This window comes from Oryza glaberrima, chromosome 1 (genome assembly GCF_000147395.1).
Source record: "Oryza glaberrima chromosome 1, OglaRS2, whole genome shotgun sequence".
In the NCBI taxonomy this organism is placed as follows: domain Eukaryota; kingdom Viridiplantae; phylum Streptophyta; class Magnoliopsida; order Poales; family Poaceae; genus Oryza; species Oryza glaberrima.
In genome coordinates, this window is record NC_068326.1 from 3186982 (window position 1) to 3315463 (window position 128482).

The 128482-nt window shown below is 42.9% G+C and overlaps 19 protein-coding genes, 1 non-coding gene and 3 pseudogenes across 30 annotated transcripts; 11 read left to right on the top strand and 12 right to left on the bottom strand.

The window, feature by feature from the left end:
* The first annotated feature begins 539 nt into the window (after positions 1-539).
* Positions 540-4275, top strand: LOC127758102 (uncharacterized). Of its 2 annotated transcripts, XM_052283738.1 has the most exons (8): positions 540-949; positions 1182-1265; positions 1616-1830; positions 2007-2054; positions 2996-3141; positions 3317-3364; positions 3735-4124; positions 4189-4275. In XM_052283738.1, exons 1-5 carry the CDS (start codon positions 619-621, stop codon positions 3134-3136), a joined length of 819 nt encoding a protein of 272 aa, XP_052139698.1. In that variant the 5' UTR covers positions 540-618; the 3' UTR covers positions 3137-3141; positions 3317-3364; positions 3735-4124; positions 4189-4275. The 2 variants fall into 2 exon arrangements, with proteins under 2 accessions (XP_052139698.1, XP_052139694.1); XM_052283734.1 differs by having other exon boundaries at positions 2996-4124.
* On the top strand, positions 4207-5625 carry LOC127758119 (universal stress protein PHOS32-like). The gene is made up of 4 exons (XM_052283748.1): positions 4207-4471; positions 4642-4751; positions 4867-4985; positions 5310-5625. The coding sequence occupies exons 1-4, from the start codon at positions 4297-4299 to the stop codon at positions 5386-5388; spliced, it is 483 nt and encodes a 160-aa protein (XP_052139708.1). The 5' UTR covers positions 4207-4296; the 3' UTR covers positions 5389-5625.
* A 934-nt stretch (positions 5626-6559) lies between these two features.
* Positions 6560-10534, top strand: LOC127758125 (uncharacterized; annotated as a pseudogene).
* A 7071-nt stretch (positions 10535-17605) lies between these two features.
* On the top strand, positions 17606-24168 carry LOC127760467 (pentatricopeptide repeat-containing protein At1g66345, mitochondrial). Of its 3 annotated transcripts, none has more exons than XM_052284731.1 (4): positions 17606-19647; positions 20174-20427; positions 20620-20757; positions 23630-24168. In XM_052284731.1, the coding sequence occupies exon 1, from the start codon at positions 17672-17674 to the stop codon at positions 19520-19522; it is 1851 nt and encodes a 616-aa protein (XP_052140691.1). In that variant the 5' UTR covers positions 17606-17671; the 3' UTR covers positions 19523-19647; positions 20174-20427; positions 20620-20757; positions 23630-24168. The 3 variants fall into 3 exon arrangements, with proteins under 3 accessions (XP_052140691.1, XP_052140692.1, XP_052140690.1); XM_052284732.1 differs by lacking the exon at positions 23630-24168 and adding an exon at positions 20883-21318; XM_052284730.1 differs by lacking the exon at positions 23630-24168 and having other exon boundaries at positions 20620-21318.
* Positions 21914-23605, bottom strand: LOC127760469 (uncharacterized). Its single transcript, XM_052284736.1, has one exon. The coding sequence runs from the start codon at positions 22347-22349 to the stop codon at positions 21999-22001; it is 351 nt and encodes a 116-aa protein (XP_052140696.1). The 5' UTR covers positions 22350-23605; the 3' UTR covers positions 21914-21998.
* Positions 24169-24178: 10 nt separating the features above from the next.
* On the bottom strand, positions 24179-29676 carry LOC127760466 (protein NSP-INTERACTING KINASE 3). Its single transcript, XM_052284728.1, has 11 exons — positions 29317-29676; positions 28832-28964; positions 28681-28752; positions 28447-28590; positions 28286-28357; positions 28113-28172; positions 27894-27991; positions 27665-27814; positions 26254-26595; positions 25358-25749; positions 24179-24736 (listed from the first exon to the last, which is right to left on the bottom strand). Exons 1-11 carry the CDS (start codon positions 29417-29419, stop codon positions 24416-24418), a joined length of 1887 nt encoding a protein of 628 aa, XP_052140688.1. The 5' UTR covers positions 29420-29676; the 3' UTR covers positions 24179-24415.
* A 382-nt stretch (positions 29677-30058) lies between these two features.
* LOC127760468 (uncharacterized) lies at positions 30059-37771 on the bottom strand. 3 transcript variants are annotated; one of them, XM_052284734.1, is made up of 14 exons: positions 37606-37771; positions 37385-37507; positions 37133-37306; positions 36890-37024; positions 36641-36780; positions 36356-36442; positions 36046-36177; positions 35746-35898; positions 35490-35591; positions 35077-35247; positions 34845-34924; positions 34500-34636; positions 30381-30485; positions 30059-30241 (listed from the first exon to the last, which is right to left on the bottom strand). In XM_052284734.1, the coding sequence occupies exons 1-12, from the start codon at positions 37673-37675 to the stop codon at positions 34510-34512; spliced, it is 1494 nt and encodes a 497-aa protein (XP_052140694.1). In that variant the 5' UTR covers positions 37676-37771; the 3' UTR covers positions 30059-30241; positions 30381-30485; positions 34500-34509. The 3 variants fall into 3 exon arrangements, with proteins under 3 accessions (XP_052140694.1, XP_052140693.1, XP_052140695.1); XM_052284733.1 differs by having other exon boundaries at positions 35490-35603; XM_052284735.1 differs by having other exon boundaries at positions 35490-35603; positions 37385-37714.
* Positions 37772-38440: 669 nt separating this feature from the next.
* On the bottom strand, positions 38441-44112 carry LOC127760225 (uncharacterized; annotated as a pseudogene).
* An 8869-nt stretch (positions 44113-52981) lies between these two features.
* LOC127761256 (uncharacterized) lies at positions 52982-56671 on the bottom strand. Of its 2 annotated transcripts, XM_052285525.1 has the most exons (10): positions 56366-56669; positions 56135-56271; positions 55391-55773; positions 55196-55229; positions 54759-54968; positions 54483-54572; positions 54076-54141; positions 53891-53982; positions 53753-53800; positions 52982-53328 (listed from the first exon to the last, which is right to left on the bottom strand). In XM_052285525.1, the coding sequence occupies exons 3-10, from the start codon at positions 55750-55752 to the stop codon at positions 53214-53216; spliced, it is 1017 nt and encodes a 338-aa protein (XP_052141485.1). In that variant the 5' UTR covers positions 55753-55773; positions 56135-56271; positions 56366-56669; the 3' UTR covers positions 52982-53213. The 2 variants fall into 2 exon arrangements, with proteins under 2 accessions (XP_052141485.1, XP_052141493.1); XM_052285533.1 differs by lacking the exon at positions 56135-56271 and having other exon boundaries at positions 56366-56671.
* Positions 56672-61177: 4506 nt separating this feature from the next.
* Positions 61178-61866, top strand: LOC127760817 (uncharacterized). The gene has a single exon (XM_052285113.1). The coding sequence runs from the start codon at positions 61178-61180 to the stop codon at positions 61577-61579; it is 402 nt and encodes a 133-aa protein (XP_052141073.1). The 3' UTR covers positions 61580-61866.
* A 599-nt stretch (positions 61867-62465) lies between these two features.
* LOC127760816 (dol-P-Man:Man(5)GlcNAc(2)-PP-Dol alpha-1,3-mannosyltransferase) lies at positions 62466-65850 on the bottom strand. The gene is made up of 13 exons (XM_052285112.1): positions 65687-65850; positions 65564-65598; positions 65339-65476; positions 65176-65244; positions 64831-64988; positions 64660-64726; positions 64529-64582; positions 63938-64026; positions 63694-63810; positions 63241-63347; positions 63080-63158; positions 62899-62955; positions 62466-62787 (listed from the first exon to the last, which is right to left on the bottom strand). The coding sequence occupies exons 1-13, from the start codon at positions 65808-65810 to the stop codon at positions 62637-62639; spliced, it is 1245 nt and encodes a 414-aa protein (XP_052141072.1). The 5' UTR covers positions 65811-65850; the 3' UTR covers positions 62466-62636.
* Positions 65851-68515: 2665 nt separating this feature from the next.
* On the top strand, positions 68516-70984 carry LOC127772064 (phosphoenolpyruvate/phosphate translocator 3, chloroplastic). 2 transcript variants are annotated; one of them, XM_052298049.1, is made up of 10 exons: positions 68516-68623; positions 68727-69123; positions 69202-69324; positions 69430-69582; positions 69666-69751; positions 69875-69959; positions 70047-70166; positions 70248-70316; positions 70430-70559; positions 70678-70984. In XM_052298049.1, exons 2-10 carry the CDS (start codon positions 68779-68781, stop codon positions 70746-70748), a joined length of 1182 nt encoding a protein of 393 aa, XP_052154009.1. In that variant the 5' UTR covers positions 68516-68623; positions 68727-68778; the 3' UTR covers positions 70749-70984. The 2 variants fall into 2 exon arrangements, with proteins under 2 accessions (XP_052154009.1, XP_052154017.1); XM_052298057.1 differs by lacking the exon at positions 68516-68623 and having other exon boundaries at positions 68720-69123.
* Positions 70985-71116: 132 nt separating this feature from the next.
* On the bottom strand, positions 71117-75928 carry LOC127772038 (DEAD-box ATP-dependent RNA helicase 14). Of its 4 annotated transcripts, none has more exons than XM_052298021.1 (14): positions 75767-75928; positions 75381-75610; positions 75171-75260; positions 74849-74929; positions 74540-74650; positions 74228-74449; positions 73724-73993; positions 73285-73635; positions 72931-73208; positions 72434-72784; positions 72305-72361; positions 72175-72231; positions 72035-72076; positions 71117-71589 (listed from the first exon to the last, which is right to left on the bottom strand). In XM_052298021.1, the coding sequence occupies exons 2-14, from the start codon at positions 75594-75596 to the stop codon at positions 71454-71456; spliced, it is 2262 nt and encodes a 753-aa protein (XP_052153981.1). In that variant the 5' UTR covers positions 75597-75610; positions 75767-75928; the 3' UTR covers positions 71117-71453. The 4 variants fall into 4 exon arrangements, with proteins under 4 accessions (XP_052153981.1, XP_052153972.1, XP_052153998.1 ...); XM_052298012.1 differs by having other exon boundaries at positions 72035-72079; XM_052298038.1 differs by having other exon boundaries at positions 74381-74449; positions 75767-75925.
* Positions 75929-77422: 1494 nt separating this feature from the next.
* Positions 77423-80490, bottom strand: LOC127772079 (uncharacterized). Its single transcript, XM_052298067.1, has 5 exons — positions 80083-80490; positions 79456-79649; positions 78521-78611; positions 77823-77889; positions 77423-77754 (listed from the first exon to the last, which is right to left on the bottom strand). Exons 1-5 carry the CDS (start codon positions 80241-80243, stop codon positions 77701-77703), a joined length of 567 nt encoding a protein of 188 aa, XP_052154027.1. The 5' UTR covers positions 80244-80490; the 3' UTR covers positions 77423-77700.
* A 1417-nt stretch (positions 80491-81907) lies between these two features.
* LOC127760162 (phospholipase D alpha 1) lies at positions 81908-86170 on the bottom strand. Its single transcript, XM_052284381.1, has 4 exons — positions 85930-86170; positions 85612-85756; positions 83175-85071; positions 81908-82696 (listed from the first exon to the last, which is right to left on the bottom strand). Exons 2-4 carry the CDS (start codon positions 85717-85719, stop codon positions 82263-82265), a joined length of 2439 nt encoding a protein of 812 aa, XP_052140341.1. The 5' UTR covers positions 85720-85756; positions 85930-86170; the 3' UTR covers positions 81908-82262.
* A 3179-nt stretch (positions 86171-89349) lies between these two features.
* LOC127760163 (peroxidase 25) lies at positions 89350-91460 on the top strand. The gene is made up of 4 exons (XM_052284383.1): positions 89350-89643; positions 89723-89902; positions 90009-90171; positions 90789-91460. Exons 1-4 carry the CDS (start codon positions 89365-89367, stop codon positions 91208-91210), a joined length of 1044 nt encoding a protein of 347 aa, XP_052140343.1. The 5' UTR covers positions 89350-89364; the 3' UTR covers positions 91211-91460.
* Positions 91253-97045, bottom strand: LOC127760166 (uncharacterized; annotated as a pseudogene).
* TRNAP-AGG (transfer RNA proline (anticodon AGG)) lies at positions 92328-92399 on the top strand. Its single transcript has one exon. It is a non-coding gene; the product is annotated as a tRNA-Pro (tRNA).
* LOC127760164 (embryo-specific protein ATS3A-like) lies at positions 93660-94582 on the top strand. The gene has a single exon (XM_052284384.1). The coding sequence runs from the start codon at positions 93737-93739 to the stop codon at positions 94319-94321; it is 585 nt and encodes a 194-aa protein (XP_052140344.1). The 5' UTR covers positions 93660-93736; the 3' UTR covers positions 94322-94582.
* Positions 97046-97228: 183 nt separating the features above from the next.
* On the top strand, positions 97229-97654 carry LOC127760167 (exopolygalacturonase-like). The gene is made up of 2 exons (XM_052284386.1): positions 97229-97364; positions 97485-97654. The coding sequence occupies exons 1-2, from the start codon at positions 97229-97231 to the stop codon at positions 97652-97654; spliced, it is 306 nt and encodes a 101-aa protein (XP_052140346.1).
* Positions 97655-98473: 819 nt separating this feature from the next.
* On the bottom strand, positions 98474-99843 carry LOC127760165 (DCC family protein At1g52590, chloroplastic). The gene is made up of 5 exons (XM_052284385.1): positions 99551-99843; positions 99327-99384; positions 99115-99222; positions 98809-98901; positions 98474-98622 (listed from the first exon to the last, which is right to left on the bottom strand). Exons 1-5 carry the CDS (start codon positions 99777-99779, stop codon positions 98532-98534), a joined length of 579 nt encoding a protein of 192 aa, XP_052140345.1. The 5' UTR covers positions 99780-99843; the 3' UTR covers positions 98474-98531.
* A 676-nt stretch (positions 99844-100519) lies between these two features.
* LOC127765053 (uncharacterized protein At2g34160-like) lies at positions 100520-102296 on the bottom strand. Its single transcript, XM_052289855.1, has 5 exons — positions 101932-102296; positions 101791-101839; positions 101118-101180; positions 100911-100975; positions 100520-100788 (listed from the first exon to the last, which is right to left on the bottom strand). The coding sequence occupies exons 1-5, from the start codon at positions 102115-102117 to the stop codon at positions 100693-100695; spliced, it is 459 nt and encodes a 152-aa protein (XP_052145815.1). The 5' UTR covers positions 102118-102296; the 3' UTR covers positions 100520-100692.
* Positions 102297-111537: 9241 nt separating this feature from the next.
* Positions 111538-113950, top strand: LOC127760400 (glyoxylase I 4-like). Its single transcript, XM_052284654.1, has 3 exons — positions 111538-111940; positions 112134-112242; positions 113409-113950. Exons 1-3 carry the CDS (start codon positions 111762-111764, stop codon positions 113763-113765), a joined length of 645 nt encoding a protein of 214 aa, XP_052140614.1. The 5' UTR covers positions 111538-111761; the 3' UTR covers positions 113766-113950.
* Positions 113951-128482: the final 14532 nt, after the last annotated feature.

Genomic DNA, 128482 nt, shown 5'->3' on the forward strand with positions numbered 1-128482 from the left:
AACAAAGAAGAGGGAGGATGAAACTGACATGTGGGGTCTCATGTCTAGGGGTCTGACAGAAAACGCGTCGGAGTGGCACGGTTTCAACTTCCCCAAATTCCAGTGACATATATCCAATATCATGAATAGTAGTGACGGAAAAGTTGAAAGTTTGTGTGTAGGAAAGTTTTGATGTGATAGAAAAGTTGGAAGTTTGAAGAAAAAGTTTGGAACTAAACTCGGCCTAAAATGATACTCCCTCCGTTTCGCAAAATAAGACTCATTGCCCACATTCATATATATGTTAATGAATTTAGACATAATATATATCTAGATTCATTAGCATCTATGTGAATATGAGCAATGCTAGAAAATCTTGCATTATGAAACGGAGAAAGTACATATTTGTAGTGTTATGGTTCCAGTTAACCCTAAATTTAATGGGCCAACCGGGGCCCAAATCTTGAGGAAAACGGAACGGAGTCGGCAGCGAGGAGCAGCAAGCAAACCAACGGCACTCCTAAAGGCGAGAGCTCTTCTCCGTTTCCTCCGTTTTCTCCGTTCGTCTTCCTCCGCTTCCGAAGAGACAAGGTGAGAGAGGAGGGTTTAAGCCGAGAGAGAGAGGACGCGAAGGCGACGATGGCGTGGAGGGGGCTAGCGAGGGATGCGGCGGCGGCGTATCTCCGGCGGGGCGGCGCTCCCGCGCGCGTCTTCTCCGCGGCCTCCCGCGCTCCGGGCCCCGTTGTCGCCAACCCTGGCGGTGAGCTCCGCGCGTTCGGGTTGTTCCGGTCGCCGATGGCCAGGCGCGCCGATGCCTTCGAGGTCCCTTCGGCTGCTGGGAGGCACGGGGCGCAGGGCGTGTGGTCGCGCAGCTCGGTTCCGGCGTTGGTTCGGGCTGGTGCCCCCAACTCCAGAGCTCTCCCTTTCCTCGTGGGGAGAGTGGTTCGTGGATTCTATCCGCAGCTGTCAGGTATATAGTATTAGGGTTGTGCGCTGTGTTTATCATCGTAGAGGAGAGCAATTTGATTCTGATTCAATCCTAATTTTGTTGAGTATAATTTATTGCACTAGTTTAGTGATGATTTTACTCACTTTGTGGCAAATACTATGTCCGGTGCAGAAATTATGTCAGGTAGCGATGTTTTATCCTACAATGCAAATTATATAGCTCAATTTTACTGATGTTTAAGTATCTTGTTTAGGTCACAAGCTGGTAAAGGGACTTGGGATGGGCTCCACCCTTGCTGCGACATTTTGTTCACAGAAGGTTGCATATGCTGAAGAAGGTAATTTTCTGCCTCCAAACACAAGAGACATAAAAAAGTTTATGGTTTCGCCCTAGTGTCCCCCAGGAAGAACCAGAGAAAACATTGAAAAGTATGACAATAGTCTGTACATGTTAATGAAACTGGGCAATAGCATTTCTTTTTACCGAGAAGATCGGAATTGGGCATCTATTGGGGAGTGGGACTGGATTTTTTGTTCTTAATGTTTAGTGGACATGGGGTCCTATAATCCTATTTCACTATGTTGTGATGGACTTACTCCTAGCCACTGATGGCTGTTTTCCTTTTCTTCTTGGTGTAACATCAAGCAAAATTCAAGTGGTAATGTTATTTCTTTCTTTCTTTTTCAGTTGCTGAACAGCCATCAGAAGGCCTCATCGGCCCCTCAACAAAACATCAGATTAGCAAATTATGGACTATAATCAGGAAATATCAGCTGCCTGTTGGTTTGATTGCTTTGATCGCACTTGGTTGGCAGAATCCATTGGGTCTTTTCATCAACGTTTTGCTTATTCTCTACAGTTCAAGGCCTAGCCCATATTCAATATACTTGTTTCTTCAGGAGGTTAGTCAAATGATTATGTTATTTCACACGGAAACACATTCATAATTATGAATTTATGGTGCCACCATTTAAATATTGTAGCACCTTGTCAGATTTAGTTATGCTGCTCAACATATTAACTCCCAATGGGGTATTGTATTTTCCTGGTGAACTAATATAGCTTTAAAATGTTTCAGGTTCGTCATGGAGAGATGCATCAAAATCGTGCATTTTGGAAGGAGGAGGTGAAGTTTATGCTTGTCTTTTATGCATATTATTGTTAATTTGTATCTCACTCGCATTACCTTTTTGCCCTGTTTACATAGTCATGATTCGTGAAGTCCCATATGAGCTTTAAAGCGATAGTGAGATGACAAAATTTAGATACATTCTTTCCCAGCCATATACTCTTTATATATGGAATACACAAAAATAGAAATCCCATCAATGATATTTCTACCTTAGATAAAGGTAGTTTGGGTTTTCATGCTTATAAGGTTTAGGTTTCACCGTTTGAGCCCCACCTCTGTAAGAATGTCTTTGAGGTGGTTTGCAAAGCCTCATCAACCTTCCTCTACACATGATGGAGAATCGCATTGCTCTTTTTTTCTGGCATTTGTTTTCTTCTATCCTGTGTAGTTTGAATTTCACTTCTCTTGTACCATTTGCTTCTGGAAAAGATGGTTTTGGGGTTTCCCTTTGAATGTTTTCTTCTCTCCTACTGAGATAGCTTTCCTGTATATTTGGAGTAATGATCTGCAAAAGTTTCCACGTGCTGTTGTGTTGACTTTGCACCAATTTAAACAGTTTTAATAACAAATGTGAACCCAAACTGACTGAAATAACAGAATATAAATGTCATATTCTTCTTGCCTTGGTTTACCTTGAGCATTCTTGCAGCTTGCTTTCATGGTAGAGCAATATGCCTATACTTTATTTAAGTATAAAGGTGCAATTTAAGTCATTACTGAATCCTAGGTAGAATTTCAATATCTTAGATATTAACTCTTTTGTGTATTTGAATTTGAATTTGGATTTACTTATTTGAAAATAGTGGTGATGCTTTACATGATCTGACATATTCACAATGAATCAGCGATTTTCATTTGCCTTTGTTTATTCATGAAGTGCACTCGTTATGTGCTTATTAATTACTGGCTTTTTAACCTTGTGCATTTTTATGCAGGCTGTGCTTACAAGGAAAGTTGATACTAAAGATTACAAGCTCTTTTCCATTGGAACAGTTGAATCAGCAGACAGAGAAGTACTGCACGTCATTGGGATTCTGGGCAACTGGTGGATCTATCGTGCATCGTATGGGAAGTGAGAGGGGTTGGTATAGCATCTCATATTCTGAGGAGCGTTTAACCAACTAGTGTGCAAACATCAGAATGTTGACAGTAGATAACTAGAATATAGGCAGTTTCATTAGGCAACTATGGCACTAGATATTTTAAAAGTGATGGTGTTCAATGTAATTCTAAAATACCATCAGTGTTGAAAACAGGTCATTCTCAAGGGGCTTGTACTGGAAGGAGTTTCCACATCTGACTTTGTAAGTTCATTTGAAATATCTTATTCTCTTGGTCCAAGAAGACTGTTTCTTGGATGCATGAGTTAAGCTGAGAGTGAAGAACCGTAGGTCGTTGCTCTTGAAAAAATGAATTAAGCTGAGAATGCTGCAGTTAATTGCCGATGGTGAACTGAAACTACAATCATGTTGCATTTCAGTTCTCTGCAGTTGCTTCTCTAATTTCACTGGCTCTTCTATATCATGTTGTTATGATGGACAGGGTGTGCTTCCATCACCCAGCTTATTTTGTTTGTCCTGTTTGTGCATAATTCTAACATGCTGCCAATTTATGCCAAGAATATTAGAGTAACCAAATAATGAATTCATTCTATTTCTCTTTTCATATGTACAGGAAGCATTTCATTCTGTCTTGTCTCTGGTTACATGGCTTTTGAGATGCTCCTCCTTTTGGTCAAAATCAGTATCCATCACGAATGTTCTCTTGCCCATTAACTATGGGCTGTGGCATGCAGAAGATGGTTCTTTTTCTTCAGTATCCTGAGGGACTAGAATCTGCGACTACAGTGTCAGTGGATGAAAGAATGGAATAAATTTCTTTTTTACTCTTCACACCTTTTGCTTGGCATCATGATCTTGATCTCGTGTGTGCTTTGGTACTCATCAGCTTCATGGCAGCTTCAGGTTTCCTGGGAGATAAAGTGATGCTACGGAATCAGGTGAAGCAACAGGGAAGGATGGTCATTGGTTCAACCGTGGGAATGGAATTTTAGAAAAAAATAAGGTAAGAGTAAGTAAGACAAGTTCAATCTTGTCTCCTCATTTCCTTTAGTTTTTTTAATTTTCAGGTCCAAGGTATTTCGGTATCTATTTAAGGACCTGACCAATAGCTCCATACCATAGCTGAAACTTCATTGCTCTTCCTAATACTGGTTAGGGAACAGAACCTGTTTGTGATGGGTGGGAGGAAGATTGGAGTTGCTGTGGACTTCTCGTCATGCAGCAAAGCAGCTCTGCGATGGGCATCAACCAATCTTACCAGGAGCGGTGATCAGCTCGTACTTATCCATGTCAATAGTTCCTATCATAATGAGCAAGGTGCAGTTCAACTGTGGGAACAGAGTGGTTCACGTAAGTCTCTGTTTCGTCTTGAAATCTATAAAAGCATTGAGTTGTGTTATGCGCATGTTTCATAGTTATAACACTAGTCTTGGTTGGTTTGGAATCGATGCAACTATGAAGGATCATCTTTCCAACCAGTTTAACTTGCTTCTGAAATTGTTCTTCCGTCTGTATTTCAGCGCTCATCCCTCTGGCAGAGTTCTCAGATCCCCACGTCGCCAAGACATATGCTGTGTCACCCGACAAGGAAACACTAGAAATCCTGAATCAAATGTCGAATCAGAGAGGGGTACGGGTTATCCTTCTTTTGTTTTTACACCAACTTCCTATTACCCTTGAAAGCCAGGAAATAGTAGTTGTATTGAGATTGCTCACTGTGCCCTTGATACTAATTGGCTGCACAGGTTGAAGTCCTTGCAAAGATACTCTACGGTGACCCTGCAAAGAAGCTGTATGAAGCAGTTGACCTGGTTCCCCTCAACTGCTTGGTGGTTGGAAACAGAGGGCTAAGCACACTCAAGAGGTATTTAAACACCTCTTTGTTTTATCTGATCACAAAACACAAAACCTTCATACGCTTGAGAATCGTGGGACGGTGCATGATACCAAGTCAACTTAGCCGTGGTACCTTCCTGATTTGAGCGTTGAATGGTGTATGTTGCCTCTGTTCCTTGATTAGATCATTCTGCCCTTGCATCTGAGGTTGTTCAAGGTTGCTCCTGAAATTAAACCGCGTATCTAGACCTCTTTCTTTCGCCGAAGAGAAGCGCATGATGTTGGCATGTTGGTAAAAAATCAAGTTGATCCTTTTACATGACCGTTAATTGTTTTTTTTTTCTTGATGCAGGGCTCTGATGGGAAGCGTCAGCTCCTACATCGTGAATAACGCGACCTGCCCAGTTACGGTCGTCAAGGAGAACATATAGCTCCTCAGTAGTTAACTGCTCTGATAGGAAGCAGTAAACTGCAAGAACAGACAGCATCAGTATCTAAGTATCTAACATATACAACAGTATAGCAGATTGAATAAATTGTGCTTGACATGCACTGGCAATTCATTCTGCCCTTGCCTCTTTACCTGGAAAGATCTTTCTTGATGTAAACCGTTCAGTATTTATTATGCATGTAATAATATAAGCGGGAACCATACGTGTGTTTCAGTATATCGTATTCTTGTTGTCAAGGGCTGTATCCTGTATGCTATCCGTTCTCTTTTTAGTTAATGAAATGCTCCACGAAATTCACACTACCATCTGGGCAGTTCACTGTTGGTTAGCACGTCAATATTCTTTTTTGTTGTAAACCTATTTTTTGGTGGAACAAATGCTTCCAAAATTGTTCTTAGATCAATCGCTTTGAACATTTGCACCAGAGAAGTAGAATTGCCATGGGTGTAGAAATTCCACCATTTTCAAAATGCAAACCTAGCCGATTGGTTTTCTACACTAGCGTTCATTTACATTTTACAGTAAATTTTACTTTGGGTCATCTTTTGTTACCAAAATATCGGTAATATATTTTCATTCGATAATAAAAGGTGATATTTTACTTTACTAAACTAATTTGTCAAATATATTTTCATTTAATCGAGTACTCTATCCGTCCCATAATAAGTTTATTTTTAGCGTATCCCTTTTATCCCAAAATAAATTTATTTATGAGTAATCATTGTATTGTAGTTTATAAAAGTATGGAATAGATAAATTGAGATTAGATAAACATACGAATAATTGTATTGAGATTTGATATAGTGAGGGTATTGTAACCTTTTAAGTTTTTTTTTATGTGTGAAAAGTGTGAAAAACAAACTTATTTTTGGACAGGATAGAGTAGAAGACACAACCAGAGTAAACTTTTGTTTTTTTAAAAAAAAAATTAGAACAGAGTAAGCTGCCCAATACTTCCTCCGTCAAAAAAAAAAAATCTAATAGTGATGTATCAGTATATTGGTTTTTTATGAGAATTGGTTTTTTATGGGACGGAGATAGTATTTTACAAGTGCGGCCGACTGACCGTGTCCTGCGATAAAAAGAAAAGGAAAATAAGTGTTGCCCGTGTTCTCAGCTTCCTCCACTAGTCTACCGCCGCTGCCTCCTCCTCGTCTCCTCTCCTCTCACCATCTCACCATCTCACTACCCACACTGTTCCATGGGGGCCTCAAATTGGAGGCGGCGCCGGCGGCGAGGAAGGTATCGAAGTCGAAGCCACCGTCGTCGACAGCCATGTCTAGCGGGCACCACATGCTGTGGCCGGCTCGCCGCCCACCGCCGCCGCCGCCACCGCCATTATCGCCGGCATCAAGGGAGGCGAACCCTTGTTCTGGTGGGCCGGCCCACCAAGCCAGCCCATCAGCGGAGGCAACTGGTGGGCCAGCCTGACATCCTGGGCCCACCGTTCATGTGTCCCGCCTTGTCAGTGACAGCCTCCCCCCCTACTCTTCAAATTCTCCTGGGCTTCGCGCTCTCGGTCTCGGGTGGTAACGACCATAACCAACTCACCCGCTCTCGCAGAGTTGTTTCTTCTCCTCGCTCGAGGCTGCAAGAAAATCAAGAACCCGATCGCCACGTCGAGATCAACCTCTCTCCAGGCCGGCAATGGACGGGCGCGCCGGTTGCTGCGTCCGCTTCATCGGCTGCTGCCTCGCCGCCGACGGTGACGCCGCCCTGAGCCAGAGCGCGGCCGCGCTGCACAGGATGGCGTCGGCGTTCTTGGACGCTCACGGCGAGCCCTTGGTACTCCTCGACCACCGGGTGCTCTGCTCCCATGGCGTCGTCACCGTGGGGCACAGCCAGGCCTTCGCCGCGGCGATGAGGCAGCGCAGAGAGGAGATTCCCCCTGCCCCATTCAGGATTCTGCTGCAGGAAGAATATGTCGGGGTAATCCTTGAAATTTCGTGTTTCTTTACTTAGCACGCGTTCTTGAAATTTACGTGATTCTTGATCTTTATGCACGGATCCCTTTGATTTCTCTGTGATCCTTCGCAGCTCAGCATCGAAACATTCTTTGTTTGCTTGTGCGCTCCCCGTTGATGATTATGGATTAATCTCAGGAATAATTTAGCATGCTATCTGTTCATAATGGTCATCATGTATATATGCGTGGTGATTGATCATAACTTCGTAACCAATTCATTGCATGCTTGCTAGTTGCTACTCTACTCATAAGTCGTTTCTGCAATCTGTAAATGTGCAAGCAACATTCGGCAGTTGACTCCAAGTGTTCGCACTCACCAGCTAAGATTCTTGAATCTTTCTGCACTGGTCCGTTCAAAATTGTGCACAATCCTTTGCAGCACAGCTAATTCGAAACGATTTTGCTTGCATGCTCTTGATTGATGATTAAATCACATGAATAATGTAGCATGCTAATCTGTTTGAAGTAACCATTTTTGCATGGCATCTGATCAAAATTAAATCATTGCGTGCTTGTTACTAATAAGTCGTCTCTGCAAATGTGTTAATGCGTAAGAACAGTGGGCTGAAGTGGCGGCATGCGCCAATGGGAACAAGATTGTGGACAAGAAGTCCTGGAGAGCTTCGGTCAGGAACATGCTCGATGCTGTGTACAGGATGATATGTCAGGTCCTTGCCTCTGCTGTGAGATCTGTTTGGGCTATTGGCACCTATGTAAGTCCACCTCGATCTCTTCTCCTCTGCTGCTTGCATTCTGCTTAGCTGCTGCAAAACACACAGGTGTTGCTTATTACAACCTCTTCAGTGTTCCTACTACAACTTCTGATTTAATTATGACAGATCTAAAAGTTGAGTCACCATGCTTTTTCTGATGGAGAGGAACAAAGTTAATGCATACCTCATGTATATTTTGCACGTTCTCAGTCTGTGGGGTTGGGGGGTAGCTGTTCATGACGTAAAAATACATCAAGTTTCTGTCTAGATGTTAATGCCAATGTTCATTTGCTTGTACCATTATACTGTTGTTAAGGAAATAAGAGTGCAATTTGATCATTACATTACTTTCCCGATAATGTAGAAGTTTTTCTTCTTTTTTTTGGCACTGTGTAAGCAAGCATTGTACCAAGGTGTTCTCTTTATTCTATATATGCATTCATCAGTATATATGTAACCTGCTGTATCCAAATTTGAGTTATTGAATTATAAAATTTTTCATGCTCAACACCACAGTAGCATTAGACTTGGAAAATAATTTAAGGCTGGACTTTTTAACATGTTCATCATCACAGATTCACTGGTCCTCAGTCACTGGCATGGATGTGAACTCCTAAATTTTGCAAATTGAGTCTATATCTCCCCTCTGGCCCTCGTCATAGTTGCACCATTATGAACTAATATTAATAATAGGAAAATGCTCATTAATTTTTACTTTGCTTTTCTGAGCATTTACTTTTCTCAGTCAGCTGGTGGTCTTCTAAATAACTTTTGCTTTGTTTGGTTCTGAAATTATGTAAGTACCAGTGAGCTGAAATTGAGAGTGATTTACACGGAAAAAGAGCTACACACTGACATGTACTGTAGTGTACCTAGCATGCACTTCAGTAGCTAGTATGTAATGTACCAGTTGATCCATCTTAACATTTCCTTGGGTTAATATAACATGTGTACATATGCAGATGCTTCCTCTATCAGCTGCAGAGTTTTTCAGAAGGAGACTACCCGCATCAGCTGTGCCAGAAAAATTTAGCTGGCGGGGTGTCATTAGCACTTTCAGATTTCAAATCTTCCCTGGTATGTTACTTACTTATTGTCGACTCCCATGAAATGAATGAATATAGTCAATACATATTCTGTGTTTGGCTGTTGACACACATGATGATGCATATACATGCAGATACCTGCGCCATAGTAGCATGCTCAGTCTGTATCGAGGCACAACACAGGCTCGAGTTTGAGCGCCTACACGGGCAAGGCACATTCATCCTCGAATTGCCTGATTCCACCAGGAAGCTGAGAAGATTCTGCCTGGAGAGAAAAGCTTGGTTTAAGGGTAAAGGGGCTCATATCGATAGCCTCCTGTCTCTGATCCAGGAGACTGGTGGAGTGCCCGCAATAAGTACAACGAACACAAGAAGCAGCCTCCTTCTGCCCCTTCACAGCTATGACTACTTCAGCCTCCGGGGGTGCTGGACAAACCTGACACCCCAGCAGGCTGCACAGCTGATCTTCACCGGTGGTCCCTGCATTGGCAGTCTCTGGGTTGATGGATCCTACACCAGCAAGCACCACTACAGCGATGACAACGATGACGATGAGGAGGACATGCTAGTGTACCGTGGCTGGTGATCCCAAGAAGAAGATACACCGGGATAAGGAGACAGGCTTACATGCCGTCGTGTGTTACGCGTACCGCTTCATTGGGAAGGAGCTGCACATCCGTGTCCAGGACAATATGCCTATCTGCAGTCCCCACAACTGGATCCTTTTCCAGGCGTTTGACATGTTTTACACCCTACGAGTCATGCCCTTAGATGCTTCAAGACTGTATGATCCCTTGGTATGACACTTACAGAGTAACTGACGATTGGTTTAGCCTATATATGTATAGTGTGGGTTCAAGAATCATCTAATTTGCCATCTAGTTCAACTGCCTTACAAGGTTTTGTCGTTTTTGCAACAGTGGAAGATGACAGTGCCGCCGAAGATTTCACAGAAGATAGGCAAAGACCGAGCATGGCTCCATGCCAACCTTCGTCGGCTACATGAAGCGATGATGATCCAGAAAGGGAAAGAGAAGGTCTGCTGAAGTTAGGAGCTTGCTGGTGAGCCGGTTTTATCTCTCTTGAAGGCTGTGTTCGTTCATTCTGCGCCGCTGCTCTCTTCGTCAGTATTAGCTGACTGATTGATTAGTTGTAATGCTGAATGGCGAGATGGTGTCCCCAGCATTTTGTAGAAAGACCTGATCCATCCTGTTTACGCCTTCAAGTAAACCTGGACGCTAAGCCTTTTGTCCAGAATGCATGACTGTGTGCAGACACACAATGGATCGATTTTCTCCTTTTTGTGTGTGTGTGTCGTTTCAGTCAAATTTTGGGCGTCAGGGCTGTTTGAGATTTGTTATGTGGTTTTGAGGCTTGCCTGTTTTGATTGCTACTTTGAGTTCCACGAAGTGATGAAGTAGTACATATTTATTTTATTGTGTTCTTTTTTTGCCTCTTCTGTCATTTCAACTTTATCTATGGTGATCATCTGACCAAGTACTTCTCTAGTTGTCTGGTCAGTTAATTTTTTTATTCCTGAAATGTGCTTACTTAAGATTTATGATGTTTTGTGAATTGTGATGGGGTAGTGCCTATTTCTATGTCATTTTTGGGCATGTCTCGAAGAGATTTCTGTGCAATTGTACTGTACTGTGACTGTAAGTTTGAGCTTTCTTTGTGGAGAGCACAAAGCTTTTGTTAACCATGATTCAAAGTTTTTGTTTAGATGTCTGCAGTTCGAAGAGATCTGGTAAAGGATCCCATTGAATTTGAGTAGCTACTGATCAAATATTGCAAACATAGGAAGGATAACTCTAACAAGTTCTGAAATTTCATTCCCTGCCAACTTCAATCATTTTCCTCCATTGTGTTTAGTTCACAGCTTCTAAATGAGTTGAAAATAGGAGTACCTGCCATGCAACACTCCGAAATGAGTGGGCACTTGGTTCAAATTAAACTTGATGTTTTTTTCCTGAACTTACATGAAAGCTCGCCCTGTGTAATGCATATTCAGGTGGGCACTTCAAACCCCAGTGACTCAAAACAATATGTTGGCTTTTATATTCTGTGGTATAGTTTAGTATTCCCTCCGTCCCAAAATATAACAACTTTTGTCCCTCAGGTTTTGTCCCAAAATATAACAACTTTTCCACCAGCATTCTCTTTCCAACTCTAAAACTCCTTATATTCTGGGACGGTGGGAGTACTATTTTTTACATAGCCAGTAGCCACCACTATCTAATTGATATTTATGTACAGTAATAATAATTTCTTAGTAGCCCTTGTCTGGTGCTGCACAAAGTTCTCATAAAAGTATAGTAGATCTCCATTATAACAAAAAAAAAAATTGAGGGAATTCTATCATGATAAAAGACGATTGGTGTGCATTCCTGGGAGAAAAACAGGTAGAAGAAGCGAGTTGTTTCTTCAAGATTCGTGCTCGCGACGACATGTCTTCATCATGTTCGTAGACGGATGGACACACTAGTGGTATATATTTTCAGATCAGATCAAATTTGTTTCCTTTTCCGATTCTGTTATGCCAAGCGCAACGCAATCCCCCCATAAACCCCACGCCCGATCCACGGGTTCTCGTCGATCACCAAGAATTTGAATCTCCGGTAGCGATCGATCGACCATTGATGGGATCTGCACTCTCCTCCGCCGCCGCCGCGTTGGACTCGGCCATCACCGCCGCCGCCGCGGTGCCTGGGGAGACGGTCTTCCGCCGTCGCCTCTCGCGCACGGAATCCGACGCCTGCTTACAAGAGTATTCTTTCCGTTTTATATTATATGTCATTTGACCTTTTTTTTAAGTTAACTTCTTTAAATTTAATCAAGTCTATAGAAAAATATAATAATATTAAAAAAAACATATTATTAAAATATATTCAATAATAAATACAATAAAACTGATTTGATGCTCTAGAAGTTGTTAAATTTTCTCTATAAACTCAGAAGTTTAACTTGAAAAAAAAATCAAACGACTTATAATATGAAACGCCCTATGCTAATTAACCGTTAAATTATATTTTATGAAACTCTATAATCATAAGTGTTAGTACGTGTCAAAATAGACTTGATTTGTTTTTTTTTACAAATAATACCATAATATATGAGATACCAGACAATATTCCTCATAAGTAAGGTTACCAGATTGGTGCTTCGACGTCATTATGACATTGGAACGGTGTACCGTTTTCTGTTAGGTAGTGTTTGGTTGCAAGGATGAGATGGGATGGCATGAGATGAATTCACTTTTAGGGGTGTTTGGTTGAAAGGTGAGTGGGATGGGATGGCCCCTAGAGAGGAATATTCCTCTCTAAAAGTTCAAGTGCCATTGATTTGGTTTTGATGATTAATAACAAATCCAATTATGTGAGACTAATGTTTTTATAAGCATTTCTTTGCCTAGTCTTATGTGGATATGAAAGTGGAGTGTTGGTGGACCTAAATCACAAGGATGAAATACATGGAGATCAAGCTATATGTATCACTCTTTCTCTTCATGTACATATTGATATGTTCGTATATAATATTTCCACGTGATTGATATATGCATGTGAGACTAATGTTTTGTTTGAGTATTATCTCTTATTTAGTCTATTTACATTGAGAACGTGGAGATGATGAAGGTATGTTTTTATTTTATTGTCTATATTTGATAAATGCCTTCTATTCTTATATAGGATAAGCTCTCAATGTTTAAATATCTTGTTATGCATACTCTTGCTTCACACAAATATTTTGTATGCATACATTTAGGGGGAGCAAATCCTATACTTTAGTTATGCATGTAATCGATCCAAATTATTCACCTTCATTTAATTGGGATCTTTACACTTGAACATATATTTGAGTATATGACACTTGTGGTGTTGATTAACACTCATCATTTATTCAAATCCTTTTATACATGCGATCGGTTGGTCAACATGTGTAGGTTGACAACCGGATCATTGGGACTAATAATTTTATTGAGTTGAATGAAAGAAATAGGTCCCAAGGATTACAAAGGTGTTGATGCTCAACTGATATCATTACATCTAACAATACCAAGAATGACAAAGTGAAGATATTGAAGATGTGTGATACGAAGTGGCTATTATGGCGAGACGGTGAAGGGCAAGCGATGCTCGGTTGTGATGGACCATGCGGCGGTGAAGAGCAAGCAAGGGGCTTGGCACCGAAGAACCAAATCCGGTGGTGAAGGGCGAGTGACGGCTTTGTCATGATGAACCGTTCGAGACCATTTAAAGCTACAAGTAATCGCATCAATCATTTGAAGAATATATGGTGAAACGGTATCGGCATTAGCGTCCCTCAAGACAATGAAAGAAAGATAAAAAAAAAGGGCATTCCTAATGGTGTAGTTCTCTTCTTATTTACATTTGAGTTTAGGAATGCCGTACTATTAAGAGGGATGCAACGTCGAGGTGTTTGTGTATGTCTCGGTGCTCAAAGTGACCTATCATAGTGCTACCTTGAGAGAAACCCAAGCTTTAACCTATCCTTTGAGTGTTTTTAGACCTTGTTTTTGGTTGAGTTGGGTAGTCCTCTGAGTGAGCTTTCCATAGAGTCCAAGTTCATCAAAAACGGACTCCCGAGCGAAAAGTTATAGTCGTTTTACTCTGTGCTTTTCGGAAAGTCCGAAAAATTATCGGAAACTCCGAAAATTTTTCGGATAACTCCGAAAATTTTCGGACATTCCGAGAATGGCTGCGAATCTGAGATTTGCTTCTGTAAGTTTTCGGACTTGTCCGAAAATGCTTTTCGGAAACTCCGAAAATTACAGTCTTGGCCTCCAACGGCTAGTTTTTGAGGGGCTCGGGTATATAAACTCCTCCACCCCTCCTTTGAGTGGCTGCTGCTCTTGGGGAGTATTAGACACATCCAAAGCCAAATAGCCATCCCCATTTCCCTACCTTTGTGGTGCCTCTTTGTGAGGGGGATTTGAGAAGGGGAGAGAGTTGGATTGAGAGAGTGAGGAGTTGAGAGCTAGTGAGCTTCACTCCATCCTTTGTGGTGCCTCTTTGTGAGAGGGATTTGAGAAGGGAAAAGAGTTGGATTGAGTGATTGAGAAGTTGAGAGCTAGTGAGCTTCACTCCATACTTTGAGCACTCGAGTTCATAGCAAGCAAATCTTCGATTGTGTTTGTTACTCTTGGGGACTAAGGTCTCCTAGACGGCTAGGCGTTGCCGGTGAGCACCCAAGGTTGTGGTGTGCCACGGAAAGTTTGTGAAGACTTCGATTTCGCCTCCGCAAGGGAAGAAATCAAGAGTGAAACCGAGGAGTGCATTTGTGCAACCTCGTGAGGAAAGGGTTGAAATAGGCCCGGCCCTTGTGGCTCCTCAACGGAGACGTAGGATCCGTGGATCCGAACTTCGGGAAACAAATCGCGCGTCTCCCCTCTTGGTTTGCCCGTTCTTGCATTCTCTGATATTGTGCTTGAGCTTATTTTTACCCGATCTACTTGCATGCTTATTTGATTTAGTTGGTGACCTTATATCTTGCTTAGATACCTTATTTGTCACCTTTTGATTCATATATATTTTGTTTGTTTGAGCTACAAGTTCATAGCTAGTGTTTATTCCGTTATCCGCCGAACTTTTCGATTGAGACCGGAACTTCCAATCCCATATTGGAAGTTTCGATTTGAATCAAAAGTTATCATCACTCTAATATGCTATGAAGTTGTGATAATTTTTAGGAACGCCTATTCACCCCCCCTCTAGGCGACATCAAGGTCCTTTCACTCTCAGATCCGGGACGAAACGGTCCGCCAAAATCGGCTGGACCAATCCATCCCACTTCGATGGAGAGAACGGTGTCAGCTCTCGCAGCCTCCCGCTCGGCTCCGTTGTGGTGCCGCCACGGCCGCCCATCCCTCCTCCGCCTGCTCCCTCCCCCGGTGCCACTCCGTCCTCCTCCGCCTGCTTCCTCCACATCCGCGATCGCCGCCGCCACATCCGCGACCGCTGCCTCCTCGTCCGCGTCCAACCTCTGCCTCCGCGACCGGCCTCGTCCGCGATCGCCTTCGCGACCGATCGCCGCCGCTCGTCCGTGCCTCGCCTCGCCTCCGCGACCCGCCTCCACCTCTCCTCCGCTCGCGCTGATGAGTTCCTCCGTCCCCATTCTCACCACTCGCTGCAAGCTAACCGCTAGGAACAGACGGTAGTAACGGTCCGTGAAAAACAGTCAATCCCATCTCACCTCAATTCCTTCTACCAAACAAAAAAACTATAACCATTCTATATCACAAACCAAACACACAACTAAAACCATCCCATCCAAAAAAAACTGGTTGGTCCCCAAACCAAACACAATCTTAGAGTGTATTTAGTTCCAAGCCAAAATTAGAAGTTTGACTAAAATTGAAAGTTTGAAAAAAAAGTTTGGAAGTTTATGTGTGTAAAAAAGTTTTGATGTGATGGAAAAGTTGAAAGTTTGAAGAAAAAGTTGGAAACTAATTAATGGATCAATCAATCGACATTGTAGGATGAGGCGAAGAGACGCGAGGGGAAGAGTACCCATCGCCGCCGTGAAGGGCCTCGTCGGCGCCGCCCTCCGCCACTACAACGCCAACAACAAGGCCGGCGCCGGCTTCATCCCGCTCGAGCCTTCCATGGCCGCGTGCAGGGCCTGCTGCTGCGGCCCCAAGGGGTTCACGCGCCTCGTCGGCTTCTGGGCTCGCCGCCGGAGGAGCGGCACGCCGCCGCCGGGGACCTCCTCCTCGGCGGCCGGTCGCTGCCGCCGGAGGAGGAACACTGCGCCGCCGCCGGGGGCGACGCCCGATTGCTGCTGCTTCTACACCGAGCTGCACTTCGACCGTCTCGGCAGCCTAGTCGTTGATACTTGCATCATCGTCGGTATAAAACTACACCCATCCATCTCATGACCTAATTAATTGTTTTGATTTTTCTTAAGTCCAACTCTGATCAAATTTATTGAAAAATATAGCTACATTTATAATAATAAGTTAATTTCATTATTATAACATTAAATAAATTTTGATAGTATTTTTCTTTGAAAATATATAATCTATAAACTTAGTTAAATATAAAGAATTTTTAAAAAATAAAAACGACTTATAATATGAAACGGATGTATTAATTTATAGTGTATTAACTCACAAGGAAAATTCTTATTTAACGCACTTGACTATATATACTAATTAATTGTTCTTTGTTTGTCATGTTAAATTAGGATCATACTACCCCGCTGTTTCAAATTAATTGTCCTTCTAGTTTTGTCATAAGTCAGCAGGTCGTATCTTGGACCATTAATCTCTAAAAGTTTGTATAGTATAAAATCATCTGATTTACCTGTGTTGTGTTTTGGGTTTGGTTTCCAAACTGGGTAATGAAAAATTTACTTGTTGTAAAGAAAATCATTAGATTTATTAGCTCTACCCCTTCTCACTGTTAAGAGTTTGTGTTTAGCTGCCGTAGTACGGCTTTCTTTTTCTCCCTTCACTTGGCATAAACCGGTCTGGCTGATTACTTGTGTAACAAATTTTTTTTTAATATATTGACGTGCAATTTTTTTACACATTCGTGAAAAAATATTTTAGATTCACCGTAAGAAATATTTTCATAATATATTAAAAAGTTTGATTAAGGGTAAAGCTAGAATGCCCAGTAATTTTAGAGTAATTAAAGTTGTATGGTCAGACTTAAATTGGAACTCCATCTTATTACATAATCGATCATGGTTAATTAACTTAAATGTTTTTTTTTCTGGCATTGTTATCAACAGGAAAGCCACCTTCTCGGCAGGAACAATTGACAGACAAGCAACCACGCCCCAACAAGAGTGAGTAAAAGTTTTCATACAAATTAAGCACACCTCATGAAAGAATTAATTCAAAATTATAACCTGCTGATTAATTTATCCATTTTAATCTTCCCTCTTCGTGATAAAAAAAATTGACAGAGAAGAAGCAATGGCGTGAAATGGAGGAGATTCGTGAGTTTTGCCCCAGCTACGAAGAGGCTTTACAGTTAAACCCCACTGATGAAGCTGTATCTGAAGAAGAGTTACGCCACTCACACTGTTGCTAGTCGACTGACCGACAGAAGCAAATTTCACATTTACATTTGCTCGCTATCTAGTATCTAACCGTATTCTCTTCTGTTGCTATGTAAGTACATAACATGTGTATAGGAAATCCTCATTTATGATTGTATGCAATTTGAGATTTCTTGTTCTGAATCTGGCCCCCGTCGTAGTTCTCTTCGATTCCTATGAAAATTGTATTTTTATGTGAAATTTCTCTGAATTGTGTTCTTAACATGGACTCGATATGTAGGTGATATTCTGTAATTATCTGGTTATGATGAACACTGCATTTTGTGTTGATTATTTGTGCACAATGAACATAATATGGAGAGGAGTTTTTGGAAATATGAGGCCTTGTTCAGTGGATTGTATAGGCCTCGGCCCAAAATATCGGACGGGCCGGGATTTCGGCCTATCCAAACTAGCCGGAAGGGTCAGCATACCGTCTCATCCTGGCCGTCCATTTACCTGATCGGATGGTGGGCACGGATCTCCAAAGCCCAGCTAGATCTCACCACCAATGGCGCTTCCGTTCTGAGTCACTGACGAGGTGGGCCCTTAGGTGGCGCTTCTTCTCCATGGCCCTGATCGCCGCCAAGTCCGGCGGCGGCGTGCTCGCGCAGCGCGGCGGCGGCGGCGGCAACCTCTTCGGCCTCGCCGCGGCCTCCGCCTTGTCCGCGTCCACGTCCACGGCCGCCGCCACGACGCCTCAGCGCATCTCCCACTACCTCGCGCACCATCCGAGAGCGACATGGGAGGCGCTCTCCGCCGCCTTCCCCGCCGCCGACCACGTCGACGCCGTCCTCCTCTCCCTCGCCAAGCACCTCCACTCCTCCTCCTCGTCCTCCTCCCCAGAGCTCGTCGCCAGGAACGCGCTCACCTTCTTCTACTGGGCCGCCTCCTCGTCGTCGTCGTCGACCCCCCACACCCTCCGCGCCTACTGCCTCCTCGTCCACCTCCTCTCCCGCGCCGCCCTCATCCGCGACGCGTCCGTGCTCCTCGAATCGGCCATAGCCAAGCACTCCTCCTCGTCGCCCGCTTCTGCCTTCTTGGACGCCTTCTTCGCGGCCTACGAGGACAGCGGCACGGCCGCGACGACCCGTGGACTCCACCTCCTGGTGCACGCCTACGCGCGCGCGCGCCTCCCGGAGGAGGCGCTCGAGGCCTGCCGCTACCTGGCGCAGCGCGGGGTGGTCCCCTCCCTGCCCGCCTTCAACGCCGTGCTGCACGCGGCCCAGCGCACCGGGCGGTTCGGGGTCGCCTGGGAGGTGTTCGAGCTTATGACGCTGAAGCGGGTGTACGCCAACCAGAGCACCGTTGAGCTTGTCATCGGCGTCCTCAGCCGGGAGGGTGCGCTTGCCAGGATGGCTGCACTCGTAGAGAGGATTCACGGTAAGAAGTGTGCACCAGGCGTGGTGGCACACGTCGCGCTCACGCTGAAAATCTTCGAGGAAGGGAGGACTGAGCAGGGGATCTTGCTGCTCAGGAGGATGCTGCAGAGGAACATGGTGTTTGACAACATTGCCTACTCGCTGATAGTGCATGCCCATTGCCAGGCTGGTGATCTGAAGTCCACATGCGAGCAACGGGATGACATGGTTCGCCATGGCTGTCGCCTGAATTCGTTCGTGTATACTTGCCTTATCAGAGTACATTGCCGTGCAGGCGATGTTGATGAAGCCATGCAATTGTTTGAAGAAATGATCTCTATTGGGTTGAAGCCGTATGATGCTACATACAGCCATCTCACTGCTGGGTGTTTCAGACAAGGGAGGATGAAGGAGGGCTCGGAGTACATGGACAAGATGCTCCATCAAGGTTCTGTGCCGGATATTGGCACTTGCAATGATATGCTAGAGGCGCTTTGCGATTCAGGACATGTCAGCAAGGCAAACGAGCTGCTAACGGCACTGATGGACAAGGGGTTTGTTCCCGATCAAAACACATACTTGAGGATGACCAATGGATATGGCAAGGTTGGTGATGCTCAAGGTATTATCAAGATTTATCATGAGATGGAGCACAGGGGGCTTAATATCGGTGTTGATGTTTTTAGCTCCCTCATTAGGGCCCTTTGCAAGTGTGGATATCTCAAGGAAGCTGAGAAATTCTTGGCTATTCTGGAAAGAAAGCTGTTGGCACCAACTAGTGAAATATATGATCTTTTGATCAGCGGTAACTGTGAGAAGGGTAACACTAAGAAGGCACTTTGGTTTTATGACAGGATGATGATAGGGAACGACAAGCTAGTCCCCTCTGCTGATACTTTTATGATGTTAGTGAGAAGAGTTATCAAACCAAAGTCTACCTGTTCCCCTAATTGCTGATCTCCCAAATAAGATCTAATTGCATGGGGAATTGATGGGAGAAAACACAGGAAATGCTATTATTACCCAACATGATTTGTCTTCCCATCTCTTCTACTCTATGAGAATGCTGTGCTGCAGCTGAGGTAATAAATACCTTTTTTTAGTACTCTTTTGATAGTTAAATTAAAACTTATTCTGCCAAACCTAAAATCTTTAGGCAGCAAACGTTTTGAAGGAAAAATTGCATGGTTCTATGGGTTCTGAACTCTGAAGCATGGACATTTCATAGTGCTTTACCTTGTGCCATGTATAGAAAAAGTATAGATGAATAAGTTTTTAGTCCCCCATAAAATTGGCATGTTTGGAGTATTAGAGACATCAGTTTTTTTTTCGAGGAGACATACTTCAAAGTATAGTAGAAAACCATGCACCTCTTCATAAGTTCATATTGCCGAAGTGAGACATTCCATTCATAAGATTGCAGTGGATTATCTCCACAGAAAAGTACAGTTATTTACGCATTAAATAAAAATACTATCTGTATCCTGTACCTTCATCTAAATTCTAGTAGGACAATGCTTTAGCATGTCTGTATAGCATTTGGAATTTTGGATTAATCATCTCCTAAGATCATTTCTTCGGCTTGAAACATTGTTACATCTGTTACAGTGCTCATGCCGCCTGGTTCTCCAAGCAAGAGGGCCAAGGAGGGGACGCCGATGTTGGAGCGTTGCCTCCCACATTTCGCCGTTGCTATTGGCAGCGTCAGCTCAGATGTGGTGCAGGCAGCTAGTACTTACTGCTGCACGGTTGAGTCCCCGTCACACAAAGTTTGGCACCATGTCTCTCTTTTAGCACAGTGCTACCAGCCAGCTCCGAGGTAGCAACAGCAACAGCATTTGCAGTGCCAGATTGATGTGCAGGTACCCACTCTTCCACTTTCCCTGCTCCTTAACTGGTGAAGATGTTTCATTAATTCATTAGCACTAAGCTTGTCTAATCCACGATACATGTCTAACACCATATTCTTCCTCCATAGTGCTAGCTTGCATTTCTACATGTCACTTTTGACTGTAAGCATGGCGAGAAACTAAATTGTGTTTTTGTCTGCTCAGCTTTGCTCACGCAGGAGCAAGCAACCAAGAACGGGAGTACCGGAGCATGTGAGCTATGTCGTCGTCGACAGCGGCAGCGTGGCGCCGGGCAAGATCGCCGGCGCCGCCGTCGCCAGCCGGAGCCGATAAATAACACAAGTACGCAGTACTACTACCTCACTAATTTTGCTTCTAGCACGTCGTTTGCTCATTCCATTTCACGGCTGTTACATACGCTTAAAAACTGATCTGCATGCAAATTTACATCTCGTAATCCCTGTCAGGGTTTAGTATGGTTAAGTGTCACTGTTGAAGGTTACTTGTGTGATGCGACTACTCAAGTGATCTGTCTTTGATCATGTCCCGGAAGAAAACGAGACCGATTTTGACCAGAAACCCATTAAAAGGCTTGCTGAAATTATTTCTCGTTGGCGCTTTCTTGCCGTGTAATTAGTGCCGTGCTGCGGTTTTTGTCCGTAGTTGTAGCAGCGATTGGGGTGGCTCCCCTTGACGCTCTCACAGTTGCTTTCGGCATGCCGAGATGGCTCGTTCGACGACAATATGATTGCATCAGAGGCTGGGGCTTGAGAATCGCTGTGATGCCCTCTTATTTTATCTTTTGTTTATTCTTTTTTCTCTCAGTTTTTTCTCTATAATTCGAGAGCGGAAAAAACCCCCCGAAAAATAGTTTTTTGCAGTTCATGTCTACCTGCGAAATTCCCCTGGTCGTCACTGTACTGTGGAGTATGTAGTTAAACTGAAAAAGGAAGCAAATTTATTGTTAACAGTTTGCACTATTTGGCTATGCAGTAAAAGGTTGGTCACTCTTCTGTCATAACAAATGAGCAAATCTTTTTTTTTAGGAAAGAGATTAGTGTACGTTACCGCATTATTTGTTGAAACCTCAGGGAAGCATTGTCGAAGATGATAAGAGAAGGTATAGCTATGTTAAGATTGAATCAACTCAATTGACAGATGTACTAGCAGAAGAAGTCCATAAAGATTTGACGAACTAATCTGAGCGTCTCAAGGTCAGGAGAATCGACAACTGGAGAACACGCACAAACCTGATCTTACACGAGCAAGTTCTTTTTTATGGGTTATATACATATGGAACAAACAATTGAACACGGCTACAAGTATATGGAAAATGTAGAATACGTATGTATACGAGTATATTGCTAGCCACACACCGCCATACTTATCAAGAACACACCCAGTAAGAAGAATCAAGTCTTGAGACTTCGAGAGCAGAGAATGAGACATGTTAACACACACACACACACACACAAGAAGAAGAGCCAAAATCTGATCATACATACAGTCGCCACCATCATCAACAACAATCTCATCAGCAGCCTGCAAAACTCTCTGAATTCGATTTGAGAAGAAACGCTGCGTCATCGCAAATTGTGCAGCGGATTGGAGCCCGTCGGCGCCAGCCTCTTGTCGGCCTCAAATCCGCCGCCGCCGCCGCCGCCGCCGTGCGGCCGGAACCTCCTCGCGTGGAAGGCGACGGCGGCGGCGGCGAGACCGCCCTCCATCCTCCTCCGGTTCCTCCGATAACTCGACGCAGACGCGCCGCCACCGCCCATGGTGACGCCGTCGCCGGCGCCGGCGGGCTGGTGCTCAGGCCGCAATGACTCCGGCGAGCACGGCGGCGCGACATGGCCGGCGAGCAGCGAGGTCGCCCGCAGCGCGAGCGGGACGAGCGACACCAGCACCAGCATCTTGAGGCGCCTCGCGATCATCGTCTCTCTCCGTGCAGAGCGCGCCGCGCCGCGCCACGCCACGACACGGACGCTGCCGCTGCGTCGCGCGCGCTCGCGAGAGGTAGAGAAGGCGACGAGGCGTCGTCACGCAGCAGAGAAGCGGACGGGCGCGCGAGTGATCCGAGTAGTAGTAGTAGTAGACAGTAGCAGCAGGCAGCGAAACGGATTATGGCTTTGGAAAAAAAAAGGAAGAGATTTGTAGTGAGAGACGTCCCTCGAGAAACCGTGAACGTGCTGGGGATTAAACACGGGATCTCGGTGTCACCAACCACACGTCCCTTGTCACTGTACTTGTGCGCTTTAGCGAGCGATAATAATTCGGGTCGATTTGACGCGAGAGGCGGACAAGCCGCGCGACGGAAAGGCGCAATGAGTGATCGTTTCGCCGGCCACCCGGTCGCCGCCGTGCGCCGTGGCGAGGCCATATGATGTGCGGCCGCTTGACCGGTCTCGGCCTCTCTCTCTCTCTCTCTCTCTCGACTGTCACACAACTCCGTATAGCTAGCTAGATCTGGCACAATCACATGACGTGCTCTCTTGGGCTTTGTCATTTCCCACGGACACATCCACGTACGACCCTTGCTGCCATTTCTGCTGCGAATTTCAAACCCACTCTTGTCTGAAAAAGCTCCCAAGATTTGGAATTTTTGGATCGCCAAATGCCGCTCATCCTCTCACGCCGTCATCTGCAAATGCCCCAGGGGATGGATGGAATTAACGTTCTGTGCGTTGTTGCTCGAGCAGTGACACTGTAGAATACAGTTGGAGCAAACAGTTGGTGACGTGACGCTTGCTGCGAGGCGTAGTACAAGACCACTACTAGTAGTAGTAATGGTAGTACTCGTAGGCTGCATCAAGTGGTGGTAGCAAAGGGAGCAAAGATCGATCAGTACCAACTGAGAATCAACCCAAGATTGATCAGTTCCATCGCACTTGACCGATCGAATCCCATGATTCCATCTCAATCTTTATCTCTCACCTTTTTTTTTATTTTCCTTCCCTTAGATCTTTTCCGGCAAGAGCTTTTCAGTGTAGCAGCAGCAGTTGTTCCTGTGCAGCAACTACTGTTCCAATAGCAGCAACAAATGCTGACACTTGGGTGACATCTGGTCCTGGAGTTACTATGCAATCGGGTGACAGCGTCAGTACTAGCTTAAGCACCAGTAATACACTCTTAGGCTGTGATTAGTTCAGCGTAAAGTTTGTATTTTAGTTGAAATTGGAGATGATGTGACTGAAAAATTGTGTGTGTATGACAGGTTGATGTGATGGAAAAGGACCGAACTTTGGATCTAGACACAGCCATGCAGCTTGTACAGACTGTTACAGTACAGGATACTGCATCATTAATTATTTTCAAACTAGTCTTGGACAGGAGCTCTGGCAATAATAAGGTAGGAGTATATGGAGGACAATGGTTTGGTACAGTACACTGCATCAAAATTTTTTTGACAGGAGCAATTGTAGCAAGGCAGGAGTTGCTCCCACCTTCATTTCCTATATTGCCCCCATTTGGGTTTTCATACCGTTTTGGTAGGATTTACCACTACCCGGTGGTCACGCAGTTATCGTGAAAACCGCGAGGTTTTAAAAAAAATGAGATGGTTACCACGGTAATCATGCGGGGTTTTGTAAACCCTGTCCCTGATGCATCACCTCACTATTTTTCTATGTATCTTACTACCTAACAAGCAGTTGGTATTCTGGTAATTGGCAAAATGACAAACAAATACATGTGCCAATAGACAGGCAAAACTAATCATGTTATGCATGAAAAATGGAGCAGAGACTCTCCAATAGAAAACTTCTTTTTTTTTTCTATATTTGCTCATCAATCTCATCTCTCTTTGCCACCTATAGATGTGCAACAAGGATGGGCTCACCTCACATAATGCTTACTGTATGTACAAATGAATACCACCTCGGCTATAGACAACAATATGGCTCTACTCAATTTGGAAAATTCTCATCCCCCTTAGTTGGGCGGCTCAAGAGCTCTAATCAAATCAAACACATTTGTCGCAAAGAACGAATATCGACACCGATCACCTCGGTCCAGAGAGCTCCATGGCTTCCAAGCCAAGGGAGGATTCGTCTGCGGCGAAATCCATGAATTTTGGGGGTAGAAGCTCTGACGAAACGGATTTCGGTGTGTCGACGTTCTGTGATGCCTCCCATTTCTCCGCGAGACCGTCCCCTTCCAGCATTCTGATCACCTCCGACATTCTGGGACGATGAGATGGGTAGTATTGTGTGCACAGCAAGGCCACCTGAACCATTTCCTCGAGCTCGACCCTGTCGTAGTTGCTACCCAGGTCTTTATCCACCATCATGCTCAGCTGCTTTTCCTGATGAAGCTTCTTTACCTGGAACAAAAACTCAAGTTATCAGAAATGCTGCTCATGATAACCGCCTTTAAGAACAAATTATACCCTTTATCAGTCCTTTTAGATCTCAACTGGTTTGAAAAGAATATGCTAAATTATGGTGGATGTCCACACTAGATAAATAGAGATAGATATGCATCTAGTTTCTCAAGAACATTTTTTCAGCTTATCTGTTCTGCTAGGGAAAAGAAGCTCCACTATCTTGCACATCAAATCTTATCAATGCATGTACTCAACAAAAAAAAGGCAAAAAAGATCCTGAGAATGACATACAGACTTGTCAAAAAAAAGCTCTATGACGGACGAAACAAAAGGACATATCACAACAAACTGAGTGGACATATAAAGCATATTTATGGTCCTTGGGAGGCATTGAAGGAGAGATGTATCTGGTACTGTTAATAATGAGATATTACGAGGAACAAGGTATTTGGTGTACCAGAAATCAACATTAGAAGATATTTGTCTTTCAATACCTCCAAGGATGGGGAAAAAATTCAAAAGTAATTTAAGGAAAAAATTCAAAAGTAATTTAAGGAAAAAATTTCTCTGTTTCCAAAGAAAAAGTGAGTAAGCATATAGAGAACACAAAAAACATACCCAATCAAGCACTCCTCCCTTCTGATTCGCTAGCCTTCCAAAGTCCAATGCCTTCTGACCAGTGATCAACTCAACCAACAAAACTCCAAACCCAAAAACATCCGTCTTCTCCGATGACTGCCCAGTTGACAAATACTCTGGAGCTATGTGCCCTACTGTCCCACGTACTGCAGTGGTAACATGAGACTCCCTATGATCCAAAAGTTTCGCCAATCCGAAATCTCCCACAATTGCTTCGAAGTATTCATCAAGAAGCACATTGGAGGCTTTTACATCACGGTGAATTATTTTTGGATCACACTGTTCATGCAAATAAAGCAACCCTCGTGCTGTGCCTAGTGCTATCCTCTTTCTCCTTGACCAATCTAGAGCTGGCTTGCCATTTACAAGTTCTGAAAAAGATAGATAATGTTTAGATGCCATGTAGCATAAAACAGAGAAGGTTAATTTACTTGCAAGCTACTCAGATAATGTTCCACTACATCCGCTTTTATTGAATAGTAGTATAGCAATAAAATCAGTAGAACTAGACATGCCAATTGGATGGGCTCAGGATCAGTTCACATTCCGTATATGGTACCAGTGCAATGTATTGGATGAACATATAAACACCTAAATCAATCAGAGGAGCAGGGATAGGGTTTTAAGTTAATTAACAAAACGAACTAATACCAAGTAGCATACTTAGTGGCAAATTTGCTCGACAGTTATGACAGATGCGCACGAGAATTTTACATCTAAAAAATTATGGTTGAAGTTCATAATCATGTTTCTCCCTTGTGATAAACTCGTCTATCTTTTTCTTCAACTTTTTTTTTAAGGATTTGAGACTTAGGACAAGTTAGCGCCACAAATACATATATGTATACACATAAGATTTACAAGCATGGACTTACCCCGCAACTGAGAAGCAACACTTCCATTTGGCATATAAGGATAAACAAGTAACCTTTCGTTCTCTGTGGTGCAGAATCCAATGAGTCTAAGGAGATTCCGATGAACAGCCAAGCTTATGACTTCAACTTCAGTTTGGAACTGAACCTCCCCACCAACAGCATTATAGTCCTTCAATCTTTTGACAGCAACAATTGCACCATCACGTAGAAAACCTTTGTATACTATTCCATACCCGCCTTCACCTAAAATATTCTTTGAGTTGAAATTATTGGTAGCTGCTCGAAGCTCCTTAAAGGCATAATGCTTTAGATGACCCAAACATACTTCTGGGTCATATTGATCTGCAGATAAGGTATCAAGTATTACTGTACTGGAAACCGAAACAACAAAATATGTAATCTGGAAGAGCATGCGTAGAAACATAGAACATGTTAAAAGATCAGATTAAGCCCATAGGTGCAAAAGAAGACATGTCATGCTCTATCCATGGCAAATCAGCATACCGAAGGTAACGGGGACATCATGGTTCTGAACTGCACCAAAGGTTTTCCTAAAAGTACAAACACGCCTAATATAGGGGAATAAAGCTATCTCTCTTTACAGTTGGGCCCAAGAGTAAATTTAATACTTGTCCACTAAAAAAGCTTGGCCATTTATTTGTGTATGATGTTAAAGTAAAAAAGAAGACAAGCACCCATGCATTAACATGTGTAAAATCCCAGAGGCAACTCCACTAGGAATCTTTCAGCTAGTAAATTCAAGACATATGGCGTCTTTGTACAGAAGAGAATAATCAAGGTTCCCTTCATGACTAAGTAAGAAACTGAACATATTAGGGCATGGCCCAGGTCAAGGACTCATTTAAGTCATGTACTTCATAATCATCTAGTAATGTTGTCTTGGGCAGCTTGCATGATGTTAGGGACACTAGTGTGCAGCTTTATGAAACGAGCTGTTCATACAAATTCAGTTCTGTTGGGAGCATGGAATCTTGTCAGCAAAAACCCATATGATCACAGGTGCCTCTTTGTTATGGTCCACTAATCAACAGAATTTAAAACTTGCTACAGATATCACATAGTACATCACGGAAGATTAATGCAATGCTCAAATTTTGCAGCAGAAAGGGTCCTTCCTTTTTTAGAATACTATACAGTTTCAGTAGAGGTAATCATTCAGCTTGTGCAAAGATCAATAGGTTATTGAACCACTAACATTTCTACAACATGTTCAACCACATGGATGTCCCATGTAAATTTGCTATCAAATTGAACGCTGTGAAAAATACGCCTCAAAACTCAAGTAATGCAGAACATTCAGCCACTGTTGTAGTGAAGACATCAATTACTATCGAAATCTAGATAGAGTTAGTACGGGAACAAAAGCGTGCAGAAATGAAAAGAGCATTACCATTTACATCAAAAAAGATCTGCTGATTGCGCCTATGCCGCCACCAAAGAAGCATACTGACTATGATAGTTACAAATGCTACCGAACCAACAGTGACTCCACAGATAATAGCTATACGGTGGCTTCTTGCGATGCCTTGTTGTGGCTGAGCTGAGGAAGAGGAAACAAATATGAGTTGCACAAATAGATAAAACAATACAAAAGAGCTCAATGATGAACAAAATCTCACTCTTAAGATCATCTGGAGGGTATGAAAGTGGATCCATCGATACAGAAGAGCAATTATCTCCAGACTTGACACCACAGATCATTGGATTTCCCGCAATGCTGTCAAATAAGTATAATACCAAAAATGCAAGGATAAGACAGTAGCCTACAGCATGCAAATAGAGCATTAAGTGAGAATTCAACTGTTCAAAGGGATAGGGGATAAGATGAATTTACTTACTTGAAAGTTCTTGAAGAAATCTTTGGCAATGGACCGCTCAAATTATTGAATGAAAGATCTCTGCAACACAAGACCAATTCAAGGTAACTATTAAGCATACCAACGAATGATAAAGACAAGAATAACAAAATGATCAATTGATTTTTTTTTAAAAAAAGGATTAAGAGACATACACTAGAGCAAGGCCATTGATGGCGGCTAATGAATCAGGTAGAACTCCAGATAAGCTGTTGTTGTTCAACTTCCTGTAGCAACAAGAGGAACGGAAAATGACTCAAAATATATTGCAGCAGGCAGTGAGTGAGGACTCAAGAACCAAAGAAAGAAATCGTACAGATAGTTGAGGTTCTTGAGATCGCCAATTGAACTCGGGATACTCCCAGTAATCTGATTGTCTGACATGTCAAGCGTCTGCAGCATCCCCAACCTGCCTATGCTGGCAGGAATAGTGCCAGATATTGCATTGTTCTGTAATAGCCTGTAGAACAAGGAGGTTGAAACACTTGCAATACTTCTTGAAATGCCATAGGCAGCACAAACAAGGCCGGATCAGTCAGTGACAGCTTACACAGATTGCAGCCTGGTGAGGTTCCCAATTCCGGGGGATAATTTGCCTGACAAGCTTTGGCTGGGCAGACCTCTGCAAGCACAGATGACACAACAAGATTAGCAGCCATGGCTGGTGCTCGCCGAAGGCGAAGAAGGGCAGCTGAACGTACAGCGCGGAGACGTAGCCGTCTGCGGAGCAGGTGACCATCCTCCAGCTGCAGGGATCGACGGAGTTGATGTCCCAGTTGTCGAGCACGTTGTATGGGTCTTGCAGCTCCGTCTTGATGGCCATCAGCGCCACCACTGCGAAGCAAACAAAGCTCAGCTCTCCACCAAATCTTAGCAACAAACAACTCTCAAGCTTGGTAGCCACAGAAACAGCATTTGCGCTTTGTTCAAAGCCAGGAGGATTATCGCTTTGCATGAGAGAGTCGCTAGCTTTATGAATCGAGATTGCCCCCAAAAAAAGAACCAAATCTTTATTATCAAAATTTCACCGGAGATCCTCTTTAATCCAAAAAGAACAGACTTCCTTCTTTTTGAAATAAAGGCAACAAACAGATTGAACAGACATTATAAAATGAGAGCAGCGGCAGCATCGAAAAGCGTTGGATTTTTCTTGGGATTCTTAGATAGAGAAGGCAAGAAGCGTTACCTTCGTAGTTGATGCCGGCGGGAGAGAGCGTGGCGGTGGACGACGGCAGCAGGATCACGGCGAGCACGGCGGCGAGCGGCGCCGCCCACCACCGCATCCTCATCCCACAGATTCGCCCTCCTCTCTCCTCAACCAAAGAAACCCAACACAATTCCACCCCCACACCAGCAGAGCAGCTGCAGCAACACACAACTCCTCACCAAACCATCTCCCCACCTCACCAACCCAGCCCAACCCAATCCAAGAACACAAACGACGACGAGATGACGAAGCGAGATGGTCACAGATACAGAGCAGAGCAAGCAGAGGCAGAGAGAAGTAGAGAGAGATAGAGGGGAAGGGAAAGAAACGGCAGGGAGCACCGGCCTGGCCAGCCGCTCCGACCCCTATCAATCGATCCTCCCCTCCGCAACACGCCGCGCCGCTGCAAAACCGCCAAAAGAAAGAAAAGAAAACAACTTTTTTTTCGCTCTCCCCCGACACGGATGCGCGTGCCTACGCTGCCATCCGTCCATCACCGCGCGAGCGACCCCATCATCACCATCGTCATCTCTCCAAATTTTTCCTCTTTACCACTCACCAAGATTAGATTTTAGCAGCTTAGGTTAGTTAGCGCATTGTTTGTTTCTTAACACTATTGTTAAGATTTTGTTTTTGTTTTTGCAAAGCTTTTGCTTACGGAAGACGGCAAACGCCAACCATACTGATGACAAGAATGCTGCTCTTCTCGCTCCAAGATTAGATTACCACTAACAACCATGTAATCATCTTGAACACTGTAGTAAAATACAGTAGAGTAGTATTCTGTGAAGATTATAAAAAAACAAATACTAATGTTCAGGATTGGGGCCGGTTTGCGGGTTGTCATTTTGGTGCGAGGAGGGGCGCTAATGGCAAGGCGCATGTTCATCTCGGCGCGGTGAATCTAGCAATATAAAACAGAATGATGGGGAGGATAAAAGATTAGTAAAAAAATTTAAAAAAAGTTTTAATCTTGAGAGGAGAGGAGGATGGATGGGCAAAAGCTTTGCATGCTGGGGATCACTGGCGAGTCACATGCTCACCTTTTATTTTGTCTCGTCCTTTCTTGTCTCGTCGCTACTCCCAGCCTATCCAGCAATCTCTGTCACACTGTCACCCCTCCTCCTCTCTCTCTCTCTCTTCTGGCCCTACAAACGGCATAATTATAAATAAAAAATAATTTGTAAATAAAATTTATATATGTGTGTTTTTAACGATCTAAAAGCAAATATAAAAAATAAATTTCGATAAAAAAACTCTAAAATTAACTCTAAATTTAAGGTTAAAAATTTAAATTTTGGCTGATTAGTATAAGCAAAAACGAAAAGATGATGTTGTTCTTCACTCTGCTACTCTACCTGTACTCTATAGCCCATCAGTAGTATAGGAGTACAATCTTATGCTCATTAACACTCATCCGGTTCTTGTTTATTCCAACATGCTGCTGCCCCTCATTTCAGAGCTCGATTCATGCTGTTTTTGAACCCAGCAACTTCAGAAAAAAAAAACAGTTATACTATCTCTGTCCCATAATATAAGAGATTTTAGAGGGACGTATCAAGATTCGTAGTGCTAGAAAGTGTCACGTTTCTGCAAAATCCCTTATATTATAGTACGGAGAGAGTATCAATTTCACACGTACGCAAAAAGAATTATGGATTCGTGGGTGGTATGGTAGTACTGTTCCCTCCGTGTCATCTAGCACTATTCCTATTTAAGTTTTGATCATTCATTTTAATAAAAACATAATATTTAAATCGATATTATATTATCAAAGTTAATAACATACTTCTTTTAACTTAGTCGATTACATACTCGCCCTATAAAAAAATCTTACTTCCTCCGTTTCACAATGTAAGTCATTCTAGCATTTTCTACAATATAAGAAATTCTAGCATCAATGTTATATACATATCTAGATTCATTAGCATCAATATGAATGTGGGAAATGCTACAATGACTTATATTGTGAAACGAAGGGAATAGTTATGAATCTGGATATATATTTATCCAGATACAAATACATAGTTAGGATTTGCTTTTCTTATGACGGATGGTGTATTGAACATAATATTCTCATTCATTATAATATAATTATTAAAAAAATAGGAATCAAAATTATAACAATAATAACCATCAAGGGTGATAAATGAGTACTTTTTCGGATTTTTTTTAAAAAACTTTTAGCTGCATCATTGCACGCACTGTTGCTACTGTTACGGAGAGGCTTGCTGAGGTACTCCTGTGTGTGTGGCAGTATGGCGTTTTGAGTGAGCTGGAGATGGGTCTGAAATCTTGACCTGGAAGAGAGGCCCTCCTCAATTATGGCTAATCATCCACCATGATTTCCTCCTACTCCTACTCCACTCTGCAGCAACCGTACAGAAACAATTCGATCTGCAGGGAGTTTTCATTTACTCTGGGCGCGTGTTTGTATCTGAATATCTGATGGATTTTTCGTCCAAGGCTATGGTTAGCATGGGCGTGCACGCATATTAAATTCTTAATTACGACATCAATGTCCTTACCTTGAGGTTATGTCTAAATCATGGTGTAGCATCACGGGGCTAACATGAGATTAGGGCCGGCTTAAAGCGTGATTGGCTATCACTTAGGCACAGCTACAAATTGTAGGGAAGAATTTCAGGTGTTCAAGGCCTCGGCCATGGAAGCAGCCACAAAGTCATTTCTCTTTGTAAGTTAGTAGCAATAGAGTAGGAGAGCATATATCACTCCGTAAAATTCGCCAAACTATATCAATTCCAAAATAATTGTATATCTGTTTTTTTTACTAAGTCGAATATACATCTTTATAGAGAACGGTGGTAACATCTACCACGTTAAATAATATTTAATAACAATTTAATAATGCGTATTTGATACCGTACATATTTTTCATACGTAACATCGATCAATATTAGGATGGTTTGACTTAGGAAAAAAATATGGTTATTTTGGAATTGAGGGAGAAAGTTCTATTAAATAGAGAAACCGAAATAGGAATGGAAAATTCCAACAAATTTCTCCCTTTTGTTTAGATCAAACTTGGATTAAGAAGGATTTGTAGAGTAATGATCGCAGTACAATCTATCAACCGGTCCTACCATTTCCACGTGTGTTTGCTTCAGTTGCTCTAGCCAGACTAGAACGACCGTGACACACTATTTCTGTTTGTGGGGACGGGACGGCCTGATTAGCCGGTAGGTAAAGCAGCACTGTTGTCGGTTGGGGCTCACTGGAGGACGGCACTATTCACATACCCTCAGTAGCATGAAATTGTAAAGCAACAGAAAATGATAGAAACTGACACAAAAAAAGGAGAGAAAAAAAACATCTGAATTTGCGCCCTTTCATGTTTCATCAACCTCTCAGCCTCTCTCTAATCTCAAATCAAAAAAATAATGGAAGTTTAATTTTTTTTAATCTAATTTTCTGTACTAGCACTAGTACTTGTACAAGAGGAGCCTGGACTACGAACTGGGTGATCCGGACTCCCAAGAGCATCTTGGTTTGTTTCTTGTTTGTTTGTCGCTTGGGGTTGGAGACGGTGCTCTCAGTTCAGAGCAGTTTATTCTAGGCAACAGTATTGTACGAAGCCGACGGAATGTTGTTACTCTACTCTCACTCACTACCCAGAACAGTGATCTGCTGCTCCTCGGGTGCAGAGGATTCCGGCACATTGTTTACAGGTGGCAAATACATCCAGCTACAACCCAACAACGGTCTACGAGGCACGCCCCAGATCTTAACCCAAACTGGCAATATCTTTTTGTCAATTTGAAATGTTGCATCTGGAACACTCCCTTCATTTGACATGAATTCGTATAAAACTTGTTGCGCTTTGGACCAGGATCTCTGATCTAGGTTATAAGGTACTCTTCCAAAATATAAGAGATTTTGGTTGGATACAATGTATCATGTCCAGATTCATGGTATACATCCCATCCACCCAAAATCCCTCATATTTTGGGACCGGGGAAGTACTCAACTATAGAACATCTCCCTCAACGATGTGGGATGGTGGGAGAGGAAGCAATAGTGGCGGTCCTGGCTCACCAATAATCGGAGGATGGGGCAATTTTTTTTCTTTCAATGGAATGGAATGGCTACCCATTTGGCTACACATTTCCTGAGCTACTAAACAATGTGTTTTTCACAAAAAAAACTGTCCATAAATAAATTTATTTGAAAATTGATTTAAATATATTTTTAACCTTATAATAGTTAACTCATTCGTCTACACTCTCAAATGGTTATCACAAGGTTATTCAGCACAAAAGAATGTACCCTAAAACGAGATGAGAACAACCAAGTGGAGTGGAGATGGTGATGATATTGGAAGAGAGAAGAGATGCCAGCTACGAAAGCAAAGTGACAGGTCAGATAATCAGTCATAGCAACAGTGCAATCCACACTTTTAGAAAAAATGGGGGTGCATCTTCTCCAGCCTCCATCGCCTCAAGACAGGAGCAACGACAAGAGGCCAAAGGCTTTGGTTTCGAAGACCGTGGCAGGCAGGCAGGCCTCATCCAAGCTGTGCACCTCTCAACTGTTGGCATGTGAGTCTGCAGTACAAATCTGCTACGATCCCTACCCCTTCTTCTCTTCGCAGAATCGCAGTACAATCTTTTCCTATTTTAAAATGGCGCTTTGTGTAGATTTACAGCAGAGATGGAAATGGATTGGAGATGGACCTCCTCCAGATCCGGCCCATGGGCCATTTCGGGCATCGGCCCATTGGAAGGGCCTAAATGGGCTCTTGGTGTTCAGTTCTTCTCTTTTTGAGTGAACACCTTCCTCATCTAAGATGGCAACCGTGCCAAAAGGAACAGATGACAGAGAACAAAAGCATATACTAGTATGCTACTGCTTGCATTGCATTGTTCATATCTTCTACTGCTGCAACAAAAGATTTCAGATTCTATCCTGCTACTGTACTGCCATTCAACTTTCTGATCAGTAGGCATAACAAAAGAAGTATCAGATTCTATCCTGCTACTGTAGTAACCGTACTACCCTTCAACTGTCTGATCAGTTAGCATAATCTGATGCATAGACTGGAATATGTTGTTCCCTTATCTTTAAAGAGCTTGGTGATGTTGTTCTATTTAGATTGTTGAGAACTAGGATAGTGCACTGGTATATACATATTAGAAGTGTACCTGGATGAATCTATGTATGGTTCAGGATCTGGTTTAGCTCACTCCCTGCAGCTGCGGGGCTCCAATCTTGTTTCTTCTGATGAACAAAAGCTAGACCAGATTCTTCCATCCTCGGACACGCAGTTTCCAAGACATCCCTACAGAAAGATTGAAATTTAAGACAATTAATATGAAATATAAGGGCTCGATGCTTCTCTCACCCTCTCTTTTCCAACACATTTTCAGTCATATATATCTTATTCTCATAGCAGCTGCAAATTCCATAGATATGGCAAAGGAAGCTCTAATAGCACATCCAAGTGTATAATTGAAAACCAGGTTTACACAAGATGGGAAACAGATTACCGCAATGCTTTGGCGACTGTGGCATTTTGTGGATCCAACTTTAAGGCCCTGCGAAGCACATAAGAAGCACTGGCATAATCCTGTCACAATGCAAGCATTGTCAGGTGAAAATTGCAGGCAGTATAATCAGTAAAGCATCAAGAACTGAATCTTGAAGCTTTTTTTTTTTTTGGCATGAATTGCAATGGATTCTGTCCACTTTCTATGAACATGGATGGTACATGATGGTCACCTGTAGCAAAGAGAAGGCCATTCCTTGACGGTAATAGCCTTTCGCCCAGTCCGGTTGCATCTTGCTGCAGATCTGAGCATCTGAGAGTGCCTCATCGCCTATGCCAAGGTTTAACCAGCAAGCACTCCTGTTTGAATATAACTTTGCGTCGGTGTTGTCGAACTTCATTGCCTATTATCATCAAACATTGTTACTGTTTCTGTAGGTCAGGGGGGGGGGGGGGGTTCAGGAGTCTGAACTCAAAAGGTCAAGCTAAACCAAGGGAGTTGAAAAAGGGTACGAATATACAATATGTGCTCCCCAGTGGCTTTGCTTCAGTTACTCACAAAGCAGTATTTTGCACCTTTTGAACTGAAAAAACATTTGCAACCAAACATGAGCATGAAAAATCGGGAATGAGCAAAAGTTGTTACCATGCTGTATAGCAGTATTGCAGCATCGTAGTCCTCGTTGTTGAAAGCGGAGTTGCCTTGTAGTTTGAGTTCATCCTTCCTTTTACATGATGCATTTCTTGCCTGTTCAGAAAACTGATTAAAGTTCAACAGTGATCGAATAGTCCCAAGACCCAACTGCTATGACAGTGTGTTCAGCACCCAAGAGCTTGCAAAAATGCAAACTGATTCATGTGAAGCTAGTACTACATATCTAGTTAACAGAAATTTCACATACCCATTCCTTGTAAGCAGGATATTTTACATATCTGATGATCCCACCAACACTCCAATCTAGAAGAGTAGGTACTTGGTGAGTCAATGGCAATAGAACCTCAATGACTTCCCGTTCGGCTTGGATTGCAGCAATTTCTATTGGTAACCTATCAAGCTGTTAAAGCATAAAAATACATTATATTTTTAAGAAAACATATCAGAAAACAAGATGATGAAACTGTAGGGAACAAACTTTGTGCACATGAGTTGACAAAAAGAACATAAGTATTGAGGGAAACAAGGGGGCTATATATATGCTCACTTCGTCTGGAATGTTTGGATCTGCCCCAGATTCCACCAAGCACTTGATGAATCCAATGGACCCGGTACGACTACATGCTAACAGCAGAGGAGTTGCTCCATTGAATCCAGCACCATTAACGTTAGCACCGGCCTAGTTCATGTGTTCAGCACAGTAGATTCTTTAGAAAGCACAGTAAATTCAGAATGATGCTTAAGGTATAAATGCCAGTAAACAGAATTGCAAGAGTAATGAAGTTACTGGTACAAGGAAGTAAAAAAGCATGGAGCTGGAGAAAAAAAAGAACTAAGATAATTAGCAGAAAATCTACCTGAATGAGCAACTTCATGCATTCCAATGATCCCCCCAAAAGTGAAGAAACCAACGGTGTGAAGACGATATTGGCAATCTTGTTGGGCTGCAAAATCCAAAAGAGATTTCAAACCAAAACTACCTGTTCTAATACGTCGTATTAGTAGTAACCAAACATCAACATTTGTCAGGATTGGAGCAATTAGCATTTTAGGGAACCTAAAATACAGTAAAAAACTGTCAGGATTGGAGCAATTAGCTCCCTAAAATACAGTCAAGAATCAGCATCACCGCGTCCGCGTACATCAGCGCCGTGGTTCAGCAAGACGCTGACGACGGCGGCGTGCCCCCGTGCAGCGGCGACATGCAGCGCCGTGCCGCGGGGGTTCGCCGCGCCCACGTCGGCTCCCCTGAGCAGCAGCAGCTTCGCCAGCTCGCGATCCCCTACAAGAACACGTGGAATTTGCAAGCACACGAGCACAATGAGACGCTTGGTGGTACAATGCATGGCGCACATGAACCGCGACGCGGGCGCGGCGTCGCACGTACGCACCGTTGTAGGCGGCCCAGTGGAGCGGGGTGTCGCCGCCGTTGGGGTCCGGCGTGGACGGGTCGGCGCCGCGGTCCAGGAGGTAGGCCGCCGTTGAGGTGTGCCCGAACGTGGCCGCCAGCAGCAGCGGCGTCTCACCTGCGTGCGCCGCGGCGTCGAACACGAAGCACGAAATCAGGCGCTCCGCGAGCATAGACGAGACGTGCGAGGAACGAGCGGCGGCCGCCGGTCGGGAGGGGGGCGCACCTGAGGCGGAGAGCGCGTCGACGGGGAGGCCGAGGCCCTCGAGCAGGAAGCGGCAGACGTGCGTGCGGCCGTTGGCCGCGGCCAGGTGCAGCGCCCCGCGGCCGCACCGCGATCGGACTCCGCCGGCACCCTCGCCGCCGCCAGGCGCCGCCGCGTCCACCTCCGCCGCCATCCCTAAAACGCAGCGCATGATCCATCAGGTTAGCCAGGAACGCGGCTGTGAGGCACGCACGCAGGGCAGCACGCACGTACTAGCGAGGTGGTGGAGGTCGCCGAGGACGGCGGCGCGGAGGAGCGCGCCGGCGCAGCGGTAGTAGTAACATTGCCGCCGCCTCTCTTCCTCCCGCGCTTCGCCGCCGACGGCGACGCCGACGCCTTGGGTCACAACGAAAAGCACATGAAAAAACACGACGCGTCGCATTCATTTGGCGGGACAAATCACCCAACGGAGAGCGCAATCGTACAACGCGCACCTGGTGCGCCGGCGGCCGGCGCCGGAGGAGGAGGAGTCGCCGCCGACGAGGACGGGCAGAGCACGTTCATCTCCGACGAACTCTGACGAAAGAGGCAGGGGAGAAGGGAGCTTCCAGGAGAAGGAAAAAAATGGCGGTTTCTGGGGAAATGTGCCCGTGCTTGCGTGCAGGGGGTACACACCGAGATCAGACGGCGATGAGACGCGGGCTTTGTTTATGCTGTTAGGCTGTGTTATACATACACAACTTTTTAATCACATCATCTTTAATTTTAGTTAAAATGTAATCTTTGCGCTGAACTTAACACAGCATTAGCTTATCGTGTCATGATGAAAACGTCACGTCACATTTAATGGGAATGAGAAGGCCGAGGCCCACGATTGCAGTAGATGGGCTGAAAACTTTCCGGCCCATCCAAACTAGTAATTTCAGTTTCAGATAAATAAAATTAAAAAGAATTTGCCCCGTTCAGTAATCAGTCCTGGTTCCAGTCCAGATGTACCCGCATGGATTTTTCCTGCAGAATCGTAATCGTCCAATGTTTCAAATAATGAGGTGCAAAATTGATGGGATTGTATAAATCAGGGATGCAATGATCACCTCTTCTTTGTAATGTGCTAATCTATTTCTGCATGCTCATCAGTCATCAGCGCGACACTTGTGCAAAAAGCAGGATAACAATACAGGTTCTCAATCACAGCAACAATGTACCGACGAATGCCATATATTGGACTGTACTACAAATTTGTCCATTGATGAGAAGGGCAAGACCAAGACACAACAGCTAGATCAATGAAGCTGTTGGTCTTAAAAAAATTTTAGGAAATACCAAGAACAATATGACTCCAGGAATCAAGGATGGGGCAGCAGTTCCATCCATACTAGTTCCATGTAGGAGTACTTTGCATTTACAGATGTAGCCATGTAGAAAGGAGGATATACAACTGAACAAGCACACTCAAAGAAAACGAACGGACGAATCTAGGCGAATTCTGAAGAAGAAAACGTACTTGCTCTCTTTACGCTTCCATTGGTGACATTCTCACCCGATACGAACGAGTACACGACAATGCAATTATGCAAACCGTTTTCTCTCTGGTCCGACAGCCCATGCCAAGCCAGCACGGCGCCGAGCCGCCGACTCGCTGACGACGCGCCGTGGGGCGCCGGGCAGATTGGCAGCCGGCATGGCCATGGGCGACATGGCTTGCTTGCTAGGCTGGTGGACACCGAGGCAGCTGTGGCTGACGGGGGTGGATGCACTCTCAGTATCCGTCGACGTCGCCGACTCGCCGTGGGGTCAGGATTGTTCGCGGGGAACCAAGGGGCCGGCGCTGAGCACGCTGGCTTATGGCGCGCCGTGGCTCACCGCCTGGAGCGCGAGACAGGAGGCGGCGGCGGCGTTGTGATGTCGCCGCCGTACGTCGGGGTCAGGCGTGGACGGGCCGGCGGCGCGCTCCAGGAGGTAGGTAGGCCGGCCGCCGCGTCTCGCGGTGTGGCCGAACGTGGCCACCAGGAGCAGCGGCGTCTCACCTGCTTGCGCGCGCGCGGTGTCGACGTCGAGGACGGCAGCGCAGCGGTAGTAGACTAGTAGTGGTACGCTGCCGCCTCTCTTCCTCCCGCGGATCGACGGCGACGCGTCAGGCTCCTGACCTGGAAGACAAAGACGTAAGTACGCGTCAGGCGGGCACGCTCGCATATGCATTTGGCCGGACGAATTAACCAACGGAGAACGTAATGCAATGCACACACCTGGTGCGACGGGAGATGGCGCGGAGGAGGGAGGAGGCGTCGCGCTCGCGCCGACGAGTAGTACGGACAATCCACGTTCATCTCAATGCGCGATCCCCTTGCGGAGAATCCAAATGAAACGAGGACAATTGCGGTTTTCTTTGGAGCTGTGCCTGTGCAATGCATCGGTTCAGGTGATCTGATTGCTTATCGTGTCCTGACTCATTATGGACACGCCAGGTCACATTGAGGACGTTTAGAAGGGCTCATTTGTGAGGACATACTACTACAATACGGAGTAGTATGTGGTAGAACCGTACAAGCATACTACTGCAACATCCAAACGGAGAACACATCTCCTACAGTAGAAGTAGTATGTGGTAGGGTACTTCCCTACAACATCCAAACGGAGAACACATCTCTCTTCTGAATTCTGTCGTCACATCTCCACTCCTATACGCTCAACTCAGTTCAATCAGTTGTCATATCTCTTCGCCTCAAGCACCGGACCTGTGTCACACATTAAGATAGTATTAATCTACTAGCATTACAGCATTGAGAAGAAGTAATGAAAGACAATCATTAACTGAGAAGAAGTGCATGCCAGTGTTGCAGCTCTATTACGGGAGAGCTTCATGCTGATTACGGATGGTCTGGTAGTGAATTTCAACATCCCTAAGCATCAATGGGTATGGTTCTGCAGCTGTTGCAGCAGAGACTAATTAAGCTCATCAACAATACCACATGCAAGAAATGCCCAAGCTTAGTCCTGCCACTAGTAGGAAAGTAAGTTAACAGCTATCCCCGAGGCTTGTAAAAGAATTTGAATGTAGTGGTCACGCTCAATCCGCATCATTGTCCTTTGAATTACTTCTACAAATAGCACTATACAATAACAGATACATGAGTCTAAAACCATATTATCTAAAAAATGAGTCTAAAACCATACTACATCAATACCAGGAGGGGATTCTAATCCCTCAAAGAGATTTTCCCTCATGTAATTTTTTTTCTCTCAAATTGACTTGAAATTTTGTGGAGTAGTGTGTATATATTTTTAAATGATGTTTGAACAGACGAGAGGATTTCCCCTCGAGAGTTTAAAACATTTTCCCTATCAATACCCAATAATAATAGTTGACTGAAAAATAGTAGTACCTCGAGTAATAATTTGTACATTGGGATTCACCATGGATCTAAGAGAGTAAATTTCAAACCCATTCCTCACTTGCAAAATCAGGTAAGAGACCTCGAACTGTGGAGAAAGACATCATAGTTAGTTAGCAGAAAAATAAAATATACTACCAAGTATTTTTATTGGTGAGATATCACCTGGGGCACCTGGGGCTCATGAGTGAGTACAGCTATAAAATCATCAGTTTCAGGGGTTCCTAGTGCATCTTCAAGTGGTATCATGCCTACACCAGTAACTATGTGCTAATCATAAGCTTGAAACCATACATCAGCATCCAAATAGATACTATTTCCATCTTAAAAATATAGGTACCTTTAAATTTTTTTTACAGAATTAAGAATAGAGGTAAAATTAAATGAGAATAAATGTGATTGGTTTAGATGAGTAAGTGAAGAAATTACATGAAGGATGGTTATTATTAGTTGAGACAAAAAAAAAGCATATTGAGAAGTAGCTATATTTTAGGACAAACTCTAAAATAATAAACTAAAAAAACAAATACCTCTTGTGGCTGATATGTGACGTGACGCTTCAACATCAGCATCTGGATGCTCAGACAATGGAAAGAAGTAGCCTACAATAGAAACCTCTATTATTTACAGGTTCATTAGATAACTATCAACAATTTATGAAATGTTCTTACCCATAATTGTTACTATGACAAGAAGTACGATCTCCACAACATTGAGGACAAACCCTACTCCAGAAATGATCTGAATAATAGCATTATTAGTTAGTGTTAATTAAAATTATGCCCTTCACGGTTTTGAAATATACTACTAGTGTTCATATAATCGATATCATACCACCACAATAGGCCCAAAATTGGACCCACGCCACAATGTACGCCCAAGAAATGTATTGAATCCTATTTTGGCTACTGCATTATTGTATGAGCCAAAATGCCAAAAGAAAGATACAAAACTGTACTTTCACAGTTGTTTTGCATTTTGGTATATACAAAAAGAAAGGAAGAAAAAAAAATGTATCTTAGGCATACGGTGTGGTATGGATCCAATTTAGGCTTAGTTGTGCTGGCATGGTTCCTAATCATGTGAATAATAATGATATATTTTAAAACTATAAAAGTTATAATGTCATCGATCTAGTTAACCCTTTTATTCAACATAAATCCACTGCTGCTAGCTAGTGTGCTAGAAAGAATAGTTATAGGTTTGTACCAGAGAAGTAGTGTGCTCAGGATGATCATGAAAAGTTATGATGAAAGTCACCAAGTTCGTTATACAACTTAGAATAAGGTCAAATCCAGTAGCAACTTTCTGAGATCTTTTGGGAACACTCCCCTGTAAAGAGAAAAAGAAAAGGGATCGGAGAGAAAAATCATTATTTACTGATGCCAATGCAACGACGTACGACAGAACTTAATACGAAAAGTTAAACATACCAAAATATCATTCAGCAGAATATAGTGGCAAGACAGCAAACTAATTCCACCAAAACATCTGAATATAATCTTCACAACCTTCGATGGGTATAAGTCCCAGTGCACAACAATGGATATGGCTGATAAGCATCCTATGAAAAAGGCTCCAAGAATATAACCCTGGAAAAATATAAAACATGAGGAAAATTACATGAAGTGGTTAACAAATAAAAGAATAAAAAGGAAACATACCTATTTAGTAGCTCTTTTACAAGCACAGATACACATCAAGTAAGTGAATGTCGACATGCAAAGTAATGCATGCATCAGGATAAGAGCAAGGTTAAGATCCTTTTTGCTGGCCATTATTGAATACGTCAACCAAATTATGCTGTTAATTGATCCAGCCAACATGGCGGGGGCACCATACACTTCTATTGTCCTCTCAAAATTTCCTGTGTAGACTTGGTAGAAATATGGTACTATAGATAAAGCCACAGGGACCACCATGCCAATAGATGATGCGAGCTTGACAATGGTCTGGTAAAAAAAAAAACTAATATAAGGGAACAAAGCAACTAATATAAGAAAACAACTAATATATTCTTTTTCTGAAAATATCCCGATTTTCATTAGCAAAGCAATACACTTTATCCAACCGATAATATAAGGGATTATTGTGCTCTCTTCAAAGAGATTAAGGATGGAACAAAGAAAAAGAAAAGATGGTTGTAGGTAGGAGCCTAGGAGGGTAGTTAAGAACAAGATAGAAAAATAAATAAATTAGAGTTGATTAATTGAACGACTAGTACATTAACACTATTTGTATTTGAAGATATTGGAAGATTGGAGGGGAGAAGGTATTTATATCCTCCAGAACATAAACAGCGGCTTCTTAACTGGGGTAACAACGAACAAGCCGAAACATTACAGCATTCTACCTGACAACACACCCCAAGTTGTTCACAACTTGTAACAAGTATTGTACCGGTATAATTTCACTCACACATGATCAATGCAGAATTCACAGAAACACAATTATGATTATCTAGACCGACCAACGGTAGCAAATCCAAAACACAATTGATCGGGTGTCCCAAAGACCCATCATAAGTAACAAGGAATTCTGTACTCCGCATGCACGATTTGCTACTTTGACCGAAATGTGTACACCAGATAAAACCGATCTGCTTAACTATCACATCAAGCAAATTAGAACTAGTAATAAATGTAGAAGTAATATAATTGCAAATTAAAATTTACTCCTAGTGTTGTGTCCTGTGTATCCACAAGGGACAACATGCACTTACTCCATCACAGCATCCTATCAGACAACACCCCAATTTGTTCGCAATAACTTGTATTAACAAAGTACCAGTAAAATTTCAATCACATTACTATTGAATATCGATCAATGCAGTATAATTTAACAATAAGCAGGCACACTATTATACTATGTACTTCGTATCTACTATATCGGACTTTTACTTCATCACAGCATCCTATACCTAAGAACACCCTAATTTGTTCACAACCTGTATTAACAAGTAGCAGTAAAATTTTAGTAAAATTTCAATCACATACTGTTGATCAGTGCAGCATAATTTCACGATAAGCAAGAACACTATTGTAGTTATTTGGAGTATTATACCGACAAACCAGGAAGTCATATGCATACTACAAAGGTGCCTAGGCCGAAATCAACATACTCCGGCGAGCCGCAAGTCGCCGTACTGGCCAGTGGCCACCGCCTGACGCCTCCACACTGCTGCGGTCATCATTCTCCTCTCGGAGGCCGGCTTCCCCAACCCCACCGTGCCGCGCTACTAGGTCTACCAAATCGCCGAATCGAAGTCGAGGCCCAAATGGCCAAATCCCAACATGGAGAGGGTGAGGTGAGCCGTGAGCGTGCGTACCTTCGGTGGCGACGCCGGTGAAGGACCGGGAGGTGGCGCCGTGGAGATGTGCCGATGAGGTAGCGGAAGCCCGTCGCAGAGCGTAGGCGACCTGCGGCTGCTGCTTGCGTGGGGGAAGTTGTGCAGCGCGGGCGCGGTCGCCATAGGCGTCGGGGAAGGAGCTCCCGGGGGCGGCAGATGCGGGCGCGGCATCGGCGTGGAGGGCGCGGCGAGAGGCGCCACGGCGAGAAGCGCCATGGCCAGAAGAAGGCCGTGAGCTTGGTGGAGAAGCCGTAGCCCATCGCGCCTGCGTTGCGCCTCCCACCCTGCGATGGCCGTGGCGAAACAATTTAAACTACCATTTGGTGGGGATGGGAAAGGGAGGGGCTTGCAAGTTGCAATGCAAGAAATTAGTACTACTAGTAAGAGAGGGGAAATGAAAAAAAAAAATCCCGCGACTCCTGGCGGTGCTCGCTGTGAACGGCGTCGCGGCCCGCTGCAAGGCCCACGTACGATGGCCTGCCCGTCGGCGTACGCGTCGTGGTGACCACGCTACGCGCGGTCTTCATCAGCGCCAAGCGGATGGCGGCGGCGCGGCATGTGCGGGAAGGTGCCCGACCGCGTGTTGAACTCGACGCGCCGTGTGGCGGCCGGAAGCCGGCACCAGTGGACCGGGAGGAAGAGAGTCGGCGACACCATTACTAGCGCTGCGCCGCGGCGTTCCTCCGCGCCCGTTCGCGCTGCGGCCTCCTCGGGGCGCTGCACCTTGCCGGCCGCGGCAAACGGCCCCGCACGCACGAGTACACGACTACTGCCGCTTCCTGCTCGAGGGCCTCTGCCTCCCCGTCGAAGGCCGAAGGCGTCGACGCGCGCGGTTCACGCGGACGCGGCGCCGCGCGCCTGCCGGTGAGACCCCGCTGCTCCAGGCGAGTGGCGGCCACTCCCGGCCAGACCGCGACGGCGGGGCTATCTCCTGAAGTGGGGCGCCGCGCCGACCCGTCCACGCCGACGCCGGACGGCCGGACCCCTAAAGCGGCGAGAGCGACACCCCGCTCCATTGGTTCGCCCACAACGATGCGACGCCGCCCGCCGCCTCCTGTCTGTACAGCCCTGCGTCGCGCACTCGCGCTGGCGCGCTGCAGTTCATGGCACCAGCACCACCCCACCCCACCAAGCGTCTCTCATTGTGCTTGTGTGTTTGCAGGGAATCGCGAGCTGGCGAAGCTGCTGCTCAGGGGGAAGCGCACGGCGAACGCCCGTGTCACGCCGCTCTGCGTCGCGCGCTGCAGTTCACGGCCGCAGCTCGCGACGCGACCGCGCGCCATGCATGTACGCTGCACGGGGAGCTCACGCTGACTACGGCGCCAATGGCCCAATACGATGTATACAGCGAGTTTCGGTTTGAAATCTCTTGGATTAATTTGCAGCCAACAAGATTGCCAATTGTGTCTCACACCGTTGGTTTAGGATCTTTGGAATGCATGAAACTGCTCATTCAATTCAGATAAAATATTTTCAGCTAATTCCTTCAGTTCTTCTTGTCCGCTCCTTTTTACTCTTAATCTGTACCACTACCTTCATTGTTCTTGCAATTTTGTTTGCTGTCATTTAGACCTTAAAACATCGTGCATGATACTGAATTTACTGTGCTTTCTTTCAAAATAATTTACTCCGTTGAACACATCAATTTTACTGTGCTGAACACATGAACTACTCCGACTGGTGCTAATGTCAATGTGCTAAATTTAGTGGTGAACTTCTTTGAACTATTAGGTTGCCTATAATGTTGCCTTCATGTTTGGTGATACTGCTTTGAATGACCTGGTAAACGTTTTTCTTTTAACTCACTGGAGCACCGATCAATCGATCATCACCATGTTCTAATATGCTTATTTCCAATTTAATCCGTATTGCAGCCTTCCAATTTAAGGAGAATAGGTCCTGTTTGGTTCCATGGGCTAATTATTAGCCCCCAACTTTTAGTCCTGAATTAGCCCCTAAGGATCCAAACAGGTAGGTTAATTTAAGGCTAAAGTAAATTAGCCCCCTCAAAACATTAGCCTCTTTAGGGGGTGCTAATGGGGCTAATTTTCTGTGGGGACCATAAAAAAGCAGTCCCATCTCCCCCTCTCTCTCTCTCTCTCTCCACCTTTTAGCCCTGAATTTAAGAGTGGATTTTAAACTCGAGAGAGGATGTTTCCTCGTTATTTGCATATGCCACTCAAAAAGTTTTAAATGTCTTTTTTTTAAAAAAAGATGTATTAACATATGATATATTACATATATGCAAGTTAAGATTCAACTTTTACAAGTTAAAAAATATAAAACTACTAGTTAGTATATTTATAATCAAATTTATTTTTTTTGTTGTTGCATGTAAAAGTTATTACCTTGTATATTTGTGGAGTCATCTATCATATATTAATCTATCTTAGTTATTTTTTTTATAATTTTTAAGTGACATGTAAGCAATAGAAACGTAGCTTAATTCATCAATGCGAGATTATGTGATCGAGAGATGTACACAGCCAGCACGGTGTCCGGTGGGGCGTTTGGGGGGGGGGGGGGGGGGGCGCCAATAGATCATCTCATGATTGAAGATTACATCGATGTATATAACCATATATAAATCCGTTCTAAACTCCAACATGATATAATTTTTATTTTTTTCTCGATGTGTTTCATGCGAAAACTTTTCTACATAGAAGTCGATATAAAAATCAAATAAATTCATTTTTCAAGTTTTTGCGTGTGCACTTATGATCATCATTGATACTCCAGTTCGAATGATTCATTCATCTATCATTCTTGTAGTAATACATGTAATCTCATTATCTAAGAAATATATCCATCTAATCTAATCACGTACGGCGTACGTGCGCACAAGCCGTACCCAGATGGCGAGCACGTGGGCGATGATGACGAGGTAAACGCAATCCAAGGCAATGGCCACCCAGGTGACGCCAAAGCTGAGGCCAAGGCACGAAAGAAACACGAGGACGGTGGCGATCCCGATCCGCTTCACGCCGACGTCGAGGAGGTCCTTGAGCACGGCGTAGGGCGCGCGCTGCAGGAAGAGGTGCATCATGCATGTGCATGCTCACCAGCATGAGCAGCGACATGTAGCCGCCCACAGCATGAGAAGCGTCAGCCTCCACAGGTCGCGGCGGACGCAGCTGGAGAAGGTTGTTGTTGGGACGTCCTCGCGCGTGCTGCAGAATGAGTAGACTACCCCGCCGAAGCAGATGAAGGGAACGGATGGTGAGTAGACAGCCACAAACCACAACATGGCACGGGGTATATGCCCCCCTTGGCGGTCATCTCGCCGACCGTCGGCGTCGGTGCAGGCACCGCCGTTCATGGGAGCAGTTTCAAACTCATAGTCCCGGCCGTGAGATCGATCGGTCGATCGATATTCTGGCATGCAGTGGTAGATCTATGATCTATGGCATCATGCAGTGGCACAGATTGTTACGGTATACATTCATGATGAGATCTATGATGCAGTTTTATTTGATCCAACTAATTTTTCCTATCCCGTTGGTTGGGCACTACCTATAAGGGATGCATCGCCTGTGTACACCTGGCCGTACGTGCGCAGCGCTCGGCCCCGCACCGCGTCCCTCGCCGCGCGCCGTGCTGGTCGATCGTGTGCGTCCAGTGCCCGACCACGTCCCGCGCCGACCTCAGCTCCTTGGTCCAGCGCGTAGGTTGCCGGCCAATAGCGTGGGAACGACCTCATAGTAACCCAATAGGGCATTATGGCCTCATATATTAACCCTAATACCTCTGGCCTAGGCTGGTGCTCAATGTGCTAATTTAATGGAGAACTTCTTTGAACTATATAGGTTGCCTAAAATATGTTGTTTTCATGATTGGTGATACTGCTTTAATTTGAATGACCTGGTAAACGTAAATGCCTCACGCCAGAGCACTATAACTCACTTGAGCACCGATCAATTGTTCATCACCATGTTCTGATCTGCATATTTCCAATTTAATCCCTATTTCAGCCTTCCAATTTAAGGATAATAGTTTCTCCAATTTGAAAGTGGATTTTAAACTCTTGAGAAAATATTCCCTCTTATTTGCATGCCACTCAAATAGTTATGATTTTTTTTTAAAAAAAAGGTTTGACAAGATGTATTAACATGTGATATACAAATATCCAAGTTAAAATTCAGCTTTTATAAGTTAAAAAAAATATAAAACTACAGGTGGTTAATGTATATTCATAGTCATTTTTTTCTTCTGCAACATGTAGAAGATAAATTTTACCTTACATATTTATGGAGTCACCTATCATATATTAATCTATATTGTTAAATTATTTTTAATCTTTATTAACTTTTTGAGTGACATGAAAACAATAAAGAGCATAGCTTAATTCGTCGCTATGCTGGACGTGGTCGAGATGCACACGCGGCCAGCATGGGGTGGTGGGGGGTGTGCACCGCGAACAATGTGTACGGGGCGGATCTACGCATTAGAACAAGTTTAACAGTATAGTCAACCACTGGCTCCAAATCATATATACTCAATTTAATAGTCAATTCATGCAATAGTTACCTATAAATATATACTGCACTAGTAATATCTTGTCCCACTTGTTATACATACATTGTGTCTTGTAGTATATGATATAGCTGGCTACAAATCTGTAGCCCGCTACTCATAGTCTACTATTGTACCTGCTCTTAGTCAGGGTTGGTTGATCGACCCAGCTATAATTCATGTCGCCTCACACCTCCATGACCTTCCTATCTCATATAGTAGCCACATGCCATTAAATTGGGTATAACAAGGTGTGAACGTCCAGTTGATTAGTTCGTCTTTTCACAACGCACGCACGCCGTAAACTATAAATACGATATGTGTTGTGTTGATCAATTGCTCTCATCGAGTGAACATCTCCGTCCTTCGCTATATCTATATTTTAACTATATGCATCCGCCAGGGCGCCGATAGACCATCACATGTTGAAGATTACATCGATGCAAGTATATAATCATATATAGGCACGATCGACCATCATTGATACTCCAGTTCGAATGATCCATCTAATTCTTGTCGTAACACACATCTAATCTCATTATCTAAGAAATATATCCATCTAATCTAATCACGGGAACCGTAAGTGCGAACAAGCCGCGACCAGATGGCAAGTACGTGGGCGATGAGGACGACGAAAACGCAATCCAAGGCGATGGCCACCCTGGTGACGCCGAGGCTGGCAGCAAGGCACGCGAGGAACGCGAGCGGGATGCCGATCCGTGCCGCGCCGACGTCGAGGAGGTCCGTGAGCACGGCGTCGGGCGCGCGCGGCAGTAAGAGGCGCATGTGCATGCTCACCAGCGCGAGCAGCGACATGTAGGCCGCCCACAGCGTGAGAGTCGTCAGCCTCCACAGGTCGCGGCGGACGCAGCCGGAGAAGGTGGGGTACTGGAGCGCGGTGCACAACGCGTAGGCTGCCCCCGAGGTGGTGAAGATGGGATAGATGGGAAGTAGACGGCCAGAAACCACAGCACGGCACGGTGTATGCCCGTCCTGGCGGTCGTCTCGCCGACCGTCGGCGTCGGTGCAGGCGCCGCCGTCCACGGGAGCACTTTCAAACTCATAGTTCCGTACGTGAGATCGGTCGATCGATATTAATATGGCAGTGACGGAGTGTTACGCGCGGTAGATACCATATGTATAGGCATGCTGTTTTATTTGATCTAACTAGCTAATTCTTCCCGTCTGTTGGCATATGACGGTACGATTCAGTTTTAGTCAATGTATCGGAGAAGGATTTTCTACACCTAGATCTATAGCACCCATCATTTACATGCGACTCAAATAATTATAGAAAAAATAGAAAAAATTTAGTAATATCAATAGTGATGATATAAATCTACACACAAACATACAGGACTAGATTTGATTTACAACTAGAGAAACAATAATAATAAAATCAGACAGTAAATAGTACCCGCACAATGTAGATAAAATTTGTTATTTGAATTTAGACTTGCATGTTTGTATGGTGTCTTATATTATCATACTCCATCTTACCAAATTTTATAAATTTTTTATATAAATTTTTAAATTACATGCATAGCATCTAGGTGTAGAAAATACTTTCCTGCTGCGTGTTCATATACAAGATTAATATATATTATGCCGGCATGTTGTCTAGCTCACGTGTATAAAGCCCGAAGAGATATTCCAGCCCATATATAGGAGAAACACTGCAACTCTACGACTTCGTGCAGATGCGCGTGGCCCGATCCTTGCCTTGATGCATGGCAGATTTGGCAGTGGCGCGGCTACCAGCGATTATGCGCCTTCCACGACCGGAGGCGCTGGCGCGCCTCGACGGCTTGCGGCGGGACGACCGCCGGTGGCGATCGACTCTTGATACATCGCTGACATATCCTGGCGGCCGCCAAGCGTCCAGTGCGGCCTACTTGTATAACTGATAGATCATCTCATGAATTGAAGAGGCAATCAATATTATACTGGACAAGGATTTTCTACAGCTATGCGCCGTGACATCAATCATTTGCCTACGACTCAAATAGTTATAGAAAACTTTAAAAAAAAATTAGTAACATCGATTGTGATGATTAAGTCTATACACAAACATACAGGACTAAATTTGATCTACAACTAGAGAAACAAAAATAATAAAATCAGACGGTGAAGTGAATAGTACCCGTACAAGGCAAATAAAATTTGTTATCTTTGTTTCTTTATATGTCGATCGAATTTAGACTTACATGTTTGTATAGTGTTTTATATTATCATAGTTCATTTTATCAAATTTTATAAATTTTTATATAACTATTTAAATTATGGGATTGTTTATTCCTCATTTAACAAAAAAAACCCTTCCTAGTATCTTGCAAATTTCAGACTATTGGATTGATTTGAGATTCGTGCAAAGTCCACAGAACCCTAACCAGCTAGTTTTCCTTTTTCCTCCCTGCCACTGCACAAGTCGCTTGAGCGCTCCCCTCCTCTCAGCATCGCACGCCTCCTGCACCACCGCCGCCGCCCCACCGTGCCGCCACCCGGCCTCGCCCGCTGGCCGAAAGGTATCAACTGTGCTGGCGAGGCCCCCCAGTCGGCCCCCTCCCCCTCCCTTTCCTCTCCTTTTCCTTAAGCCGGTGGTGGCGAGCTGTCTTTCCCGTTGCTGACGGCGGGGCGCCACCACCGGCTGTCTCCTCCTAACACTCTTTCCGCTTGCCCCCGTCGCCTACACTGGCTCACCGCCTACTCCCGACCCCACGGCTTCGGCGGCGCCACCGCCGGTCTGCCGCCTCCCAAATGGGCAATAGTTAGGAGAGGTGCGCCAGCGGCGAGCAGAAGCAAGGTTATTAGATACCGAAGGAAAGCCCGGCCAGAACCACACGTGCAAGTTTCCCTGCATGTGGCTCGTCCATGATAACTTCTGGCCATCCCTCTAAAGCCGGCGAACTTCCCCCTCTTCCTCCCACCCCTCCTACCCCCACCCCGAGACTCTTATTTGTCGGCCCTCCGCCGGAGTTTAGGTTATCGCCGGCGTCGGAGAAGCAACTGTAGCACGAATCGCGAAGCACATCCAGCTAGCGGTCTAAAATCTGCAAGATTTGAATATTTGAGGTCGTATTTTCTATCGACAGAAGTATAGTGATTCCGTTAAATTATATGCATACACCTAGATGTAGAAAATACTTTCTCATATTAGGCTAGCTATTTTTTTTTAGAACTTAGGCTAGCCATTACATCGACGCAAGTATATATGCAACTACGGTCGATAATCATAAAGTGATCGAATGAATAATGATTTATCTAATTATTGTAGTTATTATAATACTGTACATATCAATGTAATCTCATTGTCTAGTCTAATCACCGGAATGCAAATACGTCCGAACAAGCCGCGACCAGATGGCAAGTACGCGGGCGATGAGGACGACGAAAACGCAATCCAAGGCGATGGCAAAGGTGAAGCCAGCGCCCGTGCCGACGCACGCAAGCCACGCGAGAGGGATGCCGACCCGCACCGTGCCGACGTCGAGGAGGTCCGTGAGCACGGCGTTGGGCGCGCGCGGCAGGAAGAGGCGCGTGTGCATGCTCACCAGCGCGAGCAGCGACATGTAGGCCGCGCACAGCAGGAGGGGCGTCAGCCTCCACAGGTCGCGGCGCCGGACGCAGCCGGAGAAGGTGTCGTCGGGCATGGCGCAGAAGCAGAACATGTAGGCTATCCCGCCGAAGCCGATGAAGGGGATGGATGGGTAGTAGAAGGCCACGAACCGAAGCACGGCACGGTGTATGGCCGCCTTGGCGGTCATCTCGCCGACCGTCGGCGTCGGTGCAGGCGCCGCCGTCCATGGGAGCAGTTTCAAACTCATACTTCCGTGAGATCGGTCTATCTATCGATATATTCTTTCTGGCAGTGGCGCAGAGTGTTGCGGTAGATGCCGTATATATAGGCATGATGCAGTTTAATTTGATCCGAAACTAATTTTTCCTATCCCGTCGGTTGCGCACTAGGGACCATGCAAGGCTAATATGCCGGCGTGGCGGCGCCTCCAGACACCACGTGCGGTGCTCGACGACGATCTCGTCGGCGACCTTCTCGGAGATGGGCGTGCACGGTGGTGTGAGCCACGGCGCGCCGCGTCACCCGCCGCCGACGCCGACGCGCGCGGTGAGGTTGGGCCGGCTCGGCACGACGAAACGCACGGTCCAGACCGCCACGAGTAGGCCCATCATGATTCGGGCCGATTCCCCAAGTCACGGCCCGCTTTGGCACGAAGCTCGATGGGCCATGCCGTGACAGCCCAAGTCCCAGACGGGCCCGTCCGTACTCGCGACAAGGCTCGTGACGACGTCGCTGCTATGCGCGAGGAGGCCGTTGGTCCGTTCGAGTTTCAATTCTGACAGAAAAAAGGAAACCAAATCCAAACGAAATTGACACGATCAATCCTTCGTTCTACGATGCTCCCACATTGATTTTTCCTGCGGAATTGTACTTCTCAAAAGTTTCAAATAAGTAGGTGTAACTAATGAAAATATTGGATGTAGTGATCACCTCTTCCTTCTGTCCCTCCTGCATTCTCATCCTGATATGCTACACTGACTGACAATAAGCAAACACTAGGGCAGAAAGCAGGGCAAACAAGTTCAGTCAAAGCAACAATGTGGTTGAGAATGCCATATATTATTATATTGGACTGTACAGTTTTCTCCATTGAAAAGAGCAGGAGACAACAGCTGACTCAAAGAAGCTGCTGTCTGAAAAAAATTTACGAAATATCATCTAACCCTGAACAATATGGTTTCTAGGAATTTACGGTGAGCAGCAGCTCCATATAATTTGCATTGGCAGGATGCAGCAGGAGGGAAATTGTAACACTATATATGTTCTTGTTTGCTACACGCAGGTGTAACTGTGAGGAAACCATCTTTCCAGCAGAGATTGTTTTAGCCTCATAACCAGGGCGAATAAAGCATAGCAAGGGAAATGCATCACTGCTACCACCAAATACCTGTCATGGATACGATACAGTTCATCAAAAAATCAGTTTGTGGCACAAGAGGCTACAAGTTAAACAATGTGCGACGTATGCAAGAACCTAAAGCATTCACTATCAAGCTGTTTTTGCCAACATTTCGGTTCTGCGACCTTCTAATCTATTTATGGATCCCGCTCCCGCATACTCATATTTTAGGCATACGTTGCGCTGAAATGTATCCCTCAAAGACAATCATGGACCAAAAACATTTCTTCTTTACGCTATAAAATAATGCATGAGTGCATCCACACCAATTATTATTTCAAGTGTTTGCCTTATATTAACAGTTAAAATTTCACCCAATGTTTAGATTCTACATAACAGTACTGCAGTAGCTGCAAGTGTAAGAAAGTTATTTAGCACAACAGATATATTTATTTCATCAAGTAGATCATACCATACAGGAGCTTTAGGAAATGCTAAGTCCAGAAATGGGTAAGGCCACCTGAATAAAATGAACCACATAAATGCATCAAGAAATTTTTACTTTAATTAGAAAACAGGGAAAAGGAGGGAAATGTAAATCAAATATTACCAAATCGATATGCTAGCATGGATGAGCCACTGAACATTAACAAAAGCGCCAGTCCACAGCAAGAAATATGCGATTCTAAACCACGGGAAACGCTGCGATCAGAACATGGTGATTATCAGTGCTCCCGTGAGTTCAAAAAAAGAAGAAGATGAAGAAGTGATTAGTGCTCTGGTGGAGGCATTTACCAGGCTATTCATAGCAGTATCACCAATCATGAACACAACATTTATAGAGTGTGTCCCAATCAGCAACTGCAATATGCAAGCAGAAGCAATTATTATGAAATGCAACTAACAATACTGATAATAGACCCAACTTTCTTCAAAAGAATCACACAAATAACTAATGCAACTTTCAAAGCACACTTTTCATGTACATGTCATACAAACATATAGGATATTCCCATATGTTGAATATAGTCATAGACTAGCTAAATATTCAATAGAGTTGGAGCCTTACTATAATATAAACATATTCTGTTCTTGCAGATAGTTTTGCAACAGCAAACACAATAATGTAGTTCCATTTATGATATTTTCCATCAAACATAATAACCAAGAGAAATTGCTCCTTAAAAAGTTTGAATACTCACAAAATTCATATCATATTGATTGTAGGCAAGGAAAGGGTACAGGATAAACCAAAACACCAGATCTGTAATCATCACAGCACCTGCATTTGTCTGGATACAATAATACATGAGCTGAGAGTTGAAAAGCAAAATGCCGCGAAGTAATAGCATGCAAGAACAGAATAAATTTTCTTCCCTTTTGCTCAACCTCATAACATGTCTACAGTTCAGCAATTACAAGTGAACAAACTTTGTGCTCTAATGTGAATTGACAACAGTTGGGTCATGATAACTAACCTGAAACATGATCTGGAACAGATAACCCCAAAATCCTGCAATTTCTTTGCCACCATGCATTTTACTGTAACAAGGATTTTTTATTGACTGCTCATATACACTTTCCCCAGCTGGAGCAATGATATATGTGCCATGATCTGCACCAGATCTATTGTCGCCATTCTTGTATGAATACTGATAGCATCCATAAATTGAAAGCACCGAACCAAGCTAAAAACGAAAGTGTTAAGGAATCCATTAGTACATATCGAGAAGCAGGCCTTAAACAAACATATACAGTAGAATTTGCTCCATAAGAATCAATTGTTCCAGTTTTGCAGGCAGCATTATAGCACATGGAGCGACTGAGTCGCTGGTGCCGGTAATCATATGAGAACTGGATAACAGAAAGAATATAATAACAGTACACAATAATTCTCTACCAGCAAATCACATACCCCAAAATATAAGGTGACTAGCAAGAAGGTCCACCTGTGAAATGTACAAAACAGCCCAAATCAAACAATTTTCTGAAGATCATAGTTCAGTTAGAAATGTGCACATCTGCAAGGATGGTGAGTCATCTTTGAATTGTGATTACTGAAATTACTGCCTGGAATTAACATCAGGAAGGATGGTGATGGCTAGCTTACTGAGTGTAGTATAGGAAGACACTCCATCCATCGACGACGACATCAACCGCAAGCAGGGAGGCTAAAATGAAGAAAGACACGACGCGGAATGCCAGCAGCCAGCCAGGGTGGATCTGCTCAAGGCATGGTTTCCAGCAATCTTCAAGGTACACAACCCCGGATGCGGCCCGGGGCGGCCGCGCATCCTCACTGTCCTCGCCGCCATCGCCATTGCCGTCCTGTGAGCTCGGCCCCTCGTACTTCCAGATCAAGAAGCATGCCAGGACCATGCAGGAGTAGACCCAGACCGCGCAGAGCATGAACCTCCAATTGAGCCAATACTCCGAAGCAGTGGTGTCGACGGCCATGGTTGATGATGGCATTGCTGCAGTGATGAGGCGTTTCTGCAGCCAGATTCATAATACAGGATATTACTACTCAACCATGCCTGTTCTTCTACTGCAAAATTAGATTCTTGCGCCAAGATAAAGAGAGGAATTATTCTTGCCGACGAAGGGAGAAATGATCAGTACTACGATTCCTATCATTTCCAGATACAGAAAAGAAAAAGAAAAAAAAATATCTACACTAGCCAGATGCTATATGTCCTGATACCCTGCAACCTGGAGCCCCCACGCTTGCAGATGGTAAAGATGCAATATTCCATTTCCATGATTCCATCCACACACAAAAAAAGAAACGAACAATACGAACACCAAGAAACACGCATCGGCGCAGATGAGGAGGGGAGGGAGGAAAACGAACCCAATCTCACTGGTGATTGGGTTCTTGTTCTTGACTTCTCCACTGCCTCTCCTTCTCCAACCTTCCTGCCGCCGCCGCCGCCGCCTCCCTCTCTCCGTCGATTCCTCTCCCTCTCACGACCTCGACGCCTCCATCATCTGTGGCACGCGCACATCAATCAAGAACGTAGGCGAGAAAATCATAAATGCCGGACAGGAACACGGAGGAGGAATCAATCAATCAATCACTCACTCGCTTCTGATTTGGGCGAGGCGAGACGACAGAGAGAGATCTCCAGAGTCAAGCCGCACGTTGACTCCTGCTCTCTCCGGAAGCCACGTGAATGAATCCCCTCCTCCTCCTCCTCCTCTCTCTCTCCTCCACCTCACTCACTCTCGACCACAAGGAACGAACAAACCGAGAAGAAGCCAACCATCCAATCTCCACACATCGCGGCTCAGCTCGGTTAATCTTGGAGCTCCATCCAGCCACGCGCGGGCGGGTGATCTGGAATCGGGAGACGTGGTGAGCCCAGGTGGATCCAGCGACGCCTCGCTCTCACTGACTCGGACAGCTTCGATTGATGGCTCTCACTCGTTTTTTGCTTGTACGGATTTGTCTTTGCGAGTAACCGATCCTTGTGGAAATCGTGGCCGCGTCCTCCTCTGCGTTAATCGTGGACGTCCACGTGTTCGGACGGCTGAAACGGTGCCGTGACGTGGCGCTAAAAGAAATGGGAAATTAGAAATGTGGGGAGCACATAAATAGACTGCTTGTGTAGAAGGTAAAGATGCTATACGTGTAAGTCACACGAACTTGCATATTAGAGGTTGTGTTCTTTGAGACCTATTTCTAATATTACTCCCTCGTTTTTTACTTGTACGGTTTGTACGAGTTTCTAAATAGCTAAACGCTTTGTTTTTTTTATAAATAGTTTCTATAGAAATGTTGCATGAAAAAAAAATCACATTAATCCAATTTTCAAGTTTATTTTAGCTAATGCTTAAATAATCATGTTCTAATAGATCATTATGTTTTATGTAGAAAGTGGAGTTCATCCCATCCTCCACTTTTGAACGTAGCCTTACAATTACAAAACGGTCTATAGTATGGTGGGGTGTAACAGTGTACAACACGCAATGACATTTAACTTTTTTAAAATATGAAAGAAACTTAGTGAGTCTATGTGTGTTTCTTCCTAATAATGTTTAGATATAGTTGAGATTCTTCAAATATGTCCTCTTATGGTTGCTCCTCATTTTATTAAAAATCATCCTATTTAAGCCAACTCCAATCACAAAAAACCACTTCAACGCAGAGTTATAAAATACATAGAAGAGACAAGAAATTTTACGGTGGCAAGAGTATCGTCTAAAAGGAGGACAGGAGGAGTCATTCAAGAAAGCTTTGCAGGTATACTTCAACAAAGTGTTATATGTTTTCTATGCATAATCGGGTGATTATTATTTAAATGTTCTCGATATAACTTTGTCTCGGTTCTTGGTTTCTTGCAATTCCTAATGACCATGAAAGAAACTCACCTGAAAATTGATAGCAAATCATTTATCGGATATGAAAGAAGCAATAGCATATGGATTTTAAAAACTATTGAATTCTGACTCCTAGATCTTTTTGTGAGTCATAACTACAATGAGTTCTTGTTGTCGTAGGAATCAATTGTAATTTCAAAAGCAATTTTTGTTTACAAAATGCTCAATATCTCTTATAATTTGAATTTTGAACATTAGATCTCGCTTATTATTATCCAATCTTGGCTATATCCGAAGGTGGGGGGGGGGGGGGGGGGGGCTAAAGAACGAGCCCAAAGTTGCATATTTACAATCACAAAACAGTCTATGATGGGCGCAATAGTGTACAATACGCAAGGACATGTAACTTTTTTAAAAATACGAAAGAAACTTACTAAGTTAATGTATGTGTTTCTTTCTAATAATGTTTAGATATAGTTGAGATTCTTCAAATCTGTCCTCTTATGGCTGCTCCTCATTTTATTAAAAGTCATCCTATTTAAGTTGACTCCAATCACCACAAAACTGCTTCAACACCGAGTTATAAAATAAATAGAAGAGACGACTGTCTAAAAGGAGCATAGGAGGAATCATTCAAGAAAGCTTTGCAGGTATACTTCAACAAGTGTTATATTTTTCCTATGCATAATCGAGTGATTATTATTTGAATGTTCTCTATATACCTTTGTCTCGGTTCTTGGTTTCTTGCAACTCTTAATCACCACGAAAGAAACTCGGCTGAAAATTGATAGCAGATCATTTGTCTCGATGTTAGGATATGAAAGTAGCAATAGCATATGATTTTTAAACCTATTGAATTCTGAACCTTAGATCTTCTCATGAGTCATAACTACGTTGAGTTAACTTCTTGCAACTCCTAATCGCCATGATAGAAACTCACCTGAAAATTGATAGCAGATCTTTCTTTATGATGGATGGTAGAAGGTTGAGGTTAATGTGTGTTGATTTATTTAGGACTTTGTCTCCCTTTCATTATCTTCCGTCTCAGGACATGTGGGAGCTAAGTCAAAGATCTCGGTGTTGTCGTGAGTGGTAGATAAATAACGATTGCAGTTTGATTTAGGGATCAGTCCCAACCCTGCGAAGCTTAACAGGCAAATAAAACGATAGATACTTCCGTGTATTGGGTGATGACCTTAGTGAATCAAGTATTTAGGTGGCAGAGTTCTACGTAAGTGCTAAAATTCTTGAATAATTATTGCCCTGGCTTCCGAGTATTTCTTTCTTTGCTATGGTGTTTGCAAATTACTATTTTAGGCAAGGATTGAGCAACACTTACTTGGTTTGTCTTGTGATGTGCGAGAAGACACAGGTTCGATCCCTGGATCGGACTCACGTGCTACCTCAGCGGGATTTTCCCTCTTTCCCTAGGACCAATCCTTAGGATTAGTATCGAGCCTCCAATCTTTTCTTAGGAATTAGGCGTGTCCAAAGATCATGTACGAGTGTGCGTGAGCAAGTGACGATAGTCTCCTCTGACGTACATTATAGGGACGTGTCTATCAGACATGTGGGCCCTATCTATGAGGGACTCACATCTCTCTGACTTTAGATAAGGGAACTGCTTTCGAGTAGTGACTTGAGTGTGGTGTATTTGTGGGTTTACCGTTGTTTGTACCCTTTAAAAGAACTCTTTTCAGGTATGCACCCATTACGAAGAAGTCCAAGAATAAAGGAACTAAATGAGAAAGTGCAAGTAAATAACGATCAAGTTCCTGCAACAAAACCAATTGTCTTGCAAGACTCCAACACAAGGAAGCGGAAGGGAAAGCTTCCCATTGGTCAGGTAAACATACTATCTACACCCCATTTGATTTATTTATATATAGTCATTTTTACCTTTCCCTCTTGTTTGAATTATGTTTATGGAGTAGTAAACTATTGTTCCAAATGTGATATGCTTGCTTAAAGACACAACATTTTCACAGGCTTACCATCTCTACTGTGACAGTTTTCCCCCAAATGGTAGCAATGGAAATGTGCCCTCTTACTCTAATAATGTGACGCACACACTTTTAGTATCATACATACACACAACTAGAACCCTTGTCTACGGTATATAAAGGTACTAGTTTGTGTATATACCATTTTTATCTACCGTATTAAAAATGTGGGTCCGCCACACCCAACATTGTGACTTCTGGGACCCATATTCAGCAGAAATGTCAAGCAAATTAAACCACCGAAACACGATTGGTAAATTATAATTAATTTTGTGCATTGCCAATAATCTGAAACCGATAATTCTACTCTATTTTTTTGGCATTTGATAATTCTACTATTTGTAGGCAAGAGATAAAAATGCCCAAAGGACACCACCTCACCAGCTGAACCTGCAAAGCAGCAGGCAAATGAACATTGGTGGATCAGCTTACATGAGCCATCTACTTGGCATAAATCCAACGCAAGTCCATGATCAATTTGGCTTCTCCTCTGCATCCTTTGGCCAGTCCAGTTCCCTGCCTCAAAATCAAGCTACATATTCTGGAATTCTGCCAAGAGAGGGTCAGACTACTGCATACTTGTACTACCCATTTCTGTCATCATTCACCCCAGATGCATCAACTCCTTCAGGTTCAACTAGCAAACAAGGTGTGCTCTACTGCTCTTTAACCTCCATGTCCAATAATTTATATTTGATCTTTTTGTTAATGGAGACATAATTTCCAGTGAGATTTATTCGTTGCAATGATTTTTTTTTTACAGTACATCAAGTTGTTTTGCAACATCCGTTGCCCACTAATCTATGGTCCGATTTTCCGATTCCGAGAAAAAAGAAATTTGTGATAAGATATAGGATAAGTGATAGGTTATCTGATACTATCCATACCCGGTTCTGACTTTAAAGAAAAATGATACGGGAATACCATGATCCGATCGTACCTAACCTAATTTTGCCCTTGCGATTTTAATTAATAATTATTAGGAAGGATAACTATGGCTGGTGATACGTTAACCATTTCTAACTAATAGAAGAAGGAAATATGTTTTTTATTACATAAAACAGGTCACAAAAATCAACTATTAGGAGCACTATAAAAGAGATCATGTAAGTAATGTTTTGTTGGTTTCAACTGATTAATTAGGTACTCCTGTGGCCCATGACAACACCACAGAGCAGCTGAGGAAATTAACTGAAGCAAACACCATTGGTGGATCAAATCCAAGAACATCTAGCCACCTGCTAAATCATCACATATCCAGTGTAAGCTACTGAAAAATCCCCTAAAATTATACTCCTACTTCAGTTATTTTACAAAAAGAAAATATTCAAACTTTTTTACTAACCATTTGCTCATGACTCTTTCAGTTTTTCCCAGTGACTCCTCTTCCCAACACAAACCATGGCAGCTTGGCGCCACTGCAACCTCCAAGAAACGAGCAACCGCCATTGCCGCCCTACGTGAGCTCAGAGATCACCACCACCGGCAATCGCCCTGCCGAGAGCTTCTTCCAGCCGCCGCCGCCGCCGCCGCCGCGGCCTCTGGACACCGGCGCCGGCGACAACGACGACATGGCGGCGGTGGAGCGCGGGCCGCGGTGCGATCTCCAGACCGTCGACCTGCTCAGCCTGGTCGAGTCCGTGGGGACGCCGGGGTTTCTGGCCAACTCGGCGAGGGTGCTGGGATCGATGCACGAGCCTCGCCGTGGTGTCGCCGCCGCCGCGGCGCGCGGCGGCGCTGCGCCGCCGCCTCCTGAACCGAGCTTGGTTCTTGGACTGGGAGACGGCAATGGCGATGGGAGAGAGAAGGCGTGGTCGTACTGGAATAACTCGTCCGCCATGGCGAGGACCATGGAGAGGAAGCGGAGGTCGGAGACGGCGACGGCGATGGCGACGGCGACGCAGGCGAGCCAGGCTCTGCCGGTGAAGACGACGCTGGGCTTGGGAGAGGACGCCATGAAACGCCGTCCATGAAGCTGATGGATCCATCCATGGCGATCGCGTTGAGCAACAGCAAAAGCAAACCAAGGAGACGGCAAGAGAATCTTTGGTTGTGCATGCAAGAACATTCTTTAATTTGGTTCTTTTGATCATTAAACTTTGCAGAAGTTGAAATTTTGGCCATGATTGCTTAAGACATTGGCTTCTTCTTTTAATCTTTAAGCATTTCAGCAGTTACAATTTTGTCTTCCCATGATTTGCTTAAGACATTAGCTTCTCCGTGTGGCTCTGTGCATCCTTGGTTGGTGCAGGTGCCGAGAGTTTTGTTTTAATTGTTCGAAAACATTTGCTTCTTTTGTTATGAAGAATGTTGGATTTTGTTTTATCACTGTGTTTTATTATGAAGAATGTTGGATTTTGTTTTATCATTGTGTGGCACAGCTGTATTACTAAGTTAGTATGCTCTCAGTTTCATCTCTGCTTCTAGCCATGTTCATAACTCTGAAAAATCAGGGTAATATTCTCTTAAGCTAATGGAGGAGGTAGACCAAATCTGAAATCCTGCATTTATTTTTTTCTCTTCTTCTTTCATTGCCTGTGAATATATCATGAAAAATGTGCTCTTACACAGTGATTACAGAAACTCCGTAGGATCTGTTTTTATCATCTTCCTTGTGCACGTGGCACATTTCTTCAGTTTTTCTAAAATGCTGCCACTGTGCCATATGCTCTTCCACAATGCCAGAGATCTGGGCCTGTCTATATATTTTTATTTTTCAGAATATTCTGCAAGATAACATCAATGGTACTCAATGGACGTACAAAGAATTGCCAGAGCAGCTGCTATGTTAAGTTGTTAACAAGTTATCTATGGTACATGTTCGGTAGGACGAAATGATCATCCAGGAAACTAGAGCCTACTGACAGCAAGAGCATTGACATATCAAAAATACAGTGTGTTGAATTACAACTTCAGATTTCCATACCCCTTCTTGATCTTGCCTGTATAACAAGGGAAGAAACAACTAAAGCCTATCTCAAAGTTAAAACTGTATGATATTGCCGTGCCGTGCTTGTCGATACTGTTTTTTCATTTCTTTCCATTGGCATAGGGGTACTCTGCAGGTGAGCTCCATAAGCCAAACAAGATGGAGATGTGAATGAATAGCAACAGCAGTGACGAATAGGCAGTGGAAGGATAGATATTCCAGCAGAGCTCCACAGCAAGAAATAAAATGACCCTGAGAGAACAAAGGGCGGTGATATAAGAGAATAAATCCAAGTGGTTTGCCAAAATGGTTCTGAATATGCCAACTGAAGTGGAAAAGGACCGTGCAATAGTAGTGTGTTACCTCACAAATGTTGGAAAACGAGTTTTCCACAAAAGGAAAGGCAGTGAATAGAAGTACCTGCAAACGTGAACAGAAAGAAGTGCATTTTCAGCATTCACATCAAAACATTAACAGAAATACCTGCTCTTTAGAACTTATAGTGAGGGTGAAAAAGAACTGAAGTGAACTCAACTGAACTTACCAGGAATAAAATTGGTAGTGTAATGATCGTGCGCACACGATGCCAATGAAATTTCCAACAAACATGACCGTTACAATATCTGGATGGAAATTGTGTTTATCTAATTAGTTCAGGAAAGGAATTGGAGAAATTCTTTTTTCGAGTTTTATGTTCCAACATACGTTCTTTGTTAAGAGTTGACAGTTTGGGCTTGGCAAAAATTAACTGTCCAATTGATGTGGCATCTTTGAATCTGGAATGCAAGAAATGGAACAAGCCACCCTCATGCCTGTCAACATGAATACAACAATGTCAAGCATTTGTCCAACCAAATGGTTATAGTGAACCATTATAAAATGAAGCTAGCAGTAGTCCAATTATGCTGTCATCGACTAAATTAAACAAAAATGTAAATTTTCTGAAGATAGAAAATACTTGAACAAACACAGCATGAATTGACATGTTCAGATTGGACCATCTTAACATATAAATGTAAATAAGGAGCACTGGTTAAAGGGCCCATAAAGCTAGCACTGGAGAGTTACAAGCTTTTCCATAAGAGCATACATAGGGATGCAAGCCTAGATCATACAATAATATCAATACAATCGATCACAGACAACCTGAATACTTACTTAAGCCACTTGTAGTGTGCAAAGACCAAAAGAGTAGTGAGGTGAAGAACCAACAATGCAACAGCTAGCTCTTTTGATACAAAGAACTTCTCAGGGACAAATTTAAAATTTACAGACCTGAAAAATATTGAAGTATAGGAAAAATAAAATATGTATTGTGCCACATATTCATATAGAAAACCAGTCATAATGCTACTCTTAGAATGATTCAAACTTCAATATTAGAGAAAGATGGTATAAGCACCAGAAATGGATGAAGACACGCCCAAGATTGAATGCTTGTGAGATGTACTCAACTGGATGTGATAACAAGAATGGCATACCCAACAAAACCTATAGATAGGAAACGTGAAGCATTAGCATCAATAGTGTGATGCTGCATATTCATCTAATCACTCCCTAGCTGATTAAAGTACCACAAACATTTTCATGTTTTCTTAGATCACAGTTTCAAAACAACCACCACCACCTTTTAATGCAAAATGTCGACTATGCCATAGATACAATCTGGTGTAAAAATGACTCATTATCAATTTACATTGATCAGAAAATTTATTATAATTAAACTGCCCAAAATTCTATTACCCCTATAGCCCTAATAAGGGGCAGTTTAAGCCCTTGTAATGCAGGGGCAGCACAGGTAGATATACCATTTTGTTAAACCTAGCGGCATTACTTTGGCAAAATCTATTTATCAGATAAGAATAACTCTGAAGGAACTGCCAAGCATAGTATGGCCTGAATAGTAATGCATGTCGCTAGGAAAGCCCTTAACAAGCAAAGCATTTTTAGAAGTCGGAATAATGATAATATGAGTTTGCAAAACACAATGCACCTGTAGCGCTGCAGCCCCTAATAAAGCAAAGAAGACTCCTTTGATGCTCATGGCCTGTACCAAAAAAAAAAAGTTAGGCTAGCTATTGGCATCACAAGAAGATACCAGTAACAAGCTAGAGGGGATTGTACCTTCAGCATCAGTAGTAATAACGATGGAGCAAAAAGAAGCACATTCATCTTAATGGAGACAGCTGCACTGGAGGAAGAGTGATTTCAGCAAGTTCTAAAGCAAATTGATAAGTATTAATGAAAATGATATCTTAAAGCACATGGATGCAGTATCATATTGTTGGTAATCACCTGAAAATTACTAGACCAAGGTACCACTTGTGATACATAATCAAAACCATGGCAGCATGGAGAAACGTCATAGCGAAACAATCGTTGAAAAGGCGGAGCACAAAGATGGAGTGAACCCTCTTTGACAAGCAAAGCAAACCTAAAGCCCACCATGGAAGCTGTCAAAAATTATGGGTAAACAGGGAGGTTCAGAAATAACATTAGGCACACATCAGTCATGGAGGATGTTTAATACAACCCAATAGTTCCGCGGTTCGATCAAATTGTCCTGCTTGAACTAGCAAAGTGATCAGATGAGTATTGCTAAACTAAGAGCAAACCAGGAGAGAACACAGGCATCCCTACCACTTCAGTCTTGACGTACATCAGCAGAACAAGGCTAAGGTTCACAATGTACAGGACACCAAACAAAATCTGCAACAACTCATCAAAATTTAACACAACTGAGCACATGAAGAAGGCGAGGAGCCAAGGAAAGAACAGAGCAGACAAGAAGACAATCGGCGACCTGCGCGGGGAAGACTTGGCCGGCGGTGAGAAGCTTGATGGCGGAGTAAACGTAGAGGAAGCCGGCCGGGTAGACGAGCGGCCCCGTGTCGCCCTCGATCTTGGTGTAATCCCTCTCCCCTTCCACAAACGCGTCCACCTTCTCGCACCCAAATTAGTTCGCATCTATATCAGCAGCGACCAAAAATCAAAGCCGAAATTCGCCAACGATCTGAGCTGATGATACCTGAGCCATGTACGCGTCCCAGTCGATCTTGGTATCTGCAGAATCGAAGCAAGCACGCAAGAAACCGTGAGGTGAGCTGCGATGGCTAGGAGGAAAGCGGAGGAAAAAGATGCTGGTACGCACACGGGACGAAGGCGACGATGAGGGCGACGAGCGCCGCGTCGGCGAGCAGCAGGAACGCCGCGAAGTGGAGCGGCCTACGGTCGGACGGCGGGGACGACTCGCCGTGCTTGCCCACCCGCGCCATGGCCGCCTCCACAGCCAAGCTCTGGGCAGCTCGAGGTAGATCCAACCAACCAAGAACTCGAGACGAAGACGACGACGACGAGGAGGAGGAGCTCAACCGGCCCAACCCGAGAACCTCATGGGCCTCCGGCCCGAAGGCCCATCCGGATGCAGGCCCAGCTTGGAGAATGGAGATGAATTGGAGCCGAGTGCGCCAACTACCTCGGCGCCTCGTGGTTCTCGCGCCAACGCCGTCGTTGTCTGTTCTGCGTGCGCTGCGCGCGTCAGAGCAAGTTCAGTACTGTACTCATGTGAGTTAATTATCTCTATTTTTTTTCTTCTCAATGGGCCTGTTCGGCAGCTCGATTACGCAGCTGTTTTGGCTGTGCTGTACAGCCCAGCCGTTCGTCTGCCTGTTGGCTGGCAGCGGCCTGGCTGTTGGCTGCCTGCAGCCTCTACAGTCGCTGTTAGCTAGCTGCTGTAGCACTGTAGCTGCTGCTGCCGTGCAGCTGCAACGCTGCAGCAGCAATCTCATCCGAACAAGCCCAATATCTCTCACATACTTATGCATCTTATGTATTCATCTTAAAATATACTCTCTCCGTCTTAAAATATAAGTATTTTTAGACTCTAACATAGTCTCCAAGATACTACTATAACCAATAATATCTATACAAGTTGTTTTAAATTAAAAGAGTTGCATATTTTAATAGTTTGTGTAATAATAAATCTAGTAACGTCAATTTTACATGATTAATTTTTTTATATTTTTTTGCTATTAATAGTCAAAATTAAAAATGTTTGGCTTATTACTGTGCTAAAATTGTTTATATTTTAGGACGGAGGAAGTATGTGAATTGCTAATTCTTACATGAGTTTTATTTTCCAAATTTTTTGTCCTCCATATAAGTTAGTTAAATTATAGTCTACTACTCTTTTGTCTAAAAATATAGCAATCTAAAATAGGATGAAACCCATCATATAACTATCAATCTGGACATAATACATTAAACTTATGGGACGGATGGAGTATTAAACTTACTCTAGCCACAGATGACATTTGTCCAGCCATTGTTTTGTGTTAAATAACTTGAATCAGTGATCCATCCCACTCAAGCACATTTATTACTCCACACTCCATTTCAGAAATTTACGAAATACTCTCTCCATTACAAAATATGCAAGGATCCAAAAACCAATAAATAATTATTAACACCTCGATCACCTCTGGTAAATAAGGGCATCACCAATGTATATGGCAAAGTGATCCATATAGATGGAAACCACATAAATAGTTTATCCCTATAGCAATATCCACAATGTATACATACAAGGTATCATTAGGAGAAGAGAGAGAGGAGTAGAGATAGATAATATAATTTATTCCATATGGGTAGTTCATATGCATATGGGTATCTTTTGCTATTTTTTCTATATGGACTAGTTGCACAATGGTAATAGGTAGCTGAATGGAACATTCTATTGCTTATGGACTACTTTTACACCACATTGTGGATGCCCTAAGTACGCAGTCACCCGATGAGATTAGTGATCTTGAAGGTGAAAGGTTAAAATATAGATTTAGAGGAGGGGGGAGATGTTAATTAATTGCATGCTTATATGTATACACGTCTTATATTATGTTATGAGACAAGAAAAATAAGTGGTTGTGTCCTAAAATAGGATGAAGGGAGTATCAATCCTAAATTCTGAAATGGAGTACATGATTAAATTAGTCGATGAACAATGTATTGGGGATGTATAGTGGCAATGCGATTGGGCCTGGCATTTTTCAAGAAATGGAAGAACTTTTCATATATTATTTCTTTTAAAATAACTGTTGTAGATAATAATTTTTTTTCGTTTTGGTTTGCCAAGCTCCTAACTGCTACTCATACCACATATCTTTTTATTTACTTTACAATAGTTAATTTATTCGTTTATACTCTTAAATAGTATAGTAATCACAAAAATCATTAAAGTTATGCAGAAAGAGAAGGAAGGCCATTATTCACTACTACTCTCTCCGTTTCATATTATAAGACTTTATAGCATTGTCTTATATGTATATAGATGTTAATGAATCTAGACACATATATATCTCTAGATTCATTAACATATATATAAATGTGGGTAATGCTAGAAAGTCTTATAATATAAAACGGAGGAAGTACTAATTTCTATCTCTCTCTCCTCTCATCAGGGTCAGTTTCACAAACAATTTCTATCAAAGTTTATCGCTTTTTTGTCCTTGGCAGCCACCACCACCCTGCACGATTCTTATTCTTATCTCATGGTTTCAATTGCTCACCTTTTTTACTTAGAAAGAAACATAAAGGCACTGCACTAAATACAAACAGTATGACAAGTAGTTGGGTTGATACGTACTCCTACTAATAAGGCGTGTTATTATTGGTCACCAATGGCGTCTCACTCTGATGGTGACAGTAAGCACTACGAGTACGGACTAATCCTCCGTCCTATTTTAAGTACAGTTAAGTTTTCATATTTAACATTTGACAGTCCGTCTTATTTAAAAATTTATAAGAAAAACTTTTAAAATTACGTGAAACATAAAATACTATTCATATTTTATTATCTAATAATAATAAAAATTAATAAAAATATTAAATAAGACAACGGTCAAACAATATACACTGAAATTTATAACTGTGTTTAATATAGGATGGAGGGAGTAACCAGCAATGCACCAATGCATACTGCATAGGCAGGTCTTCAAATCTGAGTGGCGTTCGTGCTCCCTCCTCTTTGTGTTTGATTATTCGTTCCGGTGTGCGCGAAAGCGGGGAAGGAGCGGGGGACGCATCTGTACCTGTACGGGATCCCGGCGAGATTCAACCTTGCAACCTCATGTCCTTGTGCTCATGTGCTCGTACGATACGAAAATAGAATTCTGATACGTGTCTGTATAATATAGGGGTGAGAGGGTGCCACTGCCAACTGGTCACCTAGCCCAGAAACCCGGCAAGATGCAGCGCGCGGCGGCGGCCTCGCGCGCCACGGCATGGAGCACGGCACGGCACGGCGCCGCCCGCGTCACCGCCTCCGCCTCCTTCTCCGGCGGCGGCGGCATCGTCGCCGGTGCGGCGCTGCCGCTCCGTGTTCGCGGCGGCCAGCTCATGTCCCTGCCGCTGCTGTCGGGTGGCAGGGCGGTCACGGCGAGGGTGGCGGCGGCGGAGGCGCCGTTGCCGGCGGACGACGCCGACGCGGCGGCTGGGCGGGAGAGAGGCGCACTCGCGGAGACGGCGCAGCTGGGCGCCATGATCGTGGCGTGGTACCTCCTAAACATCTACTTCAACATCTACAACAAGCAGGTCTTCCTCCCCCCTCAAGAACCTTCTCCTTCCTCATCCTCGCCATCTCTTAACCCAATCAGCCATGGAGAATCTCAGGTGCTGCAGCCATTGCCGTTCCCCTACACCATCACCGCCTTCCAGCTCGCGTTCGGCTCCCTCGTCATCTTCCTCATGTGGGCGCTCAAGCTTCATCCCGCGCCCAGAATCTCCATTTCACAGGTGAGATGATTTGGTTTCTTGCAACCAACAATGGAGAAAGAAACATGTGCAATGTGATTGTCCGCGATTGCTGAATTCTTCTGAAATTTTCGGTTCTCGCCGCAGCTGGCCAAGATCGCGCCGCTCGCCGCCGGGCACATGCTGGGCACGGTGTTCACCAACATGAGCCTGGGCAAGGTCGCCGTCTCCTTCACCCACACCATCAAGGCGTCCGAGCCCTTCTTCACCGTCCTCCTCTCCGCCTTCTTCCTCGGCGAGGTGGGTGACACGATTCGGTGGTTCTTGTCAATCAATTCAGATATGAAATTGGTGCTCAATTCAAATTTGTGTTTGAATTGCAGACGCCTTCGCTGCTGGTGCTAGGCTCCCTCGTGCCGATCGTCGGCGGCGTCGCCTTGGCATCGTTGACTGAACTCTCTTTCAACTGGTAGAATCTGAATCTCTGACGAACACCATATATCTGAATGAATATTTAATTTGTTCTTTTGTTGTCGCTGAAACTGAATGATTGTGGGGGGAATCTTCTAACTCTCTGATTTTGCGGGATCAGGATTGGGTTCTGGAGTGCGATGGCATCGAATCTTCTATACCAATCAAGAAATGTGCTCAGCAAGAAGCTTCTTGGCGGCGAAGAGGTGAATTTTGTTCCCCAGTGATTACAGTCTCTCGCTTCTTTCGAAGCCGGTAATTCGATTCCTAACAGAGATTATCTTTTGATGCAGGAAGCGTTGGATGACATAAACCTCTTCTCAATACTCACTATACTGTCATTTCTGCTGTCTTTGCCTCTGATGCTGTTCTCAGAAGGGGTCAAGTTCAGCCCAGGATACCTCCGAAGCACTGTGAGTGTTTGAAAAATTCAGATAAACAGACACTATTCCCAAAAATATATGAACAAATGGAATGTCCTGTTTGGCTTGCAGGGCCTTAACCTCCAAGAGCTGTGTGTAAGAGCAGCACTAGCTGGCTTTTGCTTCCATGGCTACCAGAAGGTGAGGACTGAGGAAACAGTCACCTCTTCTTTGGCTCAAGAAAGATTTGTGCTTGATGATTCATTGACCTGTAAACAAAAGGATCATTCTGTGTTCTTTCTTGAAATTGGCAGCTCTCCTACTTGATCCTGGCCAGAGTGTCACCTGTCACCCACTCTGTCGCCAACTGCGTCAAGCGTGTGGTCGTCATCGTGGCGTCTGTTCTCTTCTTCAGAACCCCAATTTCACCTGTCAATGCACTAGGTACTGTAACTCTCAAAAAACTGGCTGATTTTCTTCAGAACTTAACAGCAGCTGAAAGTTTTGCTGTTCTTGTGTTTAACTAATTTTTGTTTGGATTTCTTTTTGTGCCAACCTGCAGGAACTGGTGTTGCATTGGGAGGAGTTTTCCTGTATTCCAGGTTGAAGAGAACAAAACCAAAGAATGCCTGAGAAGAGAGGACACGCTTAATTACAGTTCTCGCAGTTTTTGTTTTGATTTGGGATAATAGATTAGGCTTGTACATCGACGAAGAAAATGAGTTGGGTTCGGTTTTAGCACCGATTGTACTACACGACCTACAGTCTCATTTTTCACAAAATTGTAAGAACATTGCTGAATATTCTCAGATCTCGTGAGAAATTCATTAGTGTCCAGGCGCAAAATCAATAAAGCTATCACTTGAGTGTACGCTTGAGACTTGAAACTAACTTCGCTTCGAAGAGGAATACTGACGGCAAATGGGGTAATACATACATGGGCACCGCATGAACATTCAGAACATGGAAATAGTTCAATGTAAACGACGCTGGGGTAAATAATCTACAAGTCATATAAGGATTAAGAGTGCATGCTTTCGTCCAAAATGCATGCCTCAGATGGTTTGTTTCCACATGATCATAGCGGTAGCAGGTATAGATAGCAAGGAAGTCCGAGCCCCCAAGTCTGACAAACGACTAACACCAGACATACATTATCAAGTGCGCTACATCTGCACAGCAGAAGATCCAGAGAGTCTTATCCTATGTTAGTTAAGTTCTGGGACACACTGTTTTGCTTCAGGGGGAGCACGCACGACAGTATAGTTTGGTAAGAGAACAGCTTCATCTACTCTGTTCGTCACCATCATGATGCTGTTTGCATCTTGCTGTTAGCACTTACCAGTTGGAGACACCAACAGCCTTGGACCCAGGATCTTCATGGTTGCGATTGCTTGGAGGACTCCTACTTCTATCACGAAAGCCAGCATTGTTTGTTCTGCTCTGATCGCTGCCTCGAGAAGAGCTATAGAACCTGCCATTTGCATGAAGACGATCAATGAAGCTACATAAATTAAGTATGAAATCACATTGCTAATGGGATATAAACTACCTAAAAAAGAAATATTAGTTGTCATTGCCAACAGAAAGAAACAAAAGGAGCAGAAAGTTATGCCTCCCTCTTGTTTAGACAGTTGGTGTCAGCTCATAGATAATATAGGTCATTCAGCTACCCAACTATTACCCAGGCCACTTAATAGCACAGCAGTATCAGAGAATCTAAGCTCTTCTGATTCACTTCAAGAATTCAAGTAACTCAGTATGCATGGAAACAGGTGAAGGTTTAAGATGATGACGATTTGTTCTGTTTTTTTTTTTTGTTGGGGATTTACTTCCTACAGATTTGTATTGAAATCCTAGCCAAGCAGGTCCTTCAAGGTTCCAAATATGTATCTGTGTCAAATGAAATTCAGGCATACCTGGCATGAAAGCTGAGACCATCACCAGGTTGATCGTTGTTGCTGCTATTATAAGATGCCAAAATCGGCAAATCGGTCATTCACTCAAGGATTGGACACAAGACAAAAAAAAAGTAACAGGTAGCAGACTTTCAACTAACCTGGCATGAAAGCTTGGATTGTCACTGGTTTGATTGTTGCTGCTGCTGTTATGAAAGCTGTATAATGATGGCTCATCAGGTATACATGTGCTTGAGATGACATGTAGTAGGATAGAGATTTGTTTTGTACCTGGTTTGGAAGCCAGAAGTATCGCCAAACTGATTGCCACTGTTGCTGTTATGGAAGCTGCATAGATAATTCATCATGTAGGTGCTAATTAAGCTCAAAGGCAGGATTCAAATAGGAACTGATACATACCTACTATGAAAGCTAGAACCATTCCCAGACTGACTGCCATAACCACTGTTATAGTTGTCAGTCGACCTTGAAGTATAGCCTGAATCATATCCTCGACCACCATAAGAGTCATCTGAAGATGCCCAGCGCCGTGACCTTCCACCATACCCTCCACGGGAGACCATATCTCTCAACTGTTGCGAAACAGACTGGTTTGCACCCTCCAAAATCTTCACGAGATCTGAAGCATACTTTGAATCCTGATCACAGAAGAATGTATAGGCAACTCCAGTCGCTCCAGCCCGTCCTGTTCTCCCAATTCTATGGACGTAATCCTCAACACCTGTTGGGAAATCGTAGTTGACCACAACTCTGTAACAGGAATATGAGAGAATTGTCAGTGAATACCATTTGAAGAATTACAGGTCGTTAGTCGTTACAACATGCACAGGGACATCATCTTTATGCTATGGCCTACAATGAGATCTCAGCTCTACAAGTTGCAAAGAAGTCCCAACCTGATATCCTTTATGTCCAAGCCTCGGGCAGCCACATCAGTAGCAACAAGAATAGGGCATCTGCCACTTCGAAATTCACTCAACACAGAATCCCTCTCGGCTTGTGATTTATCACCATGAATAGCAGAAGCACCATACTGCCGTGCTAGGTTTCGAGCCAGCTGATCACACATCCTCTTTGTGGAGCAAAATATTATGATTTTCGATCCAGGTTCCTGTGACCTTAGGATTTGATCAAGCCGCCTCGATTTCTCCGGAGGTGTGATAACATCCACATACTGCAACATATAACAATCTGCTTCAAAATAACGAAACAAAGTCTGATCAACAAAAAGAAAGCACCATTTTCATTACCTGAGTGATTGACTTATTGGCAACCAGTTGATCAGTGTTCCCAATGTTAACTTGGACTGGATTGGACAGCAAATCTGAGGCTATTTTCCTCACCTCTTTTGGCCAAGTGGCAGTGAACATAAGAGTCTGTCGTTTGGGTTGTACTTGTTTCACAATTTTTCTTATTTGTGGCTCAAAACCCATATCAAGCATGCGGTCAGCCTCATCAAGAACAAGATAAGATACTTGATGTAAGCTTACTCTTCGCATTTCTAAAATGTCATTCAATCTTCCAGGAGTTGCAACCACAATGTCTGCACCGCGCTCTAGATCTCTTAGCTGAGGACCTTTAGGAGCACCTCCATATAAACACTTCAAATAAAAAGGTACAATTAGATGACATCAACTTTATAGGACACAAAAACGCATAACAGATGAGTAAAAGATAGGAGGAACGTACAACAGACGATATTCTTGATGATCTCCCAAACTTTTTCGCTTCATCTTGGATTTGTGTTGCCAATTCCCTTGTTGGAGAAAGCACTAATACCGTTGGACCATCCCTTGAATTATGTTGAAGGCGCTTAAGAAGGATAAACCCTGGAATGAGATAACCCAGTGTTTTTCCGGAGCCTGTCTTCGCCACAGCTACAATATCACGATTCCTAAGAGCAATTGGCCATGATTGAGCTTGGATAGGAGTTGGTGCAGAGAATCCCGCTTGCTGTACCTACAGAAACACACAGTCCATGACAGAATTGAGTGAAATGTGAATCCGACAGATGTGTAACCATAAGCCTAAATCAGTAAATGTACTAATGAAAAAGGAGACCGAGGTTTCGCATACGATTTTTGAGCTATAGAAAAACCAAATCCAATAACTTGCAGCCAGAGGTCAAAAATAACATATAAGAAAACTATTTCAATACACAGAAGGCTGGACAAGACAACAAACAGGTCAAACCTTGACATAGATTGTTGACTTGAAGAGCCTGCTGAGATGAACATCCAGCGTAGTTATCACATACGTAGTATGAACGCACAATGACCTCCTAATTTCTTTCGAGAAGGATACAAGAAAATGCATTAAATAGTCATGTAAATTGTGTGCACTTACCTCCCTTAGAATCTCTGGAGGGAAACCTGTGGACTGAAATGTCATGAATGGAGCTGGAGCCTCATTTCCCTAGTAAATGAAAGAAATGTATAACTGAGCAACATAGTATGTAGCGCGCAATAGTGATTTAAGAGATTGTAAAAGCAGTTGAACACATACGACAATAGTGATCTCGTGCTTAGCACGATACGCTTCTGGTGAGGTGCGGTCTCCACTGGCAGCCTCTGAAAATACATTCTGTGCAGGGTATACTCCAGCTGCAGAGCACGGCTGGAAAAATAGGAAAACATTTTATTTAATGACATCTAGGAGTGAAACAAAACACTGCAATAATTGTAATCACCCTTTAGGTATGACTGCATATTTGGTTTTTCACTGCATCATTACTCTACTACGCTACCATACAACTCATTTTGTATTTATGGAAGAATGAACGTTATAAAACGCGTAAGTTGTAACATGTGTCACCTGCGAAGAAGGGTTGCTCCTAGTATTTTGCTCAGTGAAAGGCACGTTCTGCGCATGACTTCCCGCCGCTTCCGTGCGCCGCTGAAAAATAGAAGCATTAATACGACAAACCGTTGCATAAGCTACCCTATCCATTGCGAATACTGAAGGCAGTTAGTTACACAGGCCAAAAGAAAACCCTAACTTTCTGCTTCTAGTTACCGGCAATCCTATTCTAGACCATATGCCATGATGATGCAAACGCAGTACGAAGCATCGAAATTACTTGATGCAGCAATGCAGCATTAACAGGTGAACGATAGGAGAACAACGATAAGCGCACCTCGAAATGATCATTCAAATGATCATTCCTTGCCCTATCATCAGCAGGAGCAGCATTCTGCGTTCGGCTCGCTCCAGCCTGCGCCTGCGACTGAGGAACAACAAATCAATATAAGGAAATCTCCATGCTGACATTTATACCCACGCAACGAGAGCAACGAGGACGAAATGAATCAAAAAAAAAAAGGAGGGGGGATCATCGATGGGCTACCTCAGCAGGATCGCTGTTCCTAGGCCTCTCCGGAGGCTGCTGCGCCGGGGGGGAGGAGGGCGGCGGCGCCGTGGGGCGGTCGTACTGCACGGCCTTGGTCTCCGGGTTCCAGAAGTAGAGGTACCCGGTGTTGCCGTCGATGAGCCCCCTCCACGGCTTGGGCAGCGTCGGATCTGGCGGCGCGTACCGCGGCCCCCTCGCCGTCGCCGACGCCATCTCCCAACCCAACCCTACCACACCCAAAACCCCCAACCCCAAATCAGATCAAAAAAAAAAAAAACAAAAAACGCGACCACGCAATGCAATCGCGAGCAAACGAGCACCACCGAACCGATTAGCTCGTGATGCTCGTCGGTACGGCGGGGATTGGGGAGGAGGACGCGAACCCTAGCGAATGCGGATTGCGGCGGGGGGAGCGGGGAGGGGACGCGAGGAGATGGAGTGAATGAATGGAGCCTTCGCTTTGTTTTGCTCTCTCTTTTTTTTTTTTTGGCGTCGCGTGGTTAAGTAGGGCGCGATGGGGAAAAAATGGAAAGGAGAGGAGAGGAGGCGGAGGGGTCGATGAGAAGAAAAGAATGTGATTATTGCCAAATGCCCAAGTGCGGAGCTGAGAATGGAAAAAGAGGGATGGGGGGAGGACGCGACAGGTGGTGGTGGGGTGGGTGTGTAGCCGAGGAGGGCAAAAGGCCCCGCCCCGTGCCAACTTGGAGGAATGGCAATCAAGTTTTTTTTTCTACTTCCGGCCCAGCCCACATCACAATCAAGTTTATTTTTTTTAAAAAAAGAAAAATTGCTACGGTACTGAAAGTTTACTGTCTTTACTGCTAGAAAAAATACCGTAAAAATATAGTAATTAGCTGGAGGAAACTTATGTGTCTCTAAAAAACAAGCGGTTGTTAGATCATCGAGTAAAACATTAAGTTATAAATGATGAAAAAAATCAACAAATGAAACATTTTAAAAATTGTGACACCGTTCACATGCACACTCACCCTTATCAATACACAACCTACCCCTATAAGAGTATCTCTAAGAGACTAGACCATTATATTTTAATATTAACATAGTTAACACAAACACCTCACTGTTAATGGGTACGTCGTCTACCACTAAAAGAATAAATAACCAAAAATACGAACACTCTGCCAAGTTATTGCAACAAGGTTTGAATCCATATAATTTTTGCGTAGCATTAGCTAAAGCATTATACTCTGCTCTTGGACTTGACCTTGATACTGATGCATGTTTCCTGGCTATCCAATAGACAAGATTAGTACCCAGAAATATAGAAAAATTTCTAGCTGATCGACGATCATCTAGGCAACCAACCCAGCCTGCATCGGAAAAACCACCGACAAACAAGGATGACAGTCTTACTGATTTTAAGGCCCATTTTAGCAGTGTATTTGAGACTTAAAATTTTATTTCCCACTACCTAAAGCACTACTGTAGGTGCATGCAGAAACTGACCTACTTCCTTTGTGCCAAAATATACTCCCTTCATTTATTTTATAAGTTATTTTGATTTTTTTTTTAATCAAACTTATTTAAATTTAGCTAAGTTTATAGAAAAATATAATAACATTTTCAACGGGGGAAGGTGATGGACCGCCTGCTGCCCCGATTCAGTCCTGATCACAGGGGGATTTCGCTGTGTCTGCCGCATGAGATGGACCTGGTGGATTTCTTTGTGCTCCAGCTTGGGTGGTCTATGCAGAGGATATTTACACAGGAGTATGTATCCTGTGGTAAGATATGTTCTAGACCATGAACCTAATTGCGGCCATGCTGATGATCTCATTCCGTAAAGTAAGCCGATCTGACTACAAACTCTTATCAACAATGAGATGTTGAAAGCAGTCGCTCCTATCTATTTACCTGCAATGGTTTCTATCATAATGTTTAACTCAGCGCAAATAGCAACTCTTGTCTCCACCGGTGGTGTACAGGAAAATGCTTGATTTTGCAATGATCCTGTAGCAAGTTTAACTTGTACTCCGTAGCATATGGTTCAGAGTTCAACTGCTAGAAAGCAACAACAATGTCAAAGTAGTATATACTTCTCTATCGACACACATCACATTAATGTCCATGAGTTAGTGTTACAAATTTCTCTCTGGCTTTGCTTTCTTTGACAATTCGACAAAGCCTCTAAATCTCGACCTTTCTCACATTACAACAACCACAACCTTGTATTAAGCAAGTACAACTGGCCTCCATTCAAAAACAAGTATGGCAGGCCGAACCCTCCAAGTTACCTCAAAGTTACCTCATCATCATCAAGCCTACAACTATGTTACTATTATTAAAAACATTTGCGCTAGTCATACAGCCCCTCTTGTTCCCAGATGTCCACAAGAAAATCAACCATCTCCTGCAAATTCATGATATAGTTATAAGCACTTGCCTCAAATGGGTAAATTTAACAGCAGTACATCTTACATGTAGAGGGATGGGCTGATGAAACGGCTTATTGGATCCAAGCAAACTCTCATAGGCTGCATTCCAACTATACAAGTAAATGTTTAGGTGAGCATGAAGCTTCAGGTTCAGCATGCATTATACTAAATTAAACACAGTAAGAAGCATTTGAATCCAACATCAATTTGAACAAAAGGAATGGTAGAAGAACAAGAGAAAGTATCCAGTTTATGTTTTGACTTTTAAGTGCGTGTTTTCAGAATCTTTTGTGAAAGATCAACAGCAGCTACCGAATTTGATGATATGTACTTATTATATTGTTTGTAAAAGGAATACCGGACTACACAGGGAAAAAAAATTATACATTAAGGACAGGATGCAAAAACAATGTGATATAGAACTTCAGAATTCATAACACATAATTCATGTAGAAATAAATAAATTGCTGTTGCATGGGCACATGCACCATAATACATATGGGTTAGGATAGGAAAAGAATTGATAAAGTAAAACTTTCATAATCGAGTATCGTTTGAAAAGACAGGAAAAAGTGAAAGAACCCAGCATAACAGAAATCACATTGATCAAAACAACCACCCCAGACTAATCTCAAACTTTGGAACAACAAACTCTAGTTTTCTATGGACTAGGTTGGATTCTGGAAAATATATATTGTCTAGCCCTTTTCTGCATATAAATAGGGAATCTCAAGTTCTTACCTCAATATTGGTTCGCGAATCTGTTTCGTCTCAGGTATTTGCCTTGTTTTCGCAGTCCAGTCCTTCCTAATCTCCTTCCAAAGAACAAGACCTGTAATAATATTTCAAACTGAGTGTGTTAACATGACAACTTGAACTTCTATATCTGTTTGTTGCTTAGCAAGAAAATCACTGTTCTGATGAGGCAATATGTTTATATTCAAATTCTCTGCAGATCAAATCTAGTACTCCCTCTGTTTACAAATACTTGGTTTTGACTAAGAGCATATGAACTTTTTACTGTTAAATTTTCAAGCAACCTCAAAATGAATAGGTTTATATGTAAGATATTACTACAGTACTTTGGATTATAAATCTAACAATACAACTTTGATGCTAAATACTTCTATTGTTTAGAAAATATTATTGGTCCAAGCTTGATAACTCGAAGTCAAAACCAACAGCTATTTTTTTAACAGAGGAAGTAACAAAGTATACCAGATATTGTGCAAGATGGCGATGTGGACATGATGTTGCTGAATATGTATTAATTTTGATGAGAAACATAAAACAAACAGGACATAGTAAACCAAATACATTGATCATGATAGGCCAATAGGTACCCAATAAGTTCCAGAAATAGTGAGGTCATCTCAAGCCTTGGAAATTTTTAACACTTTATAGGCGAGCTAAGACCATGGATATCTATTTCAGGCGAAAGCACAAAACATAAGGATAATAGAGGCTGGTTGATTGGAAGGAAAATGTTTTACTCTATACACTTAAACAGGTTCCTTTGCTACATCTAAATTTCATTCCCACAACCAGGACATAAATAAATACCTAATTCCACCTAATATTGAAAGATGCCTAGTCAATGCCAATGGCAATGTGCACATGTAGCAAAAACATTCCATTTTAGCAAATATGACAACATAATTGGAAAAAGGAATTACCATGATTGACAAATTCAGTAGGGCCCTGACTGCTCCCCACTCCTTGCTGATCAAGAGCCCATGACTGTTCGACCTCGATGGTGGTTGTGCTCCAGAGTTCGTCCCCAATGGTGTAATTTTGGTCCGGAGTAATTGAACTCTTTGAAAGCTGTCCTACATGTCTCACAGCCTTATCACAGCATCCAAAACAGCCTCTGCTCTGTTCGCAAGGAGTTTAACCATGTCGACAATTAGCATCGAACAAAAACAATCAATGCAAATCTAGAAATCAAGAAACAACTGCAAACAAGAAATAGCCCAGCTAGACCAACTGACAATGCCCCTTCTACTGCCACAAGTAGTAGGAGAAATCAAGCAAGATTCCATTAATTAACACATCTATCATACAATCCGTGAGACCACATAAATACATAATATGCAAACAAAACAAGCAATCAACATTCGGTAAAAAAAAAACAATATGCCTACGACTTTGATTAACTCGCAATCCCCGCATAATTACGCCGATCTCCACAGTATGCAAGTATACGCAAGCAACAACGCAGTGGACTCAACTCGCTTAGGGCTCCTAGCCGGACAAAAAAAAAAAGGGTAAGAACTCAATCGAGATAGGGTAGGGGGACCGACCCGGAGCAGATGAAGAGGCAGGCGGAGGAGAGGAGCTTCGGGATGCTCCTCCAGTCCCACCCCTCCCCCAAGTCAACACCCCAGTCCCCGACCCTCGACGCCGATCCGCCCTCGCCTCCGCCACCGCCACCGCCACCGCCACCGCCACCGAGGGCCGCCATGGCACGCGCCGCATCCACTCGCTGGCTCGATTTCGTCGCTACGAGGCGCCGCTCGCCATGGGGGGATCCCGACCGAGTCGAATCGAATCGAGTGGGGGAATTGGGCGCGGGTGGCGATTGATGGGGAAATTTGGGATAAGGGGAGAGAGGAGGAAGATGGTGAGAGGGAGATGGCGGAGATTGCACGGATTTGACAGAGTGCGCTGCGCTGCCTTTCCTCACCTCGCTTCCCCTTCGTTTTTCTTTCTTTCCTCTCGCTTTCCGCAATCCAACGACAGTTTAAGGTCTTTAAATGCACTGTGGGTCCCACCATGGGGAGGCCGGGGGGGGGGGGGGGTGGGGAACCAAACCAACCAACCAACCACAGCGAGGCAGGTCAGTGCAGGACTCCAAGCGTCCAACCCCAAACGATTAAAGATTTTGGCTGGGATGTGATTTTTTTTATTTTTTTTACTTTATCTATAGAAGTAAATTTTAAAAATGGGGCTTTTAACTATTTGCCACTTTTAAATTTGGTAAATAACTATTTGCCACCCCTATCTCAATGACATATGAGTCCACATGTGTCTATAACATGTGGGTCCAGTGGCAAAAAGTTAATTGCCACATCTAAATGTGGCAAATGGTTAAATATCTCTTTAAAAATAGGCTATTCCAAAAATTATTTTCAGAACCTAAACCTTTTGATTATGCTAGCTCGTCTGACGTGACAAAACAATACTGACACGCCACACAGTGGGGTGACAATTTTGTCTGCCACGCATGGCCAAATAACACTGTCATGCCAGCCAGACGGCGTGATAGTGTTTGTTTTTCCAAACCAGTCCGGCCGATGTGACCAAAAAGTTCAAATCTTGAATAAGTTTTGAAAAGAGCCTATTTTTAAAAATAAAAATTTAAAAAGTTCAAAAAAAACAAAAAAAAGATGTTGGGCTCTCAAAAGGAGAGGAAATGAAATGAGTTCATATATCCCTGAATTGATGGAAATTTGTAGGAATTCAATCCGAAGGAAAGTTTCCTGCAACAGCTTTTTTTATTTAGAGAGAGAGAGATGCAACAGCTTTTTTTAGATAGTGAAAATGGTGTAAAGGAAAAATGAAAACTTGCTCCATGTGTTTGGAGGGGTTGCAAAGGATAGGTGAATTTCTTTGTATTTTGGAGTATCTCTACCGAAAATACTATGCATACGATCTATTTGTGCAATCATTGTACGATTACTAACAGATGATGAATGCCATGTGTTGCTTCGTTAGAAACAGCCAGAAAATACCATGGGATTTAGCTGGCACATGTTACGTCGCACAAGTATCGTACGTATAGCAGCTACTGTAGCAAGTAAATTGCAAAGGATAGGTGGAATATTCTGGGGGATTTCTAGCAAAGTAATAGCACATAGTCTAGTCACCATGTTTACAAATTCCTATCAGAATACCCATGCACTTCTTCTATTTCTCTCTAATAAAATAGTTCCTATCAAAATTTCCATGCATTTCCTCTGTTTTCTATTAATATTATATCTTGAGTCATGTGTTCCAAACGAGCCATAAACAATCACACCATCATAGTGAGAAACAAAGCAGGCCAAACACAGCATATGGGCTGGGAACTTGTCCTCTGAAGTCTGAATCAACGAAACGATAGATCCGTTTCCTGAAGAACGATGATAAACTGGTAATGCCACAAACTGCATCAAGAATCAAGTTCAGATTAACACACGGTTAACCAGTATCAACAACGCTAAACAGTAGTGCAAAGTACAATCATGCCAATTACTTAGTAGTTCCCAACTTCCCATCTTACAAACGGCATCACAACTTCACAAGCATCATTGCATCCCCGATCTTCTTCCCAACTCAACCATGCACAGATACTGCACTTATTACTTTATGATTCACAACTGTAACAACTGCTATTCTGAAGAAATTCTGAACAACGGCCATACCATCTCGCCACCAGACTGAAGAAGTACAGAAGGACTGACAGGAGAAGCCAGCAGATTGTAGTGTAGTGCTTCCTCGTCTATGAGGTGAGGATGGGGGGCATGTAATCCGACTTGGCGCCGAGGACGCGGGCCCGTGTGTCAGGGAAGTACTCCATCCCGGGCAGCTCAGTCACCACACCATCGCTGGCGACGCCAATGGGGTAGCTGAGGAGGTGGCCAGGGAGGTCCTGCTGGAGGTCGTCGCTGGAGTACATGTCCCAGTACTTCTCCGCGATCCTGTTCACCTTCTGCACACACTCCAGGCTCTCGGGGCGCTGGAACACATCATCCAGCATTCCCAGGTGCTCGTACCACAGCGCCATCCGGAAGCCATGGATCTGGCCACGGGCTGGTTGCCTGGTCGCCAGATGGTATGGCTGGTACCCGCCCATGGCGATCTCAGAGTCCCTAGCGCCGTCCATCGACCTCTGGTTGATGTTTGCAGAACCGATGATGATGTACTCATCGTCAACTGAAAATGGAAGAAATGAAGTTACTAGCTTGACCAATAAGTGTATATTTTTGATAGAAAAAAGAAACCGAATAAGGAGATGAAGTTACTAGCTTGATCATTACAGGATCTTGTTTATTTCTTTTGTTAAAAGGATTTTCATCTTTTTAGAACGACAGAATGCAACAGTAAAATCAGCTAAATAACCTACAATACGACATTATTTCTTTAAAAATAAAAACCTGTATTAAACAGAAACAGATTTAGAGAGCAGAAGACAATTCTGTCTAAAAAGATGTTACTTTCAGAGTAAAGGGAAGCATGACTTCAACTTAGAGCTTGACATATGTAATGCATATAAACTAATAAATAGACAAATGCAATACTTGGTAAAAAAAATTAACAAATGCTACATAAGTATGTAACTCATCTGACATGCTTTAAATGAACAAAAATTGCATAGTGAATGCAAATATGTAATATAAAGCTCACTCGGTACCTATCATCATTTTGGTGTGGACATAGATCATGAACCTCCTAGCTTCCTGAGCTCGGCTGTAATCAGTGTCAGCTTCTGGTTGTTCTTCAGGCTGATATTCCCCAGCCTGCTTCACCTCACGGTTACCCAAGCAGAAGAAAGTGAGGTAGTCCTTGGGGTTCGCTTCAATTCCCTTGGCTTGGAGAGCCTCTGTAATGTCAGTGTACATCATCTCCATTGTTCTCCTTTGCCAGTCCAGGATTGCCTGAACAGATCCACTCTCTGGAACACCCTCAGGCCACATTGGCACCACAACATAAACAGTGAACCGTTCCCCGGCTTCAATCTTACTGACAACTTTCAGTGCAAGCTCCTTAGGAATCAAATGCAGGGCACCAATGTCTTCAGGCTTGATGCCCTCGGGTTTCCAGGCATAGGAACTTCCAAGGAAGTATTGGTTCTCTATATAGATGAAGTTCTTTGCCCTCCGGATGGCATGTATGTATGCATCCTGGATGCTCCTGTCAATGATTTGATCCTTTCCGCTTACAAGCCCAGCTTTTGCAGCCTCCTCAGGGGTATCAGGGAACCCAAAAGCAGCACCACCATCAATGGATCTAAATAGCTGAACATTCCATGTTTCTCTGTCCTCTGGAAACATAACAGGAGAAGGTGGAATAATAGTGTCAGACAGATCCCTGAGCTGCAGAAGGAGATCCTTACCACCCTGCTTTCTCCATCTCTGTTCGAAATTGTAAAGAACATCCCATGCGATTGGCCCTTCCAGCCGTGAGTGAATATCATGCCATGGCTCTCTAGGTCCACCCTTTTTGATTGATGCAGTGGCAAAGTTTGGCTGGTGGAAGTCATCATGATGGGTACTGTCGAGTGTCCTAAACAAAGAATGGTACTGAGTGTCATACCTTCCATCACAGAGATCAAGGCCACCAACGAAACTGACTATCCTCCTTTGTTGGGAGCCCTGGTTTGGCAACTCATGGTCAACAACTACTATCTTCTGATGGTGTGTAAACATAGTTGAGATCGACAGATCCTGAACAATGCTGCCTGAGTCATCAGGGTTGCGAGGGCATAGAACACAGTTCACGTCAGAGCCATGGAAGTAATTTTCAGTTTCCTCATCATGTGTTGCCATCAAGCCATCCCTCTTTAGCAAACCAACTGAAGTCCTGTCATCCCACACAAGCATGAGGACCCGAACACCTTCACTGGCCTTCTTCTTGAGCAACTCCCCAAGGGTGACATCCCCTCCAGGTTTTGGACGATTGGAGTCCCTAACCAAGGTGATCTCAGTGTATACAGACCAGCCAGTGATGTAAATCAAATGTTGAGCATTGCTTATAGCATCAAAGATATCCTCCCAGCATCTGTGGGGTTCATAATTCTTGCCATCGGCAAGCGGAATCTTTGGAATGAAGTTGTCTGGGACATGAGCATCTTGGTACAAGGTAACTTTGCACCCTTGCCTCTGAGAGAAGAAGGTGTAAGGAACACCTGGATACTTGGTACTGCGGACACCCCTCGCCCAATTGCGATCCTTGGAAACATCGAAGTACTGAAGCTTCACATGGATCTTGCTCTCACCAACAGGCTCGCGGTTATTATCACAGATATCGAGCCATCTGTCAATCTCCTCTCCATTGAGAAGCTCTTGGACAGGCAGGTAAGCCCTCCCAATATTCGTTGCCCCAATAGGGTTATCAATCTTGACAGTGAAGATCACATTGGAAGCCATATGAGCGCAATAGATGTGGAACGACTCATACCAGCGAGGGTTGATGGGCTCATTGGTTATCATCCTAGTTCGCCCTACACGAGCTTTCTCCAGATCAATGGTAGAATACACCTTGGTGGCGCCTTTGCCGACACCCACAGTGTCCTCAATCCCCTCCACAAACTGTTGACATGAGCTCACGTGTTAGATCAAGAACAACAAAGAAGAAGACATTGCATTTCAGGTGATACAGACACACATAGCATACAGCAATAGATTTGCAGTAGGTCAGTTAATAAATAAATAAAAACTCTATCAAATCAAGATTTTTGGTGACACAAGCACACATCACACACAGAGAACTCTACATTTTTAGTAGGTCAGTTAATAAATAAAATTTCAGTTTTAGCTAATGAAGATTTTTGGTGACACAAACACACACCACATCACACACAGCAAACTCTAGATTCAAAGAAGTACTTGGGTCAAACAAGAAATGGCCAAGCATAATAGACCAATCTTGATAGAAAGTATCTCCAATTCTTGTCTACTACCTCTTTATTTTTCCTAATAATCCAGAATTTCCAGATCGTTTCAGTGTATCTGACTGTACTGTGCACTAGCAGATCAAATTCGGGCTCATGCAAACGCACACACAAGAAAGGGACAAAAAAGAAAAAGAGCAAGAGCAAAGACGAGTAGATTAAGGAGAAGGGCCCGAACCTTGCGGATGAACTTGGGGGCGCTTCCGCTGGCGCGGTGCGGGTTGGAGAGCGACGCCGCCTCGAAGATGGTGGCGTGCAGCGTCCCATGGAGCAGCATCTGCGCCATGGCTGCTGATTTGGATTTGGCTCCCTCCTCGCCCTACCTGCGCCCCCCCACACACACAATCAGATCGAACTTGAGGAAGGAAGACGAAGCAGCGACACTCGCAGCACAGAGTAGGGTTCTAGCGAAGCAAGCAAGCAAGCAGATCTGAGCGGAGAAGAAGCAAGCGAGCAAGAAGCTCTAGTGCGCTTAGCCTAAGCACACTGGGCTTACCGGGTGGTGATCGGCTTAGGGAGGCGTCTTCTCCGGGAAGGGAGAGGAGGATGGCGATGGCGAGAGCCGAGATGGGGAGAGTAGAAGAAGAAGGGGAGCAGATTGGATCGAGCGAGATTATAAAATTGCGGGAGAAGAGAGACTGTCCCGATCTGGATGCCGGCGATTTTTCTACTGAAACTTGCCCTGTGTGCGTGCGTGCACGTCGTTCCCGGTTTCCCACCACGCGTCGTGGCCACGGATCTCGAGCCGGGAGGAGGAGGAGGCGAGGTTAAAAACGGGTAGAAGTATCTGTCCGTCGCGGTTACTCCATGACCGCGACGTCGCGTCGCGGAGCCAGCGCCCGCGTCGTCCGCGCGTCTAGAAGAGCGCGGGGGTGTCGTCGTCCCGAGGTCGGTCCAAGTGGCGGTGGGGGCTTGACTTCCTCGGATCGGTTCGCTGGCTTCGCGGGCGTCGAGAAGGGAGAACATGGGTGGAGTCAAGCGCGTGCGTGGGCGGTGGGCGGGCGCGCTGTGCCGACGTCGCCGGCGGCGTGGACTCCAGGTGTTCGACGAAATGTGCAGCCCCACGAAACTGGCTGATGCATAGCTTATCCGGTTGGGATCACCAAGGTGAGGCTCGCCACCTCACTCGCTGTCATTTTCGTACGTGCACTTGCGCTTCCATTTGAGTTATTGATGAATCGCGACGCGCCACCTAAGTTGTTTTGAGCTCGTTGGGACATCCATCTGAACAGTATGTTGCAGTTGCACTAGCATCAACCGTCGGTCACATGAACGTAACTGTCAAATTATGTCCGAGCCTGCATTACCAGCTGTCTTGGATATGCCTACTGAAAGAGCCAGAGGGTAAGAGATAAAGTATGTGTTTAGTTGGGGAAAAGGAAATTTTTGGGTGTCACATCGAACGTTTGACCGGATGTCGGAAGGGGTTTTCGGACACGAATGAAAAAACTAATTTCAGAACTCGCCTGGAAACCGCGAGACGAATCTTTTGAGACTAATTAAGCCGTCATTAGCACATGTGGGTTACTGTAACACTTGTGGCTAATCACGGACTAATTAGGCTTAAAAGATTCGTCTTACGATTTCCTCCATAACTGTGCAATTAGTTTTTCTTTTTATCTATATTTAATGCTTCATGCATGTGTCCAAAGATTCGATGTGATGTTTTTGGGAAAATAATTTGGGGAACTAAACGGGCCCAAAGGTTGTGTTTAGTTCAGCGCAAAGTTTGTATTTTGGTTGAAATTGGAGATGATGTGAGTGAAAAGTTGTGTGTGTATGACATGTCGATGTGATGGAAAATGACTGAAGTTTGGATCCAAACATTGGATCTAAACACAACCAAACATATTATACTACCTAGTCTACGTCCCAAAAAAAACATATTATACTACCTCCAGCCATAAATATTTAACATTTAAAATCAAATTTTCAAAGTTCTAACCATTAGTTTTATATTAAACTCCCTCCATACTAAAATATAAGAACCTAGTACCGGATGAGACATTTCCTAGTACTATGAATCTAGACATGTGTTCAGATTCGTAGTACTAGGAAATGTTCCATCCAGTCATAAGGTTCTTATATTTTGGAACAGATAGAGTAATAAGTTTATAATATTATAATACTATTTTACGAGACAAATCTATGTACACCCTTGATTTTGTTTTTAAACTAAGCATTTGTAAAGTATTGATGTTTGGAATTTAAAAGCCGGACAAAGTTGTGCGGTAAAGAGAAACGACCAGGGGTCTTCCGACTAGCTCCACAAGGTGATGGGCTAGACGGCCTAGGTTTGAAGCCTCACACCTCCTAATTATTTGATATTAGGTCATTCCCTAATATTCGTGCTAAATATCTATGACCAAAGGGGGTACAAAGCATTATGATTGGGAATATTTGGGAACTGTTGTGCAGGTGTAACCGTGTATACACACTAGCAGTGCCATAGGTCCTTCCCTAATATTCGCGCTAAATGTTAAATATCTATGACCAAAGGGAGTACAAAAACATTATGAGCGTTTTTTAGTTTGTGCGCTAAATGTTATGACCAAAAGGAGTACAAAGCATTATGATTGGGAATATTTGGGAACTGCTGTGGAGGTGTAACCATGTATACACACCAGTAGTGCCATTGGTTGAATAAGATCAGGTTCAGGTCAGCTAGTTTTCCTCATCTATCTTCAAATCGATGCACCCGTCAGTGCTGTAAGACAAACAACAACAACAACAAGTAGTGTTTTCTTATCTTTATATTGTACTCATCACTTAATGTTGCGAGTCTTAGGACGTTAATACCTTTTTCCTTATCGCTTCCGCAAGAAGCACGTGTAATTCATTGTGGTCTATGTGAAGTGTTTTATATGTCTGTAGTGGCAGTCCAAACATATCAAATTCATTGGGCTCAGTTCGTTTGTGATGGTTCCCAACCTCTCTTCTCGATTTCCGCGCGCACGCTTTTCAACCTACTATTTCGGTGCGTTTTTTGCGAAATGTTTCTATATGAAAGTTGTTTAAAAAAATCATATTGTTCTATTTTTGAAAAAAAATTTAGCTAATAATTAATTAATCACACCACTTATGAACCTTTGTCGCCAACTGTTAGTCATGTTCTTCACGTGTTACCGGCTTACAGCACACATCTCTTTTGTGGTTCCCGTATTCTTCTCAAGCAAACACTGAAAACACTACTCCACTATATGTCAGTAGGTCGCACATTTACAACACATTAGTTAATTTCGTGGATGAGGTTTAGTAATTATTCTCTGGATGGATATATCTAAAAGCTATTTTTTCTCAAGTTCAACTATCACATAGCTAAAAGTTCAGTTGCCTAACTTTCTATAGAGTGCGTTCTTCAACAATGAACACTTGTTTTTTCTTTGAAGAATCTCGAGATATATTTTAAGCAGTACATGTTAGAAATATTAGGTCAATAGCATGACTATCTTTCTGAAATTGGGGATAATTCAATGGCAAACCATGAGAATAAGATGTTAGCCATTTGGTACCAATGCTATTGATAACTGCGAAGATTTGATGTAATCATGTAGACTACCATCTCCATAAAACGAAGCATGCTTATTTTGGAGAACTATGTTCATGCGTCCTTCTGCAACAGTATGGTGGAGCATGTGGCTTGGCTACGCGCAACATGATATCTATCAGTGGAGGATTGAGTGGCTGCAGCCATCTTACATGGAGGAACTAACATTGAAAGCAACACATGCGATTCATACATGAAGCCTCCCATTTTGACACTCTAATGCTTGTGCAATTTGATGATCAGATAAAATATAAATTTATATGCAAATTGATATGCTAGCTGTAATCCACATATTTCAGTAGTGCATGATCCACTTGCTATTCCACTAAGATTGCAAAAACACTGAGCAATCGGGGGATAGCAGAAGTTGAGAGCCCCTATATAATGAACAATAAGGCCACAGGGTTGCCACAATTAGAGAAGTTCTTGTTAACTCCGATTGAGACCATGGCAATATCAGAAATGTCAGCTCTTTTCTTTCTATTTAGTGCTTTGCTAAGAAGTTCTTTGGTCCACAGTCAAGGATTGCAGATAGGGTTTTATGATAATAATTGCCCTGATGCTGAGGACATAGTCAGGTCTACCGTCGAAAAGTATTACAACAATGATGCAACCATAGCCCCAGGCTTGCTCAGGCTACATTTCCATGACTGTTTTGTTCAAGTTAGTTTCCTTCATCCATATAGTGTTAATCTGGATCTCATGTTTTTATGCCTGACATTTGTTTCTACCTGTTTTGTAGGGATGTGATGCGTCAGTTTTGATTTCAGGTGCATCCTCTGAGAGGACTGCACCACAGAATTTTGGTATCAGGGGGTTTGAAGTGATAGATGATGCTAAGTCCCAGTTGGAAGCCGTATGCCCCGGGGTGGTATCCTGTGCTGATATATTGGCTCTCGCTGCACGCGATGCCGTTGATTTGGTGAGAAACTCAGCTCCTGTGCAGAATTCCTGCTGAGAACTGTCGATTACCTTTTGATTAATTCAGACCTTAATAACTGAATTTCTTGTTTTGTACTTACTGCAAGACCGGTGGGCCAAGCTGGTCAGTCCCACTGGGACGGAGAGATGGAAGAATTTCATCAGCTTCAGATGCCAAAGCCTTGCCGTCTCCTGCTGATCCTGTATCTGTTCAGAGGCAAAAATTTGCAGCTCAAGGCCTGACGGACCGTGAGCTCGTAACACTAGTTGGTAAATCTTCCTCCATTCTTGCTTAATCATGCCCGATACACACAATTATATTTATCAATCAGTGAACAATTTGTGTCTCATTTTGTCATGAGCCAAACTCAGCCCTCCGTTTGAAACAGATTATTAATCGGATGATTGCTGTGGATTATCTACTTGATTATGGTGATAAACAAAATATTTAAGAAATAAACTTAACATGTAACTTAGAATAAATAAATGGTCTAGACAGTACTCCATCCGTTTCAGATTATAAGTCATTTAACTTTGGTCAAAGTCAAACTACTTTAAGATTTGACTAAGTTTATAAGAAAAATAATAACATACTCAACACAAGATAAAAATATTATAAAAATATATTCATCTATAGATTTAATAAAACAAATTTGTTATTGTAGATATTAATATATTTGTTTGTAAATTTGGTCAAATTTAATGTAGTTTAACTTTGACCAAAGTTAAAACGACTTATAATCTAAAACGGAGGTAATACAATATAATAAACTTATTTTAAGCGAACATATTTTTAGTGGCATGGAGCCAATAATTCGATGAAGTAGGTTTATACTCCACTGCTAATGCTAACCCTGTGTGTGGTTCACTGATCTCTGTAACTGTAGGTGCTCACACCATCGGGCAGACGGACTGCATCTTTTTCCGGTACCGGCTCTACAACTTCACGGCGACGGGGAACGCGGACCCGACGATCAGCCCGTCGGCGCTGCCGCAGCTGCGGGCGCTGTGCCCGCCCGCCGGCGACGGCTCCCGGCGCGTGGCGCTGGACCTGGGCAGCCCGGGGGCGTTCGACGTGAGCTTCTTCAAGAACGTCAGGGACGGTGGCGCCGTGCTGGAGTCCGACCAGCGGCTGTGGGGCGACGCCGCGACGCAGGCCGCCGTGCAGAGCTTCGCCGGCAACGTCAGGGGGCTCTTCGGCCTCCGGTTCAGCTACGAGTTCCCCAAGGCCATGGTCAGGATGAGCAGCATCGCCGTCAAGACCGGCAGCCAGGGCGAGATCAGGAGGAAGTGCTCCAAGTTCAACTAGGTGCAGTAGCCCAGTCGACAGCGAATTTTGTGATCGATCGAGTCACCTGTCCTGAATGATATTGATATATGTACACATGCTGTTCTTCTCCCAGTACTTCTTCTGCATGCCAAAGGCGTGAAGGCTTACGTTACGTGCATGTGTTCGAGAATCCTGTAATTGATTAGTGTGCACTGATGCAGTATTTTGGCTGGGGAAGGAAGTATGATTGAGATGCAGGTTAATTTAACTGCATTTTTTTTTAAGACAATGGAATAGCATCATGTGTTTGCTTCAAGAGAAGCTACAACCACCTATTATAAACATAATTAGCTCAACATAGAGTTGTTAAAAAAGTCTAGAAACTCCAACACAAAAAAAAGAAATACATCTTAGGTTGAACTGCATGGGATTTTGTTTTTTGTACCTATGCTTTCGCTTATGCATATGTTATCCATGCTGCTTATTAGCAATTAAAAAATAATTTATGAGTAAAACTTTTATATGCATCTTCTTAACTTTTTTATAGAATAGACCACAATGAAAAAAAACACGAAATCAACTTTAAAATTTAAATTTAAATTTTTTTTATAAGCACAGGTGAAACGATGGTATGTTATTATTAAGACATGATGGAGGAGGGAACAGACGGGTTAATGGGCGAAAAGGATAGCATTTGACACAAATGACAGGTCCCTGCCAGTCAGGTTGGATAACCCAATCACTCCATCAATACTGGTGAATTGTGTTGTTGACTTGGTGGAAACATCTTAGGGTGTGTTTAGTTGAGGAAATGAAATTTTTTGAGTGTCACATCGGACGTTTGACCGGATGTTGGAAAGGGTTTTCGGACATGAATGAAAAAAACTAATTTCATAACTTGTTTGGAAACCGCGAGACGAATCTTTTGAGCCTAATTAACCCGTCATTAGCACATGTGGGTTACTGTAGCACTTATAGCTAATCATGGACTAATTAGACTCAAAAGATTCGTCTCGCGATTTCCTCCCTAACTGTGTAATTAGTTTTTTTATTTATCTATATCTAATGCTTCATGCATGTGTTCAAAGATTTGATGTGAAATTTTGGGTACTAAACGGGGCCTTAATAAAAGTTGTGAAACAGTGACATCACACAAGGGCATTTGGTCTAGTGGTATGATTCTCGCTTAGGGTGCGAGAGGTCCCGAGTTCAATTCTCGGAATGCCCCCTTAAAATCCATCTTTTTTATTTTTACCTTTTCCTATACGTCTCATTTCTTACCTTTGCCATATACTAGTACAGTTTCTTCAAGTTTTTTTTTTTTTGGTCTCGTTTTATATTTTACCTTTTCCCAATACAATTTCTTCCAATCCAAAAGGCATCTGATGCAATTTTTACCTTTTCCTATACGTCTCATTTCTTACCTTTGCCATATACTAGTACAGTTTCTTCAAGTTTTTTTTTGAGTTTTTTTTTTGGTCTCGTTTTATATTTTACCTTTTCCCAATACAATTTCTTCCAATCCAAAAGGCATCTGTTGCATCATGCATGTGTTTCGACTTGGAACCATTCGTTTTCGTGGATACGGACGCATATAATCAAATCCCATAACAATCAATCATGCCGTGCTTAACGAGGACAATGACGCTATTTATTAGAGCACCCGCAATAGTAAAGTAAGGTGCTATCTATAAAATATATATATCTCAGCAATAGACTAGATTAATAGTAAACCACTTCAATGGTATGTCTACATGGATATCTATAGCTCTCTAATCTATTGCCTCGTTTTTCTCTATAGACTATCTTTAAGTTAGTAGATAGCTTTGCTCTCTCTCTTCATTTAATCTCTTACAAGTAGAAAAATATACTGACATGGATCTTTTATAGAGAGCCTATAGATAAACATTGTAGGTGCCCTTACTCGTGGAACACGAACCACCATGAACCTGTCTTGCATTTGACAAATGCCACACTCCGCGTTGCACTCACAGTTCTACGGACACATCACGTAGTAGGCCCCACTGTCGGCTACCCCACTCCCCGTCCTCCTCCGCTACTTATAAAAAAGGAAAAAAAAAACTGCAGCCCTTCATTTTTAATTTTAATGATTTTTTTTAAAAAATATCTACATAACATAATAATTACAAAAAAAAGAGAGACACTGCTATGCATACAATCCACCTTTCCAATTCACATACGAGTGAATTTGATAAATGGTTGTAAATTAAACTGCTGCGTTGCATATGAACATGATCTTATTTGATTGATCTGTAATTGCTTGTCTGTCATACAAGAGATGGAAATCGTAACAACACTGGAACGGTTCTAATTTTGTAAAAATAATTTTATAAAATTTAGTGGCACGGTTACAAATAGACGAATTGTAACGATAGTTTTCTAAATATGCAAATTTGCAATCCGACACTTGGCAGTTGAGCTTGAAATAACGAGACATGAATACAGTGAGTACATGATCCAGTATTGATCATCCCTCCGACTCACCACCACTTGTCCAGTCAACTCTCCAGTCTCCAGTGACCTCACCTCGCCATCTCCTCAACCATGGCTCGCCGTCGCCCACCACCACCACCACCGCACCGGCACCACCACCTCGTCCTGCTCGCCCTCGCCGCCTTCTCCTGCCTCGCCTCCGCGACGGCGACGACTTCTTCCCAGCAGCCTCAGCCAGCCGACGTACTCCTGCCCGCTCGCGCCGCGGATCTCGCCGCCGGCGCGGCGCGGACGTGCTGGTACACGGTGCAGATCAAGACGAGCTGCGCGTCTCCGCGGCGCACGTCGGACGCTGTCAGCCTCGCGTTCGGGGATGCCTACCGCAACGAGGTCTACGCGGCGCGGCTGGCCGGCTCCTCCTCGCCGCCCCCGTCGGCGGCGGCGGCTGCGGCGGCGTTCGAGCGGTGCGCCACCGACACGTTCCGCGTGGGGGGTCCCTGCGGCTACGGCGTCTGCTACCTCTACCTCCGCCGCTCCGGCCGCGACGGCTGGACGCCGCAGTGGGTCAGGGTCTACGAGCCCACCTCCGACACCCCCTCCACCTTCTACTATGGCGACCCCCTCCCCGACGCCGTCTGGTACGGCTTCAACCGCTGCCCCCGCCTCGCCGCCGCCGCCGCCGCCGCGGCGCAGTGATGGTTTGCGACGTCGCCGGCGAGATGACGAGCACGTGATTTACGGATGGGTTAATGGTTGCGTGATGTGTTACTATGCATGTGTGATTCGATTTGTGTGTATTGTAAATTGTAATAATGCAGAGATTGATCTTTTGAGTAATCAATAAGAACAGATCAGATTCTGATCTGATCTGTATGTTTGTTACAAGTTACAATTTTGGTTTCAATACCTTTTGAATTCACTGTGTTATTAAGCATGGTTTCACTTTCATTTCGGTAAGGACTGCTGCTAAATCACAGCGAATTTTCGCTCATCTTTCGATCAGCATTGAGATTCTTGCTTTAGTGAGCTCGTCGCGTTCCTCCGTAATCAGGTCACCGGAGATGAGGAAGAATGATGACGACAATGGCTGGATCAGCACCGAGATTAATGATTGGTACCCTTGTCGCGTTCTGAACTCCTCCCGGTTTAGGTGGATGAGTCTCCACTGCAGTACTGTCCTCTGACGTGGGTCACTGATGTGGGGTTTACATGTCAACCACTCAAAGTTAGACCGTTGGATGTGGGTCTCACATATCAGTCGCTCAAAGTCAGAGGGTAGTGCTGCACAGAACTTGTTTCCGATTCAGATGACAATGCTAGAAAATCCCTCATCCTGGGTACAGGACTGGAGAAAATCCCTCATCCCTCAAAAAAGAAGTGAGCTTTTAGCTCATACCAAAAAAAGCACTGTAAATCTTTTGGAAAGGTCTAGAAATGGCAAGTACATACAAAAATGGAGAAGATTTCATTCTTTTAAATGCTCAAATGCCAGTAAGATTGATGAGGTTGGAAAGTATAAATGCCAGCAAGATTAGTGCATGCTGAGAATGGAGAGTAAATGCCAGGAAGATAGGTGTTTGCTGAGTAAATAAGCTTTCTGGACTTGAGCAAAATACAGGCATCAAACATAGCAATACATCAGAGGGATCTTCACTGATTTCCTAAGATGCAGATTTGATATGTTGGCAGAATCATAGCAGTTAATGACACGGGTAATCCATAGTTGTTCTATAGGTGCCGGGTGTGTGTCTAGTGACCTTTGGATCGGCATTGAGATTCGTGCTGTAGCGAGCTCGCCGTGCTCCTACCTAGCGAATTATGGTTCAGGTCACCAGAGACGAGGAGGAAGATGATGACAATGGGCCAGATCAGCATCAAGATTCATGCTTGGTAAGCTCTTCGCACTCGCACTCCTCCCTAGCAAATTATGGTTCAAAGTCACCGGAGACGAGGAAGAAGATGGCGACAATACCGGAATGAGGAAGCCTTATAATGGAAGGGGATATCCCGGGTACAGGACTAGAGAAAATCCCTCTTATTCCCCAAAAAATAAGTGAGCTTTTAGCTCATTCAAATAGCACTGTGAATCTTTTGGAAATGTCTAGGAATGGCAGGTACGTTGCATACAAAAATGGTGAAATGATTTCGTTTTTGTAAATGCTCAAATCACAGGAGCGTATAAATGCCAGCAAGATTACTGTAATGCTGAGGTTGGAGCGTATAAATGCTAGCAAGATAAGTATGATGATATTGGAGCGTACAATGCTTTCTGGACTTGAGCAAAATAATGTCATCATACTTATAGCAACTACATTAAAGGGATTTTCACTGCTTTACTAAGATGCAGATTTGATATGTTGGCAGAATCATAGCAATTAATGACACTGGTAATCCAGTTGTTCCACAGGTGCTGGTCGTGTGTTTATATATGAACTAGAAGAACACTTTGTCTTATCATATCCTAACCCAGTGTTGAGTTCATCCAAAGCTTGTCTTCAGTAGAGTCAGGACTCAGGGTGTTGTTAATCAGATTAGCACCGTAAATCATGGTATATCTCATTCTATCTACTACTGTTTGTCAGTTTTATGTTATCTGAAGATTTGCTATTTTCTTTTCAAAGGTTATCTGAAGATTTGTTACTGACATTCTTACGAACTATGTTTTCTTACCTGACAAAACTTTGGAATTGCAGAGGATTTGGGTTGAAGCAAAATATACCTTTGTGTTGTTGCTCGTGTTGACCCGTTCGTCTGAAGCACAGAAACGGCCGTTATACAACGTCTTGGATTTCAATGCCACTGGAGATGGAAAAACAGATGATACAAAGGTAACAACATAAGCATAAACACCAAGATTCTGAACTTCAGAGATGGTTGCTTTGGCTAAATAACAGTGCTTCTTGGATTTGTTACCTTTTCATGCATCTTCTCTGCTGAGAAGGCGTTCCTGGCGGCATGGGAAGAGACCTGCAACAATGAAGGCTGGCCGATCTTGATCATCCCTGGAGGAAGGACATTCTTGTTGAAAAAAATTAAATTCAACGGTTCCTGCAAGTCACCAATAAAGATACAGGTAACCTACATATTTGGTGACTCTGAACTGGTCTGAGATATCATACCACATAAGAAGCTTCTTTTTAAGCCGGCACAAGAAGCTAATGTAGCATGAATTCTGAATTGACATTCTGCAGATGGATGGTAACATTGTGGCACCAAACTACATTTGGACATCAGAAGCAGATAATCTTATAACCTTCTACAGTGTCAATAACTTGACATTAGATGGAAATGGTCAGATTGATGGCAAAGGTGCCATCTGGTGGACTTGTTATACTGAAAAGGTAGACTTCAGAAAATAGCAGTAGCTTCTTCATGTATTCCCTGTAAGCAATCTGATGTATTTTTGTTTTGACAGAAATGTGTCTATCGGCCTGTTGTAAGTACACACAACACTTCCTTCAGTCAGTCTGAAACTAGTTATGTAGATACTGTTCTGTATGGGTTACTCATGCATGTATCTATGTGTATCAGATCCTGGCCTTTGCTGCGTGTAACAATCTATCGGTGACGAATATACATCTGACGAACAGCGCAGACAAACACATGACTGTGTACAGGTGCAGCCAGGTACATGTGCACAATGTCACCATAGTTGCACCAGGCGACAGCCCCAATACAGACGGCATAACCATGGCAATTTCTGACCATGTGTACATCTCAAATTGCTCTATCCAAAGTGGTAAAAAATATCCTTTCATAGAGATCACTGTGTATCATTTGCATATCATCAACACAAATCACTGAAATGAATTGATGATAGCCTCAAATGTGTGTGAGTGCTGACATTGGACAAATGCAGGAGACGACTGCGTGTCGATGCTATCATACACCACTGATGTTAACATCACTGGCATCACATGTGGGCCTGGCCACGGCATCAGGTACAATTTACAAATGCATAGCCATGAATATGCATGCTTGTGCTGGCTAAGTACTTGTCAACTTCTTTTTAGCAACACATTGTACTAACTTGTAACCATATCTAGCGTGGGAAGCCTTGGACGATTCGAAACAGCACTGGTGGAACGAATTACAGTATCCAACTGTAACTTTATTGGAACAACGAATGGTGTGAGGATCAAATCATGGCAGGTAAGAACTAAGCAACATCTATGCATCTTGCTCATATAAGTCCCATGCATGCATTTTTACTGATGGTTGCATACATATCACCATGTGCATATGCTCTCTTTAAATAATAAATAGGAAATAGTAATTACCCCTAATATGTGAAGTTATTGGATGAAGGGTGGAATGGGTCAAGCAATGGGGTTCATTTTTGAAAACATCAACATGACTGCAGTCCAAAGTCCCATTATCATCGACCAGTTCTACTGTCCCCAAGGAAACTGTCCATTAAAGGTGAAATATACTAAACACACGTCATGTTGATTATCCACTCAGTAAATTCATACTCTAGAAAACAGGATGAAATATGCCTAAATCTTGATGTTCTTGTAGGATGGTGGTGTGGCCATAAGTGACGCAAGATTTATCAATATCCATGGGACATCCTCCGAGCAAGAGGCCATCAAGATATTGTGCAGTCAAAGTGTGCATTGCCAAGGCATCTACCTCAGTAATATTAACCTCTCATGGGAAAATCATACCGCCCTAGCAAACGCCACTATTTTAAATGCAAATGGAACTGTTGAGGGACCAGTGGTACCAAAAGTAGTTTTTTCATAAACCTTGGCAGCTAATGCTCCACGCTGTTACCATCTTTAGACATACTGCTATGTACAGTTCTTCCTTGGATGATTGCCTTGTAAACCAAACTAAGTTTGATTACAAACTCCTACTATGTGATGTATTAACAAAGTATCGATGGGTTGCGATTGGCATTTCACAATATCTCACATGACTCTGACTCCGAGCGACCAAACACTGCGTACCGGTTGTCTGCAACATTGTCGTACGCGAAGTCCCTCAGGAACCTAACAATGTGACACAATGAGTAGGCTTTAATTGCATCAGGTTACATGAACAAAGCATCTAGCTACTCAAATAAAAAACTAACAGCATCAGCTAGAATAATGATATTGTAAAATGGGTTAATAAATAGCACTTGACAAGCCATGTTGCGTGCAAGTTGAGGTGAGCGAGAGAGATAGTATACTTACAGAGGGACAAAGTTGAGGAAGGTGGCTAGCTGAGGAAAAGGCAGGTTGAGATACCCCATTATCCTCAGCACTGCTTCAGACTTGATGTAGGACCTGCACATCAAAAAATATTACTCCCTCCATATTTTTTTGTTTGACGTTGGTTAGCTCAAAATTGAACTAACCAACGTCATATATTTATGCAAGGAGGTAGTACTAAATTTGGATTGTTACTAATTTTGATGTAGCACTTGAATTATTACTAATTTTGATCGATAACCGCTGATTTAAGTGATATAAGTGTTGGAGAGTGTGGTAGCTGCTTACCTGTCCTTCTCGACAAGAACCACACTCGAGATGTCATCAGGGGCTCTCCCTGACCTCTGAAGGAGCTTCCTCCCGGATTCGCTCTGCAACGGGATATACCTGATGCTTCTGTTCATCGGAAATTAATCAACAGTGCGCATTAGCATTTCACTCTGTTGCAAAATTGCTCCTGATCATTTGCACAATTTCACAAGTCACAAACAAGGCCCAACCTGTTGGGGTCATGCTCCCGGACGAACCGGACGCCGCCGTTGCAGAGGTTGCACACACCTGCATCACACACACACACGCACACAGAGATCAGTACATGCTGCATCCATGAACCCATCTTGCTTGCAAATCAAATGGTTGCAAATTTTCTAATTGCAAAATTGCTTGAGCCTTGAGATGTAAGCGAGCAAGGGAGGGAGGAGGGAAGGAGGACTTGAGTGAGCACCGTCGAAGAGCATGATGGGCCTGGTGTCGGAGTTCTGGAAGAACTCGGCGTCCGTGGCGGCCTTCACGGACGGCCCACCACCGGTCGCCGCCGCAACCTGCAAGCTCGGCCGTCGCCGTCGCCCTCCCACGGCGGTTCGCAGCTGCTGCTGCTGCTGCGGCGGGCCGCGCCGGCGGTGGAGCGGCGGCGCGGAGAGCGGGCGGTAGCAGCAGGCGCTGGTCGTTGCCATCCTCGTCGCCTTCGCCTCAGCTCGGCTCTTCTCCTCGATCGAGTGATGCAGCCTGTAGCAGCTGGTGGTGTGATGCCCAGTTTAGTTTACCTTTCGCGAGTTCAGACTTCAGAGTTCAGTCTCGTCAGACACCTGGTGCACCTCGTGCTACGTGGCACATCCAAGCAACTGATAAAATAAAATTGACCAGGAAAAAAATCAAAAGATTTTAACAAATCCTGACATCAACTGCTCTTGTTATCTTCAAAAAATGTGTAGGACAGTATTACAAAATACACAAATTTTCACCAGAGCATCATCCGACTATATCACCCTCAAGGTTGTAAGGAAGCAGGCACAATCAGGAAGCAAATCAAAGCCAAAGAAACAAGTAGAGAAGCTTTCTCTATTGACAAACAGATTATCATCAGTCACCGACAGCAACTGCATGTGTTTAATATTTAATACTAGTTCTCTTCCGAAATTTGTACTAGTACACAAAATTTCACCAAAGCAGCTGATAAATTGAGCAGGATAAATCCTGACAACAACTGCATGTATTAATATTTGATATAATACTTCTTTTCTTGCAAAAAATTTTAGCACAGCACAAATATTCACCACAGGAGCAAACTTGATAGCATCACAAATGTTTCTGGGGGCAACAATGTTTGTAGCTGTATCCAAACCATAGCATCATCAGACAATCACCAAAATGAAGCAGACACATTCAGTAAGAAAATCAGAGCCAAAGAAACAAATGGAGAAGCAGTCTCAACTCAATTGCAAACAGATTATCATCAGTCACTGAGTTTACACACACTGCCATAAAAGAAAAACACGACTTAAACAAGAAGGCATGCCATCTCTAAAGCACGCAGTATTAAACAACAGGAACAAAGCACACAACAAAGGTCATCGCTCCTAATCCTTATCAGGCCTGCTCCTCAGCTTCCGCAGCTTCCCTCTCTTCCGCTGCAGCAGCCATCAGCTCATCAAATTTCTCGCTCTTTTCTAACACTATCTCAATCTGTAGGAAACAAAGCTCTCAATCAGTTCAGATTTAGAAAAAGAAAGAAAGAAAGCTCGTGTTAAGAACAGGCTTTTTTTTAACAAGAGGGAAATAAGTGGCTTTGGCAACTAAAGCCTGACCTTAGCCTTTTGGAGCGGGCGAACTCTTGATTCATCATTTATTTCCACCGTAGATGTTCTAATCTCTACACAAGCGAAGGTGAAAATGGAAAATTCAGGGTACAGAACAATGAATATTGTGGATGACTGCATGCCCACAACAGTAATGTTAAAACAGATAATGAGACAAAACAAGCAGTACAATCCTGCAAGGAAAGAATTTCTTACTCTTTTCAACAGCAAACCCGTTATTCTTAAGAATCTCTGCAACAGTTACAACTGTTGCAATGGCTGCAAATAAATCAAACAACATGGTTAGTACAGCCTTAAACAGTAGAGATAAAACCACATCTTATGAAGAAAGGAAATATCGAACTACACCAACCAACCAAATGGGCTGACAGTCAGCACTCATCTAAGTGTTAAACATTTATAAATAGCTTCTTTTTTTTTAAGAACAGTAAATAGTTTTACTGGACCAAAAGAAAAGGTAATGCAGAGTGCTGAAAGGGTGTCATGACTCATTTTATGAGTGGTTATGTACATATCAATGCGAGTACGAAACAAAGATCAACCGTTTAAGTCTTCAAGACAAACTATACACTGTTTCGCAAAATTGCATATCCCATAACACAATACTAAGATTACCTTGCACACAAATACTAAACATAAAAATGCTCCACCTTTATAAAATTAGACTGGGAATCCAGAAGTTAATCATGAAACAGCAGAGCAGTTGCACACGCAAACAGTAACTTCTTGCATCGTTCACATTCTCCCACAACCTAATAACTTCTAGGTCGAATCGACTCAACAAGAGTCACTCCTATTACCCTAAAACCCCCCGAATTAACGCCAAATCGAGACCAGGGATGAAAAGGGAGAAGAGAGCGAGACGCACCCATCCCGAGCGCGGAGAGCTCGACATCGCCGTGCTGCTGCATGTACCTCTGCAAAACGAAACCAATCCAATCAGTCAACAAACACCGCTGCTGCTCCCGGCTAGGGCACGGAGAGGAGGCGAGGCGGGTAGTCTCACAACCTTGGCGAGGTTGACATAGAAGAAGAGTGGCTTCTTGGTGTTGGACACCTGGATGCGGTTGCTGCTGCTCCCGGCCGCCCTCCTCTGCGCCCCCTCACCACCACCACCCGCCGCCGCCGCCGCCGCCGCGGGCTCCCCCTCCACGGCCAGGTTCCTCACCCCCTCGGTGATCTCCTCCACCGCCATCGCTCAAGCTACGCCGCTAGTCGGTGGTGGTGGTGGTGGTGGTGGTAGCTCGCTCTCCGCAGATCGGTGGTGGTGGTGGGTTGTGCGGCTTGGCCTCCTCTTCTTCGCTTGTGGGGTGGTGGGGGTGGCGTACGGGCAGGGGAGACAGGAGGAGGAGGAGGAGGAGGGGGACAATGGCTGGCTGCGCGAGACTGGAGGGCTCCGGCCCGTGCGCTTCGTAACCCTACTGGAATTGGGCCTTTTTTGGGCCGTGTATGGGCTGGGCAGTGGTGACAAGGAATAAGTCCACTAAGGCTGTGTTTGGAACTTCCGGTTCCCATCCCCGCTCTCCCGTTTTCCGCGCGCACGCTTTTCAAACTGCTAAACGATATATTTTTTGCAAAAAGTTTCTAAACGAAAGTTTTTTAAAAAAATCAAATTAATTCATTTTTTTAAAAATAGCTAATACTTAATTAATCACGCGCTAATGGTCTGATCCGTTTTCCGTGCGGGTAGATGGGTTCCCAACCCACGAGTAACGAACACAGCCTAGACTCCCTTAATTAGTGACCGAAGCTAATTCGTATCCTGAACCTCAATGCCGGATAAATGGATCACACAATATTTTTTTGGGTTCGTTGAAACCATGCCACCCTATATTTACAAAATTTGAGATATGCCACCTGTATCTCAATGACATGTAGGACCCACATGAGACAATGACATGTGGGTTAGGGTGGCATATCACAAATTTTGCAAAATTTGTGTGGCATGGTTCAAATTCTCCCTATTTTTTTGTGTGAATGATTAAATGAATCCCACATATTTTTTAAATTCCAATGCCACATAAGCGTCAAGTCAACACCACATGGGACGAAGTCTAGGTCAACACCACCACGTAGCGCCACGAAAGTGAAACCACACTCTAAAAGCGCTGAAGGAGTCAAATCGCACCACTTTCCGTGGTTGGGAGGTCGAGGTATCCGGTATTGCGGTTCAGGGATATGAATATGATTGAAGCTATAGTTGAGGGAGGCAAAGTGAACTTATCCTGGTGACAATGATCGGCCAATGTAGAGATACGTAGCTTTTTGCGGTTAGAGGCCCACCCAATGTCAGCTAGTTAGGTTCGCGTGATTGCTGGACCGTAGGGTGTGATTCTGGGCCGACCCATAAACTCGGTTATAATTATAAGCCAATTAAATGGGTAAACCACTGATCGAGCCACCTATAAGTGAGTTCGTGTGCGGGCTCATTTATACACCCTCAGTACCTGGACATTTGGAGACATTGTCATTTGTCAAGCACTCAACTCAAGCCACCTCATGGCAAGTACTTCCTCCGGATTAATAATACTTGTCGTTTTAGATATAGGTACGATCTCTAAAAAAAATAACTTTGACCATTATTTTTCATTATAATATGTATAAAAGTGTTAACAAATATATGATCTTATTAAAGTACTTTTTAAGACTAATTTATGCATGTAGTCACCATATTTGAAAGACAAATATTTTAAAAATAATTCATAATCAAAGATTCTAAAGTTTAACCTCACCCTTGTCCAAACACAACAAGTATTATCAGCCTAGAGAGAGAGTACCATCTAGTAGCATCTCCAACGTGAGGTTAAATCGATGTGCGCTAAAAGAAAATCAACCTTAAACGGAGAGTCTATCTTAGTTGATTATAAAACTATACTAGATGATGCCCTAGATGATGCCCTGCGTTTTGTTACGGGATATATGTTAGATATTGGAGAAATGATAAAATAATTTGAATTAAAAATACTATGAAAATGATTTGAGAATGATGATATTTAGCATGTATATGTTTAGTTTTAGAATAAAATAAATTGTAGATATAATTACTATATACTTGCATGTTAAGCTTTGTGTGTTTAATGGGTTGATGTGGCATGCTTGCATATAGTTTTTAGGAGTGCTAATAATACTTTATCTGTCTCAAAATATAAAAATCTAAGATCGAATGTGACGTTTCCTAATAATACAAATCTGAACAGGCAGCCTATCGATAAGCGTTCAATGATAATTGCATTGACCTCTTCTAACAACAATTTGAGCACATTGTTCTAGACGATGAAGATTCCAATTTTTTTTGGTTAATAAAGAAAATAGAATCAGTGTATTAGGAAGCACTTATTTTTCTACCTAGGCCTTATTTATATCTAAAATTTTTTGGTAAAAAACGTCACGTTAAATGTTTGGATATATGCGTGGAGCATTAAATGTGGATGAAAAAAACCAATTGTACAGTTTGCATATAAATTGCGAGACGAATCTTTTGAGCCTAATTACACCATGATTTGACAATGTGATGCTATATTAAACATTTGCTAATGACGGATTAATTAGGCTTAATAAATTCGTCTCGCAGTTTATAGGCGGAATCAGTAATTTGTTTTGCTATTAATCTACGTTTAATACTTTAAATGTGCGTCCGTATACTTCAAAAACTTTACACCTAAATAACTAAACACACCGCGAAGAAGGGTGCCACCAATATTTACATAATTTACTTTTTTTTTACTTATATAATTTACTACTCCTGTCTATTACAGTGGCCTCGAATTCTTAGGTATGGTAGCCCGTGAATGATTAGCATGCGCCCACAGGAAGCAAAACCTGAAAGGGTCGCTCTTCATGCTAAAAAATCCGGCGGTTTCCGAGGATTTTTGGCCATTCCTGCGTGCGCCGTTGTATCGGCGCTAATAATATGATCGCCTCCTACTTGCCGGTGAAACTAACTGTCACTCTGTCAGTGCCTGCAGGAGCCAATTAATATAATTAACCAAGGGTTTAATCCGTATTAGTATAAACAGAACGCGTTACAATGCAACTCTGAATATTAATCGTGTATCACACCTCAACAAGCACAGGGTGTGTGCTGTGCATGCATTTGTATATACTCCCTCCGTTTCAAAATATTTGTCACCGTTGATTTTTTAGCTCATGTTTGACCATTGTCTTATTTCAAAAAAAAATTGTGAAATATGTAAAACTATATGTGTACATGAAAGTATATTTAACAATGAATCAAACGATATGAAAAGAATAATAATTACTTAAATTTTTTTAATAAAACAAATGGTCAAACACGTGCTAAAAAGTCAACGGTGTCAAATATTTTAAAACGGAGGGAGTACATTAATTCAACGTAGCTGTAGTACTAATTATACTTGTCTGCGGATTTATGGCGCTACGACTGCTACTATTATATAACCGATGTCTCTCAACTTGGTCTCAGAAAACATTTCCAAGTGGTGAGGAGTACAATCTAATTGCGGCGGCTATTACCATTATTTTACTATTCTGTTTAGAGAATTTGAGACTCTGCAGAGAATCAGCTGGTGAAAAACCAGCTAGCTAGTATATGAATATGAAATTTTAGACTTTTTAGTTTTGTCTTCTAGTTTATGTCATAGATTCTACAACTTTAGATTCTTAGAATCTTGATAAAAATCTAAAGTGTTTTATAAAGATACATGTTATTAAACAAGTTATAGTTGCTAATTAAAATTAAGCTCTTTCAGTATACATGGTCTCTGCAAGACTACAACTCTAGCTACCAGGCTAGCAGATCGACATATAGCTTATGTTATCAACATGGAACTTTTCTATACACGGCTGCATGCATGGTCGATCGATCTGATTGTTAACGCGTTAACTGAAGCTATTACAGAGATTAGAGAGGTTGTTTAATTTTTTTAGAAAAATCTCTGCATTTTCATGGGACGTGGGTGACACTTGTAATATATTTTCTGGGATAGATCTAGTATGAGGGATGAAATTAAGGACAAGAAGTGGTTGGCATAGCCGCCGGTGACTTCGATCCACAGATCGATCGACTGAATAAGTGAATGATTAATCGATTTCACATGCATGGCAATATATATAATTAAGCTAAGGCGTGCACGAAGTTGTGTGAAGGTCACTAATGATGAAGTCAAATATCCGGATTGCCAGGAGTCTTGATTTGAAGGACCATGTGCGAGATGCCACTCTAAGTAACACGTACTCTCCTGGCAACCAATAATCAAACCATCCATGCACATTCCAAAGGACAATATAAAATTCATTTCGATTTTCTCTTTAAAGATGTTAGAATCAATTTTTATAAGTAAATGATTAAGAAAAAACATAGCTTGATTAAGAAAAATACTTAGAATACCACCTTAGAAAAAAAGATTATTCTTATCTATAGTTAGCGAGAATCTGCATAACCACTATTCTTTTCCAACGGTTTACAGAGTTGCATGCAGTTTTTTTTCTTTCTCAAGCTAAAATTAGAATATCTGAAATTAGTGGTTGATCATTATATCAATTGAATTTCGCATATACATTATCCCTAGCGACCGACATCAAACCAAACCAGAAAATAACGTCGTCTGAGTCTTAGAGAATAATTGAGTTATAAATCAGCCATTCATCCATATCTTATCTCCATTCTAGCTATCAAAGTGAAAGATAATGTCAAATAACATGGTTTAATTAGTTTGTACGCAAGAGAAATTACGTACATGATCGACTGGCCACTGAGACACTATAGTTACTATATAAGATGGACAGTCAAAGTTGGATACGGAAACCCAGGGTTTGTCTTTTTTTGGGTGGAGGGAGTACACATCTAAGATATAATTCCAACAGCTTAATAAACTGTGATTGCATTTGTGAAACATTCATTCGTACGTACGTACGTATCCATAGGAGATAGTATATAGCTAGGTGTATCGATCTAGCTACAGGCTATAGTTGACGTGTATTAGCATGGATCACGTACTCTACTTATACATACATGTCCAGCTTGCATGGATCATATGGACTACAGACAATGCCCAGTTGCATATAATATAGCGAGATTGTGACTTTGTGATCGGTTGGCGTTGACAAGAATTGACAACATATATATATATATATATATATATATATATATATATATATATATATATATATATATATATATATATATATATATATATATATATATATATATATATATGTATATGTATGTATATACATACATATACATATATATGTATATACATACAAGCTGGACATGTATGTATAAGTAGAGTACGTGATCCATGCTAATACACGTCAACTATAGCCTGTAGCTAGATCGATACACCTAGCTATATACTATCTCCTATGGATACGTACGTACGTACGAATGAATGTTGTATATATATTGAACGAAATTGACAGCATATATAAATAGATCTATTAGTAGTCTAGACTCCACGCAAAGCCAACTTGTAGTGTAACTGTTTTCTTCCTTTCACGAAATATGGATAGGATCGAGATGAGGCACTAATCGAGGGCCTCTCACAGGTAGCCCCACAAAGAGGACATTCTAATCATAATTTGAATAGCAGCGCGCATCGATAGTAATTAAAGATACGAGAATTACAAAATTAATATCATCATATATAAGAATAATATGTAAAATCTAGAGCCATGTATCAATGATTGTACACAATAGTATCTTTTTTTTAACTTTATGGTTTTTAATTACGATGGTACTAAATAAATTGGTCTAACCTTTGTGATACTGTTATTAATTAACTGTCCATCTGCTGAGCTGCGCGTCATCAGCACCGATTCAGCTATATCATAATGCAAAACAATTCAGGTCATGCCCACCCGAGTGCATGCATGCATCTCACAACTAGAAAAACCGGTTTTTCCAGGCGGAGGAGTCATCCGCCGCTATCCCATCGCTTGTGAAAATAGGTGATTTTCGCAGGCGGGTCCGCCACCCGTCTGTGAAAATAAAGCGAGAGAAAAAAAATCCGACGCTCGCCGACGCCGGCTTCCCATTCTCATCTCATTTCCCCATCCAATCCCCAATCCAATCCAATAGTTCACAAATTCACAAAAGCATCATAGTAGCATCACAATTAAATTCACAAATCAAATCAAACGCATCACAATAACTTTCAAAATCATATTAAAAATCAAAACAAACGCGCCTCCTCCACCCTCGCCATCACCAGTGATAGCTGCTGCCGCGACCGCCCTCCGCGCCGCGCCGGATCTGGGAGGGAGGGGAGACGCCGCCAAGATCTCGATCAATTAGCTATAGTTCTTCCATCCAGGAAAAGAACTGTACATATATACTCTTGTTTGACACTGTACTTTGCATTGTGTACTATGGTATTGTCTCAACTCCGTCGTGTTGATCTGGGTGCTGATCACGGTACCTGTCGTGGCCATCGCTGGGCAGGCTCTATATTGTCGAGAAGCATATATAGGCGAACTCGGTGATATAAACTGATAAGGCTAAATATAAAGTTTACTTGTAATATATACTTTTATATAAACTATGTATCATCTTAAATGATACAAGTAAACATTATCGTTAACATGATAATTAAGCACGTAAAATTATGAAGTAAATTGAACAACAAGAACAAAACAAAGTTCTACTCTAAACTTTGGACTAAATAGATGCAAATAAAAAGATGAGAAGATCTTAAGACCTCATCCTAAACCCTAGCGACAATGAGGTAAGGTGTGGTCGCATGAGAGTTGGCAACGGCGGCAATGGCCTAGGTCTCCTAGCCGGTCGCACAACGGCATAGGCCGTTGAGCCAGCCCTGCTAATTGTGCATCAGAACAATTTGCACGTAGCCACTATAGAACATGTGCGTGGCCGACCTACATACTACGATGGAAGTCGAAAGGTTCGTCTACAAGCCAACTGTATGTCGTGAGCGATCCATTTGAAGTTTGGCACATGATTCTTTTAATTAAGTAAACTATTGGTTGGTAGCGATGGGGTATCGGCTGGTACCGACGGATATCAACTGGGTATCCCATGTTACCGATGGATATCAACATGGTTCCAACGAGGCATTGTCTAATACCAATAAAAAGTACTTAGTAGTACTCCCTTGATTCTCGGTCCTAAAATATTAACTTTTATTAAGAGAGTAAATTTCAGAAAACTGTAACTTTAGTGACAAAAATATCAGTTTGCTACAACAATAGCATGTGAAACTATCACAAAACTGCAACTTTTACGTTATATGCTGCTACAGTTGTCACCTATATGTACTGTAGCAGCATATAACGTAAAAATTACAATTTTGTGGTAATTTGACACGCTATTATTGTAGTAAAATGAAAAATGTCGCTAATGTTGCAGCAAACTCATATTTTTTTTACTAAAGTTGCAGTTTTCTGAAATTTACTCTTATTAAAATATAGTAATTTCTCCATCTAATTCTCATCTTAACAGCTCAACTAATTACAATCATCTTTTTTAATGAATTTTTTTATCCACGTCTTTTCTCATACAACCATATATATATTCTATTTAATTTCACCTAACTCCTTAATTACTGTGCAAAACTATTTTTAAAATCCCTCTCACAAAGACGGGGGGTGGGGGGGGGGTGGGGTAGTTGCTACTCACCTGTCTTGCTGATCCCTCTCAAATACCTCAGTTCGATCTTCTCTGTCGGTGCTTGAATGACGTGTAAAGATGTGATTTTAAGTACTTCCTCCGTCAAAAAAACTTAACTAAAAAAGATAGTATAACGAATTTTTAGTATACCAAATTTGAACAAAGGGGAGTTCAGCGGAAGTATTGACTTGATTACTACGTGCATTGGCACTTCGACGAGACATAATTGATGAGCTGACTATACGTGCAGCTGCATGCATGAACATGTAGGAGGGGAGTCCTCCCTTCGTCCCATAATATTAATTTAGTACTAATTGTGACATATTTTAATAATATGAATTTGAATATATCGGGTGTATTTAGTTCATGCCAAAAATGAAAATTTGGTTGAAATTGGAACGATGTGACGGAAAAGTTGGAAGTTTATGTGTGTAGGAAAGTTTTAATGTGATGAAAAAGCTAGAAGTTTGAAGAAAAATTTTAGAACTAAACTCGTTCCTATTTAAATTCGTTATGTTAGAATATGTCACATCTAATATTTAATTTATTTTTTATGAGACGGAGAGAGTACGTTACTAGCGCTAGTGACTCCGCTCCACGAGGGAAACGTGCCCTAGCTAGCTGCCATGATGTACTAGCAGGTACAGTACGTTGTAGGAGTACTAGTGTACCACAGATTCAGTCATAGGTAGAGGAACGTACTAGAACGAGTTGAACTGATCCTGATCGAGGCACCCACTCGGCCCCTCACGTGGACATGCACTACTCTGCTTATTTAAGCACTCCCTGCGGGATATTTAACACTGTTATTAACTTTAAAAATATTTAACCATACATCTTATTTTTGAAAATAATATGAATATATAAAAATATAAATTACAACAAAATAAAATTACGTAATTTTCTGAATAAGACGAATGATTGAATTTCACTCTGTTTGTTATTTCGGGTGCGTCCGAATCGGCTTCATCTCTAAGAAGATTTTTAGCGAGACGTAAAATGAGATAAGCTATTAGCACGTAGTTAATTGTTTATTAATTACTATAAACTTGAAATTTGAGTTTATTTTTTAAAATTTATATAAAATGTATTAAAATACCGTTTAGTAATTTGGAAAACGTACTTATGGTTTAATGAAGTAGTTTTTTTTAACTTACGAAGGAGTAGTTTAGCTGAGTTGTAGAATCAAATGCAGCTGAGTCCATTTTATATTTAAAATATTGTAGATGTAACCTAAGTTAATTTCTTAAAGTTTGACTAAATCTATTAAAAAACAGCAATATTTTACACACAAAATAAATATACTATACAAATAGATTCAATGATGGATTTAATAAAACTAATTTGTTATTGCTAATGCTTTTTTTACAAACTTATCAATTTTAAAGAAATTGTCAGTTTTAATTATCTACAGTTAAATAGAGAACACGTTCATAATAAGTACTAACAAGCACAACGTACGGCACAAGCATGAAGAAATTGCAAAGCGCTCGGTATTTTTTGAGCATTTAACAAGATTTAAACTTGAACACTGATATAGATGTACGTACTCCACTCCCACGTTTATCACCAGCTGGCTCGTATATAGTATAGGGTTTGTTCATGTGTGGCGGTGGGATCGAGATTATCAAACTTGAGTTATTAACATATGGGTTATCAAACCCAGTGAATTTATATAAATTTATATGTCAGTGACTCAAAGTTAACGAGAAGTAAGCAATATGACCAACATCTCCTGTGGCAGTAAGTACATGATATTTTCTCCGCATTTTAATGTATGACGTTGTTGATTTTTTACCAATATTTTACTATTCATATTATTTAAAATGTTTTAAATAAAATGAATGGCCGTTATAATATCAACTGCTATCATACATTAAAATACGAGGAAGTATGTAGAATTAGAAAAATGATTAACCAATTGGGAGCACGACTACGCGCTGTCGATCTCTATATATAGGAGCCACTGCCCTCGGAGAGTGGCCAGAACATATACAGGCGTCCCTCGTCTCTTCACCTCCGGCGGCCGCCTAGCTTACACCCGGCCACCAGCTTGTTCGTCGCCGGCGAGCTTCCTCATCTCCGGCGTCGATCTCCGCCGGCTGGCGTAGATATATCGTCGTCGTCGTCGTCTCCGTCGACAAACCGTGTAGTGCCCCTGATCGCGACCCGGCCGGCATTGAGGCTGAGGCAACGATCGATAGACCTGACACAACAAGAAATTAAAGAAGAAGATGGTGAACACGACGGCGGGCGTGAAGTGCGGCGGCGGCGGGGCGGCGCTGCCGCTGTCGACGCTGAACCACGTCTCCCTGGTGTGCCGGTCGCTGTCCACCTCGCTCACCTTCTACCGCGACTTCCTCGGCTTCGTCTCCGTCCGCCGCCCCGGCTCCTTCGACTTCGATGGCGCATGGTATTAATACGCCCATCCATGTCAATATAATGGGCTCTTCTAAGTAAAGGCCGGGATGTTCTATTTCATTATTAAAAAAATGTCAATATATTGTGTACACTAAGTTTTGTTCTCGGCAATGGCCGGCATTTCGACGATTTGATTGCTGCATGAATTGAAAGTCTGAAATTGCAATGTTTCTCATTTGATTCAGGCTGTTCAACTACGGCATCGGCATCCACCTGCTGCAGGCAGAGGACCCGGAGAGCATGCCACCCAAGAAGAAGGAGATCAACCCCAAGGATAACCACATCTCATTCACGGTAACACCCGTTGATTATACAACTTACATACAAAATCAACCTCAACAATGAGATGCAAGTGATAGTAAAGTAAAAAGAGAGATGAGAAAAATGACAAGAGTGGGATACCTGATCGATGCATGCATGAGGGCAACTACGTTGACATTATAATATAGGAGCGACTTGCATGCCATATTAATTGTCAGATACTCAGAGATATATATATATATATATATATATATATATATATATATATATATATATATATATATATATATATATTCAAGATCCACTATATACTGATAAATAGAGATAATGTGTAGGAGTAGTTGCCCTGCCCTAGAATACATATTCTTGGTTCTGACAGAAGTGGATTAAGCATCTATTGAATGAAGCAACATAGCACATGCATGCTCCCTCAGATCTGGGGATTGATGATCATCATCATCACAATGCAAGATTAATTGAGAACCAAGAGAAACTAATTTCAAATAGTGTCGGCTAACCACTAGCACATTATTATTCCAAACTCAGTAGGTGCAGTTGGCTAGTTGTTAATTTCTGCATCAAGATTATATATATTTCAGCTCCCAGTCAGTTTAGCAGATTATATTCCAGCTCCCAGTCAGTTTAGCACAACTAACAATTGATGTTCATATAATACCACAACATCGCAAGTACCGCTACCATGACTCGTGGATCCATTCTTAATTTGGAGATATGAATTGAAATCGATCGAAATGATATATACTCCTTTAAAAAACACTAGTGGTAATGACAGTGAATCTGTGGTAGTTACTACCACCGTACCGCCCCACCACCCTTAAGCAGTTTTTATAAATTATCCCTTTATATTTTTCTGATATTATGGAGTAGTCCAGTATTTGATTCAAATGAGTGAATACCATATATTTTAATAAGCAAACGAGTAAAAAATATATTTTGTGTAAACATATCATAATATGGGCGTGTTTAGTTGCAAAATTTTTTCTTCAAACTTCCAACTTTTTCATCACATCCAAACTTTCCTACACACAAACTTTCAACTTTTCCGTCACATTATTTCAATTTCAACCAAACTTCCAATTTTAACGTGAACTAAACACAACCTATATTTTCTTTTACACGTAGCAAAACATGAGCATTTTTACTAGTATGCATAAAAATATAAATGTGTGGCATGGCAGTGCGAGAGCATGGAGGCGGTGCAGCGGCGGCTGAAGGAGATGGGAGTCCGGTACGTGCAGCGGCGGGTGGAGGAGGGCGGCGTGTACGTGGACCAGATCTTCTTCCACGACCCCGACGGCTTCATGATCGAGATCTGCACCTGCGACAAGCTCCCCGTCGTCCCCCTCGACGCCGCCGCCGCCCACTCCATCTTCGACGGCCGCTCGCCGCCGCCCGTCGCCTGCAAGAGGCCCGTCGTCAAGCAGCCGTCGGCGACGAAGCTGGGCAGCATCGCCGCGGCCGGCTGTGTCGGGGAGGTCATCGTCGTCGACGCGACCAACGGCGCCATCTCTGCCGCCGCCGGCGCGATGAGCTGAATCAAAAGAGATATATGGTGGCATTGTGCCATTGCTGATCCAACGAATCATTGATTTGAATTGTTGTTCAACTTTAATTTTGGTCGTGATGATTAAGGTGTATGTAAGTCCGGTGATTAATTTATCTCTCGCTGCCCAAGAATATATTTACGTAAATTAATTAGAGCGCGCGTAATAGCGTAATATTTGATTCCATCCGTTCAAAAATATATGACGTACGTATTTTTTTACCAGCTGTCTAAAAACACAATAATTTTGACCGTAAATTTCTTTTCTACTATTTTGTCTATGGTTACAAATCATACTAACAAGAAAGTGCTTTCAATATATGAATCCACCAATATTAATTTTTATGGTAAAAATCTAAATATTGTTGAATTAATAGCTGGTCAAAGCTTAAAATTGGACAGTCGAAATACATCTTATATTAAGAACGGAGAGAGTATATGAGTACGCAGCAGCTCTGCTAGCAATTACTGTCTTTGAATTCATTCGCGAGATGTAATGTTTCCTTTGCTGCTCTGCACACGTAGTAGGCCGCACTGAGTGAGCAAGATAAGATAAGATAAGAAAAGTCCTCATTTTTGCGTGCGCTTCGCGAGGTGCAAAGCTATGTGTTTTCTAAGAAAAAATTGTAGAAAAGTTACATAAAAAATATACTCTCTCCGTTCCATAATATAAGGGATTTTAAGTTTTTGCTTGCACTGATTGACCACTCGTCTTATTAAAAAAATTTAAAATTATTATGTATTTTTTCTGTGACTTACTTTATTATCTAAAGTATTTTAAGCACAACTTTTCGTTTTTTATATTTGCATAAATTTTTTGAATAAAACGAGTGGTTAAACAATATAAACAAAAACTCAAAATCCCTTATATTATGGGACGGAGGAAGTATTAATCTATTTTTTTAAAATTTAAAGTAATTAATATTTAATTAATTATGTGCTAGTGGCTCATCTTGCTTTGCATGCATATACATATCTTCTTCAATTTCCTATCCTCAAGTACAGCTGTAGTATGTGTTATATGCGTGGTATTTATACATTGGTCTTGTAATAATCAGTGCTGTCAGCACATTGTATTACGTTATTGAATTCACAGACAAGTAGCACCTGGAGATCAGTTGCGTTCAAAATGTGTAAATCCAATAATATATTGTGCAATGAAGTTAGCAGAAATGACATGCATGCACGCATCACTAACATGCCACAGAACTGATAAAATTTACTATTGGGATGGAGGCATGTGACAAGCTAATAGGAACAGTACCACCACGCATGATCCACACTGCTCATGCTCCACCATTCTTAATTTCAGGTTGACGATAAATTGGTATGCATGTGATCGGATGACAGCTTGTACGTAGTAGTCATGTTGCATCAGGCAGATAACAAATGTATTTTAATTCGATTGGTCAAAGCCGAATTTAAAATTTTCCAGCCCAACCAGCCTGACCGAGGTTTTTTTTATTTTGGGCTTCCCAAAAAAGAAGTGAAGATTGGAGCCGACGCGCTAGCTGTACACTTTATTTACACGAGGGAAAAGTGCAATTTGCATTTCTTAATTAGGTGGAGCTATAAATTTACGCCCCTCAACCGTAAACTGAATATATAGGCTCCTCCAATTCTTAATTATGAGTATAAACGGACTCTCTCGATGGTTTATGATTTTATGATAGAGGGCACGTGGATTAAACTCGTCTATTGTTGAAAGGATCATCGTGGATCTTCTGTGTCTAGAGGGATAAAAACATCTTTTACAACTGGAATTGGACCTTGTACATCATAATGTCCAAACAGGGAGCCTGGAATCAGAGCTGTTGCACAGAGAAAAAGACAACTGAGGAGCAACATAAATTATACTCGCTCACAATTCACAGTTCAAGCAACCAATAATTTAGTAAGTTTCAAGTGTTCAAAACAGTAACCTTCTAGTGCTGCCAGAAGCGCACTCTTAATAAGCTCCAGGAACTCTTCAGAACCTGAATATATTCAAACACTACAATATCAATTCTGTAAATAAATCATATAAGTACGAACTGAGGAGATGAAATGCAATTAAAATTTAATCATCGAAAGCTCAGCTTCGAGACTCATACCTGCGGATACTATCAAATAACAGCATACAAATTCGAGCTACACGATTTCATTTTCTCTCTCCTTTCTCTAATAGCATACAAGCTCGACAACAACCTCCTCCCTCGCCTAGCCGCGCCCCCAAGTCCCAACCATGATGCCGCCCGCGGCCGCCCGCCCGAGCAAGCTCAGCAACAACCTCTGTCGCCCCTGCGCCAACCGCCGCCACAGCGCATCGTTGAGCTTCACTCAGACCGTCCTCCTCCATCCTCCGTCGCCCCTGCACCAACCGCCGCCACAGCGCCCGCCTCCGCGCCTACCGCCGCGGCGCCTACCTGCTCCCGGCCCGCCGCCGCCGCGTCGCCCCTTCTCCCGCATTGTCGGCCGGCCGTCGGACCTCCTCCCCACTGCCGGACGCCCTGCCCAGAGAGAAGAGTGAGATAGAGATTAGAGAGAGGAGGAAGGAGAGGAGGGGAAGACAGACCTTGCTGACGTGGTAGGGGGAGAGAGACCTTGTTGACGTGGCATCCTGACATGTGGGGCCCACGTGGGTTCCACGCTGATTCAGTCGCCACGTCAGATAAAACTGGGTCAAAACCGCCGAGGGACCTAGTTTGTACTGGTTTTGTAAGTTGGAGGATGCGTTGTGTCCGGTTTTGCGGTTATGGGATGATTTTGTAACTCGATGACAAGTCGAGGGACCTTCGGTGTACTTTTTCCTTTAAACAACGAACCTTATTTGTCTCTGGCAACCGTTAGATGAGGCTGTGCGGTCCAGATCGAATTGGTCAGTGCACACGAAAGATCTAGGAGAGCGGCCGGAGAACAATGGCCGTAAAAATGTTTTCCCCTGGCAGAATGGCTGATTTCTTCCTCGAAAATTGCTTTGTTGCCTAGCAACAGTCTTGACAAGCATTTCTCTTTTAATCTCGTATAGCTGATGATCGTCTGTTTTTTCCATTGTGATTAAAGCCAGGTCGATTTGGTTTACTTGTTGTCTGACTATGGCCCTGTTTGTTTTAGTTTAAGAATATTGTAATCTAGATTATTGAGATAGATTACTATAAGCTGGATTATAATAAACCGACATAGAATAAGTTGTTAGCTGTTTGTTTCTCTAGAATATTAGCTGGTTGTTAGGTGTTAGCAACCCAATAATCTAAAAAAAAGCACCTTTAGAGTGGATTACTAGATTATAGTAATCTGGCTTATAGTTTGTAATAATTTATTATAATAAACTATCTGAAACAAACAGGGCCAGACCAGTTCAAAACAGATCATTGTTCATTAGATGTTTTACTGAAATTCTGCACATTATCACCTCTGCCGAATTCCATGTCTCGAAAGAGAAAAGGGAAATATCTGCTGTCCACGTCTGACAAACATTTTTTTTAATCTTCAAAAATGAAGTGGCAGATTGAATTGAAATGAAATGCTACTTCAGCTTGACGCTGACAGAAAAATCTCAAATCCTTTGGCTTGTTATCTCAGGTCGCAGGAATAGCGATGCGGCTACTAACAAAGGGGTTCAGGGTTTAAAACTCCGAACTCATTTGGTCGTTCGATTGAGTGGATCAGCTTGTCAGCGACCTGCATCATACTATCATAAATTCGTACTTGCTTAGCGAGCAGCTAGTGCAATCATATAATCATTATACACTCACAAATCACGAACGGCTTAACGAAGTCAGTGTTTATTCTAAGTACTCCTTCCTCTTTTTTTTTCTTTCTTTTTTTTTTTGTTAATCTCTCTATGTGATTGTCAGATCAGATGCAACGTACTGCAGTTCGTTTCAGTATTTTTCTTATTTTCTTTTGTGTTTGGTCTTTCCCTATTAACCAGCGGAACGAAATTCGATCTGAAACCCAGTTAGCTATCCCTAGATGTTCAAGCTGGCCTGTATCTTGAACAAGTTTATCTGAAGTGGGAGTACATTACACTGCCTTTATTTTCGAAGCTGCATGCATAACTGAATCTATATCCTTTTTCAGGCGAAACTACTGCATGATTAGGCCGATCGATTGCATAACTGAATCTACATCCTTTATTTTCAGGTTGCTGATGGCTTGCAAGCAATCGATTTTTCGATCATGATCACTAATTGCGTGCTTTGATTTTACTGGAAAAATCTGTATATATATATATATATATATATATATATATATATATCATCACTGGAAAGATGAGCAACCAGAATCAAGGTTGCTGCTGCCGTCCCCCTCTGGTGGGTCGCTACCAGCCGTTCGATTAGCCTCTGCGGCGCAGATTCGTACTGTGTGCATCAAAGACGGCCCAGTTTGATGTGGGCTGCCTCGCGCGGCCTTTGCAAAGCCCAGCCCATTTAGCCTAGCGAGTCCGTTCTGGCCTGGCTCACGAACTGTCATCAGCCCACGTAGATAGGCCCAGATGTCCAGATTCCAGGGAAAGGCAGGCAGTTCCATGGCCTGGCTGTAAAGCTCGCAGAACAAGGAATAAGTTCATCTAAGGTCCCTTAAATTGTCAATGAATCCGATTTTCGTCCTTCAACCGCAAAACCAGATACAACCGGTCCCTCAACTATCAAAACCGGTGCAGATTAGGTCCCCTGGCGGTTTCGATGGTGGTTTTGGCTGACGTGGCGCCTACGTGTCTAATTTTGACTTGGTCTCGATCTGACGTGGCATTGATATGGCGCTTACGTGGCAATTCGATCTGGGAAAATAATAAACCCCGTGGGACCCACATGTCAGTTTCACAAAAAAAATAACAATAATGGTGGGACCAACGCGGGCCCGCCATGTCAGTCTAACTCACCCCCTTCTCTTCTGCTTCATCTCTCTCCTTCTCCCCTCTCTTCATCTCTCTCTTGCGGCCGGTGACGACGACGGCGGCGGAAATAGAGAAGAGTGGCCGCCGGCCATCTCTCTCTTGTGTGCGCTCGCCGGTAGCCCAGGGAGCTCGCCTAGCTCCTTCCCACCGGCAGGAGAGGAGGGAGCAGCGCGCCGGGGGCATAGGCGTGACGTCGCCGGGGGCGCTTCGAGGCGGAAGTATACGCTGACGACGTGGCCGTCGGAGGTGAGCAAGGTCGTCATGGACTCACGGTATTGGCGGTGTCGTCGGCAGTGGCGGAGCAGGAGTTGTAGTTGGAGTCCTCATCGTCGACCTCGAGTTCGACAATGTGCTTGAGCATCACCCACCGTTGTTAGCCGCTGGCGGTAGAAGGTAGCGCCGCCATCTCCTGTTGGGTTTCTATGGGCCCCGGCGAGCGGATCGATGGGTTCCTCGTCAGTCCGGCCGGAACGGTGTTTTCTTGCCCAAAACAATGATCATTCATTCATTCATCAATCCCGTCGTACCACAAGCAAATGATGACGACGAAGCAAAATATACTCCAGTCAGCTAGTACTAGTTGCTATTGCTTCTACCTTTGTATGATTAGGCACATAAACAAATTTAAGACCAAAACAGAATGCAAACTAAGCAACTCCATGGACGCGCCGTGCAGCATCCTCGGTGGCATGCACAGCACCGTGCCCTCCTCCACCGCGACGTCGTTGGGAGAAGAGCCGGAGAATGGACGACGAGGGCTGGACTGAGGAGGAGGAGACGACGACGACGCGCGGGATTTGCCGAGCGCGAGCGGACGAAAGAGAGGAGCGGAAGAGGAAGAAGTCGAAGCGGGAGAACGTGGAGCGGAGGTCGTCGGCTCTGGCGCCCCAGCCGAGGCAAGAGCTTCCTACTCGTGGGATCGGCCTCCGCCGCGCGCTGCACGGTCATAATCGTCGCTGGGGTCGTCTTCGCGGCCGGCCGCCTCTCCCCTCTCCCGCCGGTGAGGTGGCCCCCTCATCCGCCCGCGCGGACGGCCACCTCCGAGGATGCGCGCGTGTGTCGGCCGGTCGGCGAGACACGTTCATCCCGCCGCCGAGGATGCCGAGGTCGACGTCTACGTCGTCCACAGCCACGGCCGCGGTGGCGCCACCTCCGCCACCGGGCTGGTTCCCTTCTCTCAGCTAGTTTCCTCCCGCCGGCCGCCGCGTCGCGCCCCTTCTCCTCGTCGGCCACCGCCCTCTCCCCGCCGCCCGTCAACCGGAGAGAAGAGAGAGAGAGGAGAGGGGAGAGAGATGAAGACAGAGAAGATGGGGAAGAGGAGGAGAATCAGAATGACCCAGCGCAAGAGAGAGATGAAGAGAGGGGAGAAGGAGAGAGAGGAAGCAGAAGAGGAGGGGTGAGTTAGACTGACATGTGGGGCCCACGTGGGTCCTACCATTATTATTATTATTATGGTGTGAAACTGACATATGGGTCCCACGGGGGTTATTATTTTTCGGATTGAATTGCCATGTAAGCGCCACGTTAGATCAAGACCAAGTCAAAATTAGCCACGTAGGCGCCTCATCAGCCAAAACTACCATCGAAACCGTCGAGGGACCTTATTTGTACAGGTTTTAATAGTTGAGGGACCCGTTGTATCTGGTTTTGCGGTTGAAGGACGAAGGGACCTTACATGAACTTATTCCGCAGAACAATGAACGAAACGCCACATTGAACTTGATTTTCTTTTGAGATTATTTTTGAATACTCTGTATCTATACTACTACTAGTATTAGCTAAATGCTCACGCGTTGCAAAAAAAAAAATTTATCTCATTACCTTTTCCAATGTTAATTAAAAATTCATACTTTCTTTGAAATTCATGAGAATAGATGATGCTGGTTCATATGGCTCACTTTTTGATGTAGAGTAATAGATGGTGGATTCAGTGATTCACTGATTTGAATTTCAGGTAGAGCCGTGGTCACACTGACAGCATGAACCCACATAAGTAGATGTGATGGTGGCAGATTCACCACAACCACCATTGAGGTCTTTTAAAAGAATATAGATAAAAGGCCACTAGTAGTGGTGGTGGTTCCGCCAACACCATTATTTTTATACTCCTATTTTCTATAAATTAGTTTATGACATTATATGATAGTCTAATATTTCTTTGAATCAAATGAATACCATGTATCCAAATAAGCAAACAAGTAATACTAGCACATTTAATGAAAAAATATTTTATCTATAATATATTTTTATATATTTTCTTTTACCCATAGCAAAGTATGTGCATTTTGCTAGTAAATAAAATTAGTATAAACTTTGAAAGACTATACGGAATAGAGTAAATTTCTTGTATACCCTTGAAAAATCACTCAATCCTTCTCATACCATTGAAATTTACTCGATACTTTATGTATCCATCAAATTTCAACTTGTTCTCTTTCATGCTCCTCCCGTCAGTTGACCGTCTAATTGCTCCATTTCATGCCTCTTTCATCAGCTGACTGTCTAATTTCTATAAAAAAATGCATTACCCTTACACATGGTTTAACATAGAAATGTATGGTTGTTGAAAATGCAAAAATTTGTTGCATGAAACTATTATAGTTATGATTTTGTTGTGCAACAAATTATTTATAACAAATTTTATTTTTAGATAATGAAAGAAAATCAATATGTATTTGTCGGAGATATGGGCCCGGGGGTATGCGAGGTGAGGGGAATCTACCTTCCCATCCTGCCACATGTCCCTACAGCCTGGTCCTACCCCCGCATTCCGCGAATCGCAGGAGCGGCTGGGGGGGGGGGGGGGGGGGGGCTCGGGGTGCCACGTCATTCCCCTCGGGCCCTTACACCGCTTTGCCCCGAGGCCCTCGCCCAGCTGTCATTTGGCGGGGGCAGCAAGCGAGGAGGGGGCCCAGGCTGAACCTCCTTTAATACGCGTAGCGCCCTAACTACCCCCTGTCGCATTTAATGCAGTGGGGTAGACGTGCGGCGAGCCCGACTAGCGCGCGATGGTCAAGAATGACCGATCTGTGACCGGCCTGACGCCGGTCACGTCTGACTGGACGGACAACCGTGCTCCCACGTCGCATTTGCTTCCGGCGGAGTGGAGGTAGGTATGACCTACCATCGGAGGGTCATTCGGAGGGCGGCCACCACAAGTCTTCACCCATTAATGAGGGAATGACCGGGCTGTCCCCCATGTCAGGCGAGGGACGATGCTGGGCCCCGCTCAAGGACAAGCTGTGGTTTAGCTTCCAGGCGAAGGCACGGGTCGAGTTCCGGTCAAGGTAGGGTGGGTCCCCACCCGAGAGAAGAATAGGTAGAGGCGGTGCATGTGGCATCCCCTTGAGGTATAAAAGGAGGATTTTGCCCACCGAGAAAGGGGATGACTCTCAGAAAATCTAAACTCGAGGAGGAGGGAAGTAAGAGCGTTCTCCGGAGTTTAGGAACCCTTGTAACTCTCAGTCTAAATCCCATACATAGGAGTAGGGTATTACGCTTCATAGTGGCCCGAACTTATATAATTTTGTTATGTGCGAGCTAGCTAGGAGCCTTGGGGACGGATACGCGATTTCTAGAGGCGAGCTTCTTCCCCCGGCCGAACTCACGAAAAGGGGGAGAGAGGATCACTCGTCAACAATATTTATTTTATTTATTAAAAAGTCATGAAAAATAGAAGCATTCATATAAATATAGGGCTACTAATGCTCATGATAATATTTTACGGATATGCTCCTCTTTTTTATATAAATGTTCCCAACCACAAAAAAAAAATCCATTGTCCTACTTTCAAACGAAAATTTCAATCTGTTACATTTTTTTATTACAAAATTTATGTTAAAACTTTCTACACTAATTATTTTCATTAGTTTCATAAAATACATTTATTGTGCACTCAAACAAAATTTTCAATCGCTTTCCAAGCTTATATTCATAACTACATCGTCAAGGGCATAAAAGTCATTTAAACCAAACTTAATACTGAAATGACTGAAAATTAATGTGACAACAAGCGCATGGAATGACTAAGTTGAAATTTCGGAGGTATAGAATGGATCGGGTGAATTACAGGGATATAAGAGAGATAAGTTTTAAAGGTATACAGGGAATTTACTCTACGGAATAAGGTTGTTTTCAATTTTCATGTAGGAGTATGTGTTTAACTTGTTGACCATGGGTTTACCGGTTTCAGCCAAGTCGTTTCCGGCTTTCCGCCATTCTGCATGGGGCCGCATTAATCTCTACACCATCTCATCCGTCTTGGTATGTACAATCCAAATATATGGTACTCCGTATTGTAGTGCTATTCACAAACGTTATCCATCTCATCCGTCTTGCCATGTCCAATCTTAATACTTCCTCCATCCTAAAATGTTTGATACTGTTGACTGTTTTAAATATGTTTAGCTATTCGTCTTATATAAAAAATTTAAGTAATTATTAATTTTTTTTTCTATCATTTGATTCATTGTTAAATATGCTTTTATGTATACATATAGTTTTACATATTTCACAAAAAATTTTAGATAAGACAAACGGTTAAACATGTTTAAAAAAGTCAATAACGTTAAACATTTAGAGAACGAGGGAGTATAATAGAAGTAGCTATTTTCTCTAATGTAATGCAGATAACGAAAAAAAACTACTTACAATAATAAAGTACTGCTTTGTTACCTTTTTGCTCTTTCTGCTGCCAAGCGAGACAGATTACTCCTCGTTATTGTTTTGTGTACCCATATTAACGAACCAAGTGCTATCAGACTCATCATCGATTGACACAGTCCCTCGATCGTGTGTTTTCATAGTTGTTGGCCGCACGATTAGTCATCCAAACCTGTACTCTTTATTCTTTAATTAAATCTTTAGGTCTCCGGTTGTACTCTTTATTCTTTAATTAAGGCACTCCCTATACGAAAGGAAATGTAATTAAAGGCACTTTTAGTCTTTTAGGAGTGAAAAAAAGTGAGACATCTGTTGAGCCGGCGTTCATATGTCAAAGCCGCCAGGTTACAAGCAACAATGAACCAAACCCAAGGCAGAGCCTCTCTACCTTTTTTGCAATTTTGCGTACAAAATATACTCACTCCAGTTTTTTTTATCTTTTTCTTATATTATCACAAAGCATTTCATTCATGACCTGTTTTTTTTACAAGTTTACACGGAAGTTTTTAATGAGATAAAATGCAACGCATCTCTAAAATTCAATAACAGTTTTTCAAAGGTACTGATAGGATATGATGTAAGTGTGTATGTTCGTAGGGATATGTGTACACATGTATTTATATGAGCGTATACGAATGAGTATATCTTCAGATCTTCTAGGTATGTGTTGGATCTCCCTCCAAAACCTACCAGTGACCATACACCGACACGATGTCCGTTAATTCGACCCTCTAGCCTCCTCTGCTGCGTCTCGCAAACTACAATTGTTTGTTTCTCAGCAAGAAGCCGGTTGTGGCTGTGTACATCCCTTATGATGTAGAGGCTGAGTTTTATTTAATTAAGTCCATTATCTTAAAAAAACTAAGATGGTAATCGAGCTAAAAACAGAGACTGTCGCACCTTCGTTTACTTCGCACGTGGCGTTAATTATTTCTCTCTTTGTCCCGGACGTGGCCTCCTTCTCTTTTTTTTTTCACTTTCCAATCAAAAAGACATAATTCTGCCGGTCGCTGCCTTGGCGCCAAAGTACTTAGCTTATCCTATCATCATCCATCGCTTTCGATCTTGATCAGACTCCCGGATTCATCAGGCCGATCGATCGATGATGAGTCATCGCTAAGTAAATCAAACGGGAAGAAGCAGCGGCGAAGTTCTTCAGAAAATTTGCGCGATCGCTATCGATCGATGATCGATGCTTGGGGGCCAAGTTCAGTATAGCTAATTAAGCTGCCAATTTGCTCAAATGGTCACTGGCTAGTCATCAGTTCGTTATACGTAGGGATACAAGCAGACCGACCTGTGAACCTACTTATATATTTAATAAAAAATAATCCATAGGTTTTACGTCATGGCTCGGCTTGTCGTGTCGTAGAGATGTAAGTGGATCAATCCATAGGTTTATTTTTAGGTCAAATTAGTAGGTAACCCGTAAATCAACCCGCTAGTTACTCACTAATTTTGTCTATAAACGGGCTTGCGGGTTGGTCCGCTTGCATATCTACTGGCGCGCACGTTAGTTCTATAATTCTAACAGTTGCAATCAAGTTATACCAATTGCAATCAACTATTCAGCTTACAGTGCATCGCCGTCACCCGTCATACGTCAAAGACGACGCTATTGTCGTCAACGCCAAATCATTTTTAGATGCACTTGCTGATTGTTTTTTTAAAAAATAAAAAGATTCACCTGTTGCGGTCGAGCACACGGTAAATTCGAAGTTAATTAACTCAATTTGTTTGTTACTGCCGTCGCATGTTGACGGAGGTATTAGCTACTCCCGCCATTCCCACAGGCGTTTTGGGTTGTCTTACTCTAAGTTATAATTTTTCGAGTTTAATTAAATTTATAAAAGAATATACGTTTTCAACAAAAGAAATATATTGCAAAGTGTATTCACGGGTGGATTTAATAAAACTTAATTTGGTGTTGAGAATGTTGCTAATTGTTTTTACAAACTTAGCTAAATTAGAACAAATTTGGCTTATGACAAATTCAAAACTTCTTACACCATGAAATGAAATGGAGGGAAACACATGCTAATTATAATTGTGAGAGGTCTTGGTAAGATTTTACGAACTCAACGCAGCTCAGCTAGCTAGGCAACTTATGGCGAACCCTACCAAGAAGATCTAGACTTGATATAGGTGTTGACATTTACAACAAAGAAGTATACTACTTCCTCTGCCCCATAAAAAATCAATCTGATACTGGATGTGACATATCCTAGTACTACGAATCTGGACATGTATTTGTCCAAATTCATTATATTAGAATGTGTCACATCTAGTGCTAGATTCGTTTTTTTGGACAACGGGAGTACATGACTTCACATACTCATTGGTCTAGTATGTTAAAATTATATATGTGTATGTGTATATGAGTCTCTATGCTTTTTAAGAATAAAAGATCAGCATGAATGTTTTCATTAAAAAGAAAATCAGCTTGAATATAGGATGCTGATAGCTATAGCCTATATATAGCTGCAGCTGGTATACATGGCCAATAATAATATTTGGGGTGTGTTTAATTTATGCCAAAATTAAAAGTTTGATTGAAATTAGAACGATGTGACAGAAAAGTTAAAAGTTTGTGTGCGTAGGAAAGTTTCGATGTGATAGAAAATTTGGAAGTTTAAAGAAAAAGTTGGGAACTAAACTTTTTCTTCAAACTTCCAACTTTTGCATCACATCAAAACTTTTCTATACACACAAATTTCCAACTTTTCCGTCACATCGTTCCAATTTTAATCAAATTTTCAATTTTGACGTGAACTAAACACATCCTAAACCTTGAAATCAGATTTGGATCTGATTTCCTTGATTTGGAATATTCTGAACTATATATTTATGGGTTTGATACTGCCTAAGAATAGATATTATGCACTATTGGAATCTGATTGCTTTTCTGAACAGATCAGCTTTCCTTACTGATCACTTTCTGAACATCCTCTTTCAGGGCAGATAAGTGCTTCTTGTTAATCACTTTTTGAACAGCCTCTCTTTTGAAGGAATTTCTCAACAGCTTTCTTTATCACTTGTTTGGAGAACTTAAGTACGGTTAAGTCGCGTATGATTGCTCTTAATCCCTCATGGAACTACGGGAATGAATCTAATTCCGTCCTGATGATGATGCAGTGGCAACTGGCGACTTAGGATCAGAAAAAGTAGTAACCTCCTCCGTTTCAAAATATATGATATATTTTATTTTATTAGAATAAGACTTCAATCAACATTTACTTTATCAGAATATATCAGATTCCTATTCTAAGTACTTAGTGATGATTGTACTTTTGTGTCACATAAATAATATCGTTACAAAATAGTTGATTATTAAAATCTTGTATTAATGAAACGAAACATCCTATATTTTAAAATGGAGAGAGTACTAATAAGATAAATGAGGATATAATATATTTAAATTTTAATTACCAGGAAGCACTACCCAATACCTTTTAGCTGGAGAATCAGCATTATTTTTTAAATTCGATCGTCTAAATCGCACTAAACAAGCTGACGCCTCTTCTGAAAGCGACCGGCCAAAACATACTATATTATTTTAATTATTGGTTGCACTGTAGTGTATCACTGAAATTTCAAATATAGTATGTCACTGATTCGTCATTAACCTTCCATATCTTTCTGATGGCACCTTAGCCTTTGTGCTAGATTTGACTAGTCCACAGTATAGGTGCAAATAGAATAACTGGCTAAATTTTTAAAAAAGCGCACACGAATTAAGAAGTCGAAAGACAAGGTGAATATATATTGTTTGTGGTGCTGGTGCCTCAGTGAAATACCTCGGCAATCTTAAAATACTAATGCAGTATAATTTTTTTTATCCTGAGCGAGATCAGGGCAGAAAATATATGTTGCACATGCGCGCTCTCTCTGTCTCTCTTCACGTACACCGAGAACTAACCAAACAGTTGGGAATGGCAAATTAAAGAGGACTGGGGATGCTTGGAAATTGAAGCTAATAGTTGATTATACTATTAAAACTTACTCTTAGGGGATACTTGGATGGGACTAAAAATTTTAGTCCTTGTCACATCGGATTTTTAGGCCCTGTTTAGATGGGACTAAAACTTTTAAGTCCCTATCACATCGGATATTTAGACACTAATTATAAATATTAAACGTAGACTATTAATAAAACCATCCATAATCTTGGACTAATTCGCGAGACGAATCTATTGAGCCTAATTAATCCATGATTAGCCTATATGATGCTACAGTAAACATTCTCTAATTATGGATTAATTAGGCTTAAAAATTTTGTCTCGCGAATTAGCTTTCATTTATTAAATTAGTTTGGTAAGTAATCTATGTTTAATACTCTAAATTAGTGTCTAAATACAGGGACTAAAGTTAAGTCCCTGGATCCAAATACCACCTTAGACACTAATTAGAAGCATTAAACGTAGACTATTGATAAAACCCATTCCATAACCCTGGACTAATATAACGTCCGGCCTCTCCCAGGCCAGGCCCGCTTACATCTTTGGAGATCGGCTTCTGGAAAATAAGTTGCAGCTTGTTGATATGATTATTCTATTAATCCTATTAAGCCCTGGGCTGGGATGTTACAACTAATTTGCGAGACGAATCTATTGAGCCTAATTAATCCATGATTAGCATGTGTGATGCTACAACAAACATTATCTAATTATGAATTAATTAGGCTTACAAATTTGTCTTGCGAGTTAGCTCTCATTTATATAATTAGTTTTGTAAGTAGTCTATGTTTAATACTCCAAATTAGTGTCCAAACATCCGATGTGACAGGGATTCAAGTTTAGTCCCTGGATCCAAACACCACTTAAATGCACACCCACTACGACTTGTGTAGTTAGTCATGTAGTAAGAGTAAGTTTAATAGTAGAGCTCAATGAGTATTAGCTTATCTTAAAACTAGCATATATATATATAATAGATCAGATCTAAGATTGATTTTAATTTTTCTTCTCCACTATCTTTCTCTCACTTATATATTTGTCTTGAGTACGTGTTAAGCTAGCTTCTGCATCCGAGTCAACACCTTTATTTTTTTATTATATCCCTTCTCTAATAAGTTTATGGTAAATTTATAACTTTTTTTTAACATATAGTAGGCTTTTAACTCACTAATATTCTTCTCTAAACTGAGACCGACAGCGGTTCTAAACTCA

Bases quoted from the DNA above. Each gene is read 5' to 3' on its own strand.
- LOC127760163 (XM_052284383.1), top strand. From the start codon at position 89,365: ATGAACAATAAGGCCACAGGGTTGCCACAATTAGAGAAGTTCTTGTTA. The intron at 89,644-89,722 runs GTTAGTTTCCTT...CCTGTTTTGTAG, and splicing joins TCCATGACTGTTTTGTTCAA to GGATGTGATGCGTCAGTTTT. The intron at 90,172-90,788 runs GTAAATCTTCCT...CTGTAACTGTAG, and splicing joins TGAGCTCGTAACACTAGTTG to GTGCTCACACCATCGGGCAG.
- LOC127760468 (XM_052284733.1), bottom strand. From the start codon at position 37,675: ATGAACGTGCTCTGCCCGTCCTCGTCGGCGGCGACTCCTCCTCCTCCG. The intron at 37,307-37,384 runs GTACGTGCGTGC...GCTGCGTTTTAG, and splicing joins CGACCTCCACCACCTCGCTA to GGATGGCGGCGGAGGTGGAC. The intron at 36,443-36,640 runs GTACGCGGACGC...TGGATTTTGCAG, and splicing joins TGCTGAACCACGGCGCTGAT to CCCAACAAGATTGCCAATAT.
- LOC127760817 (XM_052285113.1), top strand. From the start codon at position 61,178: ATGGCGGCGGTGGAGCGCGGGCCGCGGTGCGATCTCCAGACCGTCGAC.
- LOC127760466 (XM_052284728.1), bottom strand. From the start codon at position 29,419: ATGAGGATGCGGTGGTGGGCGGCGCCGCTCGCCGCCGTGCTCGCCGTG. The intron at 28,591-28,680 runs GTAAGCTGTCAC...CTTGTTCTACAG, and splicing joins CTCACCAGGCTGCAATCTGT to GCTATTACAGAACAATGCAA. The intron at 28,358-28,446 runs GTACGATTTCTT...TTGTTGCTACAG, and splicing joins CTCAAGAACCTCAACTATCT to GAAGTTGAACAACAACAGCT.
- LOC127760467 (XM_052284731.1), top strand. From the start codon at position 17,672: ATGGTGGGCACGGATCTCCAAAGCCCAGCTAGATCTCACCACCAATGG.
- LOC127760164 (XM_052284384.1), top strand. From the start codon at position 93,737: ATGGCTCGCCGTCGCCCACCACCACCACCACCGCACCGGCACCACCAC.
- LOC127760816 (XM_052285112.1), bottom strand. From the start codon at position 65,810: ATGGCGCGGGTGGGCAAGCACGGCGAGTCGTCCCCGCCGTCCGACCGT. The intron at 64,989-65,175 runs GTAGGGATGCCT...AATTTTTGACAG, and splicing joins TGTACGTCAAGACTGAAGTG to CTTCCATGGTGGGCTTTAGG. The intron at 64,727-64,830 runs GTGATTACCAAC...CTCTTCCTCCAG, and splicing joins CTTGGTCTAGTAATTTTCAG to TGCAGCTGTCTCCATTAAGA.
- LOC127758102 (XM_052283734.1), top strand. From the start codon at position 619: ATGGCGTGGAGGGGGCTAGCGAGGGATGCGGCGGCGGCGTATCTCCGG. The intron at 950-1,181 runs GTATATAGTATT...TATCTTGTTTAG, and splicing joins ATTCTATCCGCAGCTGTCAG to GTCACAAGCTGGTAAAGGGA. The intron at 1,831-2,006 runs GTTAGTCAAATG...AAAATGTTTCAG, and splicing joins TATACTTGTTTCTTCAGGAG to GTTCGTCATGGAGAGATGCA.
- LOC127760400 (XM_052284654.1), top strand. From the start codon at position 111,762: ATGGTGAACACGACGGCGGGCGTGAAGTGCGGCGGCGGCGGGGCGGCG. The intron at 111,941-112,133 runs GTATTAATACGC...CATTTGATTCAG, and splicing joins TTCGACTTCGATGGCGCATG to GCTGTTCAACTACGGCATCG. The intron at 112,243-113,408 runs GTAACACCCGTT...GTGGCATGGCAG, and splicing joins ATAACCACATCTCATTCACG to TGCGAGAGCATGGAGGCGGT.
- LOC127760162 (XM_052284381.1), bottom strand. From the start codon at position 85,719: ATGGCGCAGATGCTGCTCCATGGGACGCTGCACGCCACCATCTTCGAG. The intron at 85,072-85,611 runs GTTCGGGCCCTT...TCATGTCAACAG, and splicing joins CCCCCAAGTTCATCCGCAAG to TTTGTGGAGGGGATTGAGGA. The intron at 82,697-83,174 runs GTACCGAGTGAG...TTCCATTTTCAG, and splicing joins CCACACCAAAATGATGATAG to TTGACGATGAGTACATCATC.
- LOC127760469 (XM_052284736.1), bottom strand. From the start codon at position 22,349: ATGATCGCGAGGCGCCTCAAGATGCTGGTGCTGGTGTCGCTCGTCCCG.
- LOC127772079 (XM_052298067.1), bottom strand. From the start codon at position 80,243: ATGGCGGCCCTCGGTGGCGGTGGCGGTGGCGGTGGCGGTGGCGGAGGC. The intron at 77,890-78,520 runs GTAAGAACTTGA...TTACTTGTATAG, and splicing joins ATTCGCGAACCAATATTGAG to TTGGAATGCAGCCTATGAGA. The intron at 77,755-77,822 runs GTAAGATGTACT...ATGAATTTGCAG, and splicing joins ATCAGCCCATCCCTCTACAT to GAGATGGTTGATTTTCTTGT.
- LOC127758119 (XM_052283748.1), top strand. From the start codon at position 4,297: ATGGGTGGGAGGAAGATTGGAGTTGCTGTGGACTTCTCGTCATGCAGC. The intron at 4,752-4,866 runs GTACGGGTTATC...TTGGCTGCACAG, and splicing joins AAATGTCGAATCAGAGAGGG to GTTGAAGTCCTTGCAAAGAT. The intron at 4,986-5,309 runs GTATTTAAACAC...TTCTTGATGCAG, and splicing joins GGGCTAAGCACACTCAAGAG to GGCTCTGATGGGAAGCGTCA.
- LOC127765053 (XM_052289855.1), bottom strand. From the start codon at position 102,117: ATGGCGGTGGAGGAGATCACCGAGGGGGTGAGGAACCTGGCCGTGGAG. The intron at 101,840-101,931 runs GTTGTGAGACTA...TTCGTTTTGCAG, and splicing joins TCTATGTCAACCTCGCCAAG to AGGTACATGCAGCAGCACGG. The intron at 100,976-101,117 runs GTAAGAAATTCT...TCGCTTGTGTAG, and splicing joins CGGGTTTGCTGTTGAAAAGA to AGATTAGAACATCTACGGTG.
- LOC127760165 (XM_052284385.1), bottom strand. From the start codon at position 99,779: ATGGCAACGACCAGCGCCTGCTGCTACCGCCCGCTCTCCGCGCCGCCG. The intron at 99,385-99,550 runs GTGCTCACTCAA...TGTGTGATGCAG, and splicing joins GCCCATCATGCTCTTCGACG to GTGTGTGCAACCTCTGCAAC. The intron at 98,623-98,808 runs GTAAGTATACTA...TCACATTGTTAG, and splicing joins TTCCTCAACTTTGTCCCTCT to GTTCCTGAGGGACTTCGCGT.
- LOC127772038 (XM_052298012.1), bottom strand. From the start codon at position 75,596: ATGGCGTCGGCGACGGCGAGGGGGCCGCGGTACGCGCCGCCAGATCCG. The intron at 72,362-72,433 runs GTATGTATCAGT...TTATCTATGCAG, and splicing joins GGTTCTAGCTTTCATAGTAG to CTTCCATAACAGCAACAGTG. The intron at 72,232-72,304 runs GTACAAAACAAA...ATCATTATACAG, and splicing joins ACTTCTGGCTTCCAAACCAG to CTTTCATAACAGCAGCAGCA.
- LOC127761256 (XM_052285533.1), bottom strand. From the start codon at position 55,752: ATGCCATCATCAACCATGGCCGTCGACACCACTGCTTCGGAGTATTGG. The intron at 55,230-55,390 runs GTAAGCTAGCCA...TACATTTCACAG, and splicing joins GTCTTCCTATACTACACTCA to GTGGACCTTCTTGCTAGTCA. The intron at 53,983-54,075 runs GTAAATGCCTCC...TTCTGATCGCAG, and splicing joins ATACTGCTATGAATAGCCTG to CGTTTCCCGTGGTTTAGAAT.
- LOC127772064 (XM_052298049.1), top strand. From the start codon at position 68,779: ATGCAGCGCGCGGCGGCGGCCTCGCGCGCCACGGCATGGAGCACGGCA. The intron at 69,583-69,665 runs GTGGGTGACACG...TTTGAATTGCAG, and splicing joins CCGCCTTCTTCCTCGGCGAG to ACGCCTTCGCTGCTGGTGCT. The intron at 70,167-70,247 runs GTGAGTGTTTGA...TTTGGCTTGCAG, and splicing joins CAGGATACCTCCGAAGCACT to GGCCTTAACCTCCAAGAGCT.
- LOC127760167 (XM_052284386.1), top strand. From the start codon at position 97,229: ATGACTGTGTACAGGTGCAGCCAGGTACATGTGCACAATGTCACCATA. The intron at 97,365-97,484 runs GTAAAAAATATC...GGACAAATGCAG, and splicing joins AAATTGCTCTATCCAAAGTG to GAGACGACTGCGTGTCGATG.